The following is a 144,179-nucleotide window of genomic DNA, read 5'->3' on the forward strand; positions in this document are numbered from 1 at the left end:
TATCACCCAGCTGCCTCTGGGTGATGGGGAACATGGTAAGACCAGAGAATTCCATGAGCATGTGCCCATTCCCTCATTTCATTTGCTGTGAGGTGGGTTCCTTAGTCAGAAGCAATGCTCTGTGGAATATCATGATTGTGGATAAGGCATTCTGTAAGTCCATGGATGGTAGTTTTGGCATAAGCATTTCAAGCAGGGAAGGAAAAACCATATCTGGAGGATGTGTCTATTCCAGTAAGAATAAATTGCTGCCCCTTCCTTGATGGAAGTTGTCCAATGTAATCAACCTGGCACCAGGCAGCAGGCTGATCACCTCAGGGAATGGTGCCATATCAGGGACTAAGTGTGGGTTTCTGCTACTGGCAGATTGGGCACTCAGCAGTGACTGTGGCCAGGTCAGCCTTGGTGAGTGGAAGTCTATGTTGCTGAGCCCATGCACAACCTCCATCCCTACCACAATGTCCACTTTGTTCATGAGCCCATTGGGCAATGACAGGAGTGGCTGGGGAAAGAGGCTGATTGGTATCCACCAAATGGGTCATTTTATCCACTTGGTTGTTAAAATCTTCTTCTGTTGAAGTCACCCTCTGGTAAGCATTCACATGGGACACAGATATCTTCATATTCTTTGCCCACTCAGAAAGGTCTGCCCACATACCCTTTCCCCAGACTTCTTTGTCATCAATCTTTCAATCATGTTCCTTCTAAGTCCCTGGTCATCTAGCCAACCATTAGCAACAGCCCATGAATCAGTATACAAATGCACCTCTGGCCAGTTCTCCTTCCAAGCAAAGTGAACAACCAGGTGCACTGCTCGAAGTTCTGCCCACTGGGAAGATTTCCCCTCACCACTGTCCTTCAGGGACATCCCAGAAATGGGCTGCAGTGCTGCAGCTGTCTACTTTCAGATGGTGCCTGCAAATCATACAGAAACATCTGCAAACCAGGCCTGAGTTTTCTCTTCCTCAGTAAACTGTAAGGAACTTCCCAAGATGCAAGAGCTGTGGGCTAGGAAAGAGAAGGTAATGAGGCAGGAGTGGGGGTCATGAGCATTTGGGTCACTTCCTCATGTAACTTACTTGTGCCTTCAGGACCCACTCAAGCTCTATCTTGTATATACCATTTCCATTTTGTGATAGAGTGCTGCTGTGCACACCCAACTTTATGGCTTGGTGAGTCAGACAACACCCAGCTCATGATAGGTAACTCAGGTCTCGTGGTAACTTCGTGGCCCATGGTTAAGCGTTCTGTCTCTACTAAGGCCCAGTAGCAGGCCAACAGCTGTTTCTCAAATGGAGAGTAGTTATCTGCAGAGGACGGTAAAGCTTTACTCCAAAATCCTAGGGGCCTGCATTGTGATTCTTCTATAGGAACCTGCCAAAGACTCTAAACAGCATCTCTATTTGCTACTGACACTTCCAGCATCATTGGATCAGCTGGATCATATGGTCCAAGCAGCAGAGCAGCTTGCACAGCAGCCTGTACCTGTCATGGAGCCTCATCTTGTTCCAATCCCCACTCAAATCTAGAGGCTCTTCTTGTCACTCAGTAAATGGGCTGGAGTAGCACACCCAAATGAGAAATATGTTGTCCCCAAAATCCAAAGAAGCCAACTAAGTGTGTTTTCTCTTTTTTGGACATAGGAGGGGCCAGATGCAACAGCTTATCCTTTACCTTAGAAGGAATATCTCAACAGGTCCTACACCGCTGGACACCTAGAAATTTTACTGAGGTGGGAGGCCCCTGTATTTTTCTTGGATTTATCTCCCATCATCTGCCACACAAATACTTTACCAACAAATCTAGAGTAGTTGCTACTTCTTGCTCACTAGGTCCAATCAACCTGATATCATCAATATAATGGACCAGTGTGATGTCTTGTGGGAGGTAGAAATAATCAAGATCCCTGTGGACAATATTATTACATTGGATGGGAGAGTTGATATAACCCTGAGGTAGCACAGTGAATGTAAACTGCTGTCCTTGCCTGCTGAATGAAAACTGTTTCTGGTGGTCCTTACAAACAGCTATTGAGAAAAAAGCATTTGCCAGATCAATAGCTGCACACCAGGTAGCAGGGGATGTACTGATTTGCTTAAGCAATGATTTCACATATGGCACAGCAGCTGCAATTGTGATCACCACCTGGTTAAGCTTATGATAATGCACTGTCATCCTTCAAGACCCATGTGTTTTCTGCACAGCCAAATAGGAGAGTTGAATGATTCTGTGGTAGGAATCACCACCCCTGCATTCTTCAGGTCCTTAAGACTGGCATTAATCTCTGCAATCCCTCCAGGAATCCAGTACTGCTTCTGCTTTACTATTTTGCTAGGCAGGAGCAGTTCTAATGGCTTCCACTTGGAGTTACCCACCATAATAGCCCTCAATCTATGAGTCAGGGAATCAATATGAGGATTCTGCCAGTTGCTGAGTATGTCTATTCCAATTATGCATTCTGGCACTGAGGAAATAACCACAAAATGGGTCTGGGGACCCACTGGACCTACTGTGAGATGGACCTGAGCTAAAACTCCATCAATCTTCTGACCTTCATAAGCCCCAACTCTGACTGCTGGACCAGAGTGATGTTTTGGGTCTCCTGGGATTAATCTCACTTCTGAACCAGTGACTGATAATCCATGAAATATGATTATTTCCTTTTCCCCAATGCATAGTTGCCCTGATAAAAGGCCATAGGTCCTCCTGGGGAAGGCTAGGAGGAAGATTAACAGCATAAATTTTTGGCAGCGTAACAGGGTCCTTCCCCAAGAGTAGCAGGCCTTCCGCTCATTCAAGGGGCTCCAGATCTGCAAACTGTCTCAAGTCTGGGAATTGATTAAGGGGCTATGACTCTCTGTTCTTGTAATTCAAGGGAGACTTTCATTCACTTGAGGTAGAGTTCTTCTGCTTATATATTTCAAACAAGAACTTAGTCAACTGCCCATCTATTTTACTACTTCATACTCCATGATCTACTAGCCAATACCATAAGTCTCTGCAAGTCAGATTATTTTGATTGCTGCTTTGAGCCTGTTTTCCATTATGGTAGCCAAGCCCACTGTTCTAGTTTGCTAATGCTGCAGAATGCAAAACACCAGAGATGGATAGGCTTTTATAAAATGGGGATTTATTTCACTACACAGTTACAGTCTTAAAGCCACAAGCGTCGAAGGTAACACACCAGCAATCGGGTACCTTCACTGGAGGATGGCCAATGGCCTCCGGAAAACCTCTGCTAGCTAGGAAGGCAGCCGGCATCCGCTCCAAAGCTCTGGCCTCAAAACGACTTTCTCCCAGGACGCTCCTCTCTAGCAAGCTTGCACCTCTTCAAAACATCACTCCCAGCTGCACTCTCTTCCCTCTCTCTGAGTCAGCTCATTTATATGGCTCCACTGATCAAGGCCCACCCCGAATGGGTGGGGCCATGCGTCCATGGGAACATCTCATCAAAATCATTACCCACAGCTGGGTGGGGCACACTCCAAGCAAATCCAACCAGCACCAAAACTTCTGCCCCACACAAGACCACAAAGATAATGGCATTTGGGGGACACAATACACTGAAACCAGCACATTCCACCCCCTGGACCCCAAAATGACATCACCTTTCCAAATACAAAATACATTCATTCCATCACAATATCAAAAAAAACTTACATCATTTCAGTAACAATAGTTAAGCACAAAATCCCATCAAAACAATTCATTCCACAATACCACAGAAACTTAAATCATTTCAGCACAAGATCCCATCAAAATCAATTATAGGCATGGCCAGTCCTAAGGCATAATTTTTCTTTAGCTGTGGATCTGTGAACTTAGAACAAGTTATGTGCTCCCAATATACAAAGGAGAGACATTCATAGGATAAACATTTCCATTGCCGTAAGGAGAAACAGTAAGGAAAACAGGGTTAACAGGAGCAAAACAGTTCCTAAAACCTGCAGGACAAACTCCATTAGATTTCAAAGTCTGAGAGTCATTTATAGAACAATGTTGCATCCTTGGGGCTTGAGAGAGTGGGATTCTAACCCTTCCTAAGGGCCTTTCTGGCAGCCCTTTCCTCTCCAAATTCTTAGGTGAGTGATCCAACATATCCACATATTGGGGAGACCACCTTCTCGGCCCCATCCTCCTCAAACATCGGGGCAGCTCCCGGATTCCCTTCCATCTCCAGGGCACATGCTCAACCCCTTCAGAACAGTGTGGTGGCAGCCAGGCTCTCCCCAATTCCCTGGGAATGTGCTCCACCCTCTTTGGGGCCTGGGGTGGCAAAACTCTTCCAGAGCATCGAGATGGAAGGCCCACCCTCGACCTCCAGGGCAAATTCACCCTTTCCATGCATGTGGGCCACTCCACTCTCTCAGCCCAAGACCTCTTGACTCCAGACCTCAACCTCCATGGCTCTGTCTTTGAAGAAATTTTTCCTTCAGTTTGTTCCTTGTCTGTCTCCTCCAGTCCAGACTGGCAACGGCTCTGTCTGTAAAGATCTCGCAAAAATTCTGTTGACTTTGCATGAAGCACACAGGGGTCAAAGCCATCAGACAATAGGACTTTCTACAAATCCTTTCTGGATAATTCCATCTCCAATCTTGGCTTGTACTGAAATGGCAGCTGGGTTCCATGTTTGGTTACGTCCTCATGTTGGGCTGTAGTTTCTGGGATTCCACCCCCTGGAAGCTCATAATTTTTCAAGCCATCAGCTTCTGGTTTCTTTGAACCCAAGAGTTCAGTTCTAAGTTTATCTCTCTCCACTCACATTTTACTATAAGCTGCAAGGAGAAGCCAGGATACATCCTCCACATGTAGTCTGGAGATCTCCTCAGCTAAGTATTCCAGGTTGTTGCTTTCAAATTCCTCCTTCCATCTGACACCAGGACTCAATTTGCCAAATTCTCTGCCACTTTAAAACAAGGATCACCTTTCTTCCAGTTCGCAACAACACATTCATCATTTCTGCTCAAGTCCTCATCAGAAGTATCTTTAGAGTCCATATTTCCATAAGCAGTCTCTTTAAAGCAGTTTTGGCCTTTTCTATCAAGCTTGTCCCAATTCTTCCAGAATCTTCCCCTTATCCATTTAAAAAGCCGTTCCAACATGTTTGGTATTTGCAGACTCAGTAGCAAAGGCACCCCACTTCTCTGGTACCAAAATCTGTTCTAGTTTGCTAATGCTGCAGAATGCAAAACACCAGAGATGGATAGGCTTTTATAAAATGGGGATTTATTTCGCTACACATTTACAGTCTTAAAGCCACAAGCATCCAAGGTAACACACCAGCAATCGGGTACCTTCACTGGAGGATGGCCAATGGCCTCCGGAAAACCTCTGCTAGCTAGGAAGGCAGCCGGCGTCCGCTCCAAAGCTCTGGCCTCAAAACGACTTTCTCCCAGGACACTCCTCTCTAGCAAGCTTGCGCCTCTTCAAAACATCACTCTCAGCTGCACTCTCTTCCCTCTCTCTAAGTTAGCTCATTTATATGGCTCCACTGATCAAGGCCCACTCTGAATGGGTGGGGCCACACCTCCATGGGAACATCTCATCAAAATCATTACCCACAGCTGGGTGGGTCACACTCCAAGCAAATCCAACCAGCACCAAAACTTCTGCCCCACACAAGACCACAAAGATAATGGCATTTGGGGGACACAATACACTAAAACTGGCACACCCACCTTGTCTGTGGTGATTAGCTGTAGCCATTTGGCTTCTGCCAACTCAGGATCCAATCATTCCCATTGTGTTTAAGGATACCAGCTCAGTGACAGCAGTTCCTACAGTAATATCTGACCAACAGAGAAGGGCAACTACAGAGCTCTTCAGGGATGATGGAGCTAGTCTCACAAATTTATTCCTCACAGTCCTGGTAATGTCTTCTGGACATTCCAGGGGTGTGTGAGCAGGTCTTCCATGATAAATTCACTCTAACATTCCAGTCTCTCTAAGCCTTTGAATCCCTTCCTCTTCATTATACCAGGACAGTTCTGGCATTTCAACCTCCAGTAGTACCAGCCACCTTTTGATCCATGTTTCAGCTAACCACCCAAACAAACTGTTAATGCCCTTTCTAACCGCTTGAGCTACAACACTGAATGCAGAATCTCTGCTTAGTGGGCCCATATCAGTAAATTCATCCTGATCCAACCTTATATTCCTTCCACCATTATCCCACACCCTTAATATCCATTCCCACACATATACCCTTTGGTTTATGTCTGTATAAGTTGGGAAACTCATATAGTTCTTTTGGAGTATAGTTCTTCCTCATGGGTCACACTTTGTACCTCACCCTTTGGGGCCTGTTGGGACTTTATTCTAGTTATAGGTCTTGAAGCAAAGATTGATGGTGGGGTTGGGTCATGAAAAGAATTAGAAGTATCCCTCAAGACATTTACCTCAGGACATTATGTTGCATTTTCATCTTGTAAAAAGGATTAATCTCTCCAGACAGATGAGTCAGGGCTGCTTCCTCAGGGGAGGTGATTACAGGATTTGCAGGCACTGAAGGGTTGATCTCTTTAGGTGGAGGTTGGATGGCAGGCTCCCTAGGAAGACTGGAGGTGGGGAATCTGTTTCCTCAGGACAGCCCACTACAGGTTTATCTAACAATGACTCAGCAGAATCTAGAGTTCCAATGTCCTCACTGCCATTATTATCAATCCATATGTCCCCACCCCAAGTTTCAGGATCCCATTCTTTTCCAATCAATGCCTTTACTTTAACAGCAGACACCCTGAGAGGTTGAGATCTTAGTTTATGTCATAAATCTGCTACTCATACAATAAGAGTCTGCATCTGGTTCTCAGAAATCTCAAGTCTGTGACCACAGGAAATAAGATTTTCTTTTAGGACACACATAGAAACCTTTACATCTGTCATATAGTGTTTAAGTTTCAAATTTGAAGCCTTCAGCTCATCCCTTTCTCTTATAACTTTATCCAATGTATCTCAGAGCAGGCAGCCAACATTACTATACCTCTTAGTTCTGCAAAACTCTGTGAAGGTATTGAAAACACTGTCACCCGGAGCCTTGCTTTATACAAGAGAATCAAATGGTGCTATTTTGCATATCTCCTTTGCCAAATCATGCCATGGGCTGTCAGTGCCCTATTGGTTATTGGAAATGGAGTCATTAGTGCCTTTGAGTCTAATCAGAACAGAAAACAAATTGTAAAAGCCCATTTTAAGATTCTGTTCCTCAAGAACCACTCCTGGTACCAAGCTGTATTAGTTAGGGTTCTCTAGGGAAACAGAATCAATGAGAGATATCTATAAATATAAGATTTATAAAAGTGTCTCACACAACTGTGGGTATGCACAAGTCCAAATTCTGTAGGGCAGGCAGCAAACTAGCAACTCCAATAAAGATGTTTGATGAGCTCCTCAGGAAATGAACTGGCAACTTCAATGAATGTGTTTGATGAACTCCTCGGGAAATGAAATGGCAACTTCAACAAACTCCTCAGGAAAAGAAGAAATGAAGGTCCTCTATCTGTCTTACTTAAGTCTTCAGCTGCCTGATTGGATTAAATCCAGCCAACTGCATTCTCTCATTGTGGAAGACACACCCTTCGTTGATGTCATCAGTCACAGCTGCAGCCAGTTGACTGATGATTTAATAAACCAGCCTTCTGGTTTATCAAGCAGCCACAAACGTCCTTGCAGCAATGGTTAGGCCAGTGCTTGCTTGACCAGATACCTGGGTACCATCACCTGGCCAAGTTGACACATGAACCTAACCATCACAATCGGTGACATACATGACTTTAAACAACCCCTTTCAACCAAATTCAGCTACAGTATGGCACTATTACTTATAATCCCAAAAATGAGCTACCATCTCCTTTATCCATTCCCAACCATTTAGGTTCAACTTCATTAACAATTCTGAACATATTAGGCCACTGCTCTTCCTTCTCTAGCTTATGACTATCCCTAGGTACCCTATATTCTATGTTTTCAAACTGAGTTTACATATTCTACTTAGTTCATATTAGTGAAGTCATATAATATCTGTCCTTTCTATGTGTGACTTATTTCACTCAGTATTATGTCCTCAAGGCTCATCCATGTTATCAAATGCTTCAGGACCTCATTCCTTCTTACTGCTGCATATATTCCATCATATATATATATATATATCATATTGTTTATCCACTATTCACTCCTCTATTGATGGACATTTGGATTGTTTCCATCTTTTGGCAATTGTGAATAATTCCACTATGAACATCAGTGTGCAAATGTATGTTCCTGTGTCTGCTTTTAGATCTTCTGGGTATATACTGTATTCTAGTTTGCTAATGTTGCTGTTATGCAAAATACCAGAAATGGATTGGCTTTTATAAAGGGGGTTTATTTGGTTACAAAGTTACAGTCTTAAAGCCATAAAAATGTCCAGGCTAAGTCATCAACAATAGGATGCCTTCACAGAAGAATGGCCAATGGCGTCTGGAACACTTCTGTTGTCTGGGAAGGCATGTGGCTGGCATCTTCTTCCTCTGCTCCCAGATTGTGTTTCAAAATGATGTTCTCCAAAATGTCTCTCTTAGCTGCAGCAGCTATCTGGGGGTATTCACTTAGTTTCTCCCAGGCAAACTCTGGAGTAACAATAGTCAACAGCCACCTCCAAAATGTCTGTCTCAGCTGCAGCACTGAGCTACTTTTGTCTGAGCACTTATAGGGCTCCAGTGATTTAATTAAGACTCATGCTGAATGGGTGGGGCCACACCTCCTTGGAAATAATCCAGAGTTGTCACCCACAGTTTGGTGGGCCACATCTCCAAGGAAACAACCCAATCCAAATATCCCACAAGATTGGATTAAAAATCATGGCTTTTTCTTGGGGGACATAATATATCCAAACTAGCACATACTGAAAGCCAAATTCCCAGATCATAGGGCAATTTAATATTTAGTTTTCAGAGGAACCACCAAACTGTCTTCCACAGCAGCTGCATAATTTTACACTCCCAGCAGCAGTGAATAAGTTTTCCTATTTCTCCACATCCTCTCCAATATTTGTAGTTTCCTGTTTGTTTAATAGCAGCCATTCTTATAGGTGTGAGATGATCACTCATTGTGGTTTTGATTTGCATTTCCCTAATAGCTAATGAAGATGAACTTCTTTTCATGTGCTTTTTAACCATTTGCATTTCCTCTTTGGAAAAAATGTCTATTCATCTTTTGCCCATTTTATAATTGCATGTATTTTTGAGTTTAGGATTTCTTTATACATAACAGTGGTGACAGTGGGCATCCTTGTCTCATCCCTAACATATATCAAACCCTTGTCAGATATATGTTACCAAATGTTCTTTTCCATTGAGTCAGCTGCCTCTTCACCTTTTTGACAAAGTCCTTTGAAGCACAGAAGTGTTTAATCTTGAGGAGTTCCTAATTTATCTATTTTTTCTTTCATTGCTTGTGCTTTGGATGTAAGGTCTATGAAGCTATCTCCTATCACTAGGTCTTGAAGATGATTTTCTATATTTTCTTCTAGGAATTTTATAGTACTAGCTCTTATATTTAGGTCTTTGATCCACTTTGAGCTAATTTTTGTATAGGAAGTGAGACAGTGTTCCTCTCATTCATTTGGGTAAGGATATTCAATTTTCCCAGCCCCATTTGTTGAAGGGACTATTCTGTCCCAGTTCAGTGGTTTTGGAGGCCTTGTCAAAAACCTTGGCAAGAGATCTGAGGGTCTATTTCTGACCTCTCAGTTTGATTCCATTGATCAGTATGTCTATCTTTGTGCCAATACCATGCTGTTTTGACCACTGTGTGTTTACAGTAAGCTTTAAAGAAAGGAAGTGTAAGTCCTTCCTCTTAATTCTTCTTTTTAAGAATTTCTTGAATATTCAAGGCCACTTTCTCATCCAAATAAATTTGATAACTAGCTTTTCAAAGTCTTCAAAGTAGGTTGTTGGAATTTTGATTGGTATTGCATTGAATCTGTAGATCAATTTGGGTAGAATTGACATCTTAATGACATTTGGCCCTCTTATTCATGAACATGGAATATCTTCCCATCTATTTAGTTCTTTGAATTCTTTTAGCAACGTTTTTGTAGTTTTCTGTGTATAGGTCTTATACATCCTTGGTTAAGTTTATTCCTAGATTCTTGATTCCTTTAGTTGCTTCTGTGAATGGATTTTTTTTTTTTTAATCATTTTATTGAGATATATTCACATACCACGCAGTCATACAAAACAAATTGTACTTTCGATTGTTTACAGTACCATTACATAGTTGTACATTCATCACCTAAATCAATCCCTGACACCTTCATTAGCACACACACAAAAATAACAAGAATAATAATTAGAGTGAAAAAGAGCAATTGAAGTAAAAAAGAACACTAGGTACCTTTGTCTGTTTGTTTGCTTCCCCTACTTTTCTACACATCCATCCATAAACTAGACAAAGTGGAGTTTGGTCCTTATGGCATTCCCAATCCCACTATCACCCCTCATAAGCTACATTTTTATACAACTGTCTTCGAGATTCATGGGTTCTGGGTTGTAGTTTAATAGTTTCAGGTATCCACCACCAGCTACCCCAATTCTTTAGAACCTAAAAAAGGTTGTCTAAAGTGTGCGTAAGAGTGCCCACCAGAGTGATCTCTCGGCTCGTTTTGGAATCTCTCTGCCACTGAAGCTTATTTCATTTCCTTTCACATCCCCCTTTTGGTCAAGAAGATGTTCTCCATCCCATGATGCCGGGTCTACATTCCTCCCCGGGAGTCATATTCCACGTTGCCAGGGAGATTCACTTCCCTGGGTGTCTGATCCCACGTAGGGGGGAGGGCAGTGATTTCACCTTTCAAGTTGGCTTAGCCAGAGAGAGAGGGCCACATCTGAGCAACAAAGAGGCATTCAGGAGGAGACTCTTAGGCACAAATACAGGGAGGCCTAGCCTCTCCTTTGCAGCAACCGTCTTCCCAAGGGTAAAACTTATGGTAGAGGGCTCAACCCATCAAACCACCAGTCCCCTATGTCTGTGGTCATGTTAGCAACCATGGAGGTGGGGTAGGCGAATACCCCTGCATTCTCCACAGGCTCCTCAAGGGGGCACTACATCTTTTTTTTTTTTTTCCTTGTTTGTCTTTTTTCTTTTCTTTTTTTTTTTTTTAAATTTCCCTTCTTTTTTCAAATCAACTGTATGAAAAAAAAAGTTAAAAAGAAAACAAACATACAATAAAAGAACATTTCAAAGAGACCATAGCAAGGGAGTAAGAAAAAGACAACTAACCTAAGATAACTGCTTAACTTCCAACATGTTCCTACTTTACCCCAAGAAGGTTACATAATATAGCAACATTTCAGTGAACTTGTTCCTACTACATCCATCAGAAATTAACAGACCATAGTCATTTCTGGGCATCCCCAGAACGTTAAATAGCTTATCTGTTCTTCTTGGATTATTGTTCCCCCTTCCTTAATTGCTCTCTACTGCTAGTTCCCCTACATTCTACATTATAAACCATTTGTTTTACATTTTTCAAAGTTCACATTAGTGGTAGCATATAATATTTCTCTTTTTGTGCCTGGCTTATTTCGCTCAGCATTATGTCTTCAAGGTTCATCCATGTTGTCATATGTTTCACCAGATCGTTCCTTCTTACTGCCGCGTAGTATTCCATCGTGTGTATATACCACATTTTATTTATCCACTCATCTGTTGAAGGACATTTGGGTTGTTTCCATCTCTTGGCAATTGTGAATAATGCTGCTATGAACATTGGCGTGCAGATATCTGTTCGTGTCACTGCTTTCCGATCTTCCGGGTATATACCGAGAAGTGCAATCGCTGGATCGAATGGTAGCTCTATATCTAGTTTTCTAAGGAACTGCCAGACTGACTTCCAGAGTGGCTGAACCATTATACAGTCCCACCAACAATGAATAAGAGTTCCAATTTCTCCACATCCCCTCCAGCATTTGTAGTTTCCTGTTTGTTTAATGGCAGCCATTCTAACCGGTGTTAGATGGTATCTCATTGTGGTCTTAATTTGCATCTCTCTAATAGCTAGTGAAGCTGAACATTTTTTCATGTGTTTCTTGGCCATTTGTATTTCCTCTTCAGAGAACTGTCTTTTCATATCTTTTGCCCATTTTATAATTGGGCTGTCTGTACTATTGTCATTGAGTTGTAGGATTTCTTTGTATATGCAAGATATCAGTCTTTTGTCAGATACATGGTTTCCAAAAATTTTTTCCCATTGAGTTGGCTGCCTCTTTACCTTTTTGAGAAATTCCTTTGAGGTGCAGAAACTTCTAACCTTGAGGAGTTCCCATTTATCTATTTTCTCTTTTGTTGCTTGTGCTTTGGGTGTAAAGTCTAGGAAGTGGCCTCCTAATACAAGGTCTTGAAGATGTTTTCCTACATTATCTTCTAGGAGTTTTATGGTACTTTCTTTTATATTGAGATCTTTGGTCCATTTTGAGTTAATTTTTGTGTAGGGGGTGAGGTAGGGGTCCTCTTTCATTCTTTTGGATATGGATATCCAACTCTCCCAGCCCCATTTGTTGAAAAGACCATTATGGCTCAGTTCGGTGACTTTGGGGGCCTTATCAAAGATCAGTCAGCCATAGATCTGAGGGTCTATCTCTGAATTCTCAATTCGATTCCATTGATCTATATGTCTATCTTTGTGCCAGTACCATGCTGTTTTGGCAACTGTGGCTTTATAATAAGCTTCAAAGTCAGGGAGTGTAAGTCCTCCCACTTCGTTTTTCTTTTTTAGAGTGACTTTAGCAATTCGAGGCATCTTCCCTTTCCAAATAAATTTGATAACTAGCTTTTCCAAGTCTGCAAAGTAGGTTGTTGGAATTTTGATTGGGATTGCATTGAATCTGTAGATGAGTTTGGGTAGAATTGACATCTTAATGACATTTAGCCTTCCTATCCATGAACAAGGAATATTTTTCCATCTTTTAAGGTCCCCTTCTATTTCTTTAGTAGAGTTATGTAGTTTTCTTTGTATAGGTCTTTTACATCTTTGGTTAAGTTTATTCCTAGGTACTTGATTTTTTTAGTTGCTATTGAAAATGGTATCTTTTTCTTGAGTGTCCCTTCAGTTTGTTCATTTCTAGCATATAGAAACATTACTGACTTATGTGCATTAATCTTGTATCCCGCTACTTTGCTAAATTTGTTTATTAGCTCTAGTAGGTGTATCGTTGATTTCTCAGGGTTTTCTAGATATAAGATCATATCATCTGCAAACAATGACAGTTTTACTTCTTCTTTTCCAATTTGGATGCCTTTTATTTCTTTGTCTTGCCGGATTGCCCTGGCTAGCACTTCCAGCACAATGTTGAATAACAGTGGTGACAGCGGGCATCCTTGTCTTGTTCCTGATCTTAGAGGGAAGGCTTTCAGTCTCTCACCATTGAGTACTATGCTGGCTGTGGGTTTTTCATATATGCTCTTTATCATGTTGAGGAAGTTTCCTTCAATTCCTACCTTTTGAAGTGTTTTTATCAAAAAGGGATGTTGGATTTTGTCAAATGCTTTTTCAGCATCTATTGAGATGATCAATTGATTTTTCCCTTTCGAGTTTTTAATGTGTTGTAATACATTGATTGTTTTTCTTATGTTGAACCATCCTTGCATGCCTGGAATGAACCCCACTTGGTCATGGTGTATGATTTTTTAATGTGTCTTTGGATTCGATTTGCAAGTATTTTGTTGAGGATTTTTGCATCTATATTCATTAGGGAGATTGGCCGGTAGTTTTCCTTTTTGTAGCATCTTTGCCTGGTTTGGTATTAGATTGATGTTAGCTTCATAAAATGAGTTAGGTAGTGTTCCATTTTTTTCAATGTTTTGAAAGAGTTTGAGTAAGATTGGTGTCAGTTCTTTCTGGAAAGTTTGGTAGAATTCCCCTGTGAAGCCATCTGGCCCTGGGCATTTATTTGTGGGAAGATTTTTGATGACTGATTGGATCTCTTTGCTTGTGATGGGTTGGTTGAGGTCTTCTATTTCTTCTCTGGTCAGTCTAGGTTGTTCATATGTTTCCAGGAAATTGTCCATTTCTTCTACATTATCCAGTTTGTTGCCATACAGTTGTTCATAATATCCTCTTATAATTTTTTTAATTTCTTCAGGATCTGCAGTTATGTCACCTTTTTCATTCATTATTTTGTTTATATGGGTCTTCTCTCTTTTTGATTTTGTCAGTCTAGCTAGGGGCTTGTCAATCTTGTTGATCTTCTCAAAGAACCAACTTTTGGTGATATTTATCCTTTCTATTGTTTTTTTGTTCTCTATGTCATTTATTTCTGCTTTAATCCTTGTTATTTCTTTTCTTGTACTTGGTTTAGGATTGATTTGCTGTTCATTTTCTAGCTTCTTCAGTTGATCCATTAGTTCTTTGATTTTGGCTCTTTCTTCCTTTTTAATATATGCGTTTAGTGCTATAAATTTCCCCCTTAGCACTGCTTTTGCTGCATCCCATAGGTTTTGGTATGTTGTGTTCTCATTTTCATTCGTCTCTATATATTTAGCAATTTCTCTTGCTATTTCTTCTTTAACCCACTGATTGTTTAGGAGTGTGTTGTTTAACCTCCAGGTATTTGTGAATTTTCTAAGTCTCTGATGGTTATTGACTTCTAATTGTATTCCATTGTGGTCAGAGAATGTGCTTTGAATAATTTCAATCTTTTTAAATTTATTGAGGCTTGTTTTATGTCCCAGCATATGATCTATTCTGGAGAAAGTTCCGTGAGCACTAGAAAAGTATGTGTATCCTGGTGATTTGGGATGTAATGTCCTGTAGATGTCTGTTAAATCTAATTCATTTATCAGATTGTTTAGGTTTTCAATTTCCTTATTGGTCTTCTGTCTGGTTGATCTATCTATAGGAGAGAGTGATGTGTTGAAGTCTCCCACAATTATTGTGGAAACATCAATTGCTTCCTTTAGTTTTGCCAATGTTTCTCTCATGTATTTTGTGGCACCTTGATTGGGTGCATAGACATTTACGATTGTTATTTCTTCTTGCTGAATTGCCCCTTTTATTAGTATGTAGTGGCCTTCTTTGTCTCTCAAAACATCCCTGCATTTGAAGTCTATTTTATCTGAGATTAATATTGCTACACCTGCTTTCTTTTGGCTGTAGCTTGCATGAAATATTTTTTTCCATCCTTTCACTTTCAGTTTCTGTGAATGGATTTTGTTTTTCTAAATTGCCTCCTCAGTTAGGTCATTACAAATGTATAGAAACACTACTGATTTTTACACATTAATCGTTTATCCTGCCACTTTGCTGAATTTTTTATTAGCTCAATGGATTTTTTTCTAAATTGCCTTCTTAGTAAGGTCATCACTAATGTATAGAAACACTACTGATTTTTGCACATTAATCTTGTATCCTGCCACTTTGCTGAGTTTGTTTATTAGCTCAAGCAGCTTTGTCACAGATTTCTTGGTATTTTTCAAATATAGGATCATGCCATGTGCAATTAATGAGAGTTTTACTTCTTCCTTTCTGTTTTGAATGCCTTTTATTTCTTTTTCTTACCTAATTGCTCTAGCTAGAACATCTAACACAATATTGAATAACAGTGGTGACAGTGGGCATCCTTGTCTCATCCCTAATCATAGAAAGGCGGCTTTCAGCATCTCACAATTGAGTATAATGTTGGCTGTAGGTTTTTCATATTTACCCTTATCATATTGAGGAAGTTTCCTATGATTCTTAACTCTTGAAGTCTTTTATCAAGAAAGAATGATGAATTTTTTCTAATGCGTTTTCGGCATAAATTGAGATGATCATGTGACTTTTCCCTTTTGATTTGTTCATGTGTTTTATTACATTAATTGATTGTTTTTCTGTTGAACCACACTTGTATGCCTGGGATAAACCTCACTTTGTCATCATGGTGTATAATTCTTTCAATGTGCTGTTGGATTCTATTTGCAAGTATTTTGAGAATTTTTGCATCTGTATTCATTAGGGAGATTGGCCTGTAGTTTCCCTCTCTTATAGCATCTTTATCAGGTTTTGGTATTAGACTGATGTTGGCTTCATAGAATGAGTAAGGTAGTGTTCCCTTCAATATTTGGGAAGAGTTTGAGCATGATTGGTGTTAGTTCTTGAAATGTTTGATTACATTTCCCTGTGAAGCCATCTAGCCTTGGGTTTTTCTTTGTAGGGAGGATTTTGATGACTGATTGAATCTCTTTACTTGTTACTGTTTTATTGGGGTCTTCTATTTCTTCTCAAGTCAGTGTGGGTTGTTTGTGTGTTTCATGGATATTTCCCATATCATCCAAGTTGTCTAGTTTGTTGGCATACAGTTTTTCATAGTATTCTCTTTTGATTTTTTTTTTTTATTTATTCAGGGTCCATATAAGGAACCCCCTCTCATTTCTGATTTTACTTATTTGCATCTTCTCTCTTTTTTACTTTGTCAGTCTAGCTAAGGGTTTGTCAATCTTGATGCTTTTCTCAAAGAACCAACTCTTGGTTTTATTGATTCTCTCTACTGTTTTTTCTATTCCCCAACTCATTTATTTCTGCTGTAATCTTCGTCATTTCTTCTACTTGCTTTAGGGTTAGTTTGTGTTCTTTCTCTAATTTCTTCAGTTTCTCAGTTAGGTCTGTGGTTTTAGCTCCTTCTTCCTTTCTGATGTAGGTGCTTTTGCTATAAATTTCCCTCCCATCACTGCCTTGCTGCATCCCATAGGTTTTGATATGTTGTATTCTCCTTTCATTCATCCCAAGATATTTACTGATTTCTCTTGAAATTTCTTCTTTGATGCACTGATTGTTTAAGAGTGTATTGTGTAACCTCCATATGGTTTTGAAAGTTACAGTTCTTCGATGGTTTTTGATTTCCAGCTTCATTCCATTATGATCAGATAACATGCTTTGAATAATTTCAATACTTTTAAAATTATTAAGATCTTTTTAATTTAATGATCTATCCTGGAGAATGTTCCATGAGCCCTTGAGAAGAATGTATACCCTGGTGTTTGAGAGCACAACAATCTATATATGTCTGTAAGGTCTAATTCACTTATCATATTGTTTATGTTCTCTGTTTCCTTATTGAAACTCTATCTGGTTGTTCTATCTATTAAAGAGTGTGATGTACTGGAGTCACCCACTATTATTGTAGAAACATCTATTGCTTCCTTTAGTTTTGCCAGTGTTTGCCTCATGTACTTTGGAGCACTTTGATTGGGTGCATAAACATTTATGATTGATCTTTCTTCTTGGTAAATTGTCCCTTTTATTAATATATGTAGTCCTTCCTTACCTCTTAGGACATCTTTTGCTTTTAAAGTCTATTTTGTCTGATATTAGTATAGCCACCCCAACTTTCTTTTGGTTACCACTTGTGTGGAGTACCTTTTTACATCCTTTCACTTTCAACCTATTTGTATCATTGGGTCTAAGATGAGTCTTTTGTAAATAGCAAATAGATGGATCAAATTTTTTAATGCCTTTTTCCAATCTGCGTCTTTTGATTGGGGAGTTTAATCCATTAATGTTCAAAGTTGTTATTGTAAAGGCAGTTCTTGATTCAATCAACTTATCCTTTGGTTTTTATTTTTCTGATCTATTTTTCTCTGTTTTTATCCTTTAAGTTTCCCTTACTAATACTCTTCAATTCTGTACCCTCCTCCAGACCTCTCTCTCTTTTCTTTTTTACTCAGTCAGCAGAACTCCCTTTAGTATTTCTTGCAAGTCATGTCTCTTGTTAACAAATTCTCTCAGCATTTGTTTATAGGTGAAAATTTTAAACTTTCCTTCATTTTTGAAGGACAGCTTTGCTGAATAAAGAATTCTTGACTGACAATCTTTCTCTTTCAGAATCTTAAACATGTCATACCACTGTCTTCTAACCTCCATGATGCCTGATGAGTAGTCAGCACTTTGTTTTATGTGGCTTCCCTTGTATGTGGTGAATGGCTTTTCTCTTTTTGCTTTAGGACTCACTCCAACTCTTCAGCATTTGACAGTCTGATTAGTATGTCTTGGAGTTGGTCTGTATTTACTCGATTTGGAGTTCATTGGGTTTCTTTGATTTGCATATTTTTCTTTTATAAGGGTTGGAAAGTTTTTCCCAATTATCTCCTCAAATAATCTTCTTAGTCCTTTACTCTTCTCTTCTCCTTCTGGGGCATCAATGATTCTTCTATTTGTGTGCTTTGTGTTATCAATCATTCTCCTGATATCCAATTAAACTTTTTCCATTTTTTAACCATTTGTTCTTTTGTATGCTCAAATTCAGTTGCTCAGCCTTCTAGTTCACTTATTCTTTCTTCTGCCTCTTCAAATCTGCTGTTGTGTGTCTCCAGTATAATTTAAGCTTATCTACTATATATTTTCTATCTGAAAGATCTATAATTTTTCTATTTATTCTTTTAAATTCTTTTTTTATGCTCTTCTAGTATCTTCTCAATATCCTTATCTCTTTAGCCAACTCAGTGAAGTTGTTTAGGAGATTTGTTTGAACACCTTTGATTAGTTGTTCCAAATACTGTGTTTCCTCCTGCATTTGAATTTGGTCATTTAGCTTGGCCATATCTTCTTGTTTCTTCATGTGTTTTGTAATTTTGTGTTGGTTTCTTTGCATTTAATTATCTTGATAGGGTTATTTTGAAAGTTGATTTCCCTTGCTCATCTAAGATTTTGTAGTTGATTTGGTTTGCATTGAAGGATTCCATTGGCACTTAGTTTGTCCGTAATTCCCAGCCAAACCAAGGCCATGGTCTAACAGAGGGGTACAGCATTTTTCAGAAGGCAATTAGAGGCTGGGCAGAAAAGCAGCTTGCCAGACTGCACTTTCCCAGTATTCCCAGCAGATCATGGTCTTGGGCCACCTCTTTCCCACAATCCCATCTTTCCCTGACTGAAGGAGCCCACTGGGTAAGGACCTAACAAGGAAACAATACAGTCAAGACTGCAGGCCTCTATGCATGCTGGAAGCTGCCAGCTCCAGGGGTGGGGGCAGGCACTGTGCGCTTCTGCTGAGACCCTGCTTGTGGGCACAATGGGCTTAGTGATACACAGGATCCTGCATGGAAAGACCTCAGGCTGCAGGACTGAGAGGTTAAACTTCCCCACCCCTCAGCTGGTCCAGAAGTGCCCTGCTTTTCACCAACCCACAAAACCTAGGCTGTTGTGTACCCACAGACCTTGGGGGTGATGGAAGGGCACCTAGTGTTGCATATAACTGCCTCTCTCATCCCCTGCTCTCCACTTGTGCATGCTGTGAGTGCTCTGGTTTCTGTGGAGAAAGCAGGGAAGTAGCAGGACCCTAAGTGTCTCTCCTGCTTGCCAATTGTCAGATCCCTGTCTCCCCCTAAGGGTAGAACATTCCAGTTTCCCCCAAATCTAGGTGCCTGCAGCAGTCTATCTCAGGGTTGGGGGGTAGGCACTAGGCACCACAGAAAATTCTATGTGTGTGGATAAAATGTGTCTGCCTACTCCTAGGTTCCCATGTGGGAACTCCAGACTGCAGGACTGAGAGGTGTGGCATCCCCAGCTGGCCACAGAGGTGGGAGTGTGCTATTCCTCAGCCTTCTGATCCAGCTGGCACACAGGGGCAGGCCCCATGTATGGTCCCAGCTGAGCACACTTACCCCAACCTCCCAGTTGTAGCCTCTCTGATTTTTCAACCAGGCCCTCCATATATAATGCAGTGGTCTCTTTCTAGTCACCCAAACCCTAGAACCACTGTCCTGGACATTCTATGCCTTTTCTTTAGCTGCTGCTCCAATGTGGATGAGTGAATTCTGCCTATCCTATTCCACCTTCTTCCCTAAAAATATTTAACAATAATAAACTGAGGTATCACTCATGTAAATGAAATAAATCAATAATCCATAGTAGACCTTCTGATTCTACAAGGTTCCTTTTCAGCCCACTATGTGAATTTGCCACTTCCCCACCTAATGCCCAGGCTTAGTGATTTCCCTTTCTTCAAGATTTTCCACCACTACATGAGGAACAACAACCATCACCCAGCCATTAAGCAGAACAATTCAACTCTGATCCATTGTGTACCCTGTCGTGATGGTTAGGTTCACGTGTCAACTTGGTCAGGTGATGGTGCCCATCTGTCTGGTCAAGCAAGCACAGCCTAATCATTACTGTGAGGACAATTTTGGCTGGGTGTTGGCTAGTAGATCATGGGTACCTAGAAGTAAACTTGATGGGTAGTCTACTAAATTCTTGTTTGATCTGTATAAGCAGAAGAATTCTAAGGAAAGTGAACAAGAGTCAATCTTGAATTACAAAAACAGAGTCACGGCCACTTAATCAATCCCCAGTCTTAAGATAGTTGACAGACCCAGAGCCCATTGAAACAGGGGAAGGCCAGGTACCTTTGGAGAAGGACCCTATTACACTGCCCAAAATTTACTCTGTTAATTTTCCTCCCAGCCTTCCAAAAGGAGGCCTATAACCTTTTACCAGGGTAACTGTACATTGGGGTAAAGGAAATGATCAGATATTTCATGGATTACTAGACACTGGCTCAGAAGTAGGATTAATACAAGGAAACCCAAAGCATCACTCTGGTATGCCAGTCAAAGCAGGAGCTTATGGAGGTCAGGTGATTGATTGAGTTTTAGCTCAGATCCATCCCACAGTGGGTTCAGTGTGTCCCCAGACACATTCCCCTGTTTTGGGATGTATAATTGAAATAGCCATACTCAGCAACTGGCAGAATCTCCACATTGGTTCCCTGACTTGTAGAGTGAGAGCTATTACAGCAGGTAAGGCCAAGTGGAAGTCACTAGAACTACCCTTGCCTAGAAAAATAGTAAATCAGAAGCAGTACCAGATCCCTGGAGGGATTGCAGAGATTAACACCATTCTTAAGGACTTGAAAGATGCAGCAGTGGTGATTCCCACCACATCCCCATTCAACTCCTATTTGGCCTATGCCAAAAACAGATGGGTATTGGAGGATGAGAGTGGATTATCATAAACTTAACCAGACGGTCACTCTAATTGCAGCTGCTGTTCCGGATGCGGTTTCATTGCTTGAGAAAATCAACACATCCCCTGGTACCTAGGATGCAGCTATTAATCTGGCAAATGCTTTTTTCTCAATGGCTGTTAGTAAGGACCACCAGAAACAGTTTGCTTTCAGCTGGCAAGGCCAGCAGTATACCTTCACTGTCCTACTTTCAGTGGTTTAACAACTCTTCAACCCTATGTCATAATCATGTCTTCAGGGATCTTGATCATTTCTCCCTCCAACATGACATCACCCTGGTCCATTTTATTGTTGATATCATGTAGATTGAACCTAGTGAGCAAGAAGTAGCAACTACTGTAGGCTTATTGGTAAGGCATATGTGTTCCAGAGGATAGGAGATATTCCAACAAAAATACAGAAGCCCACCACTTCAGTAAAATTTCTAGGTGTCTAGTGGGTGGAACATATCAAGATAGTCCTTCTAAGGTGAAGGATAAGCTGTTGCATATTGCCCCTCCTATGATGAAAAAAGAGGCACAATGCCTAGATGGCCTCTTTGGATTTTGGAGACAATATGTTCCTCATTTGGGTGTGCTACTCCAGCCAATTTACCAACTGACCATAAAAGCTTCTAGTTTTGAGTGGGGACCAGAAGAAGAGGAGGCTCTGTGGAAGATTCAGTCTGCTGGGAAAGCTGCTCTGCCACCAGGACCATATGATCCAGCTGATCCAATGGTGCTGGAAGTGTTAGTGGTAAATAGAGATGCTGTTTGGAGCCTTTGGCTGGTTGCTATAGGAAAATCTCTGCATAGGCCCTTAGGATTTTGGAGTAAAGCCTTACCATCCTCTGCTGACAACTACTCTCTGTCCGGCGCCTTCTCGCTCGGTCCCACGCGTCCTGTCCTCGGCCGGCAAGGAGAACAGAGGGAAAGAGGGAGAGACACAGACAAACTGACACTTGAGGCACACAATGGCAGTGAATGCAAGCCCTTTACTGGAGCCAGGAAGAAAACTTTCTCTGTTACATATTCCACACGAGGCCCTACGCCCCGTGGGAGAACAACCTCTATGCGGCCGTCAGGCACGGCTCCCTGTGGGCTGTCTCCCCGAGGCTAGCCCGGGCAATTTCTTATATACAATAGTTACAACCAATGTGCTGGCACTACGTAAGCGTGTACAATAGGCTAGCAGCAACCGCTGCCTCATGCGTCATATGCGGAAGCAGGATACGGTCGCCATCTTGGCTCAAACGATGGGCGGGGGGCTACTCTAGAGCAGGTCGCGGCGTGTCCACCAGGCCCTAACCCGGAAAGCGGCTCCCCACATCTCCCCCCTTTTTATATATTTCAACCCAGTGTCTCCATTGATGAGTGTACTCCCGTGGGCTTGAGTGACCCACTACATGTTTTGGTGCTTTGGGGAGTCTGGACTAGGCCCCTGCCATTTTACGGCGGAACCTCTGGCACCGACCAGAATGCTTACCTCATATAGAGACCGGAGAGCCCGTGAGCTGGAAACAACGTGACTCTCCCTACAGTACTTCGCCTCGTAACTGGGGAAAGACGGTTGGGGCGGGAGAGTGGCAACCAGTGTCAAAGGCGTCACTAGGCGTCTCTGTGCAATGGCCAGAGCCCAGTCTGGCCACAACTGGGACTCCGCCTAAGAGACTCGCCTGAGACAAAAATTAAGACAGCTGGAGCTATATGTTATATCCGGGATACGGCCATGGACTTTGCCGCGAACCTGGCCCCAGAGCGCCCCACCCCGAGTGGCCGGGACGGGGATCGATCAGTATAGAAGCTGCTGTCAAAAGTACTACAGGTTGAAGACATAGCCATCATAGTGGTAACACGCAGTTGCTGCTGTGCTTGAAACAAGCGTTCTAACAGGCATTTGACGATTACTAAACCCACCAACAACCCTATAGCGAGGAAAACCCAAGTGGTCAGATTGGGCCATGAAAACCAGGAGGTAACTCGGTTCCACAGGTCAGTTACCAAACTGGCAAGGTTGAACCTAACGGGGGTCAACTTAACGGTTCCAATCTTGTCCAGGCTGACGTCCACCTGCTGGGTAAGATTGGCAAAAGTTGGCAGATAAGTATTTTTAAGCCAGTCAGAGACTTTGTGGGTGTTAGTAGTTACATTGGCCCTGACCGGAGTGACACAAAGTCTGAAAGGGATCCATCGGGTGTCACACAGTTGCACAACTGTTTTCCAGAGCCCATCTATCTCTTGTCCAAGTTCCTGTATTTCACTTTGCATTTTCTGGATCGCTTGCGAATTCAACTCTAACATTAGATTGTGGGCGTGCAACGCGTCCCGGGTGGCATTGGCTAAAGTGTTGACTGTTTCCATCGTCAGGGCGATCTGCTCCGTTGTCCAGGCTTGAAGCACCGCATGCCCCACTGCTGGGACGAACACTGAAGCGACGATGCCGCCGAGGTTCCACAGCCAGCTTTTGACACTTCTTGGTTTCCTGTTAAGGGAGGGATTAAAAGGCCCAGAAAACGGAAAGTTTTCCGTTGACACAACCTGGGTAATAGGGCCTACCCAATCAGTGGTATTGACCGGAACCCAAACATAGCTGGGACGGTAGGTTAGGATGGCGTAGGGAGGGAATCCGTTCCAGCATTCAGACAGGGTACAGGGGACGCTAGAACAGTTGAAGGTAGGCTCTGTAGAGAGTAGAAAGGCGAAGGGAGGGAGCACACAAACCTGCCTGTGCAAAGGGAAGGAACAATTTTTATCCGCATATGTTCCCTCTGCACCCGAAAAAGAACAATTGGGAGAGTTACCCGTCGCGTCGGTTGACGTGTTGGTAAGGGTACCATTCAATAGCATGAAATAGCGCAGGTCCAGACATGCCCCCAGGGGGTTGCAGGCCAAATGCTGAGCGAAGGTTTGGATACGGGAGGCTATGGGGTCAATTAGCGGTTCTCGACATTGGTTTACGGTACCCCACGCCGATGCCTCAGTATAGTTTCGGATCTTGCTTATTGCTGTGAAATTACGTATGTGAGGGCGCACGGACCAGAGCCACCAGTCCTCACTTAAGAGGAACGGGTGTCTCACGGGCACACAGCTGTGCCAAGAGAAGTCCTCCAGAGTGGCTTTCCTGTGCAGGTCATGCGCGCAAGGAGGGAGAGAAGGCTGCGGGACATCAGGATCTCGAGAGCAGTTAAGGACTGTTGGTCTAAACCCAAAAAACTTGAGGCATCTTTTCGTCTCATTTTTGTTAAGCAACCCCTCACAGTCCTGTTGATAGCCAGCCGAGGTATTAAGAAATTCTAGCAAGACTCCAAAAGTCACCTGAGTGCAATGGGTATCACAGGCAGTACTTGTGCTGTTTGCGCAGGAACAATTAGCTATAGAGCGATTAGCAAATGAAAGGATCAGCGTATCATCGGTTAGAGGAAAGGTCTCATTGAAGGTTATGGAGGAAGCATTGGCAGGCAAAGGTAGATGATGGAGGCTAAGAGTTAAATTAGGAGTGAAGAACTGAGGAGAGGCGGGAGACCCCGCAGAAAAGGGAGCTAACGTCGGGGGATGGTGCCAGAGGCCCCAGAGGAACAGATCTTCTCCCTGGACCACTGCAACACTGCTGAGAAAGAGAAAACAAATCAGGAGGGTATTTATAGGAGAATAAGGGTTGGGATCACCGGTCCTCCCCCTGGACGACGGGGAGGCGGTCAGGATCATTCTCATCATCTTGCTGGTCATCTTGCTGATCGTCACCAGCGTTGAAGGTTGGGTCTCTTGTGTCATATTGGGGTTTTCCCAATTGGTCAGGCTGCAGCTTCTCAGCGCTCTCGGGCGTTGATACGGTTCTCACCAATCTCTCCGGAACCCACACCGGTTGACGTCCTGGTTCCTGTGGGAAGACACAAACAGAGCCTCTGGCCCAGCTGAGCACGGGGTCAGGGCCTTGCCACTGTCCTGACAGGACATCCTTCCATCGGACTAGACCTCTATGTGGAGGACTCGGGGTGGTGTGTTGAAGGGCAGGTGTCATGCCCTGTGAATTTTCATTTAAGAAATTATACGTGAATAAGGCTACAGACAGTTGAGCCCTTGGGGATAGGCCGTGACCTATCCCCTCTTTCTGTTTGTTGAGCAAGTCTTTCAGAGACCTGTGTGCTCTTTCAATGATACCTTGTCCTTGAGGGTTGTAAGGGATTCCGTGCTTCAATTGTACTCCCATATTATCACAAAATTTTTGGAAAGTTTTACTGGTATAAGCAGGTCCATTATCTGTCTTTAACATTTTTGGCTTGCCCCACGCTGCCCAAGCGGCAAGGCAGTGTGCAATGACTTGGTGGACTTTCTCTCCTGTCTCAGCAGAGGCAAATAATATTTGAGAACATGTGTCTACTGACACATGCAGGTATTTGACTTTTCCGTACTCTGAATGATGAGTGACATCCATTTGCCAAATGTCTCCTGGGACGAGACCTCTAGGGTTAACTCCCACAGATGGGATATGCTGTTGAGTAACACAATTTCCACAAGCTCGGACTATGTCTCTAGCGGCCGCTCGCGGTATACCAAACCGCTTAGCCAGGGTACCTGCATTGATATGAAATTTGGCGTGGAACTCTCGGGCTTGCTGATATGGTGTCAGCACGGGGAAGACGTGTGGCTGTCGAGTGGCCACATCTACTATGTGATTTCCTTGGGCCACGGGACCAGGTAGGCCAGTATGGGCCCTAATGTGAGTTGTGTAAAAGGGATGTTGCCTAGTACGAATCGTCTTTTGCAGCTCGAGAAAGAATGTGCTTACAGTGGAGGAGCATTTTATAATGCCCACAGTTTCTAGGATTTGTAGAGAATTTACGACATAAAGGGAATCAGAGACAATATTCAGGGGGCCAGGAAACTCTCTCAGGACTGTAATAGTAACCTGCAATTCAACCCACTGCGGTTTTTGTGGTTGAAAAAACACTGTTTTGGGAGTGTCCCCTTCCACACAATACGCCCCTGTACCGGAGCTGGAGCCATCCGTGTACACGGTGAGGGCGTTCGCTAGTGGCCTAGACGAAGTCACTTTGGGAAAGATTACCGGATGTTGGGTGACAAACTGTAAGAGGGGGTCTTTGGGATATTGGTTATTAATACATCCCGAAAAGGTGCATCGGAGAACAGCCCACTGATCTATGCATCCGGTAAGCACCTCAATTTGTGGGAGAGAGTAGGGTACTCTAAGGTTTTTTGGTGGTTGGCCAAAATGTTGGATGGCCTTCTTGATGGCCTCCAGGGCCAGATCTGCAACTGCGGTAGGGTAATGCTCTAAGATCTTTTTTGGAGAAACTCCGGGGTGGATCCAGAGTAATGGCCCCTGTTGCCACAGCACCGCCGTGGGCTGTGACACCGTCGGCAGCAGGCAAGCTTCGAAAGGCTTATCAGGGTTTATTCTTTTTAATGTGGCACTACTGAGTGCCTGTTCTACTTGGCATAGTGCTTGTCTCGCTTCAGGGGTGAAGGACCGGGGCGAAGCTAAGTCCGGATCCCCTTTAAGCAAGTCAAACAAGGGTCTTAATTCGGCATTGGGTAACTTCAGGTATGGGCGAATCCAATTTATGTCTCCCATGAGCTTTTGTAGGTCATTGAGGGTGTTCAGGTTATCTAACCTGAGAGACACCTTTTGGGGGGAGACTTGAGTAGACGTAAGTTTCGCTCCCAGGAAGGTGACAATCTCGGTCATCTGGATCTTCTCCGGGGCTATTTCGAGATTGACCTCTCTAAGTGTAAGAACCAAATGTGATAGTGCAGCGTTAAGGAGATCTGGGCTTTCATGAGTCAGCAAGATATCATCCATGTAGTGAAGGATCCTTACTTTGGGGAATTGCTGCCGGGTATCGGCCAACTGTGCAGCGACATACAACTGACACATGGTAGGGCTGTTGGTCATGCCCTGGGGCAGGACTGTCCACTCAAAGCGGTGACAGGGCCCCTCTTGGTTTAGAGAGGGCACAGTAAAAGCAAATTTTTGGGTATCCTCTGTGTGAAGTGGGATAGAGAAGAAACAGTCTTTGATATCTAAGATGATAACAGGCCAACGCTCTGGCAGGGCCGAAAGGAGGGGCAACCCCATCTGAACGGGCCCTAAAGGCTCCATGCAATTATTGATGGCTCTTAAATCGTGCAGCAACCTCCACTTGTCTGATTTTTTCTTTATAACAAAAATAGGGGTGTTCCAAGGTGATGTGGAGGGAATGAGGTGGCCCTCTCTTAGCTGATCTGACACCAGAGTGTGTAATGCAGAGAGCTTTTCCCGTGATAAGGGCCACTGAGGCACCCAAACCGGAGATTTGGTCTTCCATTTTAGCTTTATGGGTGTGGGTGGGAACATTCCCTCAGTGGCCCCCAGGAAAAACCCAGGCCTTGCTTGGCAATGTTGGAGGTAGCTTGTATGGGCTCTACACGTCCCTGTAACGAGGCTCCTAAGCCTTTGCCAGGGACATATCCCATTCCTTTTAACAATCGCTTAGAAGTTGGGGAACAACCACTGGTCAAGGTAACGTCCATCTGGGTAAGAATGTCTCTTCCCCAAAGGGAAACAGGCAGGGCCAATACATATGGCTGAAAACTACCTTGGTGTCCTTCTTCGTCTGCCCAATGAAGGGCAGCGGCACTCAGCATGGGTGCCGAAACCTGGCCTATTCCTCTGATGGTATCTTCCGCCTTGCACGTCGGCCAGGTGGAGGGCCAGTCCTGTTGTCTTATAATTGACCGATCGGCCCCGGTATCTAGCAAGCCTAGGAAAGATCTGCCTTGTACCTTGATAGTCAGCATGGGTCGAGACTCCAGAGACATATGGAGGCCCTCAAAAACTTCCCCTGAAGACCCAAATCCCTTATCTCCTCTCTGTCTGGGTCTACTCTGAAAGAGTGTATGCAAGCTGGGTAAGAGCAAGAGCTGTGCCAGCTTGTCACCTTTTGCAATGACCAGCATACCTTGCTGAGATTGTACCATAATCTGGACGTAACCTGTGAAATCTGAATCCACAACACCTGGTATGACACTTAGTCCTTTCAGGGCTGTGGATGCTCTCCCAATTATGAGCCCAACAGTCTTTGCTGGCAAGGGCCCTTTAAAGGAGGTCCCTACCAACTGGACACCCATGGAGGGGGTCAGTATGAGTCTGGAGGTGGCACAGAGGTCCAGTCCCGCTGACCCAGGGGATGCGCGAATTTGGGCGGACTTCGTGTCGCCGGATGGCATGCAGGGGGGCCCACCGAAAGGGTGGACCCCCCCTGCCCGTTTTTTGGGTCCTGTTCAGGGCGGCCAGAAAGGCGCACACCTTGCGCATCGAAGGCTGACCTACAGTCTTCTGCGCGATGAGGTCCCTTGTGGCAACGGCCACATAGCCTGGTTGCTGCATATGGTCTACCAAACTGTGGAGTGGCAGGTGGTTGACCTTTATTGGGACAGTTCCTCTTAATATGTCCCAGCTGGCCACAATGATAACATCCTCTGGGCTTCATTTCTAGTTCTTTAGATTTCTTTGCAGACACCTGTAAGGAGTTGGCTAGCATGGCAGCTAGACCTGCATTAGTTAACGGGCTGCCAGCATCTCTGCAAAGCCGAACCCAGTCCGTTAGTTGTTTTCCTCTGTTTTGTGCTAAAATAACTTTACACTCTTTATTACACTGTTCAAATATCATTTGTTTAACTACAGTCTCTGCCACCCCTGGATCTGAGAAAATTCTCTCGGCTGCAGTCTGCATTTTGGCTACAAAGTCCACAAAAGGTTCTGTGGGGCCCTGATGAATATTACTGAGCGAGGCTTGAGCCTCTCCCTCACCTGTCAGCTTTTTCCAAGCTCCCACAAAACAACGGAAGATTTGGGCATAGACCTCTTGAGGGAACCGCGTTTGATTTTGGGCATGGGCTCCCCTTCCTAACAGCATGTCTGTATTCCATGCGCCATGTCTTCCCGCTGCGTTCTTAGCCGCTTGTTCCTCAGCTAACTCCTCAAACCACGCTTTCCAATCTATAAATCGGCCTGGTGGCAAACAAGCACGGGCTAACTGAACGATATCTGCGGGCGTATGATTTAGGGCGGAGAGGTTTTCAACCATGTTCAGGGTATAAGGGGCATTGGGGCCGTACTGATGGACGGCCTGCCTTAGCTCCTTCAAAAGTTTGTAATCATATGCTTCATATTGATTGTTGCCTTGGTGGTTAATAATAACCGGGTACATTTCTGGGGATGGTTCTGGCTTAAGTGGTTGGTACCCACCCAGTATACCGAAAGGCCTAAAGGTGAAAGAGGGGACCCATTTCCAGAAATGCCTCCCTCCACATTCTGATGATATGGGGTCTAGGGGGCCTGAGTATTCAGGTGGGGGATACGGCTGTGAATGCCCCTCCCCCGGCCCGCCTGCAAGGGGTTCCGGGTCCCGCAAAGGCGGACCATCGTGATTATCGGATTCGGGCACTAGTGGGAGCTCTCGGTAAGGGCCTTTGACGGAACCGCTCAACCAGCCCACCGGAAGCCGCGGCGTTTTTCGTGATGCGGCAACAGGCGCCGGCGGGGCGGAAGGCCGCGTGGGTGGGGCGGGAGGCTCCTCCCAATCAATTAATGGAGGCGCTTCCGCTCCCTCACCGTCACCGCTATCCGATTCTGAGGCAGAGGTGTCCGAGCTACCACCACTCAACTCTGGCTGCTTGCCTTTATGGGAGCCGACCGCAGATGACACCGACTGGGTTTCTTGGAGAGCGTGCCGTACCTCTTGCAAGGCGGAGGACGGACTTAGGCCTGTAGTCGACTCCAGTTCAAGGACCGCGCGGACGGTCTCCCATATAGGGACTAGAATTGGATCCAGACAAACGCCCGTCTGACGCGCCCGGTCTATATCGTGACCAAGCTTCAGCCAAGAGGGCAGACTGAGGCTGCCGGTGGAGGGAAACCAAGGGGCAAAAGTTTCAACATCATCGAGAAACCTCTGTAGGGAGCTTTTCTTAACTGAAATACCCCTCTGCTTCAGGAGGGTTTTTAAAGGAGCCAACAAAGGTGAACTTCCAGACTGCCCCATGCTTGCAGTCGGCACTGTACTTTAACCACTCGGAGAGCTCTTCCGAGTCCCCGGGACCGCCTGAGAACCCACGGGCCCTGACTCTCACGTAAAAGGAACACTCACCTTCTCGCACTGATCAGGCGCGGGAAGTCCGCTGCAATGAAAAAGGAGCGAGGCGAAAGGTATGTGTCTCCCCGTACGGGCCACCACTTGTCCGGCGCCTTCTCGCTCGGTCCCACGCGTCCTGTCCTCGGCCGGCAAGGAGAACAGAGGGAAAGAGGGAGAGACACAGACAAACTGACACTTGAGGCACACAATGGCAGTGAATGCAAGCCCTTTACTGGAGCCAGGAAGAAAACTTTCTCTGTTACATATTCCACACGAGGCCCTACGCCCCGTGGGAGAACAACCTCTATGCGGCCGTCAGGCACGGCTCCCTGTGGGCTGTCTCCCCGAGGCTAGCCCGGGCAATTTCTTATATACAATAGTTACAACCAATGTGCTGGCACTACGTAAGCGTGTACAATAGGCTAGCAGCAACCGCTGCCTCATGCGTCATATGCGGAAGCAGGATACGGTCGCCATCTTGGCTCAAACGATGGGCGGGGGCTACTCTAGAGCAGGTCGCGGCGTGTCCACCAGGCCCTAACCCGGAAAGCGGCTCCCCACAACTCTCCTTTTGAGAAACAGCTTTTGGCCTGATACTGGGCTTAGTGGAGACAGAATGCTTAACCATGAGCCACCAAGTTGCCACAACCTGAGTTGCCTATCACGAGCTAGGTGTTGTCTGACCTGCCAAGTCATAAATTTGGGCATGCACACCTGGACTCCATCATAAAATGGAAGCAGTATATATGAGATAGGGTTCAATGGGTCCTGAAGGCACAAGTAAGGTACATGAGGAAGTGGCTCAAATGCCCACGGCCACCACTCCTGCCACATTTCCTTCTTTTTCCCAGCCCACAGCTATGGCATCTTGGGGAGTTCTTCACAATCAGTTAACTGAGGAAGAGAATACTAGGGCCTGGTTTACAGATGTTTCTACACAATATACACGTACAACCTGAAAGTGGACAGCTGCAGCACTGCAGCCCCTTTCTGGGATGTCCCTGAAGGACAGTGGTGAGGGGAAATACTCTCTGTGGGTGAAACTTCGAGCAGTGTACCTGGTTGTTCATTTCGCTTGGAGGGAGAACTGGCCAGAGGTGCATTTGTATACAGAATCATAGGCTGTCGCTAATGGTTTTGCTGGATGGTTAGGAATTTGAAGGAGCATGATTAGAAAATTGGTGACAAAGAAGTCTGTGGAATAGGTATGTGGATAGAACTTTCTAAGTGGGAGAAAAAAACATGAAGATATTTGTGTCCCATGTGAATGCTCACCAGAGGGTGAATTCAGCAGAGGAAGATTTTAATAATCAAGTGGATAAATGACCTGGTCTGTGAATGCCAACCAACCTCTTTCCTCAGCCACTCCTGTCATTGCCCAATGGGCTCATGAACAAAGTGGTCAGGGTTGTAGGGATGGAGGTTACGTGGACTTGCCACTCACCAAGTCTGACCAGCCACAGCCACTGCTGAGTGCCCAATTTGCCATCAGCAGACACCTGCACATGGTCCCTGATATTGCACCATTCCCTGAGGTGATCAGCTTTCCAGCTGGTGGCAGGTTGATTATATTGGACCACTTCCATCATGGAAGGGGCAACAATGTCTTCTAACTGGAATAGACACACACTTCAGATATGGATTTGCCTTCCCTGCACACAATGCTTCTGCCAAAACTACCATCCATGGACTTATGAATGCCTTATCCACCATCATGGTATTCCACACAGAATGCTTCTGATCAAGGAGCCCACTTCACAGCAAATGAAGTGAGGGAATGGGCACATCCGCATAGAATTCTCTTGTCTTACTGTTCTCCATCATCCAGAGGCAGATGGGTTGATAGAACAGTGGAATGGCCTGTTGAAAACGCAATTCTGGTGCCAACTAAGTGGCAATACCTTGCAGGGCTGGGGCAATGTTCTCCAGGAGAATATGTATGCTCTGAATCAGCATCCACTCTATGGTGCTTTTTCTCCCATAGTCAGGATTCACAGTTTCAGGAACCAAGGGGTGGAAATGGGAGTGACACCACTCACTGTCACCCCTAGTGATCCCTTATGAAAATTTTTGCTTCATGTCCCTGAAACCTTAAGCTATGCTGGTCTACAAGCCTTAGTTCCAGAAGCAGGAGTGCTCCCAACAGAAGACACAACAATAATTCCTTTGAAATGGAAGTTAAGGCTGCCACCTGGCCACTTTGGGCTTCTCATGCCTCCAAATCAACAGGCAAGGAAGGGGATTACTGTACTGGCTGGGGTGATTGATCCTGACTTTCAAGGAGAAATAGCACTGCAACTACACAATGAAGGTAAAGAAGAGTTTTCCTGGAATACAGGAGATCCCTTAGGACGTCTCTTAGTACTACCATGCCCTGTGATTAAAGTCCATGGAAAACTGCAACAACCCAATCCAGGAAGGACTACCATTGACCGAGAAACTTCAGAAATAAAGTTTTAGGTCATCCCCCACCCCCACCCCAGGCAAAGGACCATGGCTAGCTGAAGTGCTTGTTGAAGGTAAATGGAAAATGAAATGTGTAGTGGAAGAAAGGAAGTGATAAATATGAACTATGACCTTGTGACCAGTTACAGAAATTAAGACTTTGATGTATTTAAGTTCATAGGATATCAATTTTAAGAGTGAATGTTACCCAAGGACTTGCACCTTCTGGAGAGATTTACTGTGTTTCCAGTTGTACACAGGACAGATGAGTTTTATTAGGCTTAGCATATATCTGTCATTGTGTTCTACTTAGAGAGTAAGTATGATTTAAGGTGAAGTGTATAGCTGACAAGTTGATTAGGATCATGTGTCAGCTTTGCCATATGATGGTGCCCAGTTGTCTGGTCAAGAAAGCACTGGCCTAACCATTACTAGAAGGACATTTATAGCTGGTTAATAAAATGGAAGATTGGCTTATTAAATCATCAGTCAATTGATTGCATCTGTGGCTGATTACATCAAAGACGGGAGTGTCTTCCACACTGAGAGAATTCAATCTGCTGGATTTAATACAATCAATTGAAGACTTTTAAGGGAGAAGAGAGAGAACGTTCACTTCTTCTTCAGCCAGCCAGCCTCTTTATTAGAGTTGCCAGCTCATTGCCTGCCTTATGGAATTTGGATTTATGCATCCTGCCCTATGGAATTTGAACTCATGCATCCCCACAGTTGTGTGAGACACTTTTTTAAAATCCCATATTTACAGATACCTCCTGTTGGTTCTGTTTTTCTAGAGAACTGACTAATACACCTCTCAAAAGAAACAATTTTGCCCATATAAATTAAAGCATTAAAGGGGTTTATTTGACAGAGAAAAACTGTTGACAAACAGGGAGACCTCAAACCAAAAATGAAGTCAGAGTTTCAATTGCCATCTGGCCACAGCTCATTATATAAGAATTCAGGGAATTTCTGGTGGCTGAGGGAGGGATGTTCTTATAAATGGGGGAACAGCTATACATTGATTAGTATGGCATGTTTGTCCATTCTGATAAACTATCTTTACTGGACCAATTGACTTATCACCAGGTATTGCTTAACTGCAACTTCTATAAGGTGCAGGCCCATTTTCTCAGAAAGCCCATGTGGTCAATTGTTTTTGTAAAGTCCCTGTCATTTCTTAGAAAAAGTTTGCTTCCAGGAATGACCAATGCAGGCAGCCATTTTACTTAACAACCCCTAACTCAATGTGTGGAAACATGAACAGGATTGTAGTATAATCCATTTTTGAAGCAGTTGATATAGTTGAGGTATCTCACAACTACTTTGGAAGTGTCCCAGTACCATTAAAATTTAACTGGACTAATCTATTCTAATAACCCTCAACCCAAGTTCTTTTCCTTTGAACAGTGTACAGTGAGGATTGATGCTTTAAGACAGGACAACTTTCCCGCTACCACAAGAAGTAAAACAAAGGGCGTATTAGAGCAGCTAAATCAAAACCTTAATATTGTTGAGCTATGGAATTAATCATTCCTGGGATGCCTACCTCTGGAAATCTGCAGGTAATAATTTATTAACTGATACATATATTACCACAACCAAACCAAACAGAAGGTAGTATTTCCACTGACCAATTCCTTGGGCTGACTTAGGTTTAAAGTTTGCTTTCGTTTTTCCTATCCCTGCCCTATATGAATTGGAGCATGTAAGAAAGCTAGAAGTGTGTGCCTAGGTGTTCCCAACTTTCTTGCTTGGACCCATGCCTCTCATTCTGAAAGTCCCCACCCAGGACCCTTCTGATTATTGACATGCTTTACCCATTCCCTGGGCCCATGCTTACCAGGAATTCAACCTGTCATGACTGCATCAACTCTATCTCTCCAACTCTGAATTGGTATCTCAAGTTCATCCCTAGTAGTCAGTCTGTTACTAGAGCATCCAACTTTGCCTCCTCCTCTCTCTCTATTAAGAAGTGCTCCCTAAAGGTTAGAATTCTGGGTCTTCTTGATACTTTCATGAAGTCTGAGATTCTTCATTAATGCTTTGTAATAAATTGCTCCCCAAACTTGCTCCAATTGAGTCAGATTTTCCAAAGTGTGTTGCATTCTTCCATGGTATATTATCATAAAGAGATAGTGGTATTTTCTCCCACCTGATGATTTATCATGAGAATTAAACTAAGCATCTGTATTAATTTCCTAGGGCCACTGTAACAAATTACCACTAACCAGGTAGCTTTAAACAACAGAAATTTATTCACTCAAATTTCTAGAGGGAGGACAGAAAACAAGGTGTTAGAAGGTCTCTTTTTGTGTCACCAGCAATCCTTGGCATTCCTTGGCTTGTAGACACATCATTCCAAACTGTCTCCATCATTACATGGCATTCTCCATGTCTGTGTCTCTTCTCCTCTTCTTAAAAGAACACTAGTCATATTGAATTAGGTCCACCCTAATTCATATGACCTCACCTTAAATTGATTACATCTGCAAAACCCCATTTCCAAATAATCAGGGATTAACATCAATCTCTTCATCGACTTTGGTCTTCTTTAATATTTCTGAATAAGGGTTCATAATTTTTAAAATACATACTATGACTCTCTTGCTAGATTTATTGTTAGATACATTATAGATTTTGTAATTATGATAATACATATCATTTAAAATCACATTTTCTCTCTGTTGCTGGTACAATGTCATAGATTTTTTTTATTTTTTTAATTTTTAAAAATTGCTTTATTCAAAGAAATGATTACCGCAAAAGTCTGGGTAGCAAGTGTGGCAGAACAAAAGGTGCCTGTGTCCTAATCTCTGGAAACTGTGGCCATGTTACCTTGCATAGCAAAAGGGACTTTACAGGAGTGATGACATTAAGGACCTTTGAAGTGGGGAGATGATCCTGGATCATCTGGGTGAGAGGGCTCCATGTCATCACACAGGTCCCTACAGGAGGGAGGTGGGAAGCTCTGAGTCAGAGAAGGTGATAAGGTGATGGAAGCAGGGATCAGAGTGATGCGCCTGCTGGAAGGTGCACAGCCTCTAGAAGCTGGAAAAGGAAGAGAAGCGAATCTCCCTAGATCCTCCAGAAGGAATGCAGCCCTGCCAACACCTTGACTTTAGCCTGTGAGACTCACTGTTGGAATTTTGATTGCCAGGAACAGTCAGATAATAAATATGTGCTGTCCTAACCACTAGGATTGTGGTAATTTGTTATAGCAGCAATGGGAAACTAATACAGTGGGTTTTCTCTGACGGGAGGAAGAGTGCAGTCATGAAGAAAGACACAGGGCAGGGTGAGCTTCTGGAATGCCGGCCATGTTATAGTTCTTGATTTGGGTGATGGTAGCACAATGTCATAGATTTTAAATTGATCTTTTTATTATCCAGCAATATGTCTTAACTAGAGTGTCAATAATTTATCTGTAAATTCTTTAGCATTTTCTGGATAGATAATTGTATTACCTAAAACAATGACACTTTCACTTCCATTCCATTCCCTAAATTTGTTTTCACTGCATTTGTTTCACTATAGAACTTCTAGTATAATATTGAATGAAAATAGGGATGGTGGGATTCCATGTTTTTGTATTAATTTTAAATTGGATGTTTTAAAAAATCATCATTAAAATGCTTTCTGCTATGGATTTTTTTTTGTGGATATACTATGTCAAGATAATAAAGTTATCATTTATTTCTAATTTAGTAATGGCCTATTACTACTGTTTATATTCACCTGAGGTCCTAGCCAACACCAACATGCAAGATAAATAAAATTAAGGTAAAAGGATTGGAAAGAAGGAGATAAAAATGTCATTCTTTTCACATGATATAATTTTAACTTTAAAAACCGTTTTACCAATCAATTATTGGAAATGATAGAATACAGCAAAGTGGGTGAATATAAGATCACTACACAGAAGTCAATGTCTATTCTATACACTAGCAACATGTAACTAGGAAATGCACTTAAAAAGAAAATACCATTGACAAAAGCATTAAAAATATCAAATACCTAGGAACAAATTTTACAAAGAATATGCAAAATATTTGGGAAAAAGAAAAAAATTTGAGATGCCTTAAGACAATTAAACAAAAAGATATACCATGCTAATGGGCAAGTAAATTTTATTTGGTTAAAACTGATAACCACTCCAATTGATTGATATGCAATTACAATTAAAATACCCACAGAGAAAATTCATTCCCAATATTGGAAGAAAGGACTCAAAATGTATACTTTTTCTGAAAGTAGAAATTTTATGGTCACCATCATACATGAAAGCTATGAGTTTGTGAAGGGCATAGTCAGTAATTTCAGTCTTTCATTTACTAATAATATTGTTTATTGTTCTATGTATATTTGACCCCGTCAGATGTATTTTTCCAATAAGGAAGTTGGCCTGTATGAGTTACATCATATGGCCACATAGCCCTCTGAATTTCACCAGATCAGTCAACAGGAAGCTTTAGCAGGAGACTAGAGGCAGGGAGGAAAGTGAATTAACAGTATTTTTTGTCCTAGATCCCTCACAGTAATATCATCTTGGGCTGGCTATGTCACTCAATGGAAATCCACTGTTCTTCCTAAGGTGGGCTACTATATGCAAATCTTTTTCTGGGCTCCAGCTATAACTCCATTCCCTCATCTTTTTAATTTTATTATCAATGGTTTCTTCTTTTCTGACCTAGAGTAGTGAGAAATCCTCTTTGTTACTTACGCTGGGTTACTGTACTACTTGATGTGGTTTCTCCTACATCTGAAACACTGTAACTAGTCCCCTTGTACATAAACACTCTTTAAATTATCTTAAATTGAGTGTGCCATCTATTTCCTTTGGAAACCCCGAGTCAACACTTAGCCACAATCGTTCCACAATCATATTACTGAGTGAAGAATAAATCAAGTCAAAGTAATCCAACAGTCCTAATATACTCTGACCATTGCATAGCATAATATAATATGTGAAACTTAAAAAGCCAAACATTGATTTAAAATCTTACTGCTATTTAATGATGACAGATAAAACAAGATCAAAGAATATAAAATATACGTGGCAGTTTATTTTTTTCTGTAACTGGACTAATTGAATATTAAAATATTATCTTTATAATTTACTTGAAAATAGCATATGGCAAATATAAAAATTCATTGTATCTTTTTGCAGTTGGTAGGATCTTTTGCTAGGTTATGTCCATTAACATATATATGTAAATATTAAGAGATTTATTATAAGAATTGGCTCACGTAACCATGAGGATTAGCAAGTCAGAATTTGTAGGGCAGGCCGCAAGTTGGGAACTCCAATGAAGGCTTCGATGAATTCCCCAGAAGAAACTGGATGGCTAAAATAGATAGAAAGTCTTCTTGCTGACTGCTAACATTCTTAGTTCTCCCTTTAAAGCCTTCAGTGAGTGGATGAGACTTCTCTCGTTGCTGAAGGCAATCTTTTTTGTTGATTGTATATGTAATCAGCAATAGGTGCACTCAACTGACTAATGATTTAAATCTATAAAATACTCTCACAGTGACAATCAGGCCAGTGCTTGCTTGACCAAACAATAGACACCATAACCTGGCCAAGTTGATACATGAATTTAACTATTACATGTATAGAGTAATTTAGAGTTGCCATCCTTTTTGGTTTGGCATGATGAGAATTAGCCTACTGTTCTCACACTAGGACAGTTCAATTATTGACAAATACTGACTGCTGCATGAGGCTCCTGCATGTATGTGAGATAATGGTTTATTAAAGGGCTGATACAGAAAGTTTGAGAATTCTGAGTTATTAAATTTAGTGCTATTAGGGGAAAACAGAAGTAGGTATAGCATTTACATAATGACTGCCAAACTCTAGCAAAATCTCCTCTAAGATTAAGAGAAGATTGAAAATAGAGTGGGGTTGTATTAGTTGTCCAACAGTGTTTTGGTTTTAATGAGTAGCTAGACATTAGGTTAAATGACCACAGTGAATATTCATGCACATTTAAAGTAATGCAATAGTGATTTAATGACACAAGACCCATCTGCAAACTTATGCAATTGCAAAAGCTTGAGTAACAAAAGCATCCATGGTAGGATAGCAATTTATAACATTCACAGAGCAGCCTTTAATCCAAATATGTCAATTAAACTACACATTTTTGAGGATATAGCTGAGCTGTAACATGTATATTTACTCTGAGAGATTGTAAAGTAGCCTTTATTGAGATGCCTGAAATTAGGCTAAATCCAATGTATAATAATGTATGGGGAGTCTGTTTAGAGATAAAAAGATGAATCATGGTGTTTACCACCCAAAGTCTATGATTCATTAATTATTACCTAAAATGTAATCTGGATAGCAAAAGTGGCTTGTGACTGCATACATGCCAGTAAAGGCCAGGAGGACAGTGGCACATCACCAGGCTAAGTGACTTTCCAAACATAGAGGATGGATCTAAAAGCACCAGCTTTTCTCTGTTATTAGGACTCTACCAATCAATCAGTTTATATTGACCAGCTTCTATGTGCCTAAGTCTCTGCTAAAGATAATGAGAGAAAAAGGACTCTTGTTTTAAGATATTAATTATCTGAGTGGACTGTTATGAAATAATAGGAGACTAACCAAGAATTTGTAACTGTGCGACATTAGTTATTAGTTCAATAGAAAATCAGGAATGGGAAAATTTGGTGTAAACTAGTATAATAATATTATTAAAATATTAATAATGATAGCTAACACATTGATAGTTTTTAGTGCCAGGTATACAGTAATCATCACTTATTCTTAGTTATGATTACCAGGCATCATTCTCTGTGATAAGAAATGCCTTCATCATTTCATAATAAATTATCACATAAGTTGGGTATTATAAATAACATGAATTTAACCATATTAAATATATGGATAAATGAATGAATGAGTGAGTGAAAAACAAAATACTGAGGCTCAGAAAGGTTAAATAATTTGCATAAAGACAGAAGGGTTTGAAACTTAAACTAAGCCTTAGAATATGGGTATCTTTGAAATGAGTATAAGGAATGACAAGAAAAGAGGTGCAGAAACAGAATGATCTTTACATGCTTATGTGAAAAAGAGACAGGGGCAGGGGTATGGGTGGCAAAGAATTAGGGAGTATATTTTGGGATATGATGGGGACAGTGCAGTTCTTCAAAGTCCAAGAAGAAGAATTAGGACTTGATGCAAGTCTTGTAAGCAGGATGATATGAGGAAAGTAGTGTTTAATAAAGTTGTAAACTGGCCACATTGGACAGCATGGAACTGGCAGGAAAAAAATCTATCAATTAACATAGGAAGCAGTTACAGCAGCCTAGACATAGAATTATGAAGGTCTGTGTTTTGGTAGTGATTACAAAGGAAACAAAGAAGAAAAGATAAATCTGAGAGACATTTTGAAAGAAAGAACACATGGACATAGAAGACAAGGAAAAATATAAAGCAATGAAGAAACTAGTGTTTGGTAAGAAAGTATATCAAATGGTGGTTTCTCTAAAAGAAAAAGAGACAGAATATATCTTTTTTTCTTCACAAAAAGAAAAGTAGAAAAGAAATAGACACCAGTTGAACAAGGGATACAAATTTCATATGGAGTGAGTTTGAGGTGATGGTGTTACCTTCAAATGAAGATACTCTATGCACAGGTGAAAAGATTGGACCAGGACACAAGTGCAAACTCAGGCTTAGAGATACAGCTTTTTCAGTCATGATATAAAATTAGGTCCCTGGGAAGAATACAAGAAGCAAATTTAACTTAGGTGAGGACCCAAGTACAAGTTCCAATTGTGAAAATTGAAGCTAAGTTACTCCATTTTTAAAGTGGGAAAGATAATATCTACTTCACAGTGTTTTGAGTATACAAAGTGAAATAACTTTGTGAGTTGTAAAGCTGTGTAGATTAAGAGGCCATTATATAGTTAAAATCATGAAAATCAAAGGGTACGTATTTTAAGCTATGTATTTCTTAAGGGCATTGGAGTTGAGGCTTTAATCTTCTTGCCCTGATGGAAGACCCACTTCTTGCTGTGATACAGAGTAGATGATTCATCATTCCAAGCAGACATTAAAAGGTCATTTGGCTTGCCTGCTTGTGAAACACAGTAAAATGAATGCCCAAGTCTTCCTAAATTCTGGCAAAATCTTTGAATAATCATTTGGATTTTGCTTAACTGGAGAAATATAATTCAGACAGCAAATAAAATAATAAATCAGGCAAACTTCCACTTCCAAAATTCTATATCATATTTGCACCTTTATATGAGTAAAGAAGTATCTTAAATGTCATTTTACATAAATCTTTATTATTACATTTTAACTTTGTATTTGCATGTTATTAAATAATAAAATGAAACATTTAGACATAGCTTGATTTAATCATGTATGATAATTCATTCTTGATTTACATTGGACATTTTATAATTTACTAATTGCATTAAAGTGAGTAATACTACTTTAGGAAGAAATTGAAACTTGGATTCCTGAACGGAATACAAGTTCTTAGAGAAGCAGACCAAATATGTTTGTGTCCTTTGACTACGTTCAGAATAAAAATATTTTATTTGTAAAGATAAGAAAAAATATTTTCTACCCATTTTGGCATGCTGAATGAGACATGTGGATCTCAGTATTTCAGAAGGAAATTAAAAGTCAAATTTGGACACATAGTGACAAAGTGGCTAGTATAAATACCAAATAAATTGTGATTATATTCCACTTTGCTTTTTCTTTTCATTTTTGGTAAACCAGACAATGTCTTGAGCTATTCATTATAGTTGTCACAGATGTCGTTTTTCTACCTCCCAAAAATATTCAAAGGAGAATAAGGAAATCATCTAAATTCTCACTAATTTTCTTGAGCCTCCCCAGCACAGGAATTTTTTCTTGTTTAATTTTTGCACCCCAGCACCCTGGACAGTGCCTGGCATACAATGGAGGAACCTAATACCTATTTGGAATAAGTGAATACAGGAATTATTTTGTTCTTAAGACACTAATCACGAGGGCTTGAAAATCTTTTGTTTTGCTGTAAGACTATTGTTTTTATGCAAACTACTCCTAAAGTGTTTTATTTCATTTTTTTAGAAAATGTTACCCTTGGAAAATAAAATCTCTTACACCAAAATTCATGTTATCACAATCAATTATTATTATTTCAAGATACTGACCTCTTTCACCCACAAAACTACCACACTTAATGCAAGAACCATAATTTCAGAAAATGCCCTTTTCAAAGCAGTGCTTATTTTTATTTTCATCTTTAAACTCACAGTGGAATTTTTAGAGGTAGAAAGGAGATCCCCATGCCAAAAACAAAAGAAAAAAGAAAAGCTGGAGGGCAAAGAAGAACTTCCCAGTCGAATTTTTGAAATATGATTAATGTGGAACAGTATGAATTATTGAAAATTGCAAAGGCATATGTTCTGAATTCTCTTTAAAGCGCTTATCTTATAAATGTATGCTTTCTGATTTCTGTTACTCGCAAGCATTAAAATAAAGATTATGTATCCCAGCAATTACTCCTCACATTCACAGTGGAAACTGAAACTTAATAAAGAAGGGAAGCTTTGCAAGAACCCTTTGTCTGTGGGGCGGTGGGTCTGGCAACCATTATCTCTTCGTGGAACAGACTTCTGATGACTCCGCCCGGGCTGGGGGTGGGGAGCGAGCACCGCGTGGAGAGCTCGACTGAGAATTAAAGTGAGTGAACAAAGAGAACTCCCAGCAGCCGCCCGCCAGCGCCTCGCAGCCGCAGCAAGAGACGTCAGTCACGCCCGGATGGCTGTTCGAATCCGCCTCCCTGGGAAAGAGCGCAAGTAAATAATTGATAGAGATTGATCGAAACCAGAACAAAGCTTTGCAGAAAACCAGTGCGGCCGATTTCAAGCGGTTTTGAAATCTTCTGCCATGTACAGGATATAGGAGCGGGGCACGGACTTTGAACAGCACCACAGATCTTCCATCCAGGGCGTGGCTTTAGCCTTTTTGTCTTCTTGCCTCACCGCCCCTTCGCCCCCGCCCTCTTTTCTGCCCTCTCTAAAGTAAGCTCTCTTTGGTTGCTTCCACCCGGTCCTCCCTGGCAATCCCGCCCCCTCCCCTGCCCAGTCGGGTGAGCTCAGCTTACGAAAACCACTGCTCTGCCTGGGGAGCGTCTGGCACCACTTGGTGCCTCTTGTGTGGTTTCCTCCCAGCCGCAGCTCCAGCCCAGTGGCTGACCGCCGGGAAACGACGCGCGCTGGGGGCTGCAGAGTCCTCACGTTAACGCCTTTGTTTGGGGAAATCGAGTGGGTGTGGAACCCGGGAGAGCCAGCCCAAAGTCGCGTTCAGCCGGAAAATCGGAGATAATACCACGAAGTTGAACTTTCTGTGGCTCCGAAAAATAACGGTAAACCCTGAGGTCCTCGGAAGATCGGAAGGAAAACGCTTTCGGTTTGCTTCAACTTTGAAACATCACCTCAGCTGAGAAGTGAGCAGTTCTTTTGGATTTCTAAAGGGATGGGGATGAGAGATGGCATGGGTCCGCAGGCGATAAAACTTGAGTTTAAAAGGGTTGTTTTGGGCCCTGCTGGGGTTGATTGGGTGGCGATTTCCACAAGGGAAACCTTCAAGAAACACAGCATCTTGTCACTTAGCGAAGACCACGTGACAGAAGCCAGGTACCTTTGATTGTGGAACCCGGTTCCGGGAATACGATATATATATTTTTTTTTGAGTAAAAGATGTCCGGGGAGCTGGGTGTAAGCATCCTAGCTCCGGGATGACTCTAACTAATTCTAAACAAAAATGAGTTTGTACTGTCAACATAACTTGGCTGGGTGGTCACGTTATTGTGACCCATTGCTGATGAACTAGGCCAGACATTGTAGGAGCGTCATGGTTCTGGGAGAAGATGTAGAAAATAAGTTGATGGGCAACTTTTTTCCTAATGCCTTCATTGTTTCGCCATATTTTTCCTAAGTAAGTTGAAAGGAGATCCCAGAAAGAGAAGGGGAGGTGGGGGGTGGGAGATTACCGATAATATTTCTTAATGAAACGACAAATTAGCCCACATCGATTAAGCCATGATTCATAAAATAAAAAAACGTGAAAATGTAGGCATTTCCTTTAAAAGGAAGGTTTCTTTTTAAAAGCAGAACATTCTGCATATTCATGCCATTTTCAGTGCTTTAGAGGGAAATTATACTTCTGAGGACAAGCTATTCAGTTGACTAGCTGAACAGATGGCTGGATAACTAGGAGAAGCAACCACAAGGCAGTAGCATGCTGTTTTCCAGATTAAAGAACTCAGTGATGGATTTATCTTATAAGGTTGTACAATGGAAATTTACCTTACCACCATGAGTGAGGATGCACCAGCGTTCTTTGTGCAATGTATTAGAATGTGTCTCCACAGGAGAAAATGGACACTTCAGAAGTACTTTACCTATGACTTAAGCACTTCTAAGATGCTTTAGAATGAAGATGTTTATCTAGCAAATACACCTAAACTAAAATGATTCCCTAGAACTATGAAACTGGATAAGTGTAGAAAACGCCATCACCTGTAACCATAAGAAACTATTTCTAACTGCCCATCTACTTTTCCAAGAATTTGAAAAAATTAATTCTCAGAGCTAAAAAAAAAAATCTCTTTAGGTTTGCTAGTGAGTAACTCAGAAAGAATATTCCTCATGCCATTATTTTCTTGACATGGAGATTGATTTAGTTAAAGTCATTCATTATTTATATTTTCTTTTAGTGCTAGTCTAAAAGAAATTGGGTTAATTTCTCCTAACCAAAGACAGCATTAGGGTTTGGAGCTGTGAGAGAACAGTGCCATTTTCCCTAGGAACCTAAATCATAACCCTTTTCCACTAATCAAAACTTAGGAATACTAATTAAATAAAACATTCTCCACTAAATTGAGCTTTAATGCACATTTGATGCTGAGGAAAACCAAACTGAAAAAGTCTAGTATGTGGGCAACTCCTGTTCCTTCTGAAGCTTCTTCTGTCTCCTCTTCTCCCCTCCCCCCTCCTTCCCCCTCTCCTCTCCTCTCCTCCTCCTCTCTCTCTCTCTCTCCCCCACCCTCCTCCACGTTTCCCATAAATTCCTTCCTGCCTCTACATCGCATCCTTTCCAAACCCGGCTAGGTAAGAATAGGTTCGGTTAAGCTGCTTTCAGATCCTTCATTGTCTCACTCAGGTGGAATGAGATGGAGACAGCGCCTCACTGGGCAAAATGAGAATCGACAGGTCCGCATCCTATTCCTAGAAACAAGGCTTGGTCCTTTTTCTCCATTAAAATTAAAGCTTCTAGTTAGCGCCTTCCAAATCTCACCATTTTCAGGGGCTTCTCTGGTACAGAAAAAACACTCTTTTCTCTATACCGATGCAGACATGCTGTGTGCTTCCTTTCTTTTGTCTGTCCCGGTTTAGAAAGGAAGGTTGGTGGCGCTGAGGAGGGAAGAGGATGAATTGGTGATGGACGATTCCAAATCGCATCCGGTAGGTTTTCTTCTCAGACTGCCATGAGTCAGCCACCGACTGGGGGCGCTGCCCCTGCCACAGCCGCCGCCGCCGCCGCCGCAACTCAGGCTCGCCTGCTCCCGGAGGGCAGTAGCAGAAAGCAGCAGCGAGCTCAATCGCCCGCCAGACCCAGGGACAATTCGGTCAGACAGACAACCGCTGCCAACCGGTCCCTGGTGGGGGCCAGCACTAAAATCAATTCTGCTCAGCTCCAGCAAGGCAACAAGACCGGGAACCGCGCAACAACTCCGGCCAGCGCCCGGGGAGGCGGAGGCGGGCCCGAGAAGGGGGCGCCCACGGCGCCCAAAGGCGCGGTGCCGGGAGCTGTCCACCCCGCTGCTGGTGCTGAAGCAGCCCCTGCGGCGACCCTGGCTGCTGTGGGCAGCAGGAGGCCCGGCCAGCCAGAGGAGCGGCCCCGGGAGCTACAGCCGGTGCCTTCGAAGCTCGGGGAACCCCCTCCGCCCGGGGAAGGAGGAGGAGGGGGCGGAGGAGGAGGAGGAGCCGGCGGCGGCTCCGGGGACAGGGAGGGGGGCGCTCCGCAGCCTCCGCCGCCGCCCAGAGGCTGGCGAGGGAAAGGCGTGCGCGCACCGCAGAGGGGCGGCAGCGGCGGGGAGGGGGTCTCCCTTTCGCCATCCTCCTCCGCGGGCAAAATCCCAGGCCCGGGCAACAGAAATCCCGGAAGCGGCGTTGCGACGGGCGGCAGCGGTGGCGGAGGGAGCTACTGGAAGGAAGGATGTCTGCAGTCTGAGCTCATCCAGTTCCACCTCAAGAAGGAGCGGGCGGCAGCGGCGGCAGCCGCCGCTCAGATGCACACTAAGAACGGCGGCGGAGGAGGCAGCAGCAGCCGCAGCTCCTTGGTCGCTGGCGCCACTGCAGTTTGCGAGCCCTTTGCCGTTCCTTCCACCTCAATGGCGGCGGCGGCGGAGGGCCCCCAGCAGAGCACAGAAGGCAGCCCGAGCGGCGGGGGCATGCAGGCGGCGGCGCCCCCTTCATCGCAGCCGAACCCGCAGCAGCTCCAGGAGCAGGAAGAAATGCAGGAGGAAATGGAGAAGCTGCGAGAGGAGAACGAGACACTCAAGGTGAGGGAGGTGAAGGGTACCATTTGGAGGAGGGCTGGTGTCTGGGCCTAGGAGCGTTAGGGCGTGTCCGCGCGGGGGTGTCTGGTAACCTGTTAGCCTTAAAGAGGGAGGGGAACCGTAAAGGAGGGAGGGGATTCCTAGGTCTTTCCAGATTTGAAATAGAATCTGAGATCAGTAGCATTAGGTTTAATTTAAATTCAGATCTAGGTCTTTGTTACTCTATTTATCATAGTTTGTCCCACATTTTCATGGAGAAAGCTAGAGTAAGAGCGAGAGAAGGCTTTAAGGCCGTAAAGGGGGACCGTTTTTCTAGTTTTCTTCTTCATTCAGCCCCTTGTCAATCCTGTCTCATGAGGTAGGGGTGGGGGTGGGGCAGCAGAGGCAATAAAGCTGAGAATTTGGAACTGGGATGGGGTGTACACCGTGTCTGTCCGAGGGGCGCGGGGCGAGGCTAATTTTGACCCGCGGCCTGTCACCGCCTCAGAACGAGATCGATGAGCTGAGGACCGAGATGGACGAGATGAGGGACACTTTCTTCGAGGAGGATGCCTGTCAGCTGCAGGAAATGCGCCACGAGTTGGAGAGAGCCAACAAAAACTGCCGGATTCTGCAGTACCGCCTCCGCAAAGCGGAGCGCAAAAGGCTGCGTTACGCGCAGACGGGGGAAATCGACGGGGAGCTGTTGCGCAGCCTGGAGCAGGACCTCAAGGTCTGCGGCGCGGGGTCTCGAGGACGCGCGGCAGGGGCGGTGGGCGGGGACTCGGGTCGAGGACTCTTTGCACTGAAAGGCCTTCCTTGGTGACTGGCAAAGAGCTCTTGGGACACGGAGTTTCGCAGCCCGGACCCCGAAATGTCAGGGTCCCAGGCAGGTGGGTACGAAGAGGAGAGAGAATGTGGAGGGCCTGGCGGTGTGCGAGCTCGGTGGGCTCTCTCGGGAGTACCAGAGACTCTTCTAGACCTGGTGGGAGGAGGGCGCCTTCCTCCCGGCGGAAACAAGGGTGTGGCAGACGCAGGCCTTGGCCTTGATCTGGCCTCCAGAATCTGTCTGCCAAGCCACGGCCAGGTGGATTGAGGCACTTGAGAGCAGCGGGATGAGGACTACTTTAGAGGAGTAGAGGCCCAGAATAGCAACAGCAGTGGGAAGGTATAAAATGTCAGAGTTGGGATTTCCCAAAAGGGAAATGGTGCAATTTGCGACCTCTTTGAAGAAGTAAAGGGAGAGTGAAATAAATGGAAGAATGCCATTCTTAAGGTGAATTTGCGCCTTCAGACTCTCCGGCAGTGGAGAGATACCAACCTTGAAATACATTTTTTTTAGACAGGTGTGGCCTCTTCAGTTCAGGTTGACTGTAGGTAGCTTCATTGACAAGGCAAACCAGGTATTATCTTCATGGCCTTTGCCAACCAAATGAACAGACTGTTAAGTGTATTAACTTCATCAAAATATATAAATCAAATGTAATTATCCCATATTTGTTGTAAAGAACGCTATGAGAAAGCATTTTATGAAAGTTGCTGTTGTACTATTTCTTTTTCTTTTCTTAACATTTGTTTAGAATTCACATTGCACCAGGCATTGTGGCAACCACTGTTACATATATTATTATCTCATTTATTTCCCGGGGTGTGGGGGGGCGGGACCTAAAAGGCAGGGATTTTCCTTAATAACATCATCTTACAGGTACAGAAGCTGAACCTTTTATAGAAGTTAAATGCCCAGCCCTGGAATGTGGCCAGTCCCTGGCCAGGCTCACTCCCTACCCAGTCTAAAGCCACAGTCTTTGTCCTGAACCTCTGTAACACACTGCTCCACTTCCAAACTCTGAAATTTCAAACCTAAGCTCAAAGTACGGAGCAAAAATTGCACCATCATTAAAAAAAAAAAAAATCCCAATGAAAAAAGTGTTTCCTAAAATTAAGCACCTGTAGTTCCAGTTGTGGTATCAAAATTCAAGCCCCACCCACCCCTTGAGGTGCAAAACTTCTGTTTTTCGTTCTTTAAAATGAGCTATAGTGAAAGTCTATGCTTAACAGGGTTGTTGTAGAATTCAAGGAGATATGTGAAATTTCTCTACAAGTGAGAAAACACAATAGTACATTTATTACTAAAATGTAGTGAGAAATTAAGGGAACAGAGACAATGGCCAGACCACCTGACTGCTTGTTAGCTGTGTGACCTTGAGCAAGTTATTCACCTCTGGGGACCCAGTTTCCTCATCTATAAAATGGGAATAATATTAGTAGTACCTATCTCATGGGATTGTTGTGAGGCGTATTTGAATGATTGGTTTATAGCATTTGTAATGCTGCCTGGCACATGGTAAACACTAGATGATCATTGGCTCTTAATGCTTTCAATGTAAATAAACTTTAGCACACTTATTATGTTGTCTTTAATTATATCTTATTGTTAACACTTTAATTTAGGTGGCAAAGGATGTATCTGTGAGACTTCACCATGAGTTGGAGAATGTGGAAGAAAAGAGAACAACAACAGAAGATGAAAATGAGAAACTGAGGCAACAGCTTATAGAAGTTGAGATTGCAAAGCAGGCTTTACAGAATGAACTGGAAAAAATGAAAGAGGTGAGTATTCATTATATCATGGCATGCTATATATTTTCAGCTCTTTAGGAAAAAATCCTGAGGATTAATATGGCTGTTTAAATAATTCCATTTTTTCACTATTCTGTTTTTCTCACCCAGTATAATAAAAAAGAGATGATTTCATATATAAAAAATGAGTAGTGAAGAAATAATTCTGATCTAAGGTCAACCTGTAACTTGGCATTTAGGAGCTGTGACTGATGTTTCATCTTTGTGTCATCTCAGTATATGTTAATTATATAAATTACGCGGCCATACCAAAAACAAAGTGTGAAGAGTATGAGAGAATAAGCTTTGTGTTACTGGAGTCTTCTCTATAATAAAATACCCCACACCCAAATGGCCTAATGCTTAGCACATCACCAGTAACTAACCCTCACAATCTTCCATTGTAGCCCTTTCTGTCACAGCAAAGCTCTGTTTAAAAGTTTTCCTTGGTTTGAGTTGTAGTCTACTTAGTTATAAGTTTAGCCAATTCATCTTAGTTCTACCCTTTAGGGTGGCATTTCAATAAATACCAATTTAATTTGAATTAAAGTAACAGTTTGCTTGAGAACTGCCCAAGAATGTACAATGCAACCTGTGAAAACTATTAGTGAGAATTAGCAAATAGGCACGGTCCTCTGACCAATTTCCTTTACTTTGGATATACAGAATTTTAAAGAAATCCTAATCTTCTCATGAAATAATTAGGTATTGAGTCATTTTCCATTGCTGTACTTATCTAAAAATGTACAAAATTTTATCGTGTATGATTGAAAATATCGATAGCATGATTTAGAATATGCATCAGAGCTTTGTCGAAAATGGCTTCAGTGGAGTAAACAGTTTTGTGATCTAAGTTTTTCCTTACGTTTATATTGTTATGACTTAAAAAAATTTTTGACAAGACAAAATAGGGCAAAATTGTTTTCACGAACGGAATTCTTGGTTAATGCCTAATGGTGGCTGTGGGCTGCATTGGAAAAACATGGGGACTGAGAGCTGGGTGACCCATCTTCACCAGTATCTAACTTGGCAACCTTAAAAGAGTTCTAACTTCTACTAGCTTTAATTAATTCAGTTGTAAAATGTGAAAACTGCTTTAGATGATTTCCCGCTGCTTTATTTTAAGATTTTTAGCATGAAATCCAGGACATTGACGTTTAAAGAGTGGTATAGATTTCTTTCTGAAGTTCAATGATAAAATATTAAGTTAATGCATATACTAGTATATCCTGCTTCAACAATAATGTGAGTTGTGTGTCAAAAATTGAAGTCTGATTTCTGCGAAAAAATGTTCATAGACTGGCTGTCCATTAGGCACAAAGACGGGACTAATATCTTAAATTAGAAGCCAAAATAATGTGGTTACCAGGAGGAAGGGCTGGCGCCTGAAAATGTCCTCAGAAGAATCATTGTAAGGATAAATTTCCATGATTCTATTCCATACACCCCTTCCCATGACCATTTCCTCCTCAGCACTCTAACATTGGATTGGGAAATGCTTTTGCAGTCCCAAACCATATGGTCATATCTGTTCATGCTGAAGAGGCAATTCACATTCTCCTTAGAGTTATAAAAGCCAAACTCTAATCCCTGATCAGAGAATAAAACAATGAATGTGTAAGGAATTTGGGAGTTTATATGCAGGGACATGAGCCTTTAAAGTAGCCTTTTATTAAGAAGATGGGCTCTGAAATAGCATTCACAGTTTGAGAAGGTGGGTGGTGGGGCGGGTAGGAGAAATAGAAATGGAGAGGAAGGGAGGTGGAGGGAAAGAGATCTGAGAAATTCTAAATGTAATAAAGGAGAAAGTTCCATATCCATGCCTTTGAGGTTGAATTTCATAGTGTTCATAAAAGTGTCAGAAATGAAAAAAGGTAGTTTAAAAAATATGTTTAGAGATCAGGAAGGTTTCATCAAAACAAGATTTTAGTATGGTAATTTTTTATATCCTCCAAGAAGGCAAATAACAAAACTGAGCTATGACAGTAACTGGTTGGTTTTATGAATCTAAGAATTCATAAAGTCCTATTTGTCTTTGTATGACTTGCAGAAGCTTCAGTTTCTTTTTAAAATGAAAACACCTTCAAGTCCTTGGTGAATTTTACCACACGGGCTGTCATCTCTTTGTTGTGTTCCACCAGTGCTTTCTACTATGAAAACATGATTCCAGTTATTGAGTAAGATCGTAAAATGTTAAATAGAATATTCTAGAGATAAACAGTCTTCCAGTTCCCAGATTTTAGTTCCTTATGTGGTCATGTAGATGTCAGACAGCACCGCTGGGACCAATAGGCCATCTGCTAGGGTTTGGGAACCATTTACTAAGGGTTTAACTGGCTTCAGAGGTATTGGCCAGTTGCTTTTAGGGCTAGTGGCTGCACAGAGTCTCATGTATCTGCTCATATCCATCTGCTTATCTTCTTTCCTTGAAAGTATGGAGTAGGCACCTGAGAGTAAGAAGAGTTAAGTAGAGAGAGGATGTGGATAATTATTTGAATTTACTGCAACTCCTTGCTTGTATTGAAACAGCTGATATTCCTCCAACTGAAAACAAGAGGGACCTCTTAGAATGCTGCCTCAGAATCTTAATTCTCCTCCTGATTATAAAACATCAGTTGCTACTAGCAGTATACCTTCTTGCTGTATAAAAATGCCTTTACCTTTATGTAACATGGGAAAAGTGATGGGTTGTTTTGCAGTACCAAGAACAATCAGAGAGACAGTTTTTTTTGTAAAAGGAGTTATTTCAGGGATACAGCCACTAACTCTGTGAGTGACAGGCTGGGTTAATGTACAAGTAGGATATAGTAAGGGTGTAGAGGAACCTCAATAGAATACTTTCTCTGTGAGAGGTGGGGTTTTTTCACAGTTAGATTGAAGTTTGCTGCCTTTCATGAGATTCTTTTGGTAGCGGAGGGACTTTTATTTTCAAAGCTCTGAAATCCCCCCTGTGATTCAGGAGGGAGAGATCTTCCTATGTCACCTTTAAGGTCTGGTGCTTGGTTGATTTTGATGACAGACATTTCAGCAAACAAATCAGCAGCAGCAAACCTTTGAAGATGGAAAGAGAAGAAAGAATAACTGAAATGGTTAGGAGGAGAACTGTTTATCAGATTTTATTTTCATTTCAGAATCTGTATTCTTTGTATTGTCTCCATCTCCCACCCTCACAGGAAAGTCTTAAAATAATTTTCTAAACTTTTCTCAGGTTATTCTCCAGAGGACTCTTAACTGGCCTGTTGCATTATAGCATCAATTACTTTGGGATTTTTAATTTCTGTGCATTTTGTTAATATATCTATCTATTACAATGTACTTTCATTCTAGAGCTAAAAATACTTAGTACTATAAATCTCAACAGTAGTGCCTCTGTTTTTTTTAAGAGAACATTGAGAACAAATACACCTACCCAAATTCTCTTTATCGACAGCACTTTACTAGACAAATGCTTGCCTTACATATTTCCAATTATCTATTTATTTTCTTTTGTAAAATACAGAACTGATGATAACTACACTGAACTTTGGTAGGGCATATCTATCTAATATGTTATAAAGTGCAGAAAAGTAATGCTGAATGATAAATCAGTAAAATAGCCCGAGACTGTTTTAGTGGTGAATGTCTTTGGTATTAGAATATTTCCCTCTGGTTCTGGTAGTTGATTTATAATTTGAAAATAGAACAGTAGTCACTGGCATTTTAAAAGAAATTGGCATAAATGTTTTTTAAATACATCTAACACTAATAGTACTTTAGTTTCATATCTTAGGGACAGTAATTTATCGAATAACAAGAGGCAAGAATGTAGAGACCTTAAAAACAAGGAAGCATATGTCAAGTATGCATAGGGAAGTTTGTCTTCCAGAAAGTTACCATGTCTTATGAATGCATTTTTAAAGATGTATTTATTTCTAAATTATAAACCTTATTGCATTTTTACATGAAATTACATATACAGTTGCATGAGCTCTGAAGTGATTCCAAACTCCTACTTGGGTCAGTGGCTCTTTTACCCAAATGCCAATCCCTGTTGCATTTTCTGAAACGTATTGAGCTTTTATTACAAATTGCAGATTTCTGGTCACTTGCTTAAAAATACTCCTCAGCATTACACATCCCACATAGTTGATCAGATCCCAGTTCCTTTATTGACTAAAATTTTGAACTGTATTCATATTCTTGAAACTATAAGGCACTGTGCAAATGTGAGTTTTACCTGATTAAGCATTTCCAATTGAATATACTTGCAGTTCCCATTTAAAATGTCTATTGATTTTGAAGTTTGCAGTGTAATGCACTTCACAGAAATTGTTCATAAGTGTATGTTGAAATGTTTGTTGCATTTGCTGATAAGCTGTATCCATAGGGGCTGAGTTTCTCCACCTGGGTTCTGCATAGAGGCTGGTATAATAGCTGAACTCTGAGGGATGTGTCCCTCAGAGATAAGCAGCTTACCTGTGTTTAAGTATCTCCAAGGAAATATCTTACCTACATAGTTATTAAAAGGTCACTCACTTCTCTGATTTCTGTATCCTACCTACCTTAAAAAGGGATTGGAAATTTTCATATTAAAATCATAAAAGCATTGAAATAATTATCAAAAAATAAAGTGGGTCATGTAAAACTTCTAGGAAGATGAAGGAAAGCATAAGCCAAGGAATGTACATTGTTATGGAACAGTTTAGCAGCAACCAAGGTAAAGAGTTAAATATTCAAAGAGCCTGTGTCCCAACTGTGACCAGCTCTGGAGCCAACGCAGAGTTTCATATGAGGACTCTAGAGCAACCATGAAGAAAATAAATTATAATACAGCAAAATATTGACAGTTTATAAACAGACTTTACATGGCAATCCAATGGAGGGATGAGTCTTCTAAAGACTTATCAGTTCTCATCTATATAAATCAATAACTCAGGAGTTAAAATTTTGCAGAAAATAAAGTTAAGGCATATTCTCTTAGTCATGACTTTGAATGTGATTTAGTAGAAAGGTCATATGCCATGGAGTCTGGCATCAGGCTTTGAATTCTTACTTCCCATTCCCTATGAGCTTGAGCAGATAACTTGAAAATTTGAAATTTATAGGCCTCAGTTTCTTTATTCATAAAATGCAGACGTTAAGATAAATGCTCTCATAGGTCGATATAAAAACATTTTCTCTGTTGTTGGTTATCCATCTATTCTTTCTGAAATTTTTATTCATAGATATGCCATTCAGTCATTATTTTTATTACCATTATTTTTAAAAATGTATGTAGTTAACAGATATTCATTGAATAGTAATTTACTACCTGCTTTAGTTTAGCTGTATAGCTACCACAGAGAATATAAAGATAACAGTTAAAGTATTTCATTAAACTGAATTGGCATTCACTGATGGCTCTACTGAAGAGTTTTTAACCACTGAAAATATATTAGACCTAAAGTAGTGTTCAGGGTCTGGTTTAGTGCTATAGAAACAGAACTGAATACTGGATGAGGGGGCTGAGGACAAGTGGTGCCTTCCTGAAAATCTGGGGCCACCCTGTTGATGCAGCCTTAATCTCTCCACCATAGGAGGCCACCATGCAGTAACCAAAGAACTCACCATCTTTTCCAATAAATAAGCCGAAAGTATTGAATGATGTTACCTAGCCATTCTACTTTTTGCAGAAAGTTTGTAAGATGGGTTCCTTAACTGTAGAGCTTTCTCGGGGTGAAGTCTGCCCCAGCTTTCTGCCCCTGGAACGCTACCAGGTTCTCACCTCAAGGTATGTGGCACATGAATTCATGAGTGCTGGTCATCAGTTGAACATACAAACATTTGTATTTTGTTATTATTGAAATTTAATTAATTTTCATCTCCCTATGACTTCTCTGATGTTTTTTTGAAGTTGAGACTCTTTATGTTTCCAAGAGTAGAATAAAAATATCTTTGAGGTTACTTGTCCTTTCTTTGTATGTACGTTAGACATAATCCTCATGTGGAACCAACATCCATTAAACAATGAGATTCCCTTTCTTAGGGATTCATAGTGTGCAGCTGTGTCCTCACTAGGCCGTGCAGTGTTGGGGCAACAAGTAACGACGCTATTCTCTACCACTGCCCTCCACCATGGCCACCCTCCGCTGCCTGAGAAGGGCCCAACCCTCAGCTGCCTGAGGAAGAAACTAGCATCTACTCTCAGTCTCAGCTTTTTCCTTGAGGCTAAAGGGCTATAATGTTCAACTGCCTTTAATTTAGCAAGTACTTTTTAGCAAACACTTATCAAACGTATATGTAGTGTTTATAAGGATATAGCAGATAATGTCACTGGGGGGATAGTCCCTGCCCTCAAAATAATTCTTGTTTGTGACAAAAAACAGATTGTGCCTGTTGTATTTTGACAGTAGCTGCACATATGCAGAACTGTATCAAATATTTTGATGTACACATCTCAGGAAGTCTTCACTATATACACCAATCACACTGGGATATAAGGACAAGGCTCCTACCTAGCTGCTTTCTAACTCCCAGCTTTTTTAAGTGCCCAGCATATATTAGGCTATATCCTTCTGTAATAGTTTATTAGACTATATTCTTCTGTAACATTTTAAAAACTGGTTCATAATTAATTTGTATATATCCTTTCCTCCCACTAGAATGTAAACTCACTAAAGGTAAGGACTGAGTCTGTTTTATTCATCATAATATCTGCAGCAACCAAAAGAAAACCTGGCACAAAGTTGATAAAGTATAATTAAATTTGAATGAATGAATGGATGGCAATTAGATGAGGCATTTTAGAATCTATTTTGCAGGGAAAGGAGAAGAAAAACAAGATGTCACTCAGAATTTGGGCTTTTTCCTAAAGAGTTCAGTACAAATAAAATGTGAAGGGAACAAATGGGTATATCCACCTCATCCCATTTCTGTGATTAGAAGTCTCCCAAGGCTTTGCTACCTCCCAGAAACATCCGTCTTCCACCTTGCTTGTCTCAAGCCTTGGTTATCCTCCAGAAGAAGCAAGTTATCCCTGAATAAAGTTCCATAGGCTTCTTGGGAAGGGGAGGCTGTTGGGGATTGAATCATGTCCCCCACAAAAGGCATGTTCAAGTCCCAACCTCTGGTCCTGTGGGTGTGAACCTATTTGTAAACAGGACTTTTGAAGAAGTTATTAGTTAAGATGTGCCCAAACTGAGTGAGCATGGGCCTTAATCCACTATTACTGAATCTTTATAAGCAAAGGAAATGAGACACAGAAAGAGAAGCCATGGAAGAAGAAAGAAGCTGGTAGCCAACAGAACCCAAAGAGAAAGAAGATGCTGCCATGTGCATTGCCATGTGACAGAAAAGCCAAGGAACCCCAAAGATTGCCAGCAGATACTGACTTCCAGGAGGAAGCAAGCCTTCTAGCCTCTAAAACCATAAGCCAATAAATTCCTATTGTTAAGCCAACCCATTGAACACTGTTTGTTTTAGTAACTAAGAAATTAAAACATGGTCTGAGGGCAGGAACTCAAAGACAAGAGGACAACTCTGACATCCCAGACTTCAGCTCTACAGTTTAAGATATGTGTGCTTTGTTGAGAACATATGAGAAGCAGGAGTCAGGAATGAGAGAAGATTGCAGATCCTGTCACTTCCAAAGACTATGCAGTTGAATTTGCTTTCAGTTCTCAGTGTTGGCTGCAGTCAATGAGGCAGTTAATTTGGTTGAAGATATATAGAAAATTATCCCAGGTCTGCAGTTGCCCAGTAACCACCAGTGCCAAGTGCTGATTATTTGCCAGTCACTGTACCATTTTGTGGATGAAATCTCCAAGATTCAGAGGAGCTGATAACACTAATAAGTAAGCAGCTGGTTCTCATCCAGTCTGTCTGGCTCCAAGCCCCCTAGTCTCCTCCAGCTAATGCTGCTTGACAGGGACTCAGGCTGCCCCCTGTGTTACCCCCTCTGTCAGCCCCTCCGTCACCCCCTCCATACTCTTCCTGAACCACAAATGTCCTGCCTTCTTTAGGGACCTCAAGATTCCCAGAATCTCCAAGTTTTGCACCTCTGAGGCATATTTAGAGAATGCTCTGAACAAGAATTGAGAGAAATCTTCCCAGAAAGAATTAGAAAAAAAATTTGATTTATCTCATGGAAATCTTTGGAGTAAAAACTATAAACAATAGAACTAGAAAAGAATATTTTCAGGTCTGTGGATTCTGCCTCCTCTTTTTACAGACTTAATAGCTATGTTATTTCAGATAAAACATTTAATAGTTAGTAGAGCCTTAATTTAATCACCTCTTAAGGGGCAATATTTTCCCTATCCAGTATACTCACAGGAATAACATGAGATAATATGTGTGGAAGTGCTTTATAAACTGTAAGGTACCAAGTGGACATCAGAAGTTGTGGGTATTATAATCACCTAGCTGTAGGTGAGCTGATTAAGACTGCACTCCTGGAAAGAGTTTTCAAGTCCATGAGATAAAAATTTGGATCCGTCTAGGGCTCCAGTGCTTTTATGCAGTTCTTTGAACACTCTTGCTTTCTCTTTTCCCATGAATGTCTATTACTCAAACTTCAGAGTAAAGCTCTGTTTTACATCGCACTCCATTGTGAAGCCATCTGACTTCTTCCACTTGTCCTATTCCCTCCTCCATGAGGCATGCTTTTAGTTCTTACTGCTTTACTACCTATTCGCTAAAATTTGCAAATGTTTTGGGGGATATTCAGACAATCCAGCTGCCCTGTCTGCCTCCACATTGATCAACAGGGCTAGACAGGCTGATTTGTCTGGTTAGATATCTCTCTCCTACCTTGTTGTTCTATGAATATTCTTCCTGAAGAGAAACACCTTTTCGGAGAGAGGAAGACTGTCCCTGGATCGGAGGTATTCAAAAGATTGCTTTGTAGCTTCTGTTGACTATGCAATTAAATTCCATGCTTTCTGAATTTAAGAGCATATTTGTTTTTAAATTCATACAAACATACAGTTATCCACAAAAAAACTTTCAGTAAATTCTTGGGCAAGGGAAGAGGTGCTTGAGAAGATAAGATTTCTTTTAAAGGAGCTCATTTTTAGCTCCTCAAATTGGAAATTACTCAGTTCCTTTTGTTTTCCAATACTTTTTTTTACTTTTGAGTAAATACGACATGCAATTTCATTATGTATTGGGAAGTATTTTCCAAATCGAAAATTCGGTTATATGTTGAACATTTTAGACTTAGTTGCATTTTAATGGAAATACAATCACTTATTAGATATCTCTGTTCAAATTCCATTACTGCATTTCAGGGTCAGTTTAAACTGATCTTTAGCCAGTGGTAAATGGCATTTAAAGATGCCATTTAGCTTCTCTCCTGACATTTTCCATTTTATACTTCTATATTTCGCTTAATGGAGTCGACTCAGAAACACTTAAAATTAAAAATTCAAACTATTCTATCTTCATCTACTAGCTAGCTCAATAATTTCCAATTTGTCTAGCCAATTAATCATAGTCTTGATTGGTTAATACAATTAACTACATTACTTTTCTTCCCTTCACCGAGTAAGTGTTCATATGATTACCTTGGCCAAGAAGCTTGAATGATAGCAAAAATAATTAGACAGCCCAATTGATTATTGTATTCAAGTGCATAATGAGCAGTTAACATGTTGATGTGTGGTTCTATCCACTGACACCTTGCTCATAGAAGGAAAGATTTTCACAGAACTTTATCAAGTAGCATCCATCTGCGTGCATTTAGGAGGTTCTGTTATTTGGAAAGTACTGTCTTTTGAGGATAAAATACCGGATTCGTTTATTTAGAGGTATGGCTATATTTACATTAGAATAATTATGTTCTACCATGGTTCAGAAGGTGGCTATCCTATTTTTAATTCTACTAATGTTAACTTCAAGGATTTTTTTTTTGTAATACATACATGATTCTTAATTCTTCTCAATTACCAAAATCAAGAATGAAACAAGGAATTAAGAATTCTTTAGTTATTCCAACCCCTAACACCACCGCTTTGTGTTTGTTAATTTAATATGGGATTATAGGCTGATTGTTACTATTAAATTTTTCATTATTATAGTATATAGTTTCAATTTGCAGAATATCTTTTGCTTTCATATGCTATATTATAGTCATATAAACAATTCTTTATGTTCAGACATTTTCAGTACTCTCAATGATTTGAAATCACAACTTCCAGATTTCTGAGACCTTACTTTTAAATAATCTTTAATTGATTAGCTAATACTCTTGATTTTTTTTTTCCAGGAAAAGTGTGCAGTTGTTATGTTTTCTGAGTCCTTTGCATCTTTGAAAATAGGTTTGGTTGCCTTCACCCATGAATGTCAGAATGAAATTATTTTGTCAAAAATGTTTCCTCTCACATTAGCTTCTCTGCTCCATTAGCTTCTGACACTTGTTTTGTATTGGAGAAGTGTGAGATCAGTCTGACGTTGGTTCCTTTCTGGTCAAATTATTTTCTCTCTGTGTTTATGGGATACTTTTCTTTACCTTATGTAACAGTCAGAATCTACAGTAGGAAAAATAATTCACCCTAGATGGTTCAAAAGAAGAGGCTTCAAAAAAGAGGGATTACTCAGAGCAGTGTGGGCATGATTAAGGGAACATATTAGCTGGCAAGGCATTCAGAAAAGACTAGCAACACTTAGAAGTCGTCACCACCTCTACAGAGGAAGACACAGTCTGGGTCCAGTGAAAGCTGTGACTTTGGATCAGAGTCCAGCCATGGGAGCTACAGTCTGGAGGGTACTTTGCTACTGCCTCAGATGTGGTGTCGAAAAGTGTGTGAATGGGGAGAAATACCCCACTGTCCTCCCACCTCCAGCCCTCTAGATTCCTGCCGGTGACTTCCATTGGTCAAACGCAACCAGGAGTCAACTGATGGAGGAGCCTGGAAAAAACAGTATCAGAGGTCAGCTTCCTGGAGCCCAGTCAGGGCAGAGAAGGGGCAAGAATGGATCTAGGAAGCTGAGGGAAAACAACAGTTCAGAATATTTCCAGGACATATTTAGGTGATGGTCTTTGTTTATTAATATGTCCGGAACACGTAAACTCTTCAATCTGGAATAAACATTTATGTTTTGGATATTTCTGTTACCCCGTAAATATCCCTTATGTGCATTTGCTGTCACCTTCCATTCTTACTGTTCTAGTTTGCTGATGCTGCTGGAATGCAAAACACCAGAAATGGATTGGCTTTTATAAAAGGGGGTTTATTTGGTTACACAGTTACAGTCTTAAGGCCATAAAGTGTCCAAGGTAACACATCAGCAATCGGGTACCTTCTCTGGAGGATGGCCAATGGTGTCCGGAAAACTTCTGTTAGCTGGGAAGGCACACGGCTGGTGTCTGCTCCAAAGCACTGGTTTCAAAATGGCTTTCTCCCAGGATATTCCTCTCTAGGCTGCAGTTCCTCAAAAATGTCACTCTTAGTTGCACTTGGGATATTTGTCCTCTCTCAGCTTCTCTGGAGCAAGAGTCTGCTTTCAATGGCCATCTTTAAACTGTCTCTCATCTGCAGCTCCTGTGCTTTCTTCAAAGTGTCCCTCTTGGCTGTAGCTCCTGTTCAAAATGTCACTCACAGCTGCAGCTGCACTGAGTTCCCTCTGCCTGTCAGCTCATTTATATGGCTCCACTGATCAAGGCCCACCCTGAATGGGTGGGGCCATGCTTTCCATGGAAATACCTCATCAGAGTTATTGCCTACAGTTGGGTGGGGCACATTTCCCTGGAAATCTAATCAGCACCAAAATGTCTGCCCCACAAGACTGCATCAAAGATAATGGCATTTGTGGGGACATAATACATTCAAACTGGCACACTTACCCATACCCCCAGTCAACCACTAACCTATTTTCTGAATCTGTAACTCTGTGTTTTCTGGACATTCCATTGTAGTCATACAAATATAGGATCTGTTGCATATCTAGCTTCTTTCACTTAATGTTTTCGAGGTTCATCCTGTAACAGCATGCATTAGGACTTCTTTCCTTTTTATTGCCAAATTATACTCCACAGTATGGAGATGCCACATATTGTATATCAGTTCATCAGTTGATGGAATTTGGATTGTTTCCACTTTTTGCCTGTTACGAACAATGCTGCTATGAACATTCCCATACAGATTTTTATTTCTCTTGGGTAGACATCTAAGAGTGAAATTTCTGGGTCATATGGTGAACTTATGTTTAATTTTTAAAGAAACTGCCAGTTTTCCACAGTGGCTGCACCATTTGAAATTTCTGTCAGTTGTGTATGAGGATTACAATTTCTCCACATCCTTGCCACACCTATTATTTGTTTCTTTTTAAATTATAGCTATTTTCTTGGGTGTTCAGTGCTGTCATATTGTGGTTTTAATTTGTATTTCCCTAATTATGTTGAGTATGCTTATTGTCCATCCACATGTCTTCTTTTGTGAAATATCTATTCACATTTTTTCCCATTTTAAATTTATTTGTCTCAACATTGAGTTCCAGTTTAAGCTCTTTGTATATTCTGGATGAAATTTTTTGTCAGATATATGATTTGCAAATATTTTCTTCTATGACTTTATCTTTTCACTTTCTTAATACCTTTTGAAGGGCAAAGTTTTTTAATTTTATGAAGTCCAATTTATAATTTTTTGTCTTATCATATGGTTTTGGTGTCACATATAAGAAATCTTTGCCTTACTCAAGATCAAGAAGATTCACTGTTAGGTTTACCTATAATAATTGTATAGTTTTAGCTCTTACATTCAGATCTATGATCCATATTGAGTTAATTTTTGTGTATGGTATGAGTTAGTGGTCTAAATTTATCTTACTACTTGTGGATGTTCAATATCCCCAGTACTATTTGTTGAAAAGACTTTTTCCACATTAAATTGCCTTGCCCCGATGCACTTGTATTTCCTTTTTGCCTCTTTATTTCTTTTTAAAACATATCTTCATTGAATGTTAACCATTCTTTACAGATTCAGTGTGGGCTCAAGACTCAGACTGTGTAGTTTTGGTCTTGATCCCTCTCACTGCCCATGTATTGCTATTAGTAGCCTCTTCTCAGATCTGAACTATAGAGCAGCATGAGATGCTCAACTCCAAACCAATTTCTGAAGGCTGGTAGACATTTATCTAGCTCTCACCTGTCTCCCTGAAGTAGGAAGGTTTACTACCACAACACTCAGGTTCACTGACTATGAGAAAAATTTGCAGCAGCTTGCAGTTGTTATTTGCCTAACCTCATTATATTAAAAACAATAAACCTCGGCCTGGGTGCTCTTAAGACTTTTCTGCCTATGCTTCTACCAGTGAAGCTCTGGATATACAAAGAATATATCTCGTGATTTGTTGCACCATTGATCATCCAGCTCCTTCCCTGCTTGGTTCGTACTTGTATTGGAGTTTTAATAACCAGAGAGCTGCTCATTGCAAATGGGTCAACTTACCTCTCCTGAAACTCGGTAATACAGTGTCTGTGCAGTATTTATGTATTTATTGGGGAAAGTAGGGTCAAGGTGCAGAGTTACTGGCTGCCTACTTGTTTGGTTTTTTTGTAACTTTATTCAGGTATATTTTCCATATCTTATGAATAACTTGTTTCATTTGTACAGTTCATTGATTTTTTAGTAAACATACCAAGTTGTGCAACCATGACCATAAACTAGTTTTAGAACATTTTCATCACATCAAAAAGATCCCTCGCATCCATTGACTGTTAATCCCTTTTCCTCCCTTCCATCCCCCTGCCCCAGGCAACCATCAGTCTACTTTCTGCATCTATAGATTTTCCTTTTTATGGATATTTCATATAGAAAGAGACAGACAATGTGTGGACTCGTGTCTGGCTTTTTTCCCTAAGCATAGAGTTTTTGAGGTACATCTATGTTGTACCATGTATTAGTAGTTCATTCCTTTTTATTGCTGAATAATATTCCATTGTATGATACCAAATGTTATCCCCAAAATGTAGACATTTAGGTTATTTCCAAGTTTGGCTAATATGAATAATGCTTGTAAGAACATTCTTATGTAAATCCTTATGTGGATATATGTTTTCATTTCTCTTTTATGTATACCTAGGAGTGGAATTACTGGACAATGTGGTAAATTTATGTTTAACCTCTTAAGAAACACACATGCCTGGTTTTCATTGGTCTTCAACTCTATTGTTCTTTTTCAGAAGATAAGGGTACGTCTAAGATAGATGATCTTTCTTGGTTGTATTTCACTGTGGTCAAATTCCACTGAGGCTATTGTTAAAGGAAAAAAAATCCCAAATATTTGACTATTGCCATTAGTTACTGTATTTACATTTTTATCTTTACCTCCAAATATACTTTAATATGAAAATGGAAGAAAATGGTAACCTGATGTCATATTAACACAGAATTCTGTCCATTTGAGTAATAATGTGAGCAAGGTAAATTTGCTTTAAAAAATAATATTTAGTAAAGTGGTCTGGTTCATTCGTTATTACTTTCCATAACTCCTCAGTATATGGAATGTTTCATTCCAATGCCAGTGATATCTCATGCTCTTGTTTGTTCATGTATTCTCCAGATATTTATTCACTATTTATTAAGCCATTTACTAGGTGTGTAGCTGTTAGATAGTTCTCATGGTTAAATAAGAAGTGTGTGTGTGTGTTTGGGGGGGTATCCTTTAGCATTATAGCAAGGACTAGGTAAATTTACTTAGTCTAGAATAAGGTACATGTTTTCATTTCAAATCAAATATTCAGAAATTTCATAATTGTCCATTTATTCCAAAATAATGTGGAAAGGAGCTGGTTGATTTGTTCAAATAAAATATATTTCCAAAGGATATCAAGATGCCTGTTAATAAGTTAAAATTAGATTATAACAGTTTTCAATGGGCAGGTGTTCTGAAATCTGTAATAGATTTCATAATTCCTTGCTTAAGTAAACGGATAGACATTACCAAGCTTGTGGTTGTCCTTGGTGGGATTTAGGGTTCACTGAGCATCTTTTAAGATGTCCTGAAATTCTTTCCAGAACCTAAAATGCATACATATACACAGATGTACATGTACTTGCATGCTCTAACACAAGCAAATACACATATTCACACACATACACAAATAGACCTAAACCTACTCACACACATTTATATGTGTGTTCATTGAAGTTCATTGACAATTCCCTTTTATCTTTTGTAAAATGTGTTAGTGATATCTGCATTATGCATTGTGATATAGTTGTCTAGGGATGCCTGGGAATGCATAAACTTGTGCCTACATTTCTTAAAGTGTTTTACCATAGATGAATCTCATGGGCCATCTCTTCCTCAGATGTAAATGATACCTGGTTAAGTGTTATATGTAATAAAGTGGATATTTTAAAACTTGCAAAGCTAAAAAAAGTGCATAAAAATATATATACATACATGCATATATATGAATGTGCACATACACATACAAACACTCATACTCCATGAATTTTTTATTTTATTTTAAAAGATTGGGTTCAGTTCTTTGCCCTTTTAAATATACTCTGTGAAACTTCAGTGAAATTTATTATTTCTGCCTCTGGTTTTCTTGTCTTTAAAAAATGTGAAAGGGCCAATTCACCAGAAATATTTGCTTATCATTGAATCAAACCATGAAAACAAGATTTTTGTTCAATCTGTTTAATATTTGTAGAGAAAATCTTCTATCATCATACTTTCTGCATGATTTTTTTACTTACTTGGTACATGGGTAGAGGTTACAAAGATCTTGATTGTTGGGCTTTGTTCCTGATTTTCTCATAGACTTGTAAAAAGATGTTAATTCAGTCTTTTCTTCATATGACATTTGTCTTCAAGTTACTTCAGTAATGTTCACAGTAAATTACCTCTTGTACTCTAATAAAAGCAGAGGTAGGCAGTTCCCGCTTGTTAGCAATGCAGAAAAATACAGGCAAGCACAGACAGAAGAGTCGGGATGATATCCACATGCTGGAGTGACAAACACAAATCAACAAGATGAAATTTAATAGGTATAAATATGAAGTCCTGTTTTATTTTAATTTTTAAAATTCACACAAATACAAAAAGAGAGAAATATATTCATAACGATTTACACAAAAAGACTTAACTATTTACATAACTATTTCCACAAAAATATGCCTTAGGATAAATGTTTGAAAGGACTGCAGCGTTTGCATAGCCTGTAGAAGAAAATACTCGTGATACGATCTCAGTGTTTGAAGGCAGATAATGTAGAATATAAAGTAGATTTATTCTTTGAATCACTGGATGGATATTTAAGCTAAATTAGATTTGAGATCAAAATAAAACATCGTTATCTGTTAGAGCCGTCACTGAAGGAGATTCATGGCCTACCCAATAGAGAAGCAAACTGCTGGTCACCAGAAGAGCTCAGCAGGGGCTGTGTGATCTAGAAAGGATTTCTGTAAGATCCAGAATGAAAAATTGGGTTTCTTGGGCTCCTTCCACATAAGTAACCTTATCATTCTAGGGCAAAGGCTGAATACTCCAGTGTCACTAGGGACCAGGCAGGTTATAAGAATGAGTGAAGCTGGCTGTGCTAAGGGTGATGGGGCAAACTGGAGAGTATCTATCCCATTATTCTGTTCCAGACCATTTTCTGGACTCACCTTTGCCAGGTCTTCCATTTTTTAAGGAAATTGGGAATCTGAATTTTAAAAAAAATGTAAATGATCCACATTTTTAATTTGGCAACTAATTCCAAAAATTGTAAAGCACATTTGTGGTCTGTCCCTTTTTAACCTAACCTAGGATTTACCCCAGAAACTTGTTTTTACTTCATTTTCAGTGCATTTCAAAAATTGCAGAACACTCCTACCTTTACAATTTTATTATGAAATATCTTAAAATTTGTAATTGTCTAAAGAATAATTTTTAAACATTTTTGTAATACCTACCCACTTCCAGCTTCCTGCTATCTTTTAATAGTCCCTTCAGGCATATTTTATTACAAGATTCTGAATCCAGTGCAATAATGATGTTACTTTCACTGCATCAGTGGTTTAGAAACCAGTTGGGACACAATCTAATAAATGTTGGTGACAGTTTTTATCTTTGCCTCAATATAGAGAAAGGCCACAAGGAACAGCTCTCACTGCCCAGTCATAATTTTCTAAGTGTGTTTTAATTGCTAAATGCAATGGTGCTTAGAACCCAATATATTAATCAGAGCAAATTAAAAGAACTATAAATCTCTGAATTTACTGACATCATCCATGGCTTAGTAGCATCCATTTTACTGTGTATCAAGAATTGGTAGCATAAAATAATATTTTAACAAATATTTTGAAAGTCATTAACCAAGTTCTCAGATTTAAACATATATCATTGTATAACAATGGAGCTTACAAGGGGTGACAATGTGATTGGGAAAGCCATGTGGCTCACACTCCCCTTTATCCAGTGTATGGATGGATAAGTAAAAAAAATGGGGGCAAAAAAACTAAAGGAACAATGGGGCTGGGGAGGGAGAATTTGGGGGTTCTGTTTTTGCTCATAACTTGTAAGTCTTTCACTTTTTCTGGTACAAGGAAAATGTTGAAAAGAAAATAGTTAGGGATGATGAATGAACAACTATATGATGGTAATGTGATCAATGGCTTATATACTTTGGATGATTATATGGTATGTGAGTAAATCTTAATTAAAAAAAAACAAAACTCATCAAACCTAAACAACAACAACAACAACAACAACAAAACACATATCTCAGTCAAGGAAGTTTCCAGTCCTAAATCCGTTGGTATGTGTGGTACTTTCTGAGGCCTCTGCAGTGTATCCATCTAAGTGCAATATATGAACATCAGAGAAACACTTATTATCATGTTGTTCTTTGCTTTTTTAAAGCAAGGTGATCTTGCTTTATTATCAGTTTATTCTTGGCAATCTGGCACATCCTTTAGCAACCTATACTTTGCTCCAAAAGAGGGTTTCTACAATGATATGAGGGTTATTCATTCGTCTCTCCAGTAGACTAAGGACCCTTGCATGACTTTAGAATAGCTTGGAGAATACAGAGACCAACTCTCTAGGGATCTAGAAGATATTTTGATCATGTGGTATGAATCACACAATGGAAAGCAGTCAATTTTTGAGTCGAAACCTGACTTTTAAAGGAAATATTTTCATAAAGGTTGTAAAGCCCAAACTATTACAGCAACATCTCCTGTTTCCTCCCAATTTCACTTCTGCTGGTTCCATTAACAAGAGAAACCTTCATTACTTTTCTTCTCTCTGATATCCTATGGGCCTAAAGAGCTCTTAGCTTTTCTGGAGTTAAAGTCAACATTTTGCTTTTCAACTTTCCTGCTTATCTAAATTGTACTGTACTAGTCATGGAGACTGGGGTCCAATCCAAAGACCTTTAAGTACTCTTTGCAAGGAATCTGCTAAAAAAAGAACAGAAGTATTCTAAAGTATTGGCACCAAGGTGACTTTTAGAAACGAAAGACACTATGCAACTCTAGAGCCATTTGGCCCTGAGGAAATAAGATAACCTGATTTTCACACAGAAGGTTTAAAATTTTCCTCTTTCATTGATGGCTGAGTTTCATAGCATGCTCCACAAAGTTCACTCATTAATATTCCTTAAAAATAGAAAATTCACATAAATCCATTGTCAATCTGACCTCTGCTGTAGATAGCTACTTCTGCATTAAGAGAGAAAGATGGAGGAGCAAAGAAAAGGAAATTACATTGGATTCTTAAATTTAAAATGTTTAAAAATAAACATTTTTCCAGATAATTCAGTTTGGCATTGAATCTGGGTTTTTAACAAAGAAAAGTAGTTTTTTCACCTCTTAAAGTGTTTATTTAGGCATTCATTACAGAGAAGAAAAACGTTTGGCAGTCTCTTAACTCAGATGTTAGGAGTGGGGCTGGGTTTATGGGAAGGAAGGAGATAATTTTCAGACAGAACAATTTTGATTTATGTACATCTTTGTGCCACTTACAGCTCTCCACTCTGAGGTCAATGATGAGTCCCAGAAGGGAATCACCATGTTCCCCAAAAAATGAAAAGTCCATGGCTGTCTTACTTATTATTATATTCTGGGAACAAACCCCAGATTTACATTGTGGATCAAGCTCCTTTCTGTATCTTCCAAGGTGGTTTCTTGGAGTAGATGAATTAATGATGACTTTCTCTTCCTCTCTCCTCAATTCCATTCTTTTCTAAATGCTGACCTTCTTAACTAGCCAACAGTAGAAGTTTGGGAAATATAATCCTTAAATTATAGTTGAGAATTTTCTGGGCACAGCTTCCTGTCATTCATCTTTATGTGTTTCATCTCTATAAATTGACTTATATAAGGAGTGTGATGAAAATTGAAGTTATTTTTCTTCCCCTACCATAGAAAGGAAAGGAAAAACAAAATTTGCTAAAACTAAGGGCAGCGTTAACAGATATAAATTAGATCCAGGGAAACACAGTGAAGATGTGTCCATCACATCTCCCTGAAGATGAAGAAGAAACGCTAAGTTCAAATAGAAAACAAACTTCAAAAATGTGCTGAGCCAGAACTGTAATAAGCCTGAATGCTAGCATGAACTTTATTAGCTTTTAACTCATATCACGCCTTTGGTGCTAATTGAACACCTTCTTTTAATAAATGAGTCATCTGCAATTTAGAACTGAAAGGTGAGTTTTTTAAATAATTTATTTAAAGCTCAGCTTCATTAAAAATAATTTCTGGAATAAAAATATTGGCCAAGGCAGAGGGAAAGAAAAAACAGTAAAAATATATTGGAAAAAAATATGTATGTTGATATTTTTCCTGTTCAATAACCCCCTTCAACTCTTTGTTCTGGCCTTTACCTCTTATTCTTTTATTTTTTTCCCATACCCCTTCTCCCCCATATCAGTCATTTACTTTTTGTCCCCATTTTTCTACTCATTTGTCAATACACCGGGTAAAGGGAGTGTGAGCCATAGATTTTCACAGTCACACGTCACACCATATAAGCCATATAGTTATATGCTTGCCTTCAAGAATCAAGGATACTGGATTGCAGTTCAGCAGTTTCAGATATTTCCTTCTAACTATTCTGATAAACTAAAAACTAAAAAGGGATATCTATATAACGCATAAGAGTTACCTCCAGAATGACCTCTTAATCATTTGAAATCTTTCAGCCACTGAAACTTTATTGTTTCATTTCTCTTCCCCCTTTGGTTCAGAAGGCTTTCTCAATCACATGATGCAGGGTCCAGTCTCATCCCTGGGAGTCACAACCCACATTGCTAGGGAGAGTTACATCCCTGGGAGTCATGTCCCACGTAGGTCAGAGTTTACCTGCTGAGTTGGCTTAGAGAGACCTCTCATTCTTTCGCTTTTCTGGAATTTGAGTAAGGAATTTTTCTTCCAAACATCAACTGAATTCAGTCCTCCTGTTTCATTAGTATAATGTCTTTAAATCCCAGTGGTGAAAAGTATTTGGAAAATGTATGTTAGCTTTTGCTGTGTAACAAACCATCCACAAATTTAATGGTTTAAATCAACAGTCAGTTATTTAGTTCATAGTTCTGGGAGTTTTTTCACAGAATTATGTTTTTTTCCTTTTTTCTTTTTTGCACATTCTGTTTATTTTGAGGATAGGTTAGAGTTACATCATAATTATAAAAATTATGTACAGAATTAACAGCTTTGTATTGTTTATACTTCTAAATGTAGAGAATAGGGAACTGTCTATATATTGTATAAAGTAAAATGAAAATTAAAAATGAATTCAACCTCTAAAGATGAAGTCATTTACCTAATTTTAAAATGTGATCATGAAGACCTCTAAACTATACACAGTCATTCAGACTACACTAATGATGTAAAATACGAGGAACCACAAACATTTCAATCATAAGTACTTTGTGTTACAACATTTCTCTTTTGTCTTTGGAGAACTTTCAATTTTTTCAAGACAATCAGATTAAGAATGTTTTCAGTTGGGTTCATGCATGGATTTGTAGTCAGCTGACAGGTTGGGGGCTCTGCTTTTGGGGGTTGTTTACTATTGGCTGGGGCAAGAAGAGCAACTAGGCTATATGACTCTTTTTATCCTGAAGGCAATATCAAAAGAGAAAGTGAACAGAAATCTTCAAGATCTTTTGAGGGTAGGCTCATTACTAGCACACCATGTCTTCTATCATATTTTATTCCCACTGCATTTTATTGGTCAAAACAAGTCACAAGGCCAACCGAATTGAAGATACATAGAAATAGACCGCCTCCTGATGGGACCCATGGCAAACAGATCTACCTACTGGGAGGGATAAAATACAGCCAGTTTTGTAAACAGGTAACTATGGCAAGTCTTAATTACAATTAAAACTCTTAAATCTAATATATAATAGACACTGCTTGGGGTGGAAAGGTTAGAAGACTTTATGCCCATAATTTCCATATTATCTTTTACAGACCCTTGACAAATCATATTACATGGAAAGTAACTTAGTACCCATCATAGTTGTCACATGAGGCTAGGAAAAGTGAAAAGTCAGAGAATCATTGACTCCTGCCCAAGCAGCCTTTCCATGCCTTTTGGAAAAAGAAGAGACCCCTGTAGAAAGACCTGGGAGTACAGAGCAGAAAGAAGGAAACAGCGGGCTCTGGGGACTTAGAGGACCAGTGAGAGAGGATAAATGATTTTGTGATCCTGAATTTGTAATTCATGATACTGGTGAAAATGGATTGGTAGAATTCAAGAAAAGTATTGGAATATAATGAAGGCATATATTATGTCCCATTCTAAATGCTTTTCATCACATACATTTTTGCTCCTTAGTCTTTGTTGAAAAAATTAAGTCATTTTTATTTTACCATCTTTAGGTGGAACTTTTAAAATGGACTTCTAAAATAGGCCATTTATCAATTGATTGTTTTAATCTGAAAATTTCTTGTGTTAGGATGCTTCCAAAGCAAATCGGTATAAGAAATAAGGCTGAAGTAGCCATTTTTTCCTTCAACAAGTATTGACTAAACAACTACTTTGTGCCATGTATTTTTTTTAAGTGCTGGGGCTGTAACAGGAAACAAATCAAAGCGCCTGCTCTTATGAAGCTTGCAATCTAGAATGAGGCGACAGACATTGACCAAACATAAATACACAAAAGGTCAGTTAGGAAGAGGAACAGTGGAGGAAAATAAAACATAGTAAGAAAGGAAGGGAGTGCATGGAGCAAGAGAGGGGAAAGTATGTGTGTTATTTTGTGAGACATGGTCAGGGAAGGTCTCTGATTAGGGAACCCAAAGGAACTGTGCAAGTCGTCATGAGAGTCAATGTGAAAAGAGTGTTACAGGCAGGGGGAACCGTAAGCCCAAAGGCTACAAATCTGGAGGATGCTTGGCATGTTTGAGGAATTGCAAGGACATCTGAGCAAAGAAGGCAGGGGAGGACGATGGTGGGAGATGAGGTTGGAGAGCTTGTTTACGGTGGGGTTAGGATGACCAACTATAGCCAGGTAGCAGTTCACAGAGGCAGCTTACATGTACTCATCCTGGGAGCTTCAAAAAAAGAATGCCTGGACCCACCCCAGAATCTGTTTTAATTTGTTTGGGCTGAGACCTGATTAAGTACTTTTAAAGCATTAAGTATTTTTTAAGCAAGGATAAATCTAATGTGCAGTCAGGTTCTTGTACATCTTAGCAAAGTGCGGCTTTGACTTTGAATGAAATGGGAAACCATTGAAAGATTTTGCACAGAATGGCATGATCTGATTGGCGTGGTAGACAGTCACCCCGGTATCTGCCTTTTTTTCACCACATCTTCATCTTACCTCCAGATCATGCCTTAGAATAAAGTTTGAGATCCTGTTTTATGCTGTTAGGGGAGAGACTGAAGAATGTGGTCATAAGCAGTTTCTCTGGGAGCCTTCATCTGCCCCTTCCCCAATGTCAGGGACTTAGAGAAGGAGGAAAACTTCCACTTGGGACAAGTGTGCCTCCTGTTCTCTTCCAAGACAGGTTGGAGTCAGGCCTCCAGCCTCTCTCACTTTCCCTCCAGCTTTCAGTCATCATCTCAGTGCGTCCCATAATTATTTGCAGGACGACTGTGAGAACCAGTGAGTGTGTGTCTCCCTTCTGCTGGCCTCTGTGTTGTGAATACAAAGACACACTGTGCATGCATAATATATGTAAAATAGCACAGCTCTAGCAATTTAGGAAAGGCTATGCTGAGAAATAATATCGCCTTGTTTTCTAGGTTACACTTTTTTTATTTGGATTACCTGTATAATGTCATTGTTAAGAGTAAGAACTCAAACTGTAAGACTTGGGTTTGAATCCTATTTCTACCAATTCCTAACTGAGTGAATTACCTTCATGTGATTCAGGTAATGGTATCCACTTGTATGGCTGTTGTGAAGATTAAATGAGCAAATACATATAGCATGCTTGGGAAAAGTGCATGGTAGATATTTAGTGCCAAATAAATGTTAGTAATATAATTATAGTTTCTTCCTTGATCTAATCACCATACAAATGGATTTTTCTTTAATTTTTATCAAAAATCTAGACTTTTAAGCACATGATGTATCTTTCAGACCCATTTTAGAAAGATTATTCCCTGTTGTTTAATTGCAGAAAACAAAAGTGCTACACATTAAGAAGAGGACTAAATTTCAATTTAGGGAAAAAGACAATCTCAAAACATTTTGAGAACACAAGCAATCCCTTTTATATAATTTCTGGGGAAACACACAATTGGCAAAACTCCTTAATTCCCGGCCTTCACAAGGATAAAAAAGAACAGCAGCCTTTTTTGCCCAAGCTGAGGTTGCGAATGCAAGGAATTAAGAAGTGGTTCAGAAATGTTTTCGACTTATTTATCTAGAGAACCATCTCAAGTGCCTACTTTGCAAACAAAGATGAAAATCTAAGATTTATTTCTAGATTCCCAAACGTCACCCTCTGAAGTGCTCATTTTTATGGGGCTCAAGGTGTGTGTGTGGGGGGGGGCGGGGGGGATGAGCAAGGGGGAGGTGACAGTTTTATCCTCACAAAAAAGGGACTATTTGAACTTATTTCTCTAACTTTCTCTAGCTAGGAGTCAGAATATTAATCAAATTTTACTGAAACATGAAAAGATGGTCAAATATTTATTGAGAATTTAACTGTGATACTTAAAGTTACCTGCAGTCCTGGGGGCACCTGAAAGGCAATATACCATTATATAAAGGGAGACGTTTTCCCAGAGCTGTATCTGTTTTGACACTCCACTTGGGTGATATTTAAATAAAAGTAATGTAGAAAATGCCTCTCAGGAGTGACTGGCCTAGTTTCAGCATTTCTCCTGTATTAGAGGGCTCATTTTAACATTGCCCACAGGATATCTAAATTTCTCAGTGCCACAAGCCTGACCTCTATCTTTCCAGCGTCTTCTCTTCCATCTCCATAGTGACCCTAGCTCCATTACTTCTTTTCAGAGGTCACGGTTGAGGCACACTTATCCCTCCATGCCTTCACTCCTTCTGTTCACTCAGTTATCTCCCTGATTAATTCCTGCACGTCCTTCAAAGGTCAGCGCAAAGGCCACTGCCCTTGGACGATTTTCCCTGATTCCCCAGATCTGAATTTCGGAGCTTTTTCCTCTGCACTCTCTGTCCTTTGCTTGCTCTACATATATTGCCTTAGTTAATTTTGCCCACTGTTTTTGCTAATTGCCTGCTTCCTTTTTATCATCTTAGCTCTTTGGAGAGAGATCACGTATCTTAGTCCTGCTTGTCTACTATATAGTACCCTATATAAGCCTGGAACCCAGCAAATATCTGTGGAATGAATGAAACACGGAGACCAAAAACGGTTTTCAGAACTAGAGCATGCTTTCTCCCATTTCCCTTGCTGCCATCCCTTAGCCTCATGGCCATTTAAACTGTCACCTTTAAGTCTTTGTATTTCTTCTATGATGGTCTCAAATTCTTCTGTGCTTCTAATTAGCCTCAGAAGGATAATTCTACCTCAGTAGGATAAAATCCAAACTCTACTCAACATCCTTCAAGATCTGATTTATTCTTCCAGCAAATCTCATGTCACTCCTCTCCTCAGACTCAGTTCCAGCCATACTGAATTTCTTTGCATCCCAGATATGTTCCTTCCACATGGAATGCTTTGCTTTTCCCTCCCCGTCCAATCCCTCTTTGCCTGGCTGGACTTCTCACCCACCAGGTTCAAGGTAAGATGTTATTTTTTCCTGGAAATCATCCCTAGCTACCCACACCATCTCCAGCTCCAGACTAGAATAAGGTTTTCTCCTACGAATTCTATTAGACAGTGGTTAAACAGCAGCAAGACTTGAGTCAAGATCTGACTCTTTCACTTATTGCATGATTTTAGACCAGTGGTTCTCAAACTTTAGCACCTACCGGATCACCTGATGGAGCTTGTTAAATTACAGATATCTGGGTCCTACTCCCAGAATTCCTGATTCAGTAGGTCTGGGATGGATCCTGAAATTTTGCATTTCTCACAAGTTTCCAGCTGACACCGGAGATGTTGTTCTGGGGCTCATCCTTTGAGAATCCTTGCTTTAGATCATTTCTTAACCTTTCTAAGCTTTAGTTTCAGCTTCTGCAATGTGAGGCTAGAAAGGGTGTTCTAAGAATAAGTTTTGTAAAATATTGGTGCTGATTGGTGGTCCATTTCACTGTGGAGTCCCTGCCATTCCGGGTTTGTATTTCACACGTGTGTGTCTATGTGTAATAAGTATCATGTGAGTTTGCATGAATGTGTGGTGAGGGGAGAATGAAATTCTTCAAATTCTAAAAATCCACCAAAGGTTGTCTTTTCAAGCTTATCGCAACTTAACTTCAACTCTGGAAATAATATTCCTTTTTTTAGGTGATGTGGCATTCTAACAAGCATTTGCCCTTATATATTATATTGAGTTGTCAATCTAAATTTTGTTCAAGTTGTTCTGGATTTTCATAGTAGGTTTCCTGTATTTTTTTCAATTAATCAGATAATTTGCAATTATTTTCTGTGATGTATGTCCCAATCCAAAGTAAAAATATATCTAAATTTACCTAACTTAGATTGTTTCCCTCCTTAATGATTAATGAAATAAATCTTTTTATTCAGCTTGGTTTTATCATGTCAGACTAAGACACTTAAAGACACAACATTGAATTAAAATTAATATTTACCAAATTAACTATATTCATGCTTTGTTTCAGTTATCTTTAAAAAGAAGAGGAAGCAAAGACTTGCCAAAATCTGAAAAAAAGACTCAACAGACTCCCACAGAGGTATGTGGAAATAAGATTTTAACTAGTAAATCAAGCATCCCTAAATGTACATAATAATAGACTGTATTTGTGAATAGATACAATATGAATAGACAGATACACTCATGCAGAAAGAAGTCAAATTGCTTATACTTGATTATGTAGAGTAGATACAGGCAGGTTAAAGCATTCAGTATATGTGCTTATGAAGCCGGCACTAACATCGCAATTAAAATTGCTTTTACATTGTAAGCACGTAGCAAAATGTCATTATTATTTTGTGTGTTGCTATATTTGGGAACTGTACCCATGGTGCTAATCTTGTTCTCTCTGAATTAATAAGGCCAGTAGAATGGCTGTTCCTATAGTGTCAGAGGAGTACTAAGAAAGGAATGTTGTAGGAAGGGATGGTGGAGGGGAAAGAGAGGCTGGTGATGTCTTTAGGAAGTCCTAGAATGAAGTAATTCTCCGAACCATTGATTGGGGAAGCCATAGAAAGGAAGTGAAAAATAAAACTTAAAAGATGTACTCAATAAGGGATTGTTAAGAACCTTAGAAACACAGCCAAGGAAAGGACCAGCCCTGCTTCCAGAATGAGCAGAGGTTGCTGATGGTGGCAATGAGGGAGATTTTAAAGTAGAAGAGGAAATATTGAGGGCAGAAGTGATGTTATAGGAGGCTCTCCAAAACGTGTGGCTGGATGTTGACTTTTGAATTTAGTTAGAATCTGTATTATTTTATGTGTGCATATTTTTTATTCTTACAAGATACTTTCTCATTAGATGATAATTAACTGAAAAGCATTTAAACATTCAAAAATAGAAAAAGTTGATCTCAATCATTTTTTAGCATTAAATGTTTATTTTTTCCATTTTCTCTCCCTGCTCTGTTATTTTACCCCTCTGATTAATTTTTCACCTGGTACTTGTACGGGAACATTTATGGCCTCAGCATTTCTGAAATCACACTCTCATACCAAGATCATTACTCTCTTTTGTACCTTTCTGTCCGTTCCTTTGATAAATGCACATATGTTGTAGACTTCCCAGCTTTCCCCACTCTGTTTTTCCCATAACTTTAGCCACATCACTCTAAATATTCTACTGCGGGTCATTTCACATGTTATCAACCGTGTTCCCCACCTTGTTTTGGGAATAGATGCTCTATGCCCCCTGCTCTAAAACCATAAATCAGCTTTAATCAGCAGTTCATTTCTTAAAAATCCACACATTGCTATTTGTCTTACTCTCCTGCTTCTTATGTTAAAGTGTATTTATTCTTTTCAATGACATTCTCTAATCCAGGAATTTTTAACAGTTTGTTCCTGGCTCTAAGGACCCAGGACTACCTGTACATGTGTGCACCTTTCTGCAAAAGACATCAAAGCATTATTGGTTTCTCAGTGGGACTTGGGACCTACAAAACTCAAGACGTATTATAATCCACTAATTTTCATTTCATGGGCACAGCTTCCTAGGGAATTTATAAATATACTGTTGTGGCATGTAAAGTCCCTGCTATCATTTCCAGTTTGTCTCTTATCAGAGGTTATTGACTGTCGCTTTTCAAAAACACATTCCAGGAGATTGATCTGGTTTGTCTCGATGGGAGATCTAAATTATAAAAATGGCTCTGAGATTATTCTGTTGTTCAGTTAAGGTTGAGGACCAGTGTTCCACATTCTTACAATACCACAAACATCACATTCTGCTATAATTCTTGTCTACATATTCATCTCCCCTGCTTAGCCAGGGGCATTTTGTAGGCACGGGCCATCTTATTCAGCTTTGAATCCTCATTGTCTAGCATAACTCACCACCTTGTGCACATGCTTTTGCTCACTACCATGTCCCTGTTTTCTAGGATGACCCTTCTGAAATTGCCAATATCCTACTGATTTTGACTGACAGAAATAATGGCTCATATGGTTCAACCTAATACTATTGTGCATAGTTCTGTATTTCACTTCATTAATCTTCAGCTTCTTTGATCTGTTCTTTACATGTTGTGCCAGCAGCACAGCAACTTTGTTTACTGAGAAATAGTCTAATATAGAATTAATAACAGCGGCTTTAGGGCCAGGTTCCCTACATTGAAACCTTATCTCTGCCATATACCAGCTGTATGACCCTAGGCAAGTGACTTCTTACTTTCAGTTTCCTTCTCTCAAAATTGGGGTTCATGATAGAGGGTAGTTGTAAGCATTAAATGAGTTAATACATGTAATGTATTAGAAAGCAATTTTACCTTCTGGTAGTGGCTATTTTAAGCCAAAGCCGGGCTCAGCTTACTTCTTTATGGTGCTTCATCGTCTTTATGTCCACATTGTCATATGCAATTTGTATCTTCCTGTGAGTGAGTCTGTAATCTAAATAAAAATTGGAGACCACTTGCTCCACATCTCACAGAATTTTAATTTTTCTTGCCTACCATTCACTGAAGAAAATAGGAGTAAGCATTTGCTACCCAGTAACTATAGGCCAGACATGTTCCATACAATTTCTGGTTTATTATTTACAACAATCACATATGTTCCAAAAGCAGCTCAAAAAAGTTAGGTTACCAGATGAGGAGGCAAGTCACATTGGTATAGAGAGTTCTTAATCTCTTAGCCTTGTGGAAACAATCACACTTTGTATCTTGAAAAGATTTATTTTTAATTAAGTAAAAGGATATCTTTGCCCATCATTCCCCTAATGCCTCTCTTTCCCTCATAATGCCTTTGTCACATGTAGTATATGGCCAAATTTTAAAATAATTTTTGTATTTGCATTCCTTTGGCCAGGAGAGCTTACATACACACAAATCAGACATTTTTCTCTTTTCATATGTTTCACTTAGCTGAGTGAAGTGTTGCTCTGCTCCAGTCTGCGCTTGTCTTTCATACCCACTGTTGTTTTCATTAGATTCAAAATGCAGGATTATGCCAGTTCTTTTGTGTGCGTGCTGTACTAGCAAGTAAAAGCCTTACTGGAAATCAAGGACTTCCACCATAGAAGTAGCCCCAACCTATCTTCCCAGCCTCATCGACTCTTTCTTCCCAACACAGTCTAGTCTGCCTAAGAAATATATTTGCTATTTTTGGCCACCTTTCTCTTCAAGCATCACTTCTAATAGTGGCCTCCAGGGCCTTAGACTGTCCTCCACCACCCTGACTCTGACCATATCTTATGTCTCCCTTTCTTTTCTCCTCCTCCTTGGTTACCTCTGTTACCATTGCAACAGCTTCAGCCATCACTTCTGTGCATCACATTCTCACATCCTTACCCAGTGGACCTGAGCTTTGGAGTCAGTTACCATGATTATGGCTTTGAAGGGTGACACAGGAATGTGACAGAGAAACTAACTTCTGTGGGGTCTACTCCATTATCCTTTTGCCAGGCAGAACCAACTCTAGCCATTTCAGCCTGCTGGGAGTACATCCATTTTTAAAAGCCGCCTAGATAGAATGTTTACCAATTTCTCGGATGGGCCACTCCAGCATTAAACTGTGTCCCACTTTAAAGGCCCTTAAAAAAAAGTCCTCCCTTGAAAAAAGATGGAGGGCAGATTACTTTCTGTATAACACACAGCTTTAGTGTCAGAACTGAATTTGAATTTCACCTTTATCCTTTACCACTTGTTAGCTGTGTGACCTTGAACAAGTTACCTAAAATCTTTGAACCAGAAATTGTAATACCCACTCATAAATTTACTCTGAATGTTAATTATTTGAAGAATTTTTACAATATCTGGCCCAGAATAAGTGCTCAATAAATGGCAGTGACTGCATATGAACCATATCTTCCTTCCAGGGAATAGGTCTCATATTTATTAAAGTTGGAGGAATTCAAACCAGGTAAAATGCACACACACAACAAAACAAACAAAATGCAATGTTAAAATGATTGCCAAGCAGTTATGTGCAGTTCCAACATAAAATAACTCTGAAAATGTTGACCACACTTTTTCTCTTTTTGTGATTTTTCTTCTTCTAGGGTGTAATATCCTTCTAATCTTTTATTGCCAAAGAATCTAAATGACTTGGAGAAATAAACAGCATCTTCTTTTTACTCTTTCTCAAATCAGGTCTTAATTTTGCAGGTGTCCTTTTTGGTTGTTTTCTTGCTTTACATGAAAATGATCTATTCTTTCCCCCTCTTTTCCCCAAATGAGGAGGACAATGAAGATCTGAAATGCCAGCTGCAGTTCGTTAAGGAAGAAGCTGCTCTGATGAGAAAGAAAATGGCCAAGATTGATAAAGAAAAGGACAGATTCGAACATGAGCTGCAGAAGTACAGATCCTTTTATGGGGATCTGGACAGCCCTCTGCCCAAAGGAGAAGCCGGGGGGCCGCCTAGCACCAGGGAGGCGGAGCTCAAGCTCCGACTGAGGCTGGTGGAGGAAGAAGCCAACATTCTGGGCAGGAAAATCGTGGAACTGGAGGTGGAGAACAGAGGGCTGAAGGCAGAACTGGACGACCTGAGGGGCGATGACTTCAACGGCTCTGCCAACCCGCTCATGAGGGAGCAGAGCGAATCCCTGTCGGAGCTGCGGCAGCACCTGCAGCTGGTGGAAGACGAGACAGAGCTGCTGCGGAGAAACGTGGCAGACCTGGAGGAGCAGAACAAGCGCATCACGGCAGAGCTCAACAAGTACAAGTACAAGTCTGGCGGCCACGAGAGCGCGCGGCACCACGACAGCGCCAAGACCGAGGCCCTGCAGGAGGAGCTGAAGGCGGCGCGCCTGCAGATCAACGAGCTCAGCGGCAAGGTCATGCAGCTGCAGTACGAGAACCGCGTGCTCATGTCCAACATGCAGCGCTACGACCTGGCCTCGCACCTGGGCATCCGCGGCAGCCCCCGCGACAGCGACGCCGAGAGCGACGCGGGCAAGAAGGAGAGCGACGACGACTCGCGGCCGCCGCACCGCAAGCGCGAGGGGCCCATCGGCGGCGAGAGCGACTCGGAGGAGGTGCGCAACATCCGCTGCCTGACGCCCACCCGCTCCTTCTACCCGGCCCCCGGGCCCTGGCCCAAGAGCTTCTCCGACCGGCAGCAGATGAAGGACATCCGCTCGGAGGCCGAGCGCCTGGGCAAGACCATCGACCGGCTCATCGCCGACACGAGCACCATCATCACGGAGGCGCGCATCTACGTGGCCAACGGGGACCTGTTCGGACTGATGGACGAGGAGGACGACGGCAGCCGCATCCGCGAGCACGAGCTGCTCTACCGCATCAATGCCCAGATGAAGGCGTTCCGCAAGGAGCTGCAGACTTTCATCGACCGCCTTGAGGTGCCCAAGTCCGCCGACGAGCGCGGCGCCGAGGAGCCCATATCCGTGAGTCAGGTACAGTTGTGCCTATTGCGAGCCACGGCGAGGGCGCGGCCGGCCCTGCGGAGCGACGGTCCCCGGTGGGGCGGCTCTGCGACCCGGCTGCCGCGCCCCGCCCTGGGCAAGGCCCCGCGCAGAGCCTCACTGGGTTGTGCCTCTCTCTTCTTGAGTCCTGGCCTCCTTCAGGCCTGAGCTTTTCCTCATTCAATCAGGGTAATTGAACTCTTCCCCAGAGGGGGAAAAACAACAACAACAACAAAAACCTAAATAAAGCAAAGTAGGACCGATGCCAAAGTATCAGTAAAATGTAGAAACCAGTGGTTACAGGGAAGTGATATTGCGTCCAGGGCCCTAGCAAAAGGAAGAAAACGGAAACCTTTTTTTCTAGAGAAAATCATTGTCGGCACTATATGGTAGAGAATTTCAGGACTTGGGAAGGAGCCTTTTATTCTTGCTTTAAGAAGGCAACATTAATTTTACCACCTCAGGGAAATAGGAATAACTATTTACAGAACAGGAAAGCTAGCATTTTTCCTTCCTCCTCATTTGTTAGAGGCACACCCGGTGACTTGGAATGAGCTGCTCTGGCCAGGCAGGTATGGTGGCCACTTACAGACCAATGCATTTTGTCTCTACCACTTAGGAGGTAATTTATAAAACGAAACAGGCAGTCTGCTCCCCTCCTCCCCAAACCTGGTGGTCTGTATCCATTGGAGAACCCACAAAAGTTCAACAGCGTGCATGGCTTTTAAAGAGACGCAAGACAATTTATATTTTAAAAGTCAGTTTATACACGGAAGCACATTAGATAACTGCTTGTTACTAACCACAACCAGAAATCTTGCAACCCTATTGCTTATTCATCCTGCACGTTGCTTTGCTATGCTATATATTTTTAAAGTTTTATCATACAGCTTGTTGGATTTTGAAATGTTATAGCTAATTTTTTCTAGTTATTATACCAAATAATTGTTTTTTAATTTATTTTATCCTCACAGAAAAAAATTAAATCAGAAAGAGAGCATTCTGTATAATTATAGGATCTCAGCTAAGTACTTGTTGTAAATGCAGGTTTTGTAAACAGGATTCTTTTTTCTCTTGAGTATTTAGTTAATATGAACTTATATTTTTAAAGTTATTATTAATTAATTCTTCTCTTTTTCTTTGCATTTACCTTCCCAGATGTTCCAGCCTATCATTTTACTTATTCTCATTCTTGTATTATTTTCATCACTTTCTTACACAACAATATTTAAACTTGTCTTCCTTTTCACGTTGTTTTTTGTACTGTAAATCGTTCATCATTTACCATTCATTGTAGCATTTTCAGTTTGTTTATTTTGTTCACTCTTCAAGACAAGAAGTAAAAGAAGTATAATTTCTGTAGTAACCAATGCTATAAAAACACTGAAGACTGCTTGTTTCTTTAAAAAGACCCAAGTCCTCTTACCACTACAAATTCAAAAGCAGCCCAAGCACTAAAGTATTTCAGGTAAGGGAGTAAGTATTATTTTTGGGGGGTATGAATCACTTTAATTTTTGTTTCCTTCTTTTTCCTCTTTATTTGTTCTCTTCTTGATAAATCATGGGCCGATTGATTGTAAAAATTAATTACAAAATCTCTTATAATTATTTCTCAGTATTTGACTATTATGATAATTTAAAAGCTGAACATCCACAAGTTGGTCAGATTTCCAAAAATATATAGTTTATGAAGATACCTTTGCTAGCTTGCAGCAGACTAAAAGGATAATTTTGACATCCAGTAAAAATATCTGTGAGAAATATGGTGAGTAAATGAAATGCGAATCTTAGGGAAACTAAGTTGTTTGTTGCAATGCTGTTGATATTTGGGCTAAAGAGATGTTCTGGAAGCATGACAGTGGATTAGGCATTAATTCATTGAGAAAATAGTTATTCTCATCCTGCTGTTTTTAACCAAGCCTGCCATTTATGCCTTTGGTTATTATACCTGGAGCCATATGTTGTTAATTGACTTTGTTAACTGGAGTTCTGCTCTTCCATAATAGATTGCCACACAGAATTGCTTCCAGAACAGGAAATATGCTAGAGATACGGTGTTTTCGTTTCCTACACTGCTCAAGTACATACCATACAATGGGATGGCTTAAACCATAGGAACTTATTAGCTTAAGGTTTTGAGGCTAAAAGAAAGTCCAAATCAAGGCGTCATCAAGGCAGTGCTTTCTCCCTGAAAACTGGTGTTTTAGGGCTGGCTGCCCAGGGTCCTTGGTCCTTAGCTTGTCACATGGCAGTACGCATGGCAGCCTCTCCTGGTCTCTCTCTTTTCTTCTCGATCCCTTTGATGTTCAATTTCTGCCTGCTCCCTCTGTGGCTTTCTCTCTGTGTGTCTGAGTTTCATTCCGCTTGTAAAAGAATCCAGTAATAGGACTGAGACCTACCCTGATTGAGCTGGGCCATACCTTAACTGAAGTCAAAAAAGGTACTACTTACAATGGCTTCACACCCACAGGAATGGGTTAGATTTAACAACAAGTTTTCTGGGGTGCATACAGCTTCAAACCACCACACTCCACCTTCTGAATCGGAAAACGCATGTTCTTTCCATATGCAAAATACAGTCATTCCATCACAATATCCGAAAAGCCTTAAGTCATTTCAGTAACAATACTTGATGAGTACAAAGTCTCATCAAAATCAGTCATAGATGTGGTCTGTCCTGGAGCGCATTTCTCCTCCATCTGTGAACCTGTGAAACCTAGAGAACAAGTTATCTGCCTCCAGTATGCAAAGCATAGGAAAATACTTGAATTCCCATAGGGAAAAATTGGAACAAAAACAGGGGTCATGAGTCCCAAACATTTCTGAAACCCTGCAGGGCATGCTGCACTAGATTTCAAGGTCTGAGAGTCATCCGTGGAATGATGTTTTGTCCTCTGGGCCTGATGAAGTGGCACCTCCTCCCCTTACAAGTGTTTGCGCGGTAACCGCGTTCTCCCCGAACACCGTCAGGAAGGCTCCACCCTCTTCAAGCATTGGTGTGGTGGCCAGGCTCTCCACAGTCCCCCGGGTATCTGAGAAAAACGGGGTGGTACCACTCTTCCTGAACAACAGGGTGGAAGGCTCGCCCTCTCCAAGCTTCGGGGTCTACTCAACCTTTTCCACACACATGGGTGGGTCAGCTCTCCTGGCCCAAGAAGGTATCTTCAGTCCAGACGTTAGCATCCATGGTCCTTCCTTTGAAGCAATTTTCCTTCAAACTGTCCCTTTTCTGTCCCTTTTAGTTCACTCTGGTAGTGGTTGTTTTCATACAGATCTCACAGAATGTGAGCCCAGTGGGTAGGTAGTCTGAGTGGGAGTCTTGCTTTCTAGACAGAAATCCCTTTCTTTGGTGGACCCGAGCATCCCCCTTCTTCCCACACTCAAAATGACTTGGACAGTCTCTGGGTACCCAGAAGGTAAATGGGAGGCCCTATTCCATCCATCTCCTTGGCAGTTCACCCAGTGGAGAGCTGTAAGGCACCAGGGCCACTGAAGATTCAGAAGCCCCAGCACTTGCTGAAATCACATACTGTTGGATACTCACAGTTTGGTGGATACAAAAATCGGCAGTCAAGTATCTTGTGCCTCAGCATAAAGAATAATATGTGGGAAGTATTTGCCTTACCACAAAAGGTGTTACTGGTAACAACCTTTTGAATCTTAGGAATTTAACTTGCAGAGGGTTACAGTTTCTTTATAGCCTCACCCTACAGCACAACCATTTCCCTTTGAGTATTTATTGAAAACACAGTAAACAAAAAATTATCTCTAAGTAGACAAAGACTTCAATTTAAAGTAGCTGCTCTTACTCTCCATGGGTTTGGAGGGGTCCTGGGGTAGGGAGAGGTGACCCAAGAGTTAGACTCTGTCAATATATACTTCTGACTTTTCATCTTAGAGCTCCAAAGATCTTGGCAGTACTTCCTGACATACAGGACTGAAATGAGTTAAGTGCTGTACGTAATCAATTACTCAAGCGTTTACGTGTTTTTTAATTATCTAGTCTTGGAGGTACCAATCACTTCACAATCAGAAATCTGTCTTTCAAATCCTTAATAAGTCTCCAGGCCTCCATCTCAAAGGAACCATTTTGACAAAGGAAGTGAAAGTAAATGTGTGAGGGCTCAAGTTTATCTGAAATGCTTGTTGCCTTTGGAGCCACATGCACCCAGCTCCAGCTGAGAACCCCCTAGGGGACATTTGGAAATGTAAGGAGGTGTTCTGGGTTGTCACAGTGACTGGGAAGCTCTGCTGTCATTTAGAGGAAAGGGGTTAGAATTCAAGCTGCCCTGGAATAAACAGAAATAAACAGATAATTGTCCCACCAAAATTGCTCATATTGCCCCCATGGTAAAAAGGTGCTATGCAATGCCCTTGTTCACTTCAGAAGCATTATGGATGTTAACCTCTGTGGTTTTAAGAAACTAACTTCAGAATTTTAGTTTTCAATATCATGGGAGGGATTGAGAACTAAATATCTAGACCTCTGGTTCTCATCAGACACAGTTCCTGGGAGGCTTTCAGATTTTCAGCCCTACTCCCACCGATGGGAACTGAATTGTGTGGACCAAGGTGTTGGCATTTTTAAAACTCCGGGTGAATCTGACATCCAGGGGAGGTGAAGAACCATTGCTTTAGGTGTTTGAATTATCTAAAGTACATATGTGCAGCTTGTATAGCCCCAACCAAGGTTATCACAAACTATGTGATACTAAATTTATAGGATAATCAGTTGCCTGGGTTTGAGTAAGACCTTAAAGTTCCAGCTGCGCAGTGGAGGTCTGGATTCTCTCTAAAATATTTCTACCCAGTAGGTCTACAGAAGATCACTAAAGACAAGACAGTTCTGTTTCCACACTGGTGGTGGTGGTGTTAACAAACACTCCTTTCATTAATACGGGCTCTCAAAACCAGCAAAATCAGAGAAGACAAATGGGGGTAATAAGTGACAAAAAGGAAAACTGAGGTGAATATTGTGAGTGCAGAGTCACAAGCACACCCAGACATAAAGGCACATGTGCACACTGAATTAAAGACTCAGGAGGATTCCACACACACATCCTGACAGTCCACCACTTGGTCACGCTACACTTATATCTGACGCAAAGCTTGTTGAGTTGATTCCCGAAAGGATATGGCTTCCCACAAGTCCACCAGGAATGATGGATGCCAACTGATTGTATCCTCCAAACCACCATAGAAAAGAGTATGTACAAGAGATGTTAGAGTAGAGCAAAAAGGTAAAGAATGGATCCTTTGGTTGTTTCATATGTTGAGTGTCTGCTGTTAGGTGTAGAGAAAAGTGAGGTTCAGTTCCTCTTCTTTTAAAGCTTTTAACTAGTTGAATTAGCAAGGCAGACATGTAAACACCTAACTCTGACATAACTTATTGAAGTACAAACAAAGGCTTGTGATTGTCATTTATTTACTGGACACAATAGCATGTTAGATTTCCCTAAGAAAGCACAATAAGATCCCTATGCATTTTTAGCTGAGATGACACCATAAATACAAGCTGGGGTTTTGCAGTTACTTCAGTGGTGACTTGTGGCCTGAATTAGGAAGGAGAGGTGTTTCTGGGCTAACCAGACCCCAGCCTCATCTTTAGATTTCTTTTTAGGGACTGGAGTCTTACTGGCAACAGGGGCATTACTCTCACTTAGGAATTCATTAAGCATTGGTTTTATAGATGGATTTCATGAGCATCTTGAACCCCACCCAGGCCCTCCATATGTGGAACCCCAATATGATATCAGGGGAGAGGAAAATGGGCAGAAATAGGACTGACTTGCTACTGCTCATAGTCTGGGGATTTGGGATCACTCTGAAAGTACCCCCAGCCTCCCAGTGGGGCCTCTGTGCAGACACACCCCTGCCACACGGTGGAGTAGAATGAAAAAGGCTTCCAGAGTCAGGGAATTCAGACATGGCCCTGTCCCAAGGGACATGTTAGGGGCTGGTTGGAGGGGAGGTGGTCTCAGCAAACTCTGCCAGAAGGCACGAGGTGACCTTTTCTCTGGCCACCTTCACCCTGAACCTTCAGGCAACATGTTCTGTGGGCACCAAGGAGCCAGGCCGCATCTCTCTCTTTCAATACATACATACGCTGAGGAAGAGAATTTACCGGAGATGGTGTCCAAGACTTCAGAAAGAGGGTCCCCACTATCTCCTTTGCTTACCCTTTGACCCTGCTACTTGCATTAACTTTGTTGTATAAAAGCAGCTAGCTCTGAGAGGACTCTGTCCAGGCTTCTTGGTTCACAAAAAGAATAAAGCCCCTCAGTTATTGACCCAAAGAATCTTCTCGCATTTGCATCTTAGAAGTTATGCTATTTAAATTTAACACCAAAAGTAAATGCAAACAAACAAACCTCATCATAGTAAATGACCTTGCATGCACATTTTTGGGCATAGGAAGAAGTATGTTTGGTGATTTGGCCTAGATTTAAGAAAACAAAAGAATTTAGTTGGCTATTTTTAAGCAGAACTAACTCAAACTCATAAAACAAAGAAAAATTCAGTGTTGTGTCTGGAATGTTTTAGCCTACACTCCCCAACTCTCACTCCAGTTTGGGGGGTGGAGTGGGATACGGCTATTTAACCAGCTGCCAACGAGGTTTGGAATGCCAGTTTGGTGGCTCAGCTTCAACTTCAAATATCCTTGCAGTGCCTATAGCTATATTCTTATAGAACTATACCTTCCTTTTATCTGGTAGAGTCCTGCTTTGGATCAGATGCCCTAATTGAATGTAGGAGTTGGAGAGAAAGTGGTGGAGAATAATATCAGAAAGTGAGATAAGTTGATTGTTTAGGAAACTACTGGGATTTGGTACAGTTCAAAAACAGAATTCATGAAGACACTACTATTTAACACCTAGTTATAAACAGTTAAGTCTAACAAGAGGTAGTTTTGATTCTGTGTTTATAATTCTGATCTGGTTTTTGGTAAATGATATGATAACATACACATTTTGATGAAACTAACACTTTGTGGGTTGCTCCTGGTATTTTCAGTAGGTGGCTCGTGGAATTTCAGAGGGAAACTCAGAGTAAGAATGCTTTATGGCCTGAATATATCCAGAAAACCTTTGTAGTTATAGTAGTAAATGTGATGACATCCTAATGATGAGTTGGGGGATGGGAAAGTGGTGGTGACTGTTTTAAATGTTGACCATTCTGAAAGTAGGTGCAAAATCATAGACTCTCCAAATGTCCTGCCCATGTAAGTTAATACATACATTTCTGTCTACTTGTTCTCTGATTAGAGGTGTTTCTCTACCTCATTGCAGTTCTAAAATGACTCATGCCTGTCCTAGTGAAGTTATGAGTAATTTTTAAAAATCTTCCAGGAACAATTTTTGAGTAGAATATTATCATAGCCTTGCTTGATCAGAGACTAAGAACACCAAGGGAGACACACCTCTTGGAAATATGAAAACTCAGAAGTTTCTACCTTGTACTGCCCACTGTTGAGGCAGGCTGTGTTGTTCTACAGCCTCAGCTTATTTTACATCCCAGGTGCTTATATTTGGTCAATGTAAAGCTATTGGCATTTCCTGATTATTCAATTTCATTGTTACTGTTATGAAAAGTCATAGTTATATGTGTATTCCTGTGGCTATTTTCCAAAGTAAGGTACCACCAAAACCCAGTATCTGATGGAAAAAATAAAATTTCAAGCTTTTATGAATTTTGTAGCATTCATTGTGATATATAATATGAGTGTCTTTTAGTAATTATTTAAACTTTTCAAAATATTTCATCTAATTTTATTGAGTTATGTGTTAAAATGTCTCTTTAAATATTTTCTAACCAAAATTCTCGTTAAAGTGTTTCAGGCTCAGTTCATGAAATTCTGATTTTTATGTGATTATTTTTTCATTTAAATTATCAGTGCCTTTTTAGAAATATCAAATAAATAATCAAAACAGTTTTTATCCTATACCAAAGTGAAATTTTTAACAGTAAATTGAGGATTGTACTAATTTTGAAACTAGTTTAGAACTCTGATTCATTTAACAAAGTGGTCAATAACCTTGAAGTATTCAGCAATGGTACAGATTCTTGACTGTTATGGGAGCTTTTTCATCCTGCTTACTCCAGAGATGGAGCTCTGGAAATTATTGATTCTAAAAGGAAAGTGTGCTTTACGTGATTATTTTCTATAGCCTCTTCCGAGCTGCTTTTATAATCTTAAGTTAACAGATGATGCATAAGTGATTCTTGAAGGCTGAGGAACAATGTTTGTTCCTTCTTGAAGGTTGTCTAACATGATGTACCTTTTAAATTCAGCTCTTTGCGATCAGGACTAACTTACCTGCCTTATCCTATGTGTTCAAGAATTAAGAGTGTGAAGAGCAGAGGGAATCTCAGCAGTTTGGCTACTTGCCTCAAATACCCTTTCTTGCAAATTATAAGGAAAGAGATTTTTTTTTTTTCATACCTCATATGGTCTTTTATTTCTTAAAGTCAGAAAACTCAATTTAGGTCTTGTTTCTTTTTCATAAATGTGCAGTTTTTTTCACAGTCTGTGTAATTACATTTGTATCATTAACTCCTAGACAGATAAAACAGAGTTCAGCTTTTTAAATAGAGCATCCTATGTACTGGCCTAGATCAATCTCAGAATTTTGAGGTGGTAGTTTAACCATGACAGGTCACCAGAATTCATACATTCCAGATTTCAGAAGGCTCCTGGAAATCTGAACACCTTTACTGGGAAGGAAATGTGTATCTGCTGGACCACCAGAACCGCCATAGAGAGGGCCTTAGCATTACCCTAACATCTTGGACTTCATGTAGTGGGTAGAGCCACAGAGAAGCAGCTGAAGGCAGGTGTTGAAAGTGAGGTTTCCCCAGCCTTGGACCTCACAAATCTTGAGATGAGAAAGCTCTCCAAGAGGGAAACTTGCATCTCTGGTCACCCGCCTCACTTCAGAGGGAATGTAATTAATTCAGAAATAGCTATTTGTCTGAATTTACAGAATTTGTAGAGTGTTCTAATTTTAACAGGGTGGATTCAAAACAGTCGGACAAGAAAGAGTGAGGTGTAGGAATCTTATTGTGCAAAAACTACTGCTTTCTTCTTGCACCTGAACATGCTTCCCCACCATTTTGCTGCTGTCTTTCCCATCACCTTTTCCTTTGTGGATGTTTGTGCTCACACATGGACTTACTGAGGGATGTAGATCCTGGAGAATGGGTCTGGCTGGAGGAGCCTGATTCTACACTGAAGTGTGACTTAGACCTTCCCTTTTCTGTACCCTCCTCTTCAGATCATTTTCTATACCCTTCTCATGTCATGATGCCACATTTCTTTTCACTTGGGCAACACATCATTCCCTCCAAATCCAGTGTGCCCTCTTGCAGTCTGCCATTCTGATCTTCCTTAGCATTTCCCACTCCATGCCCCATGGATGAACCAGATTCCTTTCCCAGCTCCAGTCAAAGCTTGCCTGTGTTGTCCTATTCCTTCCAATCCTTTCTGTGTCCTAGAAGTCTCCTTTTCTGTGCCAAGGTCTGAACAGCCAGTAATTATGTCCCATGTAATGGAATTTTAGTAGGCAGTTACTATCACCCAATGTTGATAAAGCTAATATTTCCAGTAGAAGTTATTCGTGGGCTAGTAGCTCCGTGGGGGAGGATGGGTTAATTCCTGTATCCTCCAAGCAGTATTCCTTAGCCCGGCTCTTAGCCTGGCTTTATTCCAGAACTTCCTAGCAGAGAGAAAGTGATTCCAGGTGGCCCCCTTGTGGACAGACATTCCCAGAGCCCTTTGCTGGTCACAAGTAAAAGGTAGCCCAAGAAAAGTCCTTGTGTTGTTTTGACTTTATTGTCATTGTTAACAACATCTCCCAAGTCAAGAATCTGGAAATAATATGAGATTCTAAGAACAAATTTGAAAACGCAAGCAAGATTTGTCTCTGATCTTAAGTAGCCCACATTTCTAAACTGTTTTATAGTTTTGTTTCTTCAGACTATGGAACAATACTTAACACAGAGAGTTTGAAACAGTTCCTTTTCAATATTTCTGTCATCTGGAATGCCTGCACAAAAGCCCCATGACATATCTAATTGGCTTAAAAATCTGTAGATATGTCATCAGCCCTCAGATTAGAAGGAGAGAGAGCCAGTATCCCATGATTCTAGAGGGAAACCATCCAGCTCTGGGAAACTAGCACATTAGCCAAAACACAGTGATCTAAACGTATAACTTCCATGGATAATAAATACTCTGTGTGACCCTCATAATTTTATACCCCAAAACAGAGTCCTAAAAGTTATATATATATTTTTATTTTATTTTATTTTATTTATTTATTTATTTATTTATTTTTTTACTAATCCAGAGTCCAAATGCTGCCATTCAAGTATTCAAATAACATGGGAACTAAATTTGACAGAATCAACTATGGAACTTTGTAAAAATTCAGAAGTCTCGTCCTCACCACTGGATGATCTGATTCAGCAAGTGTGGGGAAAGCTCCAGCTTTAGTATTCTTTTTATTCTCTGCATGATTCCAGTATGCAGCCAGGGCTGAGAGAAACACTGAACTGTGATGTTGTTGTTGGAATTCTCTGGCAACTCCCGGAGAATTTATTTGTAAATTTGTTACAAGGTAGTGGGCTACTTAGAATGCATAGCTCACACTGCAGGAGTCTTCAGACTTGACCAAGCTTGCTGAGGACAGGGATTTGTCTTACTCATCTTTGAATCCCTGGAGTCTAACACTATGCCTGGCATGGAGTTGGTGGTAAGAAATATTTGTTAAATGCAACATTAATTGAATTGCCTGAGACCTCTCCCGAGGAACTGGAGATAATTTAAGATTCAAAAGAGTTCTCCGAAACCACAGAGATCATGTATCTTCAAGTACTTTTAAAAAATTGCAAACAATAGAGATTATTCTGGAAGGTAGGATTACTTAAATTATGTCAACCATAATGCTCTCTGAACTTTAACATGGATAAGAATGAATTTAACTTTTCAAAAGTCTTCTCTTTTCCATTCGATTGAAAACAGAAACATAATACCCTTTTAACTGGTAAATATGTTTAAGAGGTAAAGGAAGAAGGGACTGATAAACTATTCAAGCAAGAAGTCAGAAATCACGCAGCCTAAAGCCAGGGTTGTCACAGCCTAAAGAGCTTAAATAAAATAAGTGCTTTGTAATGTTGAAGGATCATCCTCCAGATAGAAAATTATAAATTTAATGTGTACTGGCTTGCTTAAGGCAAAGTTGCTGTGTTTAGTCCCAGATTTCTTCAACAATTAACTTAAAATCCTTTTGTCTGTGTATATTTACACAGAATTTATGTCAGCCAAAGACACAAGCTTCTTTAGATAAATAATAATCAAGACAAATACTACGCTATTTAACTCCTATGCTATACATGGAAGAGTATCATCTCCCTTATTTGGGCTCAGAAGAAAACTGAATTCAAAATTTCACAAAGCCAGAAATCAACTTCTCACTGTTCTCACACAGCCAAAATGGTTATCCCCAGATTATATTCCCTTCTCTTGAACTCCTTGGAATTTTAAACTGCAAGGCATGTCACCAGGGATGAGAAGACCTGGACTCTCTTCCTGGCAGTGCTACTAAGTAGCTCTGTGACTTTGAACAAATGATTTAACATCATGGCCGCTTTCCTCAGCTGTAAAATAAGGAAGTTGGCTGAATACTTTCAGAGGTTCTTTCTGGCTCTGAAATTCTGTAACTCTGGAAACACTTGATGGTTACATCTACACAGACATTATCCATCTTTCACCCTTTCCAAAATGTTTTAGTTTGTGGCTTAATATCTTGCTAATACAGACCTTTTCAAATCGTTCTCAGGATTTTCTTTTTTGTTGATTAACAGCCTCTAGTATTTCTATATTTATTTTACATTAATTATTCGTCTACATTTATTTACATATTTGTTATACATTGAAATAGAATTAGTGTGTCATCAGGTATGAGTGTTAAAATTATTTCCAAAACATAGAGTAATAATCTGGATCAATTTCATATTTGAAGGTTTAAAAAGTTTAAATGGTTTAAAAGTAGCCTGGCTTACACAAATTGCATTTTTCCACAAGAATTTGAGTCATTCTAACACCTGTTTGAAAATGTCATGCAGTTCAAGATGCCTTAGGGCCACTGTCAGTCTTGGGTACACCAGCATCGGCCTTTTAAATCCATTCATTTTATGTGTATAATTCTAGGAACTTTACTTAAAACAAGATTTTTTAAAAACAAGAGATTTTAGGAAAAATGTTTTTAAAAAATTGTGCTGAATATTTGTTGCTGCTGTATCCTATCATCTAATTGGGTTACTTTATATCTTTGGGGGATGAAAAACAGCATGGGAAATTTTAGATAACATATAAAGAAGAATTTTCAGCAGAAAGGGTTGGTAACTACCAGAATAAGTGGTAGGCTTGGAGTGAAGAACTCATCAAAGTCCTTTCCTCATTTTTTAATCTATATGCAACTTAAGTTGACTTTACCATAAGAAGAAGCAGATGAAACATCTGCATTAAATAATTTCTGTGACAGCCACAGGGGGAAAAAAAAAAGCTGCATTGCATAGTTACCATTGAGTGACTGTGAAATATGGCTCAATAAAATTTCTCCTATAATTTATCCTATGATATCTGAATTTCTGATAGTATTTGGAAAACAGCCTTAATGTAATTTGATTTACAAAGAACACAGAGCTTAGGAGGTTTGAAGTGGAAATGGGTGGAGGGGGAGATTTTATTAGATAATTCTGTATTGATGACTTGGGGCAACTTCCCCACCCACCCTCTGCTACCCCAAGGGTCTTCTCTTGATCAAAGAAGGATAGAGGCAGAAATGAGCTAACATTAATGTGTGCCTGGCACTGCGTATATTCCCTCATATGCTTACAATGACCTCATCAAGTAAATATGACAGAAGGACCCAAGGCTCAGAGATGGCACAGATGAGTGGAGGCAGGAGAACTGAAACCAAGGTCTCTGCAACAGTCCAGTGTTTTCAACTAGAAATAGGGATTCCAAGCCTTCCTCCTTTTCGTGGGCAAGTTTCTATAAATTTTGGCGTATTACTTTACCTCTGTGAGCTGTGGTTTCATCAGCAAGTTGGGGTTAGTGATATCTACGTGAACAGTTGCTGTGAGAGTGAAATGAGATAAAGGTATATTGAAATACTTAGCACAGAGCCTTGCATACAGTTGGTGCCCAGTGAGTAATCCCTACTGTTACTATTACTTTACTATTGTTTTTGTTGCTGCTGTTTTGACTGTGATGCCCACCTTTCCAGACACAGAGTAGGATTTCATTTGCTTGTTCTATATGTATTAAAGTCCTACTGTGTGTGGGTTGCTATTATGTTACTTTTTAGCTCCCTACAAAATATTTATCTGGAAGCAGGCAAAAAATGTGAAAGTGAATATATAATACGTTAAAGACTGTACAGTTTAGTTTTGGGAAGCTCTTCTGATTTGAGGATAGGACCTTATTTTTTAAATTTCAATCAGGCTTATTTTTTGAGTTAGATACAAAGTTGCTGTTGATGCTTTCTTTGACTAAATTATACCACACATCATCAGATATATCTGTTTACAAGTCCACACAAGACCGTGGAATGTTGATGGGGAGGCAGAGTCTCCAAGCATTTCTAGGGCAGGCTGATTTGGCCCTGGTTTAGGAAACTCTCCAGACACTTGGGCTGCTTTGTTTTCCTGTTGTGGCTGCAACACAACTCAGTTGAAAACAATCATGTGGTATTTCGTTTAATCCCCTCCCATTATAAGAAGTACTGTCCTTTTCCATGGACTCTGGTTTCTTCCGACATAAGGACACCACTATCTTTGTAGACTTAGACAGCAAGCTACTGTAGACTTCACAAAGAGCTATGAGTTGAGTCTTTACAGACAAGTTCTATAAGTTTTTGCAAATCTTTTGATATCTATATATACACATATATAGTAACTGCTATACATGTCGTTCTTCCACATCCAGTCACAAACTCCCAAAGGTACTGAAAAGTGCATCCTGGTGCAAGCTGAAGAGAGGAAGGAGAGAGAGATGCAAGAAGGGGGATAAATTCTTGTCTGTGAAAAAAAAAAAAGTAGTTTTCTTTTCCTAATAAAAGAAGTCCAAGATTGGCCATTGTCATTGTGTGATATTAACATCAGCTCTTTTGGCAAGTTTGAAAATACTAGGCTCCATTATAGAAGCTAAAAATGTTCTGGACCTGGAGTTGTTTACCCAGAGCAGGCACTGCTCTAGGGTTACAGAGCCCTGGTTGGGAGAGAGTGGCTGACGTCACAGCAGTCTCAGCTGCTGCTCTGACACTGAGCTGAGCTGCATTTTGATTTGTGAATGTGCTGAGGATTCAGAGGGACTTGTCAATACTGCTCTGTTGAATGGTTGTGCTTATTTAGCATTGCCGTTTCTTGTAAAGAAGCAAGATCCACCATTCACGAGCTGGGACTCTTTTTTTTTAAGTCAACTAGCTCTCCATCCTACTTCCTCTCATTGCTAGATTGACCAGAGATTGAACGTCCATAGGCTATCACCCTGCTCACTGCAAAAAGGTATGTTTTCTTTTTGGCAGTTTGAAAGCAAGTGCTTAGTTGTGGCAAAACAGAGAGAGTTTGCCAACATATTTTAAAATATAGATGCTGTTTGAGCTGAGGGTTATTTCGACATCTGTCTGTGTCTGCCTGCGTTTGCGTCTGGGCTTAAAAACAATGGGGCGGGGTGCATAACGGATTGCACTGATCCAAGGGAAAAAGACTGTTCAGTTGCTGAGCACGGATTTTCCAACTCTGGACTGATGGTGCCGTTAGCTTTCTCAGCCTGTGTTTTTCAAACCCTGCTTCTCAGTACGTTCAACAAAACCTTGCACCCCATAGGGCTTCATTAAATATATTTATTAGAATGCTGTTTTTATGAGGATGATGACTTTTATGATATGGAAAGTAAATTTCACAACCCAAGAGATCCCTGGTATTTGAAAATTGCAATGAAAATAAATATAGTTTGATCCAAGGTAACGTTTTGCTCACTGCACATTAGTTGTTTCTGTAATTTGAGTTGCAGTCTGTACATAATGGGCTAATCTTCTGCAGGTAGGTGGGAATCTTACCATTATATCTTCTATTGCTTAAGCTGGTTATGGGTTAATTTGAGCCATTTGTTTACCCAAGCCAATAGTTTCCTTCAGAGCGTTCATTTTATAAGCTAAGAGTAGCAAAACAAGTGCACCTATTGCTTAGGTGTTTTCTTGTTTGAGTAAATAACTGGAGAAGAAAATCTAGGAAGGAGACGATGAATAAATGAGCATACAACATGTGTTTATTTGGAATTGCATGTGGTAGTGTCTCTTTGACCTTGTCTGGAACAGGCAGAACACGCTGAAATAACAATAAATAGCAATAAAAAATATTTCCTTTTACTCAGTGACGAAGTCAGATCGTGGTCATCTGTAGAAGAATGCAATGTCTGTGAACAATAGGGGAGGAATAAGGTCCGTTAATTAGGCGAAATGATGCAAGTCATTCGTAATAGCCTGGAGAAAAGGCTGAACGATTTTGGTAGCAAAAGGTGCATTATTCTGAAGGGTGTAGGCAAGGGAATTCCTAAGGCCTCAAAGTTAAGCAGAAGCATCTCCAGGGCAAATGCTGCTTCTGAGGGTTGTGACAGTGGCAGTTACCTACTGGGTGTGGTGTTCCTATTGGAATATGTAACCTCGTATAAATGAAAAATCTTCAGTGATGTGACAAGTGATATGTTTAGAAAGAAGAAATAGGAGAGCAAGAAAGATCTATTTGGAACAAAAGTCTCAGAGGACAGAAGAGACTATTGGAAAATCTCCATGCGGTTTCGTTTGAGTGGCTTACATCCAGTGTTCACTGGGCAAAAAGTGGGGTTGAACTGGAATGACTGAGGCGTAGTAAGATTGGAGCCCGCCCTCAAGTAATGGAGAAGTGTTACCACGACCAAATTAAGCTCATTTGGTGAGTGAAAAATAATTTATTGTAAGAACCCTGTGTTACTTTGAAATTTTGCTTTCTAGTAGGGCCAGAAGGTAAGCAAAACTGTTTTCCCTCCCATAACCAGACTTAGCCAGCCCACTTAGAGCTCTTTACAAGTCTGGATTCCAACCCTGGGGAGGGGAAGGTGGGTAAAAGGAATTATGTAATGCTTGCTTAGTGTTGTCCGGTAGGAAGAATGTGTGACTAAGTAATGGCAGCTCACTCTGTCCCTTCTCATCTGCAGTAATAAATTTTTATTCTGAATGAAATTCTGGAAGGACTGGAGTGTAATAGAGAATCAAAGAGACATGGGGGAGGGTGGCAGATAGGAGAAATCCTTCCTTCTCTCCCACATAGATGCCAGTATCTGGGGGAGAAAAAGGCTGACAACTAGGAACAAAGAGAACTTTTATGATTGCCTCAGTAGAAAGCACTGAATTTGAGTTTTTTACTCTGCTGAACCACTTTACCCCATAACTTCTCATTACAGAACATTCTGTCCCTAAAAAATTGGCCCTTCTTTTTTTTAATGTTTAACATTCTAACAGAAGCAGTTTTATATAATTATTTATTCAGACTTTTACTATCAATTAAAAATGTTTCCTAATGTTTAATTTGCCGTTTATCCTTAAAGCACTTGAAAAATACTGAGGACAAAGGAAAACCATTGATAATAAAGGAGATTTCACACAACTGGACTTGCTTCTATAAAGTACCTGATTAAATAAAGATAAAAATCATAAGTTGTATTCCAGAGAAAGTAAAGAATGAAAAAATATAGGGAGAAAGTGAGGGAAGACAGCAAAAGGGGAGGGGGAAGGGTTACAGAAAGAAGAAACCAAGAAACAGGTGTTTATCAAGCACTCACTATGAGCCAAAATGGTTTTAGACACTTTCAGTAAGCATCTTAATCCTCCCAACAGCTCCACAGCCCCCCCCCTTTATGTTTAGATGAAGAAGCAGTCTAATCGAGCATGTTACACGTAATATTTTTGACAAGGCAGAGATACTAAAAAAGCCATGTAGTTTTGCCACAAAAAATCGGCACAAATTTTGCTTTCGGAGATTTATTTTTCAAGGGCTTGTTTTTGATCCATAACCATCACATTTCCTGGCACTAGAAATTGTTCTGGTCCTGGAAAGGGGGGACGCTTTATCGACTGACCTTTCTCCATATTAAGTCATGAGTTTGGCTTTTTTCAAGTAAGTGCTGGACTTCGTTTTCTTCTGGAATGTTACCTGGGTTCAGGTACAGGCCTGGTACCAAGCACAAGCCTGATGTAGAGTTTCCCTGGATGATCTTCAGGTAGGTAAAAAGAGAAGGATCTGGCATCATTTTAACTTGATGTGGAAGTGGTTCAAGGAGAGTTAGGAATAGAAAGAAAAATTGGAGCTGTTTGCTGCATAACTGTAGGAGAAACTTTATGATGATTTCTGAATATTGCCAGTGTTTAAATACAGTTGGGATAAAACAGAATACCATAGCCCCTCTTTTCCAGATAGTTTGAAATTGGTCAGCTCCCATTTTACAGTTTCCTTGGTTGTATCTGTAATTCTCTTGAATTTTATTTCTCAAATGTATATATGTATATTTGTCACTTCACTCTTCTTTAAGCAGTAAATATCATCAGTTCCAATCGTAAGTACCTTCTAGTCAGCAAGACATTTTCTGCTCATGGTTAATTACATAGAGTTTGAAAGCAGTCTGTTAGTCTCTCACAGTAAGCACTGTGTATTTCGTGTGAGCAGTTGTTGGATGAATCTAAAAGATTACAAGGTAATCAAGATCAAAGATAGATTAGCCAAAATAAAAACTAAATTCTGTATGTTCTTTGTTTTGATAGGTCTTTGTTGACAAATTCATTTTGGGGCAACTGTGCATTTGCTCAAGTTGCTACTTGTATTCACTGCCTAGTAGGTCTGGAAGGGAACTAAAAGTAAGTGAAAGTGATAGAGGAGACAGAGAACAAGGTTAGAAACAGAGAATGGTGAGGTGGATAAAATGAGACATGGTAGCATCTTTAATGGAAAAATCCAAAATTATTCATTTTTCCTGACTGAATTATTCATAATGTTATGAGTGCCAAGACAATAGGTAAAAATCTACTCAAAAATTACTAACTCATCGTTTACATTGAGAAGGCCCAGTCAACAAAGCCTTCCCTTCCAGAGCCAGAGCAGCTTCTAGTGCCATGTAGTTTGAGAGAATAGTAACAGTATAAATTACAATGTTACTAGGGTCTTTTTGGAGGCGGAACACTACATATCTGGCTAAAGTTTTTCTTAATGTATTATAATTCATGGATAAATTGCAGATCGAAAATGTATGTTCAGAGCAGTTTGCCTTTCATGTTTGTATGTTCAGAGTGGTCTAACAAAAGTAAAATTAGTCTTCAATTTTTATCTTCATTTGGGATATGAAATATGCAGCCATCTTCTGTACCTATAGAAATGGCATTTACTGCCTGGTTTTGTAGGTTTAACTCTACAGAGCCAGCACTCAGGAAGCTATTGACTCGTAGGAACTTGGCTCATAATTAGCACAAGCTGCCATGTGAAAAGTTAAAGCAATTTGGTAATGACGTAGTAAACTGAAGAGTTACACTTCTTACAAGCATGGTTCTCTTAGATGGAGTGTCAGGCATATTAAATATGCTTTTCTACCCATTAAAAGGCTATCTGACTTTATTAACCACAAATTATTTTTAATTAAAGCAGAGCAAACATTTTTTAATGCAAAATTGGGGAAAATTTTTATTATTTTCAAATGACATTGTATTCAACATGTCATTTAATCTTTAAAACAATCCCACGAAAATTCTTATTGTGAATAAACTGAAGCTCAGAAATTTAGGTGACTTAAAATGGAGATACAGATAATATATTAAACTATATCTTAAAACCCCAAATGCTAGTAATCTAATTCTTTCCAGCACTGCTTGTTTTAATCAAAGATTTTCCCAGGAACTGAGTGAAGTGTTTTCTTCAGTTCTCTGTATTCTAATATCCTAAACAGGCTGTGATACAGTCTATGAAAAGGAAAAGAGCTAGATAAATTTTAGCTTGTACCTCATAGTATAGTCTTGATGTTTTCCGATTTTATTTGATGAAGTGATGTAATTAAAATATATTTGTATAATTTAGTCTGGGCTCATGGTGATACATCAGTTCAGGGTTGACTGACTACCAACTTTAGAGTCTTGATACAGTATCACATTTGGCATGGGACTGGTCTCTGACTATAGAATTGATGCTGTAGTTCAGCACTGGCTCTGGAATTTAGTCACAGAAATATATAATCAGATGGCTCAAGACAGTAATTAGATTACAGCAGAATCTGCCACTGTTGTGTAGATGTGGCCATACGTTGAATTTGATACTTCCACTCTTATACATTCATGAAAAATAAAACAATCTTTAGATTAGGTAGTTGGGGAAAGAAATACTTATATCTCACACATGCATGTAACCATCTTTCCAGTATAATTTTGCTGTCTGGTTGCAGAAACAGAGGGGACAAAAACTGTACAGACCTTCTTTATGGACTCTGTTAGTTTCTTGTTCTTAAGCAGATTGTTGTCGTCTACTTCTTTTCTTTTGAGTCCAATTTTCCTATAGTTTGTTTAGGTTAATGGCTCTTGCAATTTGATAAAATGTTTCCAGAAAGGACATGGATTTGGAACTCTCTCTTGTTATGTTTATATTAGGCTTTATTTTAAGGCAAGTGAGACTGCTTCAAATAAAACAACTCCAAGCTTCCAAGAAACAGTTAAGAGAAGGCAGAGATCAGCAGAAACACCTCTCCGCTGACACACGGTTGCCATGGACCTACATAAGCAGTGGGAGAACACAGAGACTGACTGGCACAAAGAAAAGATGGAATTACTGGACCAGTTTGACAATGAAAGGAAGGAATGGGAAAGTCAATGGAAGATCATGCAGAAGAAGATAGAAGAGGTACAAGTGATTTGTTTTGAATATATTGCAAACTACAGCTCAGATGAAAATTCTGTTAAACTTTGTCTTTAATTGGAAAGTATTTTTATTTTCCTTATTCAACATAACAGATGCATGTATCAGTGACATTTACTGGACCAGAAATAGCCTAACTTTAACCAATGGTATCTGAGGGCCTAGGCTTATTTTATAGCTTTGGATGGAGATTAAGAGCTTGAGATGTCATTCTAAAATGTGGCAATTTATTACTTTATGACCAGAAAGCCTTGGCATCAAAAGTAAGGTTTGTATTTTGCATGAGTTTTAAAATATCAGAGCCCATGTGGAAGACTCAAGAGAGTAAAACAATCACTGGGACATGTATTAGCAAAATTGCAATTGGGCATTACAGTATAGATCTTTTCCTTTCCTGAGATGATTTATGAATAATGTTTACTAAGGGAAATTACATGCTAGATAACTCAGTATAATAAAAAAGAATGTTGTATATCAAAGAGAAAAAGGCACTGAACATGAGACTTATTCTGGCAGGGTGTGCTACATTTATTAGTGCATTTAGTAGGAAAGAGGTTCTAAAAAATGGCATGCCATGACTTGACACAAAGAGTCATTTCATCTCTGTTAACCATCTCTCGGCGTGCTGGGACTGGTATGTTTCTTTCAGGGAGTTGCATTAGTGTATATTCAGGCTTACTCCAACTGAAAATTGTTTATACTTTCTTCTGGTAACATTCATAGTTTTGACTTATATGGGTTTATGCACATTACCAAAGTGATTATTTTAACAGACTCATTGGCCTTTATTTACAGGCAATCAAAACAAGTACTTTATGTGTTTATAGCACAAACATTTTTCTTATTAACAACCATGTAATTGGTTGCAATTAAAATATAAATTGGCATGATAAAAGGAAAAAGAGAGTAGCTGTTAGACATTCCTCTAAAATAGAACTAAAAAGGAAGGCAGGTAGTGCATAATTAGAGATTGAAAGGCAAGCAAATGTAATTTCTTTGCTCGGGAAAATCCACATCTTGTCTTCCTGTAGTTTGGAAAACGCGTTAGGCTTGTTCCCTTAATTCCACTGCCCAGAGACTTGGACTGGATCAGCAAGGAGATGCATAGGTCATATCAGAATCCAAAAGTCTATTTCAGTCACAAACTGACTTGTAGTTATGGGTCACTGGCCTCAAAAGGCACGGGAGGTCCAGTTAGCAACATCTCAGATACTCCTAGCATCCAAACAATAGTTAAAGAAGACAGGATTAGTCTAGACAATATCATTAACTTAAAAATCTGGTGTCTGGTTAAATTTGTCATTGTCAGATAATTATTCTGACAACTCTGCAGAGTCCGTCAATGGTAAATTATTAGCCTTATCAATTAGCAGGCATTAAACATACTTTAAACATAGGCTTGTGGTTCCTATAGATACTGTTCTTTGAAAGACTCCTTTTTTTTTTTTTTTTTTGCATTGGGGAGACAGAAGGGTTGTAATGACAAAATATTTTCTTCATCTTGGACAGTTGCTATAGTGCTATGTTCATGCCTTGCTGCCTGATGACATCTGTGGAACCTTTGGAATACATCTCCATAGCTGGGACTGGAATATGTTTAGATAACACACTTACCCAGAATGCCTCTAGATGATGCTCTGTAATTGCTGAATACCAGCACTATATTCCCCACTTTATCATGTGTGTGTACATATTCAAATATGCAAACATATAATATATATGAAATATTTAGAATATATTTCAAATATATATATAAGATGTCTTCTTACTGTCTGCAAAGCTGGGATAAAAATACTGAAGAAAATAGGAGGAAAACATCTTCACAGTCTCAGAGAGAACCAAGACAATTCTTGAAAACTAAAATTAAGAAATGAACATTTGGAAAAATTTTATTACGTCATAAGGACAATAGACTGAATTTACATAGTATTTATCACTAACTTCCAAGTGTTAAATTTTTAAGCCATGTATTAGGAAATTATAGACCCTGAATACAGACTTATAACTTCAGTGATTTCAAAATGACTCTATTGCTTAGTGAGAGGATCCACTGATAGGTATTAAGACTCTAACTCTCTGTCAGCCACTATTCACAAATGTTTGTGAATTCTTTTTGCATTTGCTGTTGCAAAACCAAAATATACATACTGGATCATTTGAAACCTGGAATCATCCAGACCGAAACTCTGGATAGAGTTCATTAACATCTGGAAACTTTTCATTGCACTGCAGTCTTTCTTGCTTCTTTCCTTTAGTAGAATGATTAGATAACCATTGACAAGGGCTGAGTACCAGACCACACAGATTTCCTTTTACAAAATAAGTTGTTTTTTGTCAGTCATACTATGTTACTATTTATTTGCACCTCACTCAAGTCCCGGAAAGGATTTAAAATAGCATGCAAAATTACATACAAGGTAAAGTATGCTAAAACAAAAATGAAGATGAGGAAGGATAATATATGAAATATATATGATGAATCTAAGCTTTCTAGAGACTAACTCAAAAATTATCAAATGCTTATGTCTTAATATCCAGAAGATAGAAACAAACCTAAATTCCAGGAATACCACTTTTTTCTGGTTTTTAAACCAAAGCAATTTTGTTTTTTCCTGTGGTTCATCAAAAAAGAAGACAGTGTCACCAGCAGCAACCTTAGATTGAACACAACATTTTAAAGGACTGCTTCTTATACTATCCCTCAAGGTCAGCAAAGTCATAATGCCCAAACAATTCAGTAAAAATTATTTTATAGGGGGCAAAACAGTTGATTCAGGGTTGCTGTTTAATGGTGTCCTGACAATCCATAGATTCGTAAAAATAGAAACGAGTGGACTGTATGTTTTGCAGACATCAACTTTGTATAGGGTGTCACTCAACTGAGATTTGGGTAAATATTGAACAGCAATAAGTCTGTTATTATATTCCTCATATAATATTGGTAATGTAGATATTGGTTGTGCTTATAAAATCTAGAGCCCTATGCTTCAGTGATTATCTGACAGTCTCACGAAATTTGAAACACTTTGCCAAGATTCAAGCCTGAACAGAAGGCCAGTTCCTCCCTCTCTTCAGGAGTGAGCTGAGCAAGTACCTGCAGGCATAACTGACACCTAATCAAGAAATAATTTGGGACCTACTTTAATACTGACTAACCAATGAGCAAAGCCTTTAAGTTCTATTATATCACTTGGGACATAGCCATGTTTGTCTTAATCTGGATAAGAAATTTTTCTGGAATGTGTATAGCCTTGCATTAAAAAGGATCTTGGTAATATCTAGCCCTCATTGGTATAACTTCCAAAGGAAACATCCTTTGATTGCAAAATATCTGCTTAGGGAATGAAATGAGCTGACTTGATGAGGTTGCCAACTATTTCAGAGAGTTAAATTTTGGTGTTGAAGCAGGGTCAAATATGTAAATAAAAATGAATTTAATGTTGGTTAAACTCTTTTTGTCTTGAAAGCAATTGCAGAGCATGGCCAGTAATTGATGGAAGTTGTTCCAATTTTGTGACAGTAGTTTTGTATCATCATCATATCTACATATTGGAACAGGTCTGTTTTCTTTTTGAGATTTCTAGTCAGAAAGGTAGAAGTTACTCTGTTTTGCCATACTAAAAACGGTCTTTATGGTCCATCATAGTTGTTCCAGCTGATTTTCATGTACCACTTTCAACAGTTTTCACGGTTAGACTTTTTTCTTCTGTACTACACCCACCCAACTCTCCCCTCATATTGTTTTGTAGCAGTTAGGTTTGCACTAGATTAACAAATTCAGGGCTTGACAAGAAGAGATGGGAGCCCCTGAAGTTCCCTTTTCCTATCAAAATAGCAGATCACAACCTGGGAGGATCCATCAAAGACATGAAAGACACAGGTTCAGTGCCCCCTCGCAGGATGGCTGTGGAGCTGAAATGGTAGGTTTAGATTCCGAGTCTGCTCCTTGCTACCTGTGGCACTTTAGGAAATTTGCTTAACCACTCTATACTTGTTTGCAAATAAAATAGTGATAACTATCTAAAAAATAAAATGAATCAGTATTATGAATGGTTAAAAAAAAAAAGTTGTTCTAGCCAACCTAGATTTTAGAGGCACTATTTGCCATTTGGAGGCATAAATCTTGGTGCTTTGGGTAGTATATAGTAATATGGCAAAGAGAACTCAAAACTGTTGGCTTAGAATAACAAATATCAGCATACTGCATTAGTAAACAAATGTTGTATCTTTGTTTTCCTTACAGCTTTGCCAAGAAGTAAAGCTCTGGAGGAAAATCAACATGCATGAACATGCTAAGACCACTGATGTTGACGCTGAGAAGGCTATTCAAGACAAAATGGCAGAATCTTCTCCACTTTACCCCACTTCAGGACAATGTGATTTTACAGGAATGAATCACATGCTCGGTCTGGAAAAAGAATTTAAAACACAGCAGAACTTACTCAGTAAAGGAAATCAAGTGTGTAAGGAGCAAAAAGCAACAAAAAAAACACAAGTAGGGTTTATGGATCCTTCAGCCACAACCAACCTAAAGGAATGTGAGGCCTGTCCTGACCTGAGGATTTCTGAGAAAGCGAGCAAGAACTGCTCTGGCGTCCTCAACGCAGTAAGTAAGATCTGACTGTTCTAGAGCTGTTACTAAAGAAATATTTACATTTCAAAGTGCTAATGTGCTATTGTTTATATGTATAAAGGCCCTTGAAGAACTTGCCAAGGTTAGTGAAGAATTATGCAGCTTTCAAGAAGAAATTCGAAAGCAATCTAACCACAGAAGGTAGGCTGGTACATTTGTAATTCTCTGAAGTTGGAAAACCAAGAAGAATATTGTCTTTAGTTAATAAGTTCTAACTGCCTCCTCCTACACTTTGTTGGTGGGAATTAACAACGAATTATAAAAATTTGTTATCTTGGATAGGAGAGAGAAACTGTAATTGTGTATTTCTCTGCTTACTAATTGCTAATTCAAGTTTTCGAGTTCTCTTTGCAATTTGACAATCAGGAATATTTTTTCCTTTCAGTGTTTTGGTAATGGACTGTTCCACCCCCCCTTAATAAATTTAACAAGTATCCTCTAATGTAGTCCTTTTTCCATTTTGAGTGTATGGCCAGTGGAAGAGTAGTATACAGCTGGATTTAATTTAGTTAAAACCATTTTTAAGCTATGTCATTTTAATCCATGTGGTATTTTAGTTATATGATGTTCTCCTGAGTTATTTATTTCTTTGTGTTTATTATTTATGTAATAGATGCATACATAATTTTCAGTAGAACATCATATCATGAATATGTACGCACATATATACAAGGCCATAAAAATGTTATTTCAGTTCAGAAACATTGTATAACTGTTAGAGTAAGCTTTAGCCAAGTTAAAAAAATATATTTGAAGTTCAAGTTGGATTATTCTAGGATCAATGCCTATACCCTGGTAGAGTTATAGTCTTCCCTGTGAAAGCTAAAACAATATGTTTCCTTATTGTTTTCTACCTTTTAAGAAGCTCAGAGAGAACTTTTGCATATACTTTTAAATTTTCTTGGCCAATCATGTTTTAGTCATAGTTCTGCTCTCTACTTGCCTATTTAACTTTTGCTTACTATTCTCTGTTAATGGGTATTTATCTGCACTTTATGATAAGCTATCTTGTAATCTTTTATACATTGAATAAATATGAATAAATCAGCATGATTAACTAAATTGGATTTGCGAATCCACATTGTTGCTATATTTGGGTTTTAATTTAATGACCCAAAAAATATTTGCCAGATTTCTTGTACAAATCACACCCGGTATAAAGCTTTCACTGTTGCTCCAGGGCCAATAGGAAAAAAAGTTCAAAATCCTTAATATGTAATTCAAAGACAGTACAATTTTACACTGACTTGATGTTTTGCTCTTATTTTCCATCTTCCTCCCCACTTTGCTTTATAATCCATCACAGCAAAGTATTTATTTTCCTTGAATAGCCACCCTTCTTTTGTACAGTTCACTTTGCCTACATGCTCTTTACTCATCCAGGAAATTGTTTCTTCGCTTTCAAGCCTTAGCCCAAATAACACCTTGCACTGGGAATTACTCACATCTCATTGCACTTTTAATCAGATTTCTAATGTACATCTTAAAAGCTTATTTCAAATTCAAGCGATGGAACTTGAGCTCAGCATTCGTAAGGGATAGGGGATTCAGTAGGCAGAAGGGAGGTAGGGAGGCATTTGAAGTAAAGAAATGGCCAGAGAAAACTTATGGAAGTAGGAATCCTCTTAGAGCAAAAAACCAAGACACTACATAGTCCAGTCTGAGTATAGGTAAATATTCAGGTAATAGGAATAATGAGAGACAAGTTTGAAAAGATAGTTTGGGCCAGAGTATGTAGGGCCTTGAATGTAACACTGAAAATTGGGCTTTTTATCCTACAGTAAAAGGACCTTAAAATTTTTTAATAGGGGTTATATTAAAGTGATACGTGCGAGGAAGTTGTGACTCCTTTTACTATAACAGAAATCCATTGCTTACTCCCTGATTCCTTTTGAGAGTTTATCCTAAATAATTATCACTAATCTACCATGTTTTATAATTGTTTAGGATGAAGTCAGATTCCTTCCTCCAGGAAATGCCAAATATAATTAATGTGCCTCATGGGGAACACATGATAAACAGTGACCTGTGCATTCTTCCAATCAATTTAGAAAAAGAAAAACAGAAAAGTAGAAAGAATATGAGCTGCACAGATGCACTGCAAAGCAGTTCTCTGAAAAATGATTTGCAAAGAAACGAAGCTCCACCAGTTCCTCCTCCAAGAAGCACATCTCGAAATTTCCCCAGCTCATATTCTGAAGGTATCCACGCCCATGAAGGGTGGAAAGAAAGTTTCGACAACAACATCTGGTTGGCCCACAAGGGTGAAGGTGAAAGGAACTGCAATCCTCATTTCCTTTTGAGGCAGCGTCAGAATCCTGTATTGTGTCCACATGAAGGGAGGACTTTGAATGAGGGTATCATATTTTCCTCTTTGGCAACAGCAGCCAAAATAGATAGCAAGCCTCCATCTAGTGAAGATTCTGGACTTAGCATGGGCTCATGCAACACTGGGATAGATGCAAAAACTAGCCCCTCTACATTGCAGTTTCAGAAAACCTGCTCTAGCCCCAGTAAGCCAAAATTGGAAAAGGTGGTCCCAGATCACCATGCCAAATCTCATCCTGATCTTCATGTCAACAATGACTGTAGCTCCACGGTGACAAGGAGTGGTGGCCCACTTCCAAGTGTCAGTTACAGGTTTGAAAGAATCACCAGGAATGAAAAGCTGGCAGCAAAGAGTGATGAATTTAACAGGACTGTTTTCAGGACAGACAGAAATTGTCATGCAATACAGCAGATTCAGAGCTACTCAGAGTCATCTGAAGAGCCTAAATCCTGTGATACCTTAATTACCTGTACAGGTAAAATACCAGAAAATGACAATATGCCTGCTGTTCTGAAAACCAGTGCCCATGTACCTGTGCCCACAGAAAATATGCCTGATAATCCCACCAGTAAGTTCACAGCAGGCCTCGTCAGGCAGATGCAGGAACACCTGAGTCCTAGCAGTTACTGGAATATGCTCCATGAGCACCGCTGGAGACCAAGTAACTTGTCTGACCGTCCAAGGTCAGCTGATCCCAGGTCAAATTATGGTGTTGTGGAAAAGCTTCTGAAAACCTATGAGACATCCACAGGGTCTGCACTGCAAAATTCTAACTGCTTCCAGGATAATTGGAACAAATATAATTCTGATGTCAGTGGTGGGCCCACATTACATCAGCATTTAGAAATGCTCCACATGGAACAGGAGCTTGAGCAAAAGACAGCGATGTGGGGGGGACAAGTGAAGCAAGGAATAGACCAGAAAAAGAAAACAGAGGTGAGAAAGCAAATAACATATTTGGGTAGAACTGTATCCACATTTAGCAACAGCTCAGAATTTAGTCAGTTGCCCATTCATATAAATAGAATTGTGGGCACATTTTTTGGCATCCTCTTAACTTCTCAACCCTTCGTGAATAAATATGTACCCCAAGATTGTAACTCAACGTAACCTTTAAAGTGTAGTTCTTTAACTGAGAAAAGTGCATTATGACTTTTCTTCTGAAATGGGATAACAAATGTAATAAATAGGCTTAAGAACCTTGAGAAGATGAAGTGTTTGTTTCTTGAAAAACTATGCAGAATGTACATTTGTTGTTGATTTTTAAATAACTTGCACTTTTTATTTTTTAGCTTGATTGGTTCAGTCATTCTTTTAACATTTGATTTGTATTTTTTCTCATAGTATTAGTCAATGAATGTGAATGTGGGTAAAAGACATCATTGAAATTAGTGCCTTATAGAGTTCTCTTATTCATTAGTATAGTTCATGGAAAACATAGATGGTATTATAGTTTTTTTAAAAATTTAAGGCCATTCTTTTGTATATATTCTTACCATGGAAATTGTCAAAAAGAAAGTAAGTTAACTATTACATTTTTTTTTATACTCTGTTTACATGATACTGTAATCTTCCATAGTTATAGGACAAATGAGGACCAACAACATTGGTATTTACAATGAAGAAATATCCAGCAGTCCATTTTTATGCATAAAATCCTTTAAGACATAACTTAAAAATCATTACAGGATAATTTAATATTATTTTTAAACACAGATTCAAATGCCCTAGTTTTACCTGGTGCATGTGTCTGCAGCATAGTTTTAAACTATGCAAGTTGCCTCTGCAAATAAGAACCCTGGTTTTACATCTCTCTGTTTTTATTTTTATAGTTGAGCCCAGTATTTACCTGTAAGGTTCTGTCGCTGGAGATGGGAAATGGAAACATGTACACAATAACCAGCTAAAATTCTCAATAGCTAACCAGAAAAATTACTAAATGTTTCCCTGTTTTGCATTGATTGAGGATGGGAGAGGGGACCCTTTTTTGTAGATCCTTAAGAGTAGTTTTGTTTTTGTTTTTTGTTTTCTGCACTGGGAACAGATATAAAACTGTCAGGCCATGGCCAAACTTCCAGAACCAGAAGCTATCTTTGTTACCCATCTCAGATGAAAAGATCATGGGCTTTGTCAAGATGTCACTAAGAACCAAAGGCATAAAATGTGTTATAGAAGCTTTTTATTTTTTATTGCAAGTATCACAGGATTCTTTTCTTCCATTAAAGTAAAAACAAAGAAGAGAAGGAAAGGAAAAAAAAAAGTGAAGGAAGGAAAAAGTTTTCCCTCATCAGGAGATCCCTATATAGCAATTTGTTAGTAATCAGAATGAAGTTAAATTTAAAAGTATTTCAATAATAATTTTGAAATTTTCAAGAGATCAGTAACAGATAATTAACGAAAAAAGATGTCATCAGCAAGTCGTTTTGTAACCTTTGCTTATGACCTCTAAAATTGTCGGTCACAACGAAAATGAGGGAAGTTCCTTTTACAATTTATTTAATTACGTTATTTTTAAACAACAATAAAACATGCTAATATTCCACCAAGAAATACCTGTGGTTCTGTCATAACACTCACAGTTACCTCATATGAGCTTTTTGAATCCTGAGTGCATAATTAGTTCTAAAATGAGCTTGCTCATGTTAAAACTTGTGAGTGTGAGATCTAACAGATCATCAGATGCCATGTACCATATTAAAATTGAATTGCTTTGACTAAAACATTCCAAGAACACAAACTATTAACAAACACCTTCTTTCTACTTATACTTGCTTATAAATATGCTAATATATTCATCTCATGGTTAGAGTCCATAGTATATTAAGCCAGTGTTGGTGAGATAAATGTCTTCATTTGCATCCTAGGAACCCATGGCAGTGAAATCTTCCCTTGGAAAAGGATTTTCCCGACCTGCTAGGCCAGCAAATCGCCGTCTCCCGTCCAGATGGGCCTCCAGATCTCCGTCGGCGCCCCCTGCCTTGCAGAGAACTGCCCACAGTTACTCCAGTGCTCTGCACCCTGAAGCGTCGAGGGTCTGAGACTCTGGCCTGGATTGCTGGACCCAGTTGCCAGACAGAGTATCTGAGTGTTTACAGCCAGTCCTGTTCTCCTCTGTGTCTTTCCAGGTCCCTGGGACAAGCAAGTTAAATCTTAACTTTCCATCAGTCTTCAGTGTTTTTAATCTACAGAATAATTATCTTCCCATATTTTGATTTTTTTGATCAAAATTTTTAATGCCATCCTCATTAATTTGCCAGTGTGATATAAGTTGAAACAATGTACAATACTGTATATTCTAACTTTCTTGCAAATGGCAAAAAGCAAGGTTATGTGCATGGTCATGTGTTTGTAGGTGCATGTGTTGAAATAGGGAGTACACAGTATGTATTTAGATGAGAAAAATGTATGTGCTAGTGTTGACTTTGAAATTATAACATGTATACCTATATATTCTTTGTGTTTATTTTAAAAATTTGAAAAATATACAGTACTATTTATATTTTGTATACCTTTTAATAGGTATCTGCTTAAAGCATTTGAAGTACCTGTATTAACTAACCAGTCCCTTGGCCCCAACTACACGGGAAAAATAAGTATACTCTTATCCTACATTTATGGATTTCTAAATACAGCTCATAGTTTCTTAACTCATATAAGGTATACTAATACCATTGATCTCCTTCAATTCCCTTTTAAATAAAAATGTCACAGTTTTAACAGATCGACCTTCTAAGCAAACATAAAATGTTCACAGATGCTTTTAATATATCTCTGGTGTTTATAATGACTTTAATTTTATACTTGATCCTCAGAGCTGGTATAAGACTACCTTATAAATGACATGAGTAAATAATGTTTTGTCGACGTCAGTAACAACCATTCTTTAAATGGGATACACAAAGAAATTAAATTATGTTGAATTCTACTTTTTTGTGTTAAACTTATAGTAAGCTTTTAGTTGAGTTGCTTTTTCTGGAGTCATACATATTTAGAGGTGAGTCATTCACTTTTTCCTTTTTCTAAACTTTTCCCTAAAATTATTAGCTAAAATACTACTTCACTTTTCTGTTAACAATATGAACAGAAATATTTCATTGAAAACTGAATTATAATATCTTTCTTATAGTGTGCTACATTTAAAAAAAAAAAGCCTTAATCTAAACTTTGGCATTTGTGACTGGCATAAGGGACAGAAACATATTTTGGCCACAACTTGCATACAGTGAACACATAAAATCTATATTGAGAACTGAGAGATACGAGTGTTGAAGTGCCTGGAATTCTACATGGAAGATCTTAGAAGCAACTTTGCTCTCCACTGACTGTATATTAAAAAAACCAGATATATTGTTAGATAGATTTTAATTCTATTTAAGCTTTTCTTTTGCTACCAAAGATGGTTAAAGAATTTTTATGCCAAAACTATTCAAAGACCCTTCTCCTAATGAAGGAAGAAGGTATTCACTTAGAGAAACTCATTTCATTATATACTGTGACTTGAGGTAAAGTAAATGAATTTTAAAATTCCAGTCTGCCTTAAAAGGCTGAAGACTGTAGCATGGTAGTAATTTGTGTCATACTTTCTTATTAATAAGGAGTGTTTCAGGAGGTAAGTTGAATTAACTTCTAAAATGTGAGGTTCAATGGATGGTAAGAACTGTAGACCCACTTTTAATTCTTGTTTCTTTCAGGACTTTCATTTTCCACGGGAAGACTATCAAGCAAAAATAACCCAGACACCAAGTGATGTCACTCTTGTATGTTTTTCATCTGCAAGGGAGAAAACACTGGGGAGGTGGTAGCCTGTGGCATAAAACGAGACCTGTTGGCAAAATGCTGCTGTGTAACATTGGAGATCTGACCAAGGACAGCACAATATCCCTCTCCATTACTGTATCTCATGGGGTCCAATGTAGATCTGTGGTTCCTACTCTTAGCTACAAATCAGAATATTGAGCATCTCTTTAAAAAATAAGATTCTTGATTTCCGTAATTACTAATGCAGAATTTCCCGGGGTGGGGACTGGAGTCTGGAATCTTTAAGAAAACAAAATAAATCAGAGCAAAGTAAAACCTTTGATGATCAGGCAAATTTGGAACCAGTGACATTGATTGATAACACATCCCTTAATGGATGGATGCTCTTGGGTAGTCACTTTACTTCCCTGGGCTTTGCCTTTGTTACCTGTAAATTAAAAGGGTTGTATGGTCAGGCTTCTACGTTTTTTCTGTTTCCATTTGAATAAAACCATGGACACATTTTAAATCTTATGGTATTTACTAGAGTCACAGAATATTATAGATAGTTTTTTTTTTTTTTTTAATCTTAGCATCTAGTTCAACCCCTTGATGTTAAAGATGGAGAAGAAGTTAAAATAGAGATCACTTGAATGTTCTCTGTTTGAAAATATTTTATGGTTTTTAGGAAATAAACCTACCAGGTAAGTGGAAATTATCCTTAAAAATATTTTTGATGTATTGTGATTTTTAACTGATAATTTTTTTACTTTGGATGGGCATTTTTCTTTCAACAGCATACACTTAGATATGCCATTATTACTGGATTTAAGGGTTTATAAACATTTCCAGATATATTTGAATAGTAACACATTTGTCAATACATGGATGTTTTCCCTAGCTGAGAGACTGGGGAACAATCTTAGATTATTTCAACAGGGGATTACAAACATTATGGGATTAGCTCAGAAAGGGATGAGAATGAGGCTCAGAAAAGAGAGCATAAGTTCTCTGTGTGCGTGTGTGTGTGTGTGTGCATCCCTTGCATGAGTTCTCTATATTGCCTTATATCCCAAAGCCAAATATAAAAATCTAAATGTTGCTTTGTGTAAATTCACTTTATCAAAAAGTGTCCACAACTTTTATCTAGTTTTACATAGATAGTGAACATGACCGTATTTCGTTTTGCAGATATTGCCACAAAACACGGTTTACTCCTACATGGGGAATTTAACCAGGTTCCATGTCATCCTGTGAAAACATCTGGACCTAAAATTGAGAAGCTTCCCTACAAAGATTTTAAAAATTTTCTTTAGGCACCATTGCTGATAAACAACTATTTGATCTCCTTCATCCGTTAGAAGCTATCAAATAAAGTAGGTGTAGAAACACCCAGCGTGGCATTTATTTTACTTTAAGCACATTTTGATTTTGTTCCTTTTCTGCAGTGATCTCTAATAAAGCTGAGAGTCTTATAGAGTTTAAATTCAAATATCTACACAATTCAACCTGGCCTCTCCCAGAATATCTCTAGATAGTAGAATCTGAAGCCAAGCTTGCTTAAACTTCTACCACACAACCCCAAATAGATTGTCATAGAGACATCTACTTTGCCCATTTAACTGCTAATTGAGTCTGATTAAACTTTTGTTTATAAAGAGCATAGAACCTCTGAAATTTGAATTTACATGATAAAATTGGTTAAATTACTTATATTCAGATCTCTATTATAGTGCAATTTTGCTTCAAATACTGAGTGTTTCTTAAGTAGCAAGGACCTTTATCAGAATTTATACCTGTGACTTACTCATCTTATAGCTCGGAAGATATGCTCCTTCAAAAAAATAGGCATCATAAAGTGTAAAATGAAAAACCAAAACAAAAATACAGTGAGGGGAAGTGGTCCTTCAGGCAAGTGCCTAAAATGATGTCTACACAATCAGTTTTATTGCAAAAATTCTTGTCATGAGAAATAATTTTTATTTCAGTGGGAAAAAAATCACAAGACTTGAATCTGATAACATGTTGTAATGATCTGACTGGCGAATTCTGAGGAAAAAAAATCTGTATGAAGCTGTGGAGGAATCTAGAAATGAGAGGAGTCTAGAATTCAAGGATCTTAGAAGTTGCTTAGAACAATCTCGGTGTGGAGGTGAAGAACCTGAGACGCGGAAAGGTCAGACGCGCATCCACCCAGGCGACACTGAAAGGCTCCCAGTCTGCCCTCAAACACCAGTGTCCGGTATAAATGCCTCTGGCCCATCTATGACTTTATTGTTTGCAAAACATTTTCACACTCCTCTACTTATTCACGTCTCACAACCCAACTTCATTGTGATTTCTAATTACAGTAGGAAAAATGAAACTCACTTTCCCAAGCTAATAGTTCAAAATAAATAGGTGACTCTTCAGACCCCTAATTCAGGCTCTTTCCTTAACCTTCTTTTCCCAAATTAAACTGCTTAAATGAGAGTGCCTGGCTTTTGGGGTGAGGAAGGGGAAGGAAAAGAGAACAGTTCTTTTTTGCTTATGTTTTATTTGTAACACTGAGATGTTTATTCTGTTCTCATTGACAGTTTCTCTTGATTCTTTCAATGATCTTAACAGAAGGTCATCATTTATGATTTGTATGGTTTCAGCAAACGAGCTAGTATCCAAGAAGCCATGAACAAGGCTCACTATGAAAACATTTTCTGCTTTTAGTGCTTATGCTCTGATTTTGTATAACTTCTGTATGTAGGACAAATGTTGAAAGTAAAACCGGTAGAGTAGCCAAAGTGATCCTGATCGATAGCACCAGCTCCGAGTCATGACCTCCTCATGCTTCAACAGAATCCTGGAAGAGGCCTGCACTGTGGGATTTACATCTGCTGCAGAGGAAATGAGAGCATTTCACTTGATGCTTGCAGTTGTTTCCCACTTATAATCTTACTCTGCCAATTTATTTTTGAAGCCTTATTCTCCAATTACATCATTTTATAAAAATCATTAAACAAACTTAATCTGGCAGTTCGGGATTTGCTGGGTTTTTTTTTTTTTTTTTTTAAACATCATACTGTTCAACCTCAAAATTATCTAATCTGAATTACAATGTTTTCATTGGTCAATCTGTACAATTTTGTGTTTAACTCAGTGAGAATCTTCTGAGGTTACGCTATCTGGAGTGAAATAGTTAATTTGCAGTAAGGCCAGAGAACAATTTACATTCTTTGTAAAAGTAAGTTACATGTAGGACGGAAAGGGGAGCCTCTGTTAATATTTAGTAGGTAAACCACTGGGAATAAAGATTCTTCCCAGGAAAGACCAGACAGAGACCAGGAGGGAGGTGCTGGGACTGGCAATTCACCATGTTCCAAGGGAAGCGTGCGGTGGCACACGGCTCAGGGCGCCGGGCTAAATGAATGCAGGAGGTTTCCACCTCAGCAAAAGCAAGCCGGAGGCTTCCCTAGGCAGATCTAGGGCCTGGGACTAGCACAACCGCAAGGACTCCGGGGTGGACGGTGTTCCAGAGTCAGACAGTCACCCTTAAGGAAATGCCTTCATTAAGCTACAGAGATGTGACACAGTCAAAGTCTGAGGCAGGACTGAAGGGTCCAGGGAAGGAAACTGCAAAGGTGAAACAAAGGATTAAAAAGCCCAGTCCTCAGAACCAGCATGCAGGAAAATTGAGCGCTACAGTTAAGGGGCGGGAGGGAGGTGCCAGGGGAAATAGGAGTGCAGAAGACATTGCCAAAACTACAGATCCGCACTGAAGTTGGGAGCTGACAAAGCAAATGGAGGAAGAGTGCCAGCACATAGTAGGCACTCAATAAATATTTTTTGAATGAATTAGTTGAATTTGAAATGCTTAATCGCTCCCTATCAAGAACAGCACAAATGTTTTCCTCTCTGCTTCCTTGTTTAATCCCTGCTGAACTGAAATTACTTATTTCATGAAATTGAACTGATCTGATCTTACATCTTATAGTCATTTCTCTTCTTGTCATGGTGTCACCCACCTACCTAAAAGATATGGTCACAAAATACAATAGTTTTTGTTTGTTTTTTTCATTGTTTTTCAAATATTGTCAACATAACCCCAATGCAAGATGACCCACACACTAACAAAGAGATAGTACTCTGGAATGTTCCAAAGTGGCTTATATCATAGGGAGTATTGTAAGTCTGTCTCTTTTATTTTATTATCCTAGGGGAAAAAACAATTGAAGGGCCTTTTTTTTTTAATTAGAGAAGTTGTGGTTTACAGAACACTCATAAATAAAATACAGGATTCCCACTTACCATGCTATTATTGACAGCATGCATTGGTATGGAACATTTGTAACAATTTATGAAAGCACATTTTTGTAATTGTACTATTAACGATAGTCCTTGATTTAATTTAGGATTCACTGTTTCTGTTATGCAGTTACATGGATTTTTTAAAAAATTTTATTCCAGTACCACATATACAACTTAATATTTCCCCTTTTAACTACATTCAGATATATATTTCAGACATTTCAAATGATAAAACTTTGGCATCACCCATATAAAAAAAATAGTAATGAAACTTAAGTTTGGAAAGCTACTATACACTGTTAATGCTGGAAGCATAACCAGGTAAAGAGCAGGCCATCTACCCAGTATTATACCAGTGGTTGCTTTACTCAAGAAAAATACAAAACTTAATCTCACAAACAGAACTACTGCTTATTAGGAGGCACAAAATTTAAAGTTTCTCAAAAGAATGCAGTTGTGAATGCAGTCAACAATGGTGAGCCGTTGTGATTCAATTAGTTTTCAACATCACACATTAGCAGCAAGATGTGGCCACAAGTTAGGTTTCTGAATGACGTGATTATAGTCAAAATCGAGCAAATGGGAACCAAAACCACCAATATGTTAACCATGAGCATCCACTTCCCCTTCCATGTGAGACTGATGCAGACCATCATTGTCCAGGAGAATGTGGCTTTCAGTACAGTCAAATCTCAATATGTCTCCCAAATGGAGATTTTATAAAGTAAGTTATTCTACATCATGTATATTTAACTTGAAATAATGGAGACACACACACACAGATACAAGTAAACATCAAGATACTCACTCTGTGTCTTGGTCCAAACCCGTCCAGGCTTTGGCGGAATACTAAGTGGCCGGGGCCCAAATTAAACAGTGAGAATCCAGGAGCCCAGAAAGTCTCAGATAAATCATTAGGAAACAATCAAGAGATGACTATACCAAATGTCAGCAACTGGTCAGAAACAATAAAATGGCTTAAATAATTATCCCAACAAAGAAGACAGTAAAAAACAGTCCCATTTCATCTTTAGAAAGAGTCAAGTTGCTGAAATATGATTTCTTATAAGTTGTTGCCATTTGTATGAATGAAATCTTGCAGGTTTTCCATTTTTTTGCCCAGTTTAAGAAAACATTGACTAGAAATCTGTGATAAGAATTTAGCAAAGTCTTTTCCTTTCAGTTCCTTGTTATGCCAACGCAAGAACACTTAGAGCTTCCCGGGCAAATTATTTGATATTCATGTCTTCATCTTGGCCTAACATCTGTAGATCTGGTTTAACTTACCCCTGTAAAGCATCAGTATATAATTTTTTGTAGTGATTTGGCCACATTGAAATGAATGTTTGCTACTTGGTCTCTTGCCATTTTTATAATATGATGGACAATGTTCCAGTTTGCTAAAGCTGTCATTATGCAAAATACCAGAAATGGATTGGCTTTTATAAGGGAATTTATTAGGTTACAAATTTAATGTTCTAGGGTCATAAATGTGTCCAAACAAAGGCATCAAGAGGATACCTTCACTGAAGAATGGCCGATGGCATCCAGAACACCCCTGTCAGCTGGGAAGGCATGTGGCTGGTATCAGCTGTTCCTTTGTTCCCAGGTTGGGTTTCAAAATGGAATTTGCCAAAATGTCTCTGGGCTTGTCTCTCTTAGCGTCTCCAGAGCAAACTCTGGGCTAGCATCTCTTAGCTAAGCATTTCCAAACATCCTTTGTCCGCATCTCCAGGCATCTCTAAGCATCGGTTCCCCAGTGTCTCTCCAAAAGTCTCTCTCAGCTGCTCTGAGCTACTTCTGTCTGTGACATCTTATAGGATTCCAGTGATTTAATTAAGACCCACCTGAATGGGTGGGGTAACACCTCCATGGAAATTATCTAATCAAAGGTATTACCCACAGTTGGGTGAGTCACATCTCCATGAAAACAATCAAAAGTTTCCACCCAACAAGCTTGGGTTAAAAGATCATGGCACCTTTTGGGAGACCTAATATATCCAAACCGGCATAGGCAGCATTTGCTTAGTGATTATTTCCTGACCACAGGCTTCAGGGGGTGCATTAATGCAGAATAAAGTGGTCATTCTGTGCAAGTAATTAGGATCATTTGCCATTACTAACACTTTGGGAACAATGGTATTTTGTACCCTCTCTGTTCAAAACTTCTGAAATAGTTTCATGAGATTGTTTGTGGCAGCTGCTCAAATAGCATACACATGGCCCACAAGGCCGGCCATACATAAAGAATTCAGCTTTTCATCAAAGAATTCCACACCCAGCTTCCTGCCAACAGTGGCCGATGATGGCCAGGCTGGACCCTCCCCTTGGCCAGCTCCACTAGGGCAGGAAGGAAAGACTGAGATAGCTGAAGGATTGCAATCACTTCATTTACACATCCAAATTGGAAATGATATTCAAATGAACTTCAGGGCACTCATCCTTTAACTGAGCCAAAAAAAAAAAAAAAGATGATATTCATTGGTATTCTCTTAACCCAAAATGGTAAGCAACCTCATAATTACAGAAGCTAGAGCTGATTTGACATGTTGATTGGTATCAGATACTAATTCCTTCATATAGGGCAGAATTTGACTCATAATTATGGTCTCTTTAACCTTCAATGGGCAAGTTCTCAAAAAGTTCTTTCACTTTGTAGTCAGTAGCTGCTCCAACTTCCATTTCACAGTCTTTAAGAAGGTTCTAAAGGAAAAGATGAGGCCATTTAGGGTGATTTTAGGACCCACAGCTTTCTAGAGTTCTAAAAAATTGTCAGCTACCATACAGCGAACTCACCAAGATTTGTCTTCTGCTGCTTATGGACATGTAGGCATCACCAAAGCCTCAAGGTCATCCTGAAACAGTAACTTGGCAACACTGGTCCAAGTTTCTGCAGCTAGGAGGCGCCCTGAATCCTGTTAATCGAAAACTAGATTAGCGAACAATGGAACAACTTCACTGTTCACACTCTCTAATCCCAGAATTTTGCTAATTCACCCAACTTGAAAGCAGCAGCACATCGTACCATTGGTGTATGCATCATCTGAGCACAGGGAACGGAAACGCCGGCTAATTTGTGCCTTGACAACACTTGAAGCCCTGGGATACCAAACGCTGAACAAACTACGTGCAGATGTTGGAGAAGTGAACCAACCCACACTCGCTAGGCGTTTCGCCAGAGATAACAAAATGAGCTTCCAGGGAAACAGGGGGAAGCTCCTGGGATATCTGCCTCAGGGACTCCACCGCCTTGTCACGAACCAGAGTCTCTTCCAAGGTCGCCAGACATTCCAAAGGAAGCAGCGGACAGTGCACAAGGTCGGGACTTCGCACAGCGCCAGTGAAATTTCCCAGCTGCTCAGCAACGGCTAACAGCATCTCATCTTCAACATAAATTGTATTAGTAAGGAATGGCAGCAATTCAGCTCAGAGTCCTTTCTACTCCAAGTGCTAGAGCAATTGTTGATAATTTCATAATACTGTTGAGACGGAGCTGCACGCCTTCATCGCAGAGCTCGTGGATGAAAACCGGGATCAGGTTTGGTGAATCATCTCCATCTCCACCCGCTCCTTCAGGGCCACTGCCGGGCCCTGCCTGCCCGCCATGTGCTTTCCCAACCATTTTTAATACATGTTTGTAGCCACTGTCATAAGTTTTTAATTCTCCATTAATAAAAGAGTAATTCTACTAAATTGAAAATCTTATCTGCATTTTCCTCTTCCTAAGCCATCACATGTATGTCAAGAGCAAGTTTTTCAAATTCCCCGTTTCTTTACAATTTTTTTCTGAAAATAAAATTTAAATAACTTTCTGCTAATTTTAAACAAATTATTTCCCATCCCAAATATTAATATACAAAGAAGAGGTATTATTAGTGCATGACTCCAGGGCTGCTGACTCATTTAGGGTACAAAAGGGCCACCTTTCCCAGAAATGTTACAGTCACGGATTTGTGTCCATACATGCCACCATCCATTTGTGTTTTCACATTCAGAAAACAAAACAATACAAAATAAAAACTTATTCAAAAAAATATTCCTTTACTGGTTATTTTACTTTAAGTTGTCCTTATAAAAATGGTGACCAAGTTCAAAAAATAATAAGTAAAATTATCAGCGTCCCGGCTTTCCAAATTTAAAATAAGGAGAATTCATCTCTCAACTAGTCATTCCAGGATGTCCTTAGGGCATGTTTGGTCCAGCATCATTCAATAAGTGTACCCTTTTCACCTCATCAGTGTTTTTGCAAGTCCCAAACAGATTTGACCTTAACAGAGCATGAGGTTTCGCTAAGTTTTCTCCCAATATAAGAGCCTCACTTTCTAACACCATTTTGAAATAGATGTTGAGTTAATTATCAAGCAATTGTGCCTCTTCAATTGTTTTTCATCATAGTATTTATAGTCAATAGTTTTTTTCCTTTGTTGGTACAACATTAGCTGGTTGTTTAAAAGATTGTTTTTTAATGTTACCACAAGAACAATGATGATTTATGAAGTTATCCTCAGGGTTTTATCCACTGAAAGATAAAGGATTAGGCCATTGGCAGATCCACAATATTAAAGACCATATGTTAAGTATATTCTAAGTACATGCTTCAAGTTTTAGGTGGGAGCTACCTACTGCCAGTTCAGTAGTTTTGGAGGGTAGTCTATGATCTTCACCATCTATTTCACTAGGAGAGCTTCATCTCTCCAATCTTTTCTGATTTCTGGTTGGACTAAAAATTTTAAATCATCCTTTGTTCTTTTATCCAATATCAAGCTTACAATCAAAACTTCCTGTTTTAAATCACGAAATGTGTTTCCTGTTTGAAATATAATTTTTAAATTATACTTTAGATGTGTAAATGAAAATACACAAATAGCACAGACAATACAGTAGTTTTTGTACTTTTATCTATTGACAGAAAGTAGAACTAAAAAACAAAGTATGTAAAGAGAATAAATTGTTAGAGATTGTTAAACTCAAATGTGGAGCCAATTATTTTGGAGCATGAAGTGTAAACAAGGGTTTAAAACAAAACACTGATTCATGCAGTGACAAAATTTTCTGAAAGCCTGGCTGTGCCAGTCTCTGAGGACACAGAAAGAAATCACATTTTTCAGCTCTTACACTGGGGCAGTCAGTGATATGAACAGCCATAGCACGGTCTTTTCTTCCCCTAGAAATATGCCCACTTCCCTTTATTGGAACTGTACTGCTGACATCATGGTATTCCTCAAAATACAGAAGTGCCAAATTTTCCAATCAGTAACCACACATAATAATATGCAATTGTTGGGTCATATGGTAAGTGTATATTTAGTTTTGTCAAACCTACCAAACTATTTTTCAGAGTAGCTGTATGGTTTTGCATTCCCAACAGCAATGAATGAGAGAGACAGTTTCTCCACATCCTCACCAGTATTTGGTATTATTACTATTTTTATTTTAGATTTTCTAATAGACGTATAGTGATATCTCCTGGTTTGATTTGCATTTCTTTAATGGTCTACATTGTTGAACATCTTTTAATGTGCCTGTTTGAAAATACTATCTCCTTTGGTGAAATGCTTATTCATGTCCTTTGACCATTTTCTAATGGAATTGTTTAGGTTTTTGTACTGTTGAGTTTGAGAATTCCATAAATATATATATATATTCTTGATGTAAGACCTTTGTTGGATATGTGGCTTTCAATTACTTTAGTCTGTAACTTCTCTTTTCAACCTCTTAACTGAGTCTTTTGCAACACACTTTTAAAAATTTTGATAAAGTCCAATTTGCTGTTTTTCTTTTATGGAATCTTGCTTTAGATGTCAAATCTTAGAACTCTGACTGAACTTAGGTCCTAAAAAATGCTCCCCTATGTTATCTTCTAAAAGTTTTATAATTTTACATTGAAATTTATGGTTTATTTTGTGTTAATTTTTGCAAAAAGTGTGTGGTTAAATTGAGGTTCACATTTTTGCCTACAGACGTCCAATTGTTCCATCACCATTTGCTGAAAAGACTGTGTTTCTTCATTGGCCTGCTTTTGCCCCTTTGTCAAAGATCTCTTGAATGAATTTGTGTTGTTCTGTTTCAGGTTCTCTGTTCTGATCCATTTATCTATGCATTTATTCATAATATATAAATGCTGTGCTATCTTGATTACTGTAGCAATATAGAAAGTCTTAACAGTAAGAAGAGTGATTTCTCCTACCTTATCCTTTTTAATCCAAGATTATTTTAGATATTTTAGTAACTTTGCCTTTACACATAAGGTTTAGAATAAGTTTTTGTATATCTACAAATAACCTTGCTATTTATTATTTTTATAGAAATCGGTTAAGCCTAAACATCAGTTTGGGGAAGACTGATATCTTGACTATAACCATTCCAATCAATGAACACAATATATGTATCCATTTATTTAGATCATCTTTGATTCCTTAATTTCTTGCTTCAGCATTTTGAAATTTTCAGCAAACAGATCCTGTACTTGTTTTGTAAGACTTACATTTAGGTATTTCATCTTTTTAAGTGATGGTAATGGAATTGCATTTTTTAATTTCAGTTTCTACATATTTGTTGTTAATATATACAAATATGATTGATTTGTGTATGCTGATCTTATAAATTCTAACTTGCTAAACTTACTTTCTAGTTCTATAAACTTTTTTGTAGATTCCTTGGGATTTGATTTTTTATGTACACAATCATGCCACCTGCAAATAGGGAAAGTTTCATTTCTTCCTTTCCAATCTGTACTCCTTTTTTTTTTCCTTGCCTTATTGTGCTGGCTAGGACATCTAGTATTATGTTGAATAAAAATGATGAGACTTTTATAATCAAAGCTTTTTCCAAATCATAGGGTAAAGACAGTCAGTTCCTAGTTTCACGAAAGTTTTTATCATGAATGGTTGGTAAATGTTGTCAAATACTTCGGCTGCATTAATTTGATGTGATCATATGATTTTTCTTCTTTAGCCTGTTAATATGATGGATTACATTGATTAATTTTTAAAAATATATTGTACTAGCCTTGCATCTTCATAATAAACCAATTTGGACATTGTGTATAGTTCTTTTTTATATTGCTAGATTATGGCTTAATAGTGCTTTCTTGAGGATTTTTGTGTCTAGGTTCAAGAGACATATTAGATATTGGTCTCTGGTTTTCTTTCTCTTTTTTTCTGCTGTCTTTGTATGGTTTTGGCATTAGGGCACTACTGATCTCATAAATTGAATTTTACACTTTGAAATGATAAATTTCATGGTACCTGAACTATATATCAATAAAGCTTATATATAAAAAAAGAAATGGTTTGGGAGATATCTTGATTTTGGGTTCCTTCTAGCCTTAAAACCATGAGCTAATAAATTCTTGTTAAGCCAATCCCTTGAGTGGTATTTGTCATAGCAGCCTGACAAATTAAGACACATGAATTTCCATATGAATTTTAGGAACAGCTTATCAATTTCTGCAAAAAAAAAAAAAAAAGAAAAGAAAGTAAAAAAAGAATGTACCTGAGATTTTTATAGGGATTGTGCGAAATCTGGAGATTGATTTGGGAGTATGCCATCTTCATAATATTAAGTCTTCCAAAACATGAACATGGAATGCCTTTTCATTTATTTAGGTGTTCTTTAATTTACGCTTTCCCCCTCAGGTTAGGAATAAGGCTCTTGCCACTTCTATTCAACACTGTATTGGGAGGTCTACCAAAGGAAATTATCAAGGAAAAGAAATAACAGGCATCCTGATTAGAAAGGAAGCAAAAAAACCATCTCTTTCTGCAGATGCCATGATCTTGTATATAGAAAATCCTAAGAAACCCATACAAAAAATGTTAGAACTAAGAAATGATTTCAACAAGGTTGTAGGGTACAAGATAAATATACAAAGATAAATTATATTTCTATACACTAGCAATGAACAATAAAAAAAGACAATTCCACTTACAATGACATAAAAAAGGGATAAGATACTTAAGAATAATTTTAACAAAAGAAGTGTAAGAGTGGTATCCTGAAAACCACACAACATTGTTGACATAAATTAAAAGTGTTTGGACAGATGGCTTTACTCACGAATTATGCCAAATATTTAAAAAAGAATTAGTACCAATACTTCACAAACTCTTCAAAAAATAGAAAAGGAGGAAATACTTCCCAACTAATTTTATGAGACTGATATTGCCTGCATACCAAAACCAGATGATGATGTCTTAAGTAAAGAAAACTATGGACCACAATCCATTAGAAATATAGATATAAAAATCCTAAACAAAACACTAACAACCCAAAGCCAAAATAAAATTATCCCCAACCACTGGAGAGCAGGATCATATACTTCGACTTTTCAGAAAATCAGTGAATTTAGATTAACTTGGCAGAGTGTACTACACAGAATTTTCAAACTTCTAGAGAAAAGATCAAAGAGGTTTTTGTTTTGTTTTGTTGTTTTTTTCAACATGCAGTCAGGATTTTGAGCTGTTTGTGTGAAAGGGAAGAGAAAGGAATAAGACTTGCTCTATAAAAGCATTCAATCCATTCCAAATAAAGGATGGAAGATTAAGGAAGCATTAAGGATTGTTCCTTAAACTACATTTGATACCCATGCCCTAAGCAAGCACCTCTAAGTCAGATCATCATAAAATAATTTCACAAGACCAGTTGAAAATGCAACTTAACTTAAAACCTGTAAATCCTATTTATTCTGTTCTTACTCTGCAATTTTCACTCTAAAATGTTCATGGTTTATTAAAGCTTTCATAATCATTTAAATTTCACTCCCATTTTAAACCAAGGAAAACTTAAAACAAGAGCAAATTTAATTCCATCTTGATCATGAAAAATACTCTCTCTCCTTACAAGTTCTACTTTCTGAAATTTTGTATAGAGCAAAGGGAGATTTTAAGAACGGACACAGGGATGGCTTGTAAATGATTGTAAGGAAGTGATTAGAATTTGGGGTTTTCAGTTTGAGTTTGGGATCAGAACCCCTTTGTGTCTCATAAAAATACAATGACTAGGCACATCTAGTTCTAGACCACATCACTGACAACTTCCCCAAATTCAGACAGTACATGATATGCCATAGGGGGACACACACACACCATTAACATTCTGAGGCAGTATAGGACACATCTTAGAGAGGACTCCAGGAGAAGGACTGGCCTGATAGTCCATTTGAGTGGACATAAATTATGGATCTGCATAAATTCAGTAGTATTTCTCCCAAGTATAGCCGTTTGGTGGAATTTGACTTGATACAAAAAGGGAAAGTGGTGCTGGTGGCTATTGTTACTTCCCACCTGTGATGGAAGGCATCATAGCTTGATGAGCTTTAAATTGGTCTAGAAGGTGGGAGAGTGCCCCTGGGAAGGTTTCTGGGTGGGGGGGGGGGGTCCCATGTATAATGAGACCAAGGTTCTGTGCTGCAGGGTTGGAGAGATGGAAAGACTTGCAGCTTTCCAATATATGGTATTGGTTGGTCTAACTACAGTGGATCTAGAATCCTTAGGGCATAACCAACAATGGTATAGATTGAGGCTATGGACAGTGTACCTTAAGAGGCCTCTTAAAGGATGTTCAGATAGAATGAATGGTGCAAGATAGAGCAGAGCTCAGAGGAAAGAGAAAGAGCTCATTATACTTAGTCTGCTTCATTAGTAGGAGTTTTAATCCATCTAGGGGTTGACAGTTGTAGGGTTCTTCTTGTTCAGTAGGGTCTGTAGGATTCTGACTTGGGAACTTGACCATGGACAAATGAATCCAAATAGAGATTCCACTGACTTTTACTGTTGTGGGAGTAATAAAAATTACAGAGTAAGTTTCTTTCCATTTGGGGTCCAGCTGGGAACCGGGCCTGGTTTCTCGCCAAGTTTTGATTAAGACCGAGTCTCCTGGTTTTACCTTAGGAAGGGTTAGATTTGGCTCTGGGGCAGGAAGAAATTAGGCCCCTAAGTCTTGTATAAACTTCTGTGTGGCTCCCAGGAAAGTGAAGTACTTGGTTAGATTATTGATTTCAGGATCTAACACTAAATCCTGGGTTTAGAACAATCTCCCATACATCAACCCAAAGGGGCTTAGTTGGAGGGGTTCCTTTGATGCCAAGCTCATTCTGAGGAGTGCTAAGGGAGGATTTGGTACCCATGGCATATAGGTTTCTTGACATAACTTTGCTGTTGTTTGTTCGATTGTTCGATTAGCTTTTTCTACCTTCCAGTAGGATTGTGTTCTCCAGGCACAATGGAGATGATATTTTATGCTAAGAGCTGTTGCTATTCATTGTGTTATATGACCAACAAAGGCTGGCCTGTTGTCACTTTGGATGGAAACAGGCAACCCAAATCTAGGAAGAATTTCTTTAAGAAGCAGTTTAGAGATGGTGTTAGTTGTTTCTTTTCAAGTAGGGAAGGCTTCTATCCAGCCTGTAAAGGCATCCACAAAAACTAGTGGGTATTTGAATCTTTGGCAAAGTGACATATGGGTGAAGTTGACCTGCCAGTCTTCTCCTGGGTATGTTCCTCACTGCTGAGCTGGGAAGTTTTACAACAGGCAGCTGGGCAAGGTTGCTAGAATTTGGGTTGTTAATGGCACACAAAGCACAACTTTGAGTAACCTTTTTAATGGTTTTAGCTAAATTTTTCCTTGAAGTATTTTTTTGTGCTAGGGTGGTGAGAGCATCTCTGCCTAGATAGGTAGCTTGGTGGAGGCCTCGGAGAACTTTCCACTGAACTTCACTAGGCAGGAAAATGTTTCCTTCTTTAGTAAACCACCCATTTGCTTAACATATGTACCCTAAGTTTTTGCTAGTTTTTCTTCCTCTTGGGTGTCAATAGGAGTGATGGGGGAAGAGAGAGATCAGGGAGTAATGCTAGAGCAGAGATGGATTTGGGGCAGCCTCTTTAGCAGCTGTCTGCCTTGTCATTCCCTTTGGCCTTTAGAGAGTCAGAATTTTAGTGTCCTGGACAGTGAATTACTGCAACCTCTTAGGGGAGAAATACAGCTTCCAGCGGGTTGAGAATTTCTTCTCTGTGCTTGATAGGGGATCTATCATTAGTGAGCAGCCCTCTTTCTTTCCAGATGGCTGAGTGAACATGCAGCACTAGAAAGGCATACTTAGAGTCAGTATAAAGATTAACTTTTTTCCCAGCCGCTAATGTTAAACCCCTTGTGAGGGCCATGAGCTTAGCATCTTGGGCCAAGGTCCCAGGGGTCAGAGGCTTTGCATCTATGACTTCTTGCAGAGAAACAATAGCATATCCTGCCTTCCTAATTCCTTCTTTTACAAAACTTTTCCATCTATAAACCATTCTAACTCTGGGTTTTCTGGGGGCTGGTCTCACAGGTCTGGCCTGCTAGAATAATTTGGGGCCAGTGGTTCTGGGCATGAGTGCTCAAGGGGTACACTCTCATGGTCTGGATTTACAGGCAACGTAGTAGCTGGGGTCAGGGTGGTACAGACTTGGATTTGAATCTCTGGCATGTACAAAAGCCAGGCTTGATATTTCAGGAGTCTATTGTTTGAAAGCCACTGATGTCCTCCTGCTTTTAGATGTCTCTGACTTGGTGGAGGTATACACTGTTAAACTCTATCTCCATGTTAGCTTTGTGGCTTGTTCTATGAATAAGGCAGGGACCCCTACTGCTCTGAGGCAGGGCAGCCATCCCTGGGCTGTAGCATCTAATGGCTTTGAAAAATATGCCATAGGTGGGGAATGTTTCCAAACTTTTGTACTAAGACTCCCAATGCTATTGTTACCAGACCAAGGTGGTGGGTTCTTTTGCCCAACATGCTCAAATGACCAATTCCTGAGACACCCAGGTTTCAAAGAAAGAAAGAGTTTATTGCTAGGTGCAAAGCTGGAGAACAGATGGCCTATCAGTCCAAAATCTGTCTCCCCAAACAGCAGAAATTCTGATAGTTTTATAGCATCAAAAGATGGGCAGATTTTAGGATAGTGAGTACAATGGCTCCAGATGATGTAATTAGAAGTGATCTAATTGTTGAGCATATGCAGATTGATTACATGCTTAGTCACAGAATGTATGTAAGAAAGTGGCAGCCTTAATATGATGATGGGCAAGATTTTTAGTATTATAACACACGTCAGGTGGGCCCATTTTGGGTAGATTCAGCTTTGGTTATCAAAATAACTTTGGACTTGATGTGGGTTAGTTCTGGGCTGACCCAAGACCCTTTGTTAATAAATGTTAGGGGCTGTCTTTAGTGATCACAAGACTCTAAAGTAGAAAAAATGGATAAATGGGTACAAGTGAAGTTTGGTCACAAGGTTTTTACAATCACAAGGGCACAAGATAAAGGCTATACAATCATTATCAGAGATCAAGGCAGTTTGATTACAGTTCAGGTTTCAGATATTTCCCTCTGTCTACTCTAACAGAAAGTAAAAAGGAATATCTATATAATGATTCAGTAATCACCATCAGTCCTTAAATCCTAACTTCTCAGTTACAGTATTCCTCTTTACAGTTATATATAGGTAAAAGGGCTTATTTAAGTTTGGCAGACCCAGGTCACGCAGGCTGGTAAGAGCACTTCTGAGGATGGTGAATGAGTAGTTTGTTCTGCTCCCCACTCTAAGGTGGCATGATCTAGCCCCCTGATGATGTCGCCGTTTCCTAAATCGGGGTTTCCAGATTCTGCAATATCCTGCAATTCCCAGGAAGGCTCCCAATTGTTTTCTTGTTTCAAGGAGGTGATATCAAAAGTATACCTAGAACTCTTTTGGTTGATAAAGAGCACTCTCCTGAGGTGAGGACAAACCCAAGATAAAGAACTTTTTGTAAGGCAATCTGAGGCTTAGAAGGTGAAATCTGATATTCTCATTCAGCTTGGAAATTAAGGGTAATAATGGTGTTGCTGAAGGAAGTAGGCTTGTAGGACTGCATATTAATAGGTCATCTACACACTGAAGGAGGGAGTTAGACTCCAAATGCAGGAGGGAAAGGTCCTGCACTAGTGCATTCCCAAATAGGTGAGGACTGTCCCTGAACCCTTGGGGTAGGACAGTCCTTGTGAGCTGGGTCGGGGTTGCATCCCCAGGCTCTTGCCATTCAAAGACAAATAGAAACTGAGAATTTAGGTGTAAAGGTATGCAGAAGAAAACATCTTTTAAATCTATAACTAAATATCACAGGGTGGAACTTAGGATTTTATTGAGGAGGGTGTAAAGGTTAGGTATGGTAGGGTGGAGGAGAATGATAAATTGGTTTATGGCTCTAAGATCTTGCAGTAACCAGTAGGGCCTGTTTGGCTTTTTAACTGGCAAAATGGGAGTGTTGTAGGGGTACCTACAGGGGATGAGAAGTCCTGCTTTTAGGAATTTTTGGATGAGAGGTAGACTATCTTTAATATCTTCCTGCTTAAGGGGATACTATTTCCTTCCGAGAAATGGCAGGTCACTCCTGTACTGGATTACAACAGGAGGGACATGAATTGCCTTCCCAGGTGGCTCTATCTCCCAGACTTTGGAGCATACTTGATTTTTTTTTAACGCTGATGGGGGGGGGACTCTAGAGGGCTTTCAGTCCCAGTTAGCATCATGCTCAAGGCTACAATATTTCCATTGGTGCCCTCAGGTTCTTACTTTGGCAGACAACCTATTAGTTGGATTTGAGCACCTAATGCTTTTCGTGGGGTGGGACACAGGTATTATTTAAAATGATGACTCAAAAGAATACTACCAATTTGGCAGGGGAGTGGGGTGAAGGCTCTAGCCTGAGACCTCCCATCTACTCCCACAATGGGACAGGATTTAGATGAGAGATGGCCAGAGTGAGAGGTTAAGATAGAATAGGTGGCTCCTGTATCAATTAAAAAATTAAAGATCTTACCCACTCTGTCAAGACACACCTGGAGCACAATGATTTCGATGTTCTTCAGGGAGATCAAGGGAGCCATTGGCCCCAGGCCCCTTCAATCCTCATTGGGGGCAGTCAACAAGGCTTTTTGAGAGGCTTCACTCCCCCTTGGAGGCTCCATGCACTCTTGAGTCCAGTGTCCTACCTTCCCACATTGTGAATAGGGCCCAGGAGGCTCTCTCTGTCTTCGGGGCTCCTTTGGTCCTTGGGGGCACTTTTGTCTCCAGTGCCCTGACCCTCTGTATCAATGACATATTCCTGGTGGTGTCTGCCCCAGGTGTCCCTGAGGTGACTGCTTACTATTTACAGCTAAAGCTATGAGCCTTGCCTTATTCCAGACTCTCCTTGCCCTTTCCTCCTCTGCAGTCCTGTCTCAATTCTTAAAGACAGAAAAGGCAGTACTCATATCATTCCTAGGTGTTTGTAATGCTGAGGATATTTCGTAGCTTTCTCCTTATGTCTGAAGTTGACTGGCCTATAAAGTAGGTCTTTAACATAACTTTTCCTTATTCAGAGTCTGGGTTTACGTTGGTATACGTTTTCATAGTTTTCATTAGTCTCCCCTGAAACAAAGCAGGATTTTCCTTGTCTTCCTGAGTTATGCTCTGAAGCATGTTGTAGTTTACAGATTTGATAATACATTTTTTCATACCTTCTAGTAAGCAAGTAATCATATGTTCCCTTTTATCAAGACTCTGACAGTTCCAGTCAGGGTTTATTTGGGAACAGCTATGGTCCCTGCCATATATTGTGCTGACTGTTCCCAATGGAACTTGTCTGCATGTCCTTGGGCTTCTACCCAAATCCTTCATTTTTCCTCAGGAGTGCAGCAAGAGGAGAGAATAACTTGAATGTCTCCCCAGGTGAACTCATACATGAGGACCAGGTTTTCTAATTCCTCCAGAAACTTGGAGGGATCCTCAGAAAATTTTCCCAATTGCTTCTTACATTATGCTAAGTTGATCATGGAAAAAGGGACATGGGCCCTTATGGTTCCCGTAACCCCACTGGCTACTTCCTGGAGAGGATACATTCTATTTCCCCCTGACTTCCTTTTGCCTTTCTCCAGGGGGTGATAAGGGACTCCACTGTGAGTATGTCTGACCAGACATGGATAAGAAGGGGGCACAGTGGGCTTGGAAGCCTTTTCGCTTGAAAGAGGAGGATCCATGGGAGCCTTAGGTCTGGTGGGCTCAAGGTCTGGGTTTGGGGAGGAATTATTCCTGAGACTTGTTGGGGTTTCAAGTTTTGGGGGTCTGGCTAACAATGGGTCTTTTAAAATATCTGCCTCTTTTTCTTCATGGAACAGAAAGAATTCATCTCTTAATTCCCCTTTTAGATAACACAATTTACAATCCCCCTTCATGTCCTTATCCTGGTATAGAGCCATGATAAGCTGGACACAAGGTATTTCAGACAATTTCCCTTCTCTTTTGCAAAAAAGATCAAATTGGAGAATGGCATTAAAGCCAAGAGTGCCATTTGGTGGCCATTCTTCCCTACCTCCCAACTTACGTCAAGGCAAAACAGCTTTGCAATAGGAAATTAACTTTTTCTTTTTCAGTTTGCTGGTTGGTAATTTATTCAAATTTTTCAGGATGCAGCCCAGGGGGTTATCATTCAGGATGCTGGATACACTGCTCCAATTCAGAAAGAAAAGAGATAGAGGGATACTCACTCATTGAGGCTTGGCATCCCACAGTCCTGCAGCTGAATAGTACCTTTGCAACACCTTCTTGCCCCCAGGTGTCCCTGTGGGGGATAAAACCTTAGACTTAGGAGATGGTTGTGGGGGTTCACCACTTGACTCTAAAACCAGACCCAGAGGGGTGGTGAACCAGACTTTTCACCCTGGTGACTCTGGGCCAGACTCAGAGGACTGGTGACCTAGCCTCCCACTGGCAGCTCTGAGCTGGACTCAGAGGGCTGGTTAGCTAGATTCATCATCCCAGTGGTTCTAAGCCAAACACCTTCCCTAATTCTGGGGGCAGAAAATCTTCCAGTAAATTTTGTGCATGACCTGATCTAAAAACCACCACAGAGAATCTGAAGGGAAAGAGGTCCCACTTGGCTAAGGCCTGTGTTCTCCTTTGGAAGGAGAAAGCTGATGTTATCAAGTGGCTAAGAGTCATTTATAGGAGTAAAACATAAGCCACATGCAAAGAAGGAGGCAAACAATAATACCAGCAAAGAGAGGAGAGAGGGGCAGAAAGAGGAGAGAATGTGACTGAAACAGGAGAAAGGGAGGGGAAACTCTCTCCATCAAAAGGCTTAGGGAGGTTGGACAGACTTCTTAAATTCCTCCATAGAGACTAGAGTGCAAGAAGGGTCCTGTGGGGATGGGTAACAGACAAGAGTGGAGAGGACTTGCCAGAGACAAAAGAACTCAAAAAAGGGGACTTCTCTTCTAATTGCCTGAGTTGCCCTTTGGGGGAGAAATGTTTTTAAAAGGTATTTAGCTCCCTGAAGGGGAGATTGCCCTGGAAAAGACCAGAAGCAAAATAAAAGGTGATGGAGGAGGCTCCTCAAAGAGTCTCCAGGTCCTGAGAGAGGGCATATAATTGGGCAGGGCCAAATGTAGGGCTCTTGCCATCCCTTACAAGGTAGTTCCCTATCCATGAACTGAACACACACCCAACAATTACACCTTCCTAGCCAGTGGTCTAAGTCCAGGTGTGGAAGTATGCAGATGAGTGCCAACAAAAGGAGTCATTGATGCTTGAGCAAAGGAGGGAGCAGAGAGATGGAAAGATCCATAGTGCACAAGTCTGGAACTGGCATTCCCACCAGGGGTCAGAAAAAGATATAGATTGTGTAAACATGTTGGAGTTAAAAAAAAAAGTTAGGGCATGAGTGTGAGAAGGGACTTAGTAGAGCCTGGGGGTTGTAAGGTCTGTTCATAATCAGAAAGAATAAGGAGGCAAATACTTGCAGTTTGGAGTGACCCAAGTGTTGGTAGGGTAGAAAGTACCCATAAGAAAAGAAAGAATTAAGAGGGGAATTGTGCCAAGGAGGAGAATTATCAGGAGGCATGGCCATGTGATGTGGCAGGCATTAGTGTCAAGAGGCATACCTCAGGGTGTCTTCTTACTTGAAATCAACAAAGATGGACTCCTGAAAGTTCCTGCAGCAATGCCATGGAAAGAATTCAGAGATGAAAGGGACAAGTAGAAATAGTAGCAAAGTTTACTAAAGAAAGGGAGAAAGAAGACACTTTAAAGAGATAATGTGGGCATGTTCCAAGGAGAAGCATGCACTGAGTGGGAGTGCGTTGGCTTATTATATAGGAAAATTTTACAGGGATTTTCTTATCTCAACTTTTGAACACCAGATATCTTCTTTGTTCTAGGAGGAGATAGTTATCACAGTGATCAGAACTTGTAATCTACCCTCACAAATCTAAAATTTGTCTTTTGGTAGATGTTTTTTGACACCTTTATGTCAAATTTTGACATCTTTATGACAATTTATGACCCCATGCTTTTTGTCATTAACTGAGAATTTGCTTTGGGCCCACAATTTTACAAGTGTTTATGGTTTGGGGAGGCTTCAGAGCTTTAGGGGAAATTTTGGTTCCATGAAGTCTGCAGTTGAACCTTTGTGGGCTTGCATTAACTCTTCTGAAGCTGAATAGAAGACCAGGGACCACAGCCTTGATGCCCTGTTCTATCCTGCCTCAGTATACTTTCATATAGCATTTGGTACATCATTTTATTTGTTTTTATGGCTTTAATCATTCAATATTGAATTGAAATCATTCAATTTTATATCTGACTTTTTTCTCTTAACATTATCCCATGTTATCAGAAACACCACTATTAATGGAAGTATTTTAATGGCTGCATTACCTTCCATTTTATGTAATAGATATCTTTGTGATTAAGGCTTTTATACCCTCATTTTAATGATTACTGCCTCTTGAAAGGTGTTCATATATAGTAATTCTGAGTACAAAAGAATAAATACTTTAAAGGTCTTGATAGATGTCACTGAATTGCTAACACCTTATTTTTCTAAATAACACAATATGTCCTGTAGCAAGATTGCTTTTCAAGTCACTGCATAGTTCCTATGATTTTTAAAATGGGTTTAACAATTCCTACTTCTTATTTTAATTAAATGCTTTACAACTTTCAAAACCATTGTGAGTGTGAAATGGAATATTCCTGTTCTTTTTTCTCCCATTTTAGGGAGAAAACCATCTAACTCTCTTTGCCCTCAGTGGAAGCAAAATGAGTCATCACTTATCACCCAAGAGCAGCTATCAAATATAAGAGGAGAAAAAATGCTAGGTGAATCTCAGCAATCACCTCATTGTGCTTTAAAGACCTAACCAAAACTTGTGATTCATTTTATATTTATGTAGAGACAGATTACTGAGCCTTAGGTTAATAACTGAAAGGTAGCTTTTCAAATAATCTGTTTAGCTCTAGTACATATTTTTCTTGCTCTGCTCCAGGCTGACATGTTTACCCTTAGAGATTTACTAAAGTAAACTCTGGAGACTCCACTAGCCTGAGTCCCAGAAGCAGCCACTGATGTCCTGTGATCAATGGATAAAAAAATAGGTCCCTCAGACAAAGCATCTTTTCTCTCCTTTCTCACTCCATCCCTGAGGTTTTCCACTTTTGTCAGCTGTTTGAAAGCTCTAATTAAAGCCACTGTGTTTTGATATATAGCCAGCTCCTACTAGGTTGAATTACAAGTCAGACTTCAGGCCCAGAAAAAGATGCAAACTGGGTCTTAACTCTTAAAACTGAAGCATTGCATAACCAGCTACATCTGCTCAAATTCAGCATCGGTTTTCAGGTACAGAATGAAAAGGAGTATATAAATTGTGTACTAATATATAAAACATAGCTCCTCTTTGTCACAATGATATTTCTATTTTAAATAACACTGATGCCCTGTGGTTAGCAACAATAACAAAAAAGAATTAAGTGCTGTCTTCACATATTACTAGGTTATCGAACATGAGATAACCCGGAAGCATTTTACCACTATGTCAAATCCTACTCCATCAATTGATAAATATTTTCATTCATATAGAACAGAAAGTCATGCGGCCAGGAATACTGAGGAGACAAAGTATAAGAACTAATCAGAAACTTCTGAGATCTCAAGATGGAGATGGAGAAATAAGATATTTACACAGAAAGTGTTAACTAGTCAACAATACATGGTATTGAACAGAAATTATAATGGTACATCTATAACTTTTTAAAGTTTACAGAATTCCATTATTTTCACCATATATTATTACCACCATTAACATGGGTAAAGAAATGAAGATTTAGGGGAATTGAGACTTGCTGAAGATTTCACTGCTGATAATAGATAAGATCTGATATCAAATTCATGATTCTGAGAATTCCAGGCAATTAAATGTTTAGAAAATCAGCATTGAAGTATGATCTGATCAGTAGAGCATTTATAATGGATGTTGGTTTTGAATGGACCTAGGACCATAGGTCATACTAAGTGCAGGAGAAGATTGTTGGCAAAGGAATGACAATGGGAATTTTCAAGGTCTTCAAAGGGAATTTGGAGGAGAGTGAGTAGAGAAGCTTGCCTAGAGGGGAGACTTCAAGCAAGGTTTAAATGGCAAGGCCAAAGTGTTTATTGAGCAAACCAATGGGCAACTAGTGAAAATTTTGGAACAAGGGAATGACATTATGTCCTTGAAGTAAATGACAGTAGGCTTCACTAGGTATGCTAGTTAAAAAAAGCTTATAGAAAAATAAGTAGCTAAAATAACAAGAGAAATTATCTTATATCCTTAAATAATAGTTTCTTCTTAGTACCTGACATTCCTTTGCAAACCCTAACTGAAATCCTGTTTTTTTAATGCAATTTTATTGAGATATACTCACATACCATATAATCCATTCAAAGTATACAATCAATGGCACACAATATCACCATATATTTGTGCATTCATCAGCACAATTTTTGAGGATATTCATTACTCCAAAATAAAGAAAAAAAATTTTTAAATATAAAAAAAATTTTAAAAAGAAATAAAAAAGACCACCTCAACCATCCCATACCCCTTATCCCCCCTATTATTTATATATATTTTGTCATTATTTTATTACTCATCTTCCCATACACTGGTTAAAGAGAGTGTCAGTCACCAGGTTGTCATTATCACATGGTCACACATCATAAAATCTATATAGTTACATGATTATCATCAAGAATCAAGTCTGCTGGATTACTCTTCAACATATTCAGGTATTTCCTTATAGCTATTCTAATATAGTAGTAACTGAAAAGGAATATCTATATAATGCATAAGAAGAGCCTCCAGATTGACCTCTTGACTCTATAAGATCTCTCAGTCACTGAAACTTCATTTTGTTGCATTTCTCTACCCCATTTTGGTCAAGATGGAATTCTCATTCCCACAATGTTCAGGCCAGGCTCATCCCTGGAAGTCCTGACCTTCTCTGCCAGGGAGATTTACACCCCTGGGAGTCATGTCCCACATAGAGGGGAAAGTAGTGACTTTATTTGAGGCCACATCTGAGCAACAAAATAGTTCTCTGGGGGTGACTCTTGGGTATAATTATAAGTAGGCTTAGCTTCTCCTCTGCAAGAATAAGTTTCATAAAGACAAACCCCAAGATCAAGGGCTTGACTTATTAAATTGGGATTCCCTAATGCAGGAATATCAGGAATATCCCAGGTAAGAAAATTTAATATTTTGACATTTGATATCCTGTTTTAAGTTTTCCACAGAAACCAGATATAGTCTACAAGAAGAAGATAACATATTGCCCCAGACTATAGGATGCCAAGAGAAAGAAGCCCACACATGGCTGATTACTTAAGATCATAAAGTTCTACATGTAAGAAGTCTCAGACTGTTAATGTTAACCCCAAGAAAAGCAAGATGTGACCTAATAATAAAACAAGACATGATAACATCAAAGACTGAGAGGAAACAATTATGGGAATGTTTAACCAGAGACCCCTTCCTCTACCTATAAGAACCCTAAAACACATCCTCATTTTTGAGATGTCCCCCAGTACCTTGCTTATGCTTGCAGTAAAGTCACCTTCACAATGAGAGACATGTTTCTCCTTTGTAGCATTGGATCAGGCAGATCCCTCTATCGGAAAAAGCCATGCTTGTGGTATCAGGTACCTGAGTCAAAAGTGCTCCATATTTTTCGTTTATAAGTTACTTCTAAGAATCCAGGACTGCCATACTATAACAGAATAAGTGCTCAGACCACTAATCTTGGCAAAAATGTTATAGCTATCACTGAGCTGTCAAAATCCCTTCAAAGATGTTCAGGTTCTGTTGTCAGTACCAAAGGGGAATCCACTTATGTTGATTGTTTCTTTAGAGCAATGCCCAGAAGTTCTAAGAACCATTTCTTTGGTCAAGAAATGTGGGTCATTATCATCTCTAATAAATAGCCTCCATAATAAAGGACATTGAATGTTTTCTAGGGCACAGTAATTTTTTCCAAAAGCCTTGAGGTTTCCAAGATACTGGGGAGAGGCATGGCTGAGAGAAAGTGAGTGGCATTAATGATGACAATGGTTTGGAATCTATGGGGTGAGGCTTTAAGACTTACCAATAGATTCAGATCTAGAGTCTAAGGACAAGGCATTTCTTTTTCCAATTGATATTCAATACTTTTGTGGACTCCTTGTTTTCAAGGCCAAAGGATAATTATGTGTTTAGATTTTTAAAATTCTCAAAAGAGCAGACTAATTCTTTAAACCAAGTATAAGTACATGCCACTCTTTTGCTTAAAGCCCTTCAATGGTGCTCCATTTCTCTCATAATGAAAACAAAAATCCCTACAGTGTCCCATAAGATTTTACATTACCTGGCTCCCATTATTCTTTTCATCTCCTTTCCTATTTCTCTCCCTCTTGCTCACTCTGCTCTAGCCACACTCCCTGCTGTGCCTCAAACACACTAGGCATCCTCCTGTCTCAGGACATTTGCACTTGCTCTTCCCCTTGCATAGAACACATTTCCCCAGATACCTACAGAGTTCAAACCTCACATTTTATAACATATGACAGAGCACCATCTGGCATCCTATATCTTTTATGTGTGTGTTTTCTGTCTGTCTTCCTTCTCTAGAATATAGGCACCATGAGGGAAGGGATTCAATCAGTTGTATTCATGGTTGTATCTCCCAAAACATAGGGCAGTGTCTGGCACATAAAGGAGCTTGATAAGTATTTGTTGAACGTATAAATTTAAAATGAGACTGTTGGTTCTTACTGGTTTCTATGAAACAAGGGAAATTTCTTCATCCCACTGAGTGTTCTGGGTTTCTTTGTTGGAGGCTTCATCTTCTTTCAGGACTGGCAATGTTGCCAGGGTTTTAGTCAGGCTGCCTATGTTTTCTAGATCATGAAGTGTGGCTTGGTGACACTTAAGCAAAATCCTCCATCTGTTGGCTGGGATATGGGCACCATCTGTTGTAAAAATAATAATAATAATAATAATAATAATAATAATAATATCACTCAATCTGTCTAGTGTGTTATCTCCACTCTGACTATATCATATTTATATAACTAATTTGTGCTATCACAATATTGTTTTATGCTCACAGACTTGCTAACTTTGTGAATGTTTCAAAGTTTGTTAGTTTCCTAGGGCTGCTGTAACCAAGTATCACAAAATGGGTGGCTTAATACAAAATAAATTTATTGCCTCACAGTTATGGAGGCTAGAAGTCTTTAAATCAAGGTGTTGGAAGCCAGTGCTCTCTCTGAACTCTGTAGGGAAGAATCTGTTCCATGCCTCTCTCCAAGCTTCTGGTGGTTGTAGGCAATCCTTAGTATTTTTTGGCTTGTAGATGCATCACTCCAACCTCTGCCTCCATCTTTCCATGGCATTCTCTTCCATGTTTCTGTATCTCTTCTCCTCTTCTTATAATGACAATAATCATAATTGGAATAGGGTGCACCATCATTCTGGGTAACCACATCCAAACTTGATTATATCTGCAAAGACACTATTTCCAAATAAAGAAAAAGGTATCAGAGGTTAGGACTTCAACATATCTTTGGAGGAGATATAATCCAACCCATAACACAAAGCATGTACATTTTATCTCCATAACCAAGTTTTAATACTCAAGGGTGGAGGACCAATTATCTATGATGTCTAATATGGTGGTCTCCAAAGAGAAAGTTCTCAATAAATGTAGGTTGACTTGATGCATGGATAACTATATTTTAATTATGAAAGTCAAATGATGCCATAGGAATTATAATCATAATCCATGGGTATCAATTATACCAGGCCATTCAAGATCCATATGAGAAACAAATAAATCTTGCATGACCTGAAAATACCAGTAAATATGGAATTAGAAGTATAGAAGGAATGGAATGACTGAAAGGATAACTTTCTATTTTGTTGCTTCAAGCTTCATCTTCAATTACCTGAATTAAGAAAACTTTTTAGAATGCTAATTAACCTTATTCATTGCAGTGTTTCTTGCTTCTCTATATTGTTTAAAAATAATTGGTGATCAAAGGCCACCTTCACAGGAGATGTTATCAACACGGCAATGTAAACAGCTACTGAAAACACCTCTCCAGAGATTCAACAACAACAACAACAACAACAAAAAATAGGACAATTCTGAATTATTTTAAACTCTGGAGGAGTATATAGACTGGAGAAGGATTCTGCAGATGCCAAATTGAAGAAAGAGAAGAAATATCAAGTAGGAATCTTCTGTCCCAGACCACCCAGTCTTCTCTCCTTCCCCTCACTCAGGATCAGTGCAGAAAAGGTACAGAATCAGCAGACAGGAACCCTCCCACCAGAGACACAGATTTAAAAATCTCTCACAACAGTGAGAATGCCCCACTGTTTGAAGACCCAGGGGACAGGGGATGACATTTCAAGGCCTGGGTCAGTGAGGGACAAAGAGACTGAGAAAATGTGGACAGAGACTGCATTTCTAGACCTAGGTCTCAAAACCCTTCCCCATCCTTAAGGGAAGCAGCAGCCAGTGGCTGTTTCCTTGCATGGGGGACAGCTGGAGTACTGGGTCAGCTGAGGGAGCCGTCTGCCACAGGGGTGGCCCCACATTGAAGCAGATCTTGGCCAGCAAAGTGAGGCCATAGTAATCCCACAGTTTTAGGACACCTGTGTAGATGCAGCCTGTGCTCAGAAGCAAAGCAGCCTTAAGTTACCAAACAGCAACATCTGCTGGACAGTTTGGAAAATGCAAGGGAATAAAACCCTTTTAAAAAGAAGCTTCAGACCCTTTATTAGGAGCACAGGGGCTGGTCTACATGCCCTGCACAGAAACCCAGCCTGGTTTTGGCTGTGAAATATTGACAACCAAACTGTCAAAGCAAGACTCTAAAACAAACCAAGGTCTTGCTGACTGGTGGAAAACAGAGCACCACTGGAGGCCAACAGATCTATATTACTACACATGGTGAACTTCCTGGGATACTCAGTGCCGATATTCCATTTCTGCAGCAGGCAATGGTGGGTGCCTGATTTGGGGGAAAACTGGGGGGGCAGAGCCAATCTGACAACTGACCAGTGAGAGAAACAAAGAAATACAGAGATCAAAGAAAACCCAAGGCAAAAGAGTGAAAGCAACCTCCAAAATAAACTAATCGAGAAAATCAGATGCATAGACTGCAAAAAATCTTGAGCCACACCAGGAAATATGAAGATATGGCCCAGTCAAAGGAACAAACTAATACTTCAACTGAAATTCAAGAGTTGAAACAACTAATTAAAGATGTTAAAACAAATCTTCCAAATCCAATCATCAAGTAGAAAGAAAATGTGACAAAAGAGATGAAGTCTATAAAGAAGACACTGGGTGATCATAAGGAAGAATTTGTAAGCTTGAGAAAACAAGTAGCACAACTTATGGGAATGAAAGGCATAACAGAAGAAATGAAAACCACAATGGAGACATACAACAGCACACTTGGAGAGGCAGAAGAAAGGATTTGTGAACTAGAGGACAGGACATCTGAAATTCTACACACAAAAGAACAGATAGGGAAAAGAATGGAAAAATAATAGCAGGGGCTCAGGGAACTGAATGACAATATGAAGCACACAAATATATGTGTTATAGGTGTCCCAGAAGGAGAGGAGAAGGGAAAAGGGGCAGAAAGAATAATAGGGGAAATAATGAAAATTTCCCAATTCTTACAAAAGACATAAAGTTACAGGTCCAAGAAGTGCAGTGTACCCCTAACAGAGTTGATCCAAATAGACCTACTCCAAGACACTTACCATTCAGATTGTCAAATGTCAAACACAAAGAGAGATTTCTGAAAGCAGCAAGCAAAAAGCAATCCATCACATACAAGGGATGCTCAATAAGACTAAGGGTGAATTTCTCAGTAGAAATCATGAAGGTGAGAAGACAGAAGTATGATATATTAAATATATTGAAAGAGAAAAACTGCCAACCAAGAATTCTCTATCCAGCAAAACTGTCCTTCCAAAATGAGGGAGAGTTTAAAGTATTTACAGATAAACAGGTACTGACAGAGTTTGTGAACAGACCTCCTCTACAAGAAACACTAAAGGGAGTGCTACAGACAGGAAAAGACAGAAGTTCTGGTTTGCTAGAGTTGCCATTAAGCAGAATACCAGAAATGGACTGCCTTTTATAAAGGGGGTTTATTTGTTTACAATTTTACAGTCCTAAGGCCATAAAAGTGTCCAAACTAAGGCATCAATAAGAGGATACCTTCAGTGAAGAATGGCTGATGGCATCCAGAACACCTATGTCAGCTGGGAAGTCCTGTGGCTGGTGTCTGTTGTTCCTTTGTTCCTGGGTTGCATTTCAAAAATGGCATTCTCCAAAATGTCTCTGGGTTTCTCTTAGCTTAGCATCTTCAAACATCCTTCTGTCTGTATCTCCAACCATCAACAAGCATCTCAGTCTTTCCAAAAGTCTCTCAGCTGCTCTGAGCTCCATCTGTCTATGAGCTTTCTTATGGGACTCCAGTGATCTAATTTAGACCCACCCTGAATGGGAAGGATAATATCTCCATGAAAATAATTTAATCAAAGGTATCACCCACAGTTCAGTGTCACATTTCCATGGAAACACTAAATCAAAATGGTCTACCAAACAAAATTATATTAAAATTTCATGGCTTTGTGGGGTACATAATATATTCAAACTGGAACAACAGGAGAGAGAGGTTTGGAGAAGAGTGTAGAAATGAAGATACCAGGAGTCAGAAAGAGGGTACAGATCAGGTATTTTATGCTGAAGGAGTACAGAATGTTCAAAAGGATTGATTGTATAGATCCAGAAATGGATAGCACAATACTGGGTGATGGTAGCACAATATTGTAAGTACACTGAACAAAGATATTGTGAGTACAGTTGAAAGAGGAAGGTTAGGGACATGTAGGACACCAGTAGGAAAGTGAGAAGATAAAGACTAAGGTGGTATAACTCAGTGAAACCTAGAGTGGACAATGATTGTGATCAAATGTACAAATAGAAGAATGTTTTTACATGAGGGAGAACAAATGAATGTCAACTTTGCAAGGTGTTGAAAATGGGATGGCATTGGGGAAAAATACAATCAATACAAACTAGAGTCTATAGTTAACAGTAACATTGTAATATTCTTCCATTGATTGTAAGAAAGGCAATATACCAAAGCTAAATATCTATAAAAGGTAAACATAAGGGAGGGGTATGCGATTCTTGGTGTTGGTGTTGTTGTCTGACTTTTATATTTTTTTATTTTATTTTTACTTTTTCTTTTTTCTGCCTTCTAGCTGTCATTTTCTTCTTTCTTTTTCTTTCTTTTTCTTTTTTCACCTCTTCCTCTTTCTTTGTGCAAGAAATGGAAATGTCATCACATAGTGGTGAATGCATAAATATGTGATTACACAGGGAACCACTGATTGCTTATTTAGGAGGGAATATATGGTGTGTGAATAAAACTGTCTAAAAAATAAACAAAAGTAATGTATGGTGTGTGAAAAAAACTGTCTAAAAAATAAAGTAAGTGCTGGAGAAAATGTGCAGAGAGGGATGTACCTAATCACTGTTGGTGGGGAAGCAGAATGGTGCAGCCCAGCTGGAGGGCAGTGTGGTGGTTCCACAGGGAGCTAAGCATGGGCTTGCCATATGGTCCTGCAACCCTGTTACTGGGTATATACTTGGAAGAGCTGAAAAGATGGACATGAATGGATATTGCACTTTGGAGTTATGGTGGCAGTATTCACAATTCACAGTGGATGTAGGTGGCATAAGTGTACAGCAATTGATGAATGGAACAGTAAATTGTGGTGTATATGTACAATCAAATATAGAGCTGCTACAAGAAGGAATGTTGTTGTGAGGTATTCAACTAGGTGAATGGACATTAAGGAGAGTATGTGGAGTGAAATAAGCCAGAAATGAAAAGACAAACAATATAGTGCTTCACTAATATGGACTAACTATAATGTACAAAATTTAACAATTGAATCTGAAAGCATAGGTTATCAGGAGAAGGCTTATTATAAACATTCCTAGATTATAAGCTTTTACAGCAATTACATCTGTTCCTGAGTTGTAATGGCTATTTCTAAATTCTGAGATGCTGAGCTCCTTTTGTATAACCTGTTTGGTCCCTGGAATTTTGAGCATCTGTGTGACACCTGAGACTCAGAGCCAGAGTTTGGCAGCTATGAATGCCAGCATTACCCCATACAGCAAATGTTAAAGAGTCTGAAAAAGAGATCAGACTTAAATTAGAGATATGAATGAAACGGACTTGGTTAGGACTAAGGAAAATCAAACTAAAGGGTAAAGGATGATATTCACTGTTTTAAAACTTCAACTTCTGTGTGAGACCAAAGGAAGAGATGTTTATTAGGTGCAAAATCTATATATATATTTTTTGCACAACATAAATTCAACTTATATGGTCAGTTTATTCAAATACCATAATTACATGGAACTTTGAAAAGGGAGTGAAATCTGTTTGGTTTTTACAGGTTAATGTGAGCCTCTAATATATCCCAGAGTAATTTTGGCAGAGAATAACAGTGTATCTGGAAAGCCCCCTTAGGGACTAAGGGAAATGTGGAAATATTAAACTTTCCCACCTGGGGAATTATTG

At 39.7% G+C, this 144,179-nt stretch overlaps 2 protein-coding genes and 1 pseudogene across 8 annotated transcripts; 2 read left to right on the plus strand and 1 right to left on the minus strand.

The window, feature by feature from the left end:
• Nucleotides 1–42,694: 42,694 nt before the first annotated feature.
• On the plus strand, nucleotides 42,695–81,534 carry SOGA3 (SOGA family member 3). 5 transcript variants are annotated; one of them, XM_037843163.1, is made up of 7 exons: nucleotides 42,697–42,998; nucleotides 44,950–46,118; nucleotides 46,603–46,827; nucleotides 48,546–48,704; nucleotides 74,845–74,916; nucleotides 79,051–80,217; nucleotides 81,394–81,534. In XM_037843163.1, the coding sequence occupies exons 2-7, from the start codon at nucleotides 45,042–45,044 to the stop codon at nucleotides 81,502–81,504; spliced, it is 2,811 nt and encodes a 936-aa protein (XP_037699091.1). In that variant the 5' UTR covers nucleotides 42,697–42,998; nucleotides 44,950–45,041; the 3' UTR covers nucleotides 81,505–81,534. The 5 variants fall into 5 exon arrangements, with proteins under 5 accessions (XP_037699093.1, XP_037699091.1, XP_037699088.1 ...); XM_037843162.1 differs by having other exon boundaries at nucleotides 42,699–42,998; nucleotides 79,051–80,226; XM_037843160.1 differs by lacking the exon at nucleotides 81,394–81,534 and having other exon boundaries at nucleotides 79,051–81,143.
• A 14-nt stretch (nucleotides 81,535–81,548) lies between these two features.
• Nucleotides 81,549–113,311, plus strand: KIAA0408 (KIAA0408 ortholog). Of its 3 annotated transcripts, XM_037843167.1 has the most exons (8): nucleotides 81,549–81,703; nucleotides 99,957–100,206; nucleotides 104,465–104,827; nucleotides 104,916–104,995; nucleotides 106,802–108,119; nucleotides 110,048–111,940; nucleotides 112,514–112,624; nucleotides 113,112–113,311. In XM_037843167.1, exons 2-6 carry the CDS (start codon nucleotides 100,072–100,074, stop codon nucleotides 110,219–110,221), a joined length of 2,070 nt encoding a protein of 689 aa, XP_037699095.1. In that variant the 5' UTR covers nucleotides 81,549–81,703; nucleotides 99,957–100,071; the 3' UTR covers nucleotides 110,222–111,940; nucleotides 112,514–112,624; nucleotides 113,112–113,311. The 3 variants fall into 3 exon arrangements, with proteins under 3 accessions (XP_037699095.1, XP_037699094.1, XP_037699096.1); XM_037843166.1 differs by having other exon boundaries at nucleotides 112,514–113,311; XM_037843168.1 differs by lacking the exon at nucleotides 81,549–81,703 and adding an exon at nucleotides 94,575–94,806 and having other exon boundaries at nucleotides 112,514–113,311.
• Nucleotides 113,312–117,391: 4,080 nt separating this feature from the next.
• Nucleotides 117,392–119,823, minus strand: LOC119540490 (annotated as a pseudogene).
• Nucleotides 119,824–144,179: the final 24,356 nt, after the last annotated feature.

This window comes from Choloepus didactylus, chromosome 7 (assembly GCF_015220235.1).
Source record: "Choloepus didactylus isolate mChoDid1 chromosome 7, mChoDid1.pri, whole genome shotgun sequence".
Lineage (NCBI taxonomy): Eukaryota > Metazoa > Chordata > Mammalia > Pilosa > Megalonychidae > Choloepus > Choloepus didactylus.

Bases quoted from the DNA above. Each gene is read 5' to 3' on its own strand.
- SOGA3 (XM_037843160.1), top strand. From the start codon at position 45,042: ATGAGTCAGCCACCGACTGGGGGCGCTGCCCCTGCCACAGCCGCCGCC. The intron at 46,828-48,545 runs GTCTGCGGCGCG...ACTTTAATTTAG, and splicing joins GCCTGGAGCAGGACCTCAAG to GTGGCAAAGGATGTATCTGT. The intron at 48,705-74,844 runs GTGAGTATTCAT...GCTTTGTTTCAG, and splicing joins AACTGGAAAAAATGAAAGAG to TTATCTTTAAAAAGAAGAGG.
- KIAA0408 (XM_037843166.1), top strand. From the start codon at position 100,072: ATGGACCTACATAAGCAGTGGGAGAACACAGAGACTGACTGGCACAAA. The intron at 100,207-104,464 runs GTACAAGTGATT...TTTTCCTTACAG, and splicing joins TGCAGAAGAAGATAGAAGAG to CTTTGCCAAGAAGTAAAGCT. The intron at 108,120-110,047 runs GTGAGAAAGCAA...TTTGCATCCTAG, and splicing joins ACCAGAAAAAGAAAACAGAG to GAACCCATGGCAGTGAAATC.